Source organism: Rhinatrema bivittatum, chromosome 3 (assembly GCF_901001135.1).
Source record: "Rhinatrema bivittatum chromosome 3, aRhiBiv1.1, whole genome shotgun sequence".
Classification (NCBI taxonomy): Eukaryota; Metazoa; Chordata; class Amphibia; order Gymnophiona; family Rhinatrematidae; genus Rhinatrema; species Rhinatrema bivittatum.
The window spans coordinates 313,834,621-313,978,799 of NC_042617.1; the positions used below are offsets into that span (position 1 = coordinate 313,834,621).

Genomic DNA, 144,179 nt, shown 5'->3' on the forward strand with positions numbered 1-144,179 from the left:
GTTACACAATGTTAGGTTACATGTTAGGAGTTACCACCCAGGGAAAGATCTAGGCGTCATAGTGGCACTGAAATCATTGGCTCAGAGTGCTGTGGCAGTTAAAAAAGCAAAGAGAATATTAGGAATTATGAGGAAGGGAATGGTGAATAAATCAGAGAATGTAATAATGCCTCTGTATTGATCTATGGTGAGACCATACCTTGAGTACTGTCTTCAATTCTGGTCACCACATCTCAACAACGATATAGATGGCTGCACTGGAGAAGGTTCAGAGAAGGGCAACCAAAATAATAACGGGGGGAATCCCCTATGAGGAAAGGCTAAAGTGATTAGGGCTTTTCAGCTCGGAGAAGAGATGGCTGAGGGGTGATAGGATGGAGGTCTATAAAATCTTGAGAGGACTTGAATGGTTTAATGTAAATCAGTTGTTTACTTTATTAGATAATACAGGACTAGGGGGTCACTCCATGTAGTTAGCAAATAGCACATTTAGACCAAATCGAAGAAAATTCTTTTTCACCCATACATAATTAAGCTCTGGAATTCATTGCCAGATGATGTGGTTAAGGCAGTTAACTTATCTGGGTTTAAAAAAGGTTTGGACAAGTTCCTGGAGTAGATGTCCATAAACTGCTATTAATCAAGTTAAGAGGGAATAGCCACTGATATTACTGCCATTAATAGAATGGGATCTATTCAATGTTTGGGTACATGTCAGGTACTTGTATCCTGGTTTGGCCACTGTTGGAAACAGAATGCTGGGCTTGATGGACCCTGGGTCTGACCCAGTATGGCAATTTCTTATGTTCTTTGTAGGTGTTCTTCAAAATAACAAAAAAATGCCTTATTGGTATGCCTCATCCATTGATCCATCCATCCATCCATCTATCTGTTTGTAGCCTCAAATCCCTGTCAATAACAAGGCACCTACAGTATTCTGGATTACAGGATTCAAGGGCCATATTGTTGGCATATCCTAGGTTTAAAGAGTTGTTGGTGTAAATTCAGTGCAAGAAGGGTAGAATACTGGATGACAGGTCATAGGCATTCTACCCGGAAGACAAGAGAAATTGGTGTTGAGACTCTGTGAAGACATGTCCTCAATAACACAGTGGCAGGGATACTACAGCATCAGAGAGATTCCATGCTGGAAGGGAAATGCCATTGAGATGCGATTGTGCAGGAAATGACACACTGCATAAGAACATAAGAAATTGCCATGCTGGGTCAGACCAAGGGTCCATCAAGCCCAGCATCCTGTTTCCAACAGAGGCCAAACCAGGCCACAAGACCCTGGCAAGTACCCAAACACTAAGAAGATCCCATGCTACTGATGCAATTAATAGCGAGGCTATTCCCTAAGTAAACTTGATTAATAGCAGTTAATGGACTTCTCCTCCAAGAACTTATCCAAACCTTTTTTAAACCCAGCTACACTAACTGCACTAACCACATCCTCTGGCAACAAATTCCAGAGCTTTATTGTGCATTGAGTGAAAAAGAATTTTCTCCGATTAGTCATAAGAACATAAGAAATTGCCATGCTGGGTCAGAGCAAGGGTCCATCAAGCCCAGCATCCTGTTTCCAACAGAGGCCAAACCAGGCCACAAGAACCTGGCAAAAAATGCACATGGCTATGAAGAATTTGGATATGATCTGATGATCCGTGTTTCCTCCTGGTAGGTCTATCACCCCATTCTCTGAAAATGCTATTCTTATTCCTTCTTTTAGGTATAGCATAAGTTAATAAACCATGGTATGAAAGGGAGCACCTGGATTTGAACTAGGGTCCTCTTGATCTGGAAGCAAATGCTTTACCACTGAGCTATGCTCCCCCTTCTATAAAGTTAGAGAATTTTGTTCTGGTTCCTCTAGGTGATTGCCTTAACAGGTGTGTGGGTTTCTTAGTTATGCAAATTAAGGCATCTTTTAAAGTATGGTACAAATACTCAGACAATAGGCAAACACTGAAGGGATTAAACTATCCCTTAATCTACAGCACGTTGTTGTTTTTTGCTATTCCAATCCTGTGTCAGAAACTATATTTAGGCCTTGTTGCTCTTGCGGCTTCCTACAAAACTTGTAGTAGTCTTAAGCAGGAGGAAGAAATTGGCCACTATGGGGATTGACCCCATGACCTTGGCATTATTAGCACCATACTCTAACCAGCTGAGCTAACTGTCCACTTTAAACAAAGGCTTTATGAAGATGTATGCTTGAAAACATCACAATGCACCCCAGGTGGGACTTGAACCCACAATCCCAGGCTCAGAAGGTCAGTACCTTATCCATTAGGCCACTGGGGTCACATAAGCATCAGGCACAACACTGCAGTTGACATTAGCAATGCCACACAGAGCAGTTGAGAGAACTAACACAAGTGCATTAGGTGTGTTGATGGCAAATGTAGGAGACGAGGAACGGTACTCCTACATGTATACTCTCAGTGGGATTATACCATTGTTCTTGTTACTCCAGCAATAATAAGAATGTGGCTAATCAAGTGTAACGGTTCAGCTGGCTGCAGGCAGGCTCGTGACCAGCTGCTTTTACTCTAGTGCTGCCAGATCCCCCCGCAGTGAAGATGCCACCATGCCTCCTTGATCACCCTTCCCTTGACGAGCATGAGTACACACTTCTTCCCCTTATCTAGGCCACACGGTGGAAAAGACCTGGTAGACACCCTCTAATGATGTTGAAGCATCTGGATATTTAAATCCCAGCAACAGATCCCCCTGCCTAGTCTGCAGTAAGTGTTGCTAATCTCCTGTGCCCGTCTTGCTTTCTGTGTCTCTTTGTTGTGCCTAGTCCTGTCTTGCCTTCCCTTTCTGTGCTGTCTTGTGCCCTTGCCTTGCTCCTTGTACCCTTGCCCTCCTATCCATTTCCAACCACCCTTGTCTTGGTTCTCCTTGTCCATTCTGTGTCGTCTGCTCATCTGGTACTGATCTCTACTATGGACCTGGACTATGCCCTTGCCTGCTGCCTGATATTGACCTCTGCTATGGACCCCAACCATTCTCTGTTCGCTGCCTGCCCTGACCTTCAGCCTGGACCTGGTTACTGTATGATTGCAGCCTACCCTGACCTCTACCCATATACATAGAAACATAGAAATATAGAAATGACGGCAAAAAAAGACCAATCGGCCCATCCAGTCTGCCCAGCAAGCTCCCACACTTATTTTTCCATACTTATCTGTTTCATCAACTACTAAGTTCAGGGCCCTTGTTGGTAACTGATTCAAATTTCATGCTCTCCCCTGTCATTGATGCAGAGAGTAATGTTGGAGTTGCATCAAAGGTGAGCATAAGGCTTAATGGTTAAGGGTAATAACCGCCGCATCAAGCAAGTTACCCCGATGCTTATTTACCCCGACTGCACAGATCAATGCCTTGTTGGATGTAGTCTGAATGTAAATCCTGTTTTCCACATTCCCCTGCCGTTGAGGTAGAGAGCAACGCCGTATATGCATTCAAAGTGATGTATCAGGCTTAATTGGTTTAGGGTAGTAACTGCCGTAATAAGCAAGCTACCCCCACGCTTATTTGTTTAACCAGAATGTGAAGTTCAGTCCTTGTTGGTAGTTATCTGAATGCAAATCCTCTTTTCCACATTTCCCCTTGCCATTGAAGCAGAGAGCAATGATGGAGTTGCATTACTTGTGCGAAGGCTTATTGAATAAGGGTAGTAATCACCAGGTTCTAGCCTCCACTCCAGAATCCATAGCATGACTCTTCTCTTCATTCCCATCCTCTAGCCTTTATGGATCCACAGTGTTTAGCCCATGCCCCCTTGAAATCCTTCACAGTTTTAGTCTTCACCACTTCCTCCGGAAGGGCATTCCAGGCATCCACCACCGTGAAGAAATACTTCCTGACATTGGTTCTGAGTCTTCCTCCCTGGTACTTCAAATCGTGGCCCCTAGTTCTGCTGATTTTTTCCAATGTAAAAGGTTTGTTGTTGACCATGGATCATTAAAACCTTTCAAGTATATGAAAGTCTGTATCATATCACCCCTGCCCTTCCTCTCCTCCAGGGTGTACATATTTAGGTTCTTCAATCTCTCCTCATAAGTCATTTTATGTAGACCATCCACCTTTTGGGTCGCCCTTCTCTGGACTGCCTCCATCCTGTCTCTGTCCCTTTGGAGATGCGGTCTCCAGAACTGAACACAGTACTCCAGATGAGGCCTCACCAAGGCCCTGTACAAGGGGATCATCACTTCCTTTCTCTTACTGGATATTCCTCTCTCTATGCAGCCCAGCATTCTTCTGGCTTTAGCTATCGCCTTGTCACATTGTTTCGCCGATTTTAGATCGTTAGACACTATCACCGCAAGGTCTCTCTTCTGCTCCATGCACATCAGCCCTTCACCCCCCATTGAATACATTTCTTTCGGATTTCCACACCCCATATGCATGACTCTGCACTTCTTGGCATTGAATCTCAACTGCCATATCTTCGACCACTCTTCCAGCTTGCTTAAATCCACTTCCAAGAGTGAGCCCAAGAGAGCTCAGCACTTCAGGCTGGTGTCCAAGTTTCAATGGCCTCTGGTTCCTACCCCAGAACCATTGCTTGCTTCTCCCTCTGAAGAACCTATGCAACTTGGCAGGTCCCACTTCACCGAGGAAGAAAAACAGAGGTGTCGGTGGCTCAACCTCTATCTTTATTGTGCTGCTCAGGGGCACTTCACTAGCCACTGTCCCAAGAAGGCGGGAAACTTCCGAGCCTAGGGGTGATTGGTGAGGCAACCCTAGACCGCCCGCATCCTCTCCCCAGTTACTTGTGTCACTCTGCCTCACCTCTCACGATACCGAGGTGCATACTGACGCGTTCTTGGACTCAGGTGCTGGTGGCAACTTTATCGACAAGGCCCTGGCTCGCAGGTATGACCTTCACACAGTGACTCTGGATAAACTGGTTACCATCTCTTCTATTTATGGTGAACCCTTCCCTGGCCAGCGGCCCTTAGTCACTTTACCAATCATGCTTCAAACTGGGTTCCTGCAAGGAAAGCATCTCCTTCTATGTTTTATCCTTGGCTTATCCTCCATAATCCATCTATAGATTGGCAAACTCTACAGATTACCCGCTGGGGGCCCTCCTGCCAGTAACAATGTCTCACCTAGGTTGTACCATTGGTGCCTCTTGCCAGGACTCAGATATCAGAACTCCCTTCTCAGTACACAGCGTTTGCTGTTGTCTTTAGCAAAAACCACACTGAGACCCTGCCACTCCACAGGTCTTATGACGGCCCAATTGACATGCTCCCAGGTAAGATGCCCATAGGGGCAGGGTCTATCCACTATCCACTCCCGAGACAGTGGCCATATTCACTTACTTCCAGGAAAACTTGAAGTGGGATTTTTTCTGCCCTTCATCATCACTTGCAGGGGCAGTTTCTTCTTTGTCGGCAAGAAGGATGGCTCCCTCATGCCGTGCATTAACTATAGGGATCTCAATGCCATTACCATAAGAACAGATACCCACTGCCCATAATTACAGAACTCTTTGACTGCCTGCATAAGGCATAAATCTTTATGAAACTGGACCTCAAAGGAGTCTATAACCTCATCCGGATACAGAAGGGCAATGAGTGGAAGATGATTTAGAAAATAGCCACTGCTATTACTAGCTATTACTAGCAACAGTAGCATGAAATAGACTTAGTTTTTGGGTACTTGCCAGGTTCTTATGACCTGGATTGGCTACTGTTGGAAACAGGATGCTGGGCTTGATGGACCCTTGGTCTGATCCAGTAGGACATGTTCTTATGTTCTTATGGCATTCAATATCCATGACGGGCATTATGAATACATGGTCATGCCATTTGGCCTTTGCAGTGCTCCCACCGACTTCCAACACATGGTCAATGAGATCTTCAGAGAGCTCCTCTATTCTCATATCTTAGTGTATCTGGATTTTATCCTCATTTTTTCACACTCCTTGACCCAACATCATGAGCATGTGAAACAAGGGCTGCAGAGGCTCTGAGAGAATCACTTATATGCAAAACTCGAAAAGTGTACCTTCGATGAGGATGAGCTAACTTTCCTTGGTTATATTATCTCTATTGTGGTCTATGCATGGATCCAAAGAAGGTGAAGGCTATTTAGAACTGACCTTAGCCGGTGGGGCTCAAGGTCTTGCAAAGATTTCTTGGCTTCTCCAATTACTTCCAGCAGTTTGTGCACGGTTATTCCTCACTGGCCACTCCCCTCTTACTAACAAGGGTGCCGATACCAGAAATTGGTCTAAAGACTCTATCCAAGCCTTCCATTGCCTCAAGGAGACACTTCTTAAGGATCTCTAACTCCAGCACCTAGGCCCGACTAGTCTCCTTATTATGCAGGTGGATGCCTCTGTTACTGGGGTAGTGGCTGTCCTCATACAGCACAACAGTTGTATGACACTACATGGAGTCTTGTCCCAATTGTGCTGTTAACAAAAGCTCCCATGCTCACCCTTGGGGGCTGTTACAGCCATTGCCAGCCCCCAAGAAACCATGGACACATGTGCCATGGACTTCATCACTGACTTACCTCTCTCTAATGGCTATGTTTCCATTTGGGTTGGTTTGGATCGGTTCTCAAAGATGGCTCATTTTATACCATTCACTGGCTTGTCTCTTTTTCAACATATCTTTTGACTCCATGTTTTACCTGAACACATTCTTTCAGATCAAGGACCTCAATTCATGGCATGGTTCTGGAAAGGTCTGTGCAAGAGGTTTGGAATTTCTTTGGAATTCTCCTCCACATACCACCCACAAAGTAATGGACAGATGGAGAGAACTAATCAAATCATTAAGGGATTCCTGACGGCCTACATTAATGAACGGCAGGATGATTGGGTAGCTCTCCTTCCTTGGGTAGAATTTTGCCATAACAATTACGCTGGAGATTCCATGGGATCATCTCCACTTCAGATCCTGTATGGCAGACATCCGTGGGTGCTCCTTCCTATACCAATAACAGTTCCATGCCCCACAGCTGACAACATGAGCCAAGATCTTAAGGAGTTGTGGCAAAAGACCCACAAACTCCTTACCTCAACTGCTGAGAAATACAAGAAACAAGCCAAAAAAAGGTGCCATCTGGCACATTTCAAACCTGGGGATTTGGTATGGCTTAGTACCCATAATCTACAGCTTAAGAATCCTTCTACCAAGTTCTCCACATGGTTCATTGGGCCATTCCCAAACATTCGACAAATTGGACCAGTGGCTTATCAGTTAAAACTTGCCATCTACCCTTAAGGTTCACAATATTTTCCACATCTCACTCCTCAAACCGCTACTCTTGTCATGGCCTTCATGATCTCCACCCAAACCAATGGAAGTAACTTCGGAGGAGGACACCAAGTATAAAGTCCAGGAAATCCTCAACACCAAGTGAATCTGGCATAAGCTCCACTACCTCATTTTGTAGAGAGGATTTGGCCCTGAAGAAAACACTTGGGAACCTGCTTCCAATGTTCAAGCCTCCCAACTCACAAAGGAATTCCATCAATGCATTCCCCAGAAAACTAAGCCTAGAGGCCTGGGGAGGGGGCTTAGAAGATGGGATTGCCGTAATGTTTGGCCAGCTGTGGGATGGTCCCTTGACTGGCCTCACTCACCCCAACACTGAAAGATGCCATTCTTGTTGCTCCCCAACACTGTCCCTTAGGCACACTCACACGCGCCTGCACCAGCAAAAAAGCCCTGTAACGGGAAAGTATTCTCTTAGGGCTTCTTAATGAGGTCATGCAGCAGGGTATTTAAGCCCTCGCCGCACTCTGACTCATTGCCTCAGCAATAAGTCCTCCTGGGTTGCAGTGTGTGTTGCTACTCATCTCTGTGCCTTTTGCCTTGTCTTGCCTCCTTGTTGTCCTGCCTTGCCAGTTACTTTCCTGCATTGCCTCATGGCTATCTTGCTTTACCCTGCCTCTCTGTTACTTTGCCCTGATTGCCCTGCCTGTGTCTTGTCCCCTGTTCCTTGTCTTGTCCCTTCGTCTCTGCCTGATTCCTGGTTCTGACCTCTGCTATGGATACTGCCTACTCTTCTGGACTGCCCCTTGCCTTGACCCCTGCTTGGACCTAGACATTGATTGCTCGCTGCTGCCCCAACCTTGGCCTGGACCCAGATACCGATTGCTCGCTGCTGCCCCAACCTTGGCCTGGACTGCTTCTTATAGGATATTTGCTTAAGCCTTGCTGGCCCCTGGAACCCAAGAGCTCAACCTGCGGGGAACGGGGCTGGTATAGTGAAGCACCATCTCCAGTTCTAGTAAGAGTAAGTTCCCCTGCTGTTGGTATAGACCTAGTAGGTTCATCTGCTAGACTGCGTCAACCACACCACAACTCAAGGTCTCACATCTGTGACATTTGCCTTGCCATGCAAATATATTCATCCATTTCAATCCATTTTGATGGGGATTTACTAAGACATGTCTCTCGTTATCACTACACATTTCAAAATGGTACATGAAAGCTGGCCATTCTATACCCCACCTGTTTGGTCTTCAGGAAGTGCCCTTTCATTGGGTGGGAGAGAAATTTAGCCACATACTTATTGAAACCTGTTATTCCTGCACACCTACAGGCCTCCAACCCTTCTTCTTTCTTGGAAGCATGGCCTTTTCCATGACTTTTTAACCCTGACTTTTCAGGTTACATCAGCTTTCAAACTATACATAGTCTTGCAACTAGGGTTATCATCTGTCTGTGAAAGGCTTAGGCAGTTCTGTTTTTTTCCCATTACATCTATGGACTTGTGGTTCCAAATTCCTTAGGAAAGGTTTAATCTGTAGGTCCACAGATGTAATGGAGCAGAATCAGAACTGGCAGCCTCAAATGAGACATGTTGTACGACACTACGTGGAGTCAGGTGGCAAACTTGTACACAAGCAGAGATGCCAGCTGACCTTGGTCAAGCCAAAGAGTCTGTTCCAGTCTTGTTTTGCCCTTTTGGATGCATGGAAATGTAATAATACTGAAAAATGTAGCCTGGTGAGCATGATATTGCCTTAGTTTAATCTATGGATCGGTGAGCTCTTTCATACCTCCATCCCCTTGCACCACTGGCTGTGATTATCAAATTTGTGACTTATATTCAGTGGTGTTTTGACTGCATAGACATTAACAAGGCACAGCTACAGAAGGGTGGACAGTGTTCCCTCCCCCAATCCCTTAGACAGAGCTGGTCCCAAACTGGCAGTGGCAGGGCAAGCTGGGTTTAAATAAATCCCATACGCTTTCAGCATCCAAAGACCTCAGTCTGAAATCTATCCCCTGTGCCTCTTTCAAGACGTACACTACAAAGGAAGGGTTCTGGGTTGTTTTTGTTTTCAGGGGTGGAATATAATCAGGTTAACGTTTGTGAAACTAACTCTTTATGTCTGCCAAATTGGATTACTGGAGTAATCTTTTCCAATCTAATTTAAAGAGTATATATGGTGTGCCCTTCCCTCTCAAATTAGACCTTCCAGAAATTGTACACAACCCCTCCCTTGGTACGTTGCCCCACCTCCTCCCCCCAAAACACATACATATGGCAAGATAAACCATTGCATGGCCTCAAATTAGAGAGAAAAGCCAGCAAAGGGAGGAGGGGGACATAGCAGGTCTCTCTTTCCTGCTTGCCTTGGGAGGCAAGATGCATGTATATGATGTGATAATAACGAGCTGTTTCTAAAACTGAATTGCTTTCTGTGGAATATCGCGCAGGAATACAGTTCCCATCTCACCCAGGTGGACCTGAACAGGCTGACCCGATCGTGGTCTCCGCCCTGTTGCACGCATGGAGTTGCGGTGCTTTTTCTTACGGAAATCAGACCCTAGCAATCCATGCATTCAATGGGGGCCAAAACCTGGTGTGTATTAGACTGTTCAGATGACTTGGAGCACGTAAGGTGGCAACCCTAGACTGCTGCTGGAGTAGAACTGTCTCTGAGAAGCAGAGCCAATATGGAGGCAAGGTCATCTGGGGGGAACAAGATCCATTTGGGATACTCTGCATAAAGTCAGGGAAAGGAAAACAGGGCTCCGCATGGCAAAGTGCCGAAATGGCTTTTGAGAGTGGGTCAGCTACCGCGTGCTGTTTTGTATAGGAGTGCTGGATGTAGGTGGCCCACAGACAGCAGAAATTCCAGGCCACAGTGACAGGGACAGACTTCCCTCAGTCTGAAAACTCAAAAATAAACTCTCGTGGGGGCCGAGCTCTGCTCGTCCTGTGCCTCAGCACAGGAGCTCCGAGCGCTTCTACATACTCAGAATTTTTTTTTTTCCTTTTAAACACAGCCTAAAGTTAAAGAATACTGAGATCAAAGCGTCGCCACTGGCTAGGAAAGTATGCGAGGTGGCAGACTTAGAGAAGTGGTACAGCAGTGCAGCCAGGCCCATTTTTAACCCTCGGTGTGCCAGAGGCTAACAAGAGAGACCCATGGCAAAAAAAAAAATACTCCTAAGCTTTCAGCACTCCAGGCCTCTCTTGAGAGAAGCAAAAAAATCTCTCCTTTCCAAGCTAAACCTGCTCTCATTTTTGGGCTTTCTTTACAAAGTAGAAAAGAACTGCGCCCATAGCCAGATTGTGCCCATCCGTCTCTCTGTCTGTGGCCGACTATCTACAGCAGAATTACCTAGAATGATTTTTCAGGGAATTTGGCTGGTGAAAATGTAAGTGTCAGTCATGCATGAGAATTTTCAACTTTCTGAGTGGTACGGTTAGCACTTTTATGGGGGTATTTTCTGGGTGGCGAGTAGCTACTGCTGCAGTACACAAGCTGCACTCACTAGCTCTGCTGCCCCGCATAACACGGTGGACATACGCTAACTGTGCTGGATTGGGCTCCTTTTCAGCTATTAGGGCACCTATCGTACTGTCCTCACTTCACAGCAATAAAGCATGCCCTCACTTCTTTGTGTAGTACCTCAGAAACCAGAGCTTGCCAATTTCTTTTGCCATCTGCCTGTTAATAGGTCCTTCTTCCCATCCAACCTGGCCCTGTGTTCAGTAACTGACATGGATGTTCTCTCCCTTATTATTTCTAATTTCTTCCTTTTTTAAAATGATAGCTAAGACACTGTATCCAGAGCATCTGGTTTTAAGGCACCTACTTTGGGTCTTTTTTGTCTCCTATTGTTTTGCACATTTTCTGTATTCTCTCTCCATCATGAGCTAAATAAAATACTTAGCAGTGTGGTGCAGAGACCCAAGCACGAAGCAGCAGACCTGCAGATCCTAGCGCTATGCCCCTCATCACCACTGGGCTAGTCCTTTGGCCTCCTTGCACTCAGACTTAGATGTAAGGTCTTTGGGGTAGGGATACGGACAATCTGTCAATCATTTTCTATAGGTGCTGTGTACACTTAGGTTGAGAGACAGATAATGCATATTTATTTATTTATTTAGAAGTTCTTTTAGACAGCCTTCACGATCTTTACAAGACTGCCCAAAGAGGTGTACATATACAAAGCATTACAAAATGTAACACAAATAGGACATCCAACTTACAAAGAAGAAATAATAAACAATAAGGCGATCAGTCTTCCAGCTCATCAATTAAATATATGCGCCAGGGGCAGAAAGGAAGAGGGTCAACTAGAAGAGAAGGGGGGAGCAGATACATGAAGAAGAAAAAGCAAGGAGGGAGGAAAAGAGCAAAAGCCTAAGGAATGAGAGGACAGGGGGAGAGAGAGAGAGAGGGGATAGCAGAGGTGGAGAAAGTGGAGACCAAGTAGGGAGAGAGCATGGTAGTAGAGTGAGGAAAGCAAAGATGGAAAGAATATAGGGAGCATGGAGGGAGAGAGCAGGGAAAGCAGAGAAGGAGAGGAGAATGGCAGGAGCAGAGGTAGAGCAGAGATGGCGGAAGTGGAGGATAGAGAGGGAGAGACCATGGTGGGCGAGCAGAGAAAGAGGGAATGCAGAGCAGGGCGGATAGCCTGCATGTGCACTTTCACCTTTTCTACTTCATGATGTCCAAACCTGCTCCCATTAAATGAAAAAAAAAAAACGTAATTGTAATGATTTTAATCTTGGCTTCAGACGCAGGTCACCCAGAACACAAACTACTAAAATAAGAGAGTGCGCTTCCTCCCTCACCAGACTTAGGACGACAGATCCGCGCTGCGCCCTGTAATCAGGGCAGCACCTAATTATGTGTTTATTTATAACTCTTTCATTTCTGCCTCTATCTTGTCCTCTCCCCTTCTTCTTGGGTTTGGTCAGACCCTGGCTGCCTGAACCTCAGCTTTGGCATCAGCTTTGTGGTCTCTCTCTTTTAACTCTTGCAGAGCCACCACAGTGGCACCAAGGGTGAGAAGCACGTAAAAGACTGAGCAGCTCCTTTTCACAAAAGAAACACTGCACTTAGCAGGAACATCTTCTCCTCTACCAGCTGCAAATTTTATTGCCAAGTCATTCTGGGTGAAATTCTTTAAGCTGCTTTTCTTGCAAGTTCCTCTGAGCCCCAAGAGCAGTCTTGCTTTAGAGCTGGGTTAGCTGACTGGCATGCGCAGTGTGTGATGTCATCGGTGATGTCACGACCAGCCCGGGCTAATCAGATCCAGTGAGGGTTGCAGAGACTCGTGAAGTCCGCTCACGTGGCAGCTCTAAGGGCTGGGGAGCACTGCGGAGGGACTGCTTCAGGGGTTTCACAACTAACGAACTGGCAACGACATCGAATTGATACGGAGTAGATACTGGCCCATGCTGTGAGTGTTTATGGTTATATTCTGCACTGGGTCTAAGGGTCCGGCTGTAGGTGATGAAGGGCGCCGACCAGAATGCGAAGGGCTGAGTGGCAGGAAGAAATCTGTACACAGAGCAAGAGGGGTGGGTATGTTCGGGCAAGCTTTCGTATGATTGTTTGAAGCGTGCAAGGCCATTTTCTCATGGTGATCTCCCCACCTTCAGCTTCATATCATGACCCATTGTCCTTCAGCTTCTCATTCTACAGGCAAAGATTTATGGTTGCCATGTTAGCCCACTTGAAGACTGTGGAAGTAAGGTTCAACAAGGTGAGACCTTTTATTATTATTGGTCTAACTTCAGAGTCAATTTTCAAAATTATGTGATACAAAATCCGCAGGTACTTTCCCCAGCAGGCTTTGCACCAGTTCTCAAAGGGAAAATATGTGCCTACTTTCCCTTGGAAAATTGTCCTGGGGCAAAAATACCTGCAGACGTTTCTGCACATACTTTTTCTGTGAGGACTCTTTCCCTGATAAACAATGCGCACAGCTTGGAAAATGCAGACCCATCCATGCTATTGCCTCCTTCAACCTAATCCCATCCCTGATCCTGCCTACCTTTCCTGTGATTGCTGATCCCTGTGAACATTTTTATCTACATACGGGGGAGAGGGGGCAATTTTCAGATAACCCTTTTACCCCAGTAAAACTGGCCACCCTATACATCTGTGACTAACTTCTGAGACCCAATGAATGGAGCTTAACCCTCGAAAGCTACTCACAGATGTATTGAGTTAGTGTTACTTCAGTAAAAAGCTATTGCCTTCAACCTGTTTGTTGAACCTTATTTCTGCATCATTCTGTGGGAAATGCTTCCTTCTGGTATTTATTTATTTATTTATTTATTTAAACATTTTTATATACCGGCATTAGTTGTGGACATCATGCCGGTTTACATCAAAACTGGTAAAGTATGGAAGTTACATTTTAACAGGGAATTAGAAACTGGGAGGAGGGTAAATAATTAAATAGGAGAGACGAGAAATAACAGTAACATTAACATTAACATGGTTCCTCGGTGTGAACGAGGAGAGAGGATAACAAGATATGGTTCCTCAGTATGAGGAAGATGGAACAGACGCAATGTGGTCTATTTTTTTTTTTTTTTTTAATTGGAGGAGGTGTGAGTTTTTATTCTGAGTAGGCATGTTTGAACAACCATGTTTTCAATTTCTTTTTGAAGTTGTTCATACATGGTTCAAGGCGTAGGTCAGGCGGCAGTGTGTTCCAGTGAGTGGGACCTGCTATGGAAAGAGCACGGTCACGTGTAGAGGTGAGATGGGCTGCTTTAAGGGAGGGCACAACTAGGGTGCCTTTATTGGTCGTTCTAGTCGGTCGATTGGACTGGGTGGTTGTGAAGGGTAGGTCTAGCCAGTTGGAGTTGTGGGTGTAAATTGCTTTATGCATTATGGTGAGTGTTTTGTAGATAATACGAGAGGCTATGGGGAGCCAGTGTAGGTCTCTGAGTATAGGGGTGATGTGGTCATATTTACGAGAGTTTGCAATGAGTCTCGCTGTGGCATGTTGTAACATTTGTAGAGGTTTGATGGAAGAGTAAGGGAAAGAAAATCTTACTGATGCCTGCTAGGTAACTATTTGTATCTTGTCCCTGCTTTCTCTCCTTTCTTCTGGGCCAGCTCCGGTCCTCAAGAGCTACAAACAGGTTGGGTTTTCAGGATATCCACAATGAATATGTATGAGACAGATCTGCATGCACTGCTCCACCGTATGCTAGCCTGTCTCATGCATATTCATGGTTTATAGCCTGAAAATTAAGTCTGTTTGTGGCTCTGGAGAATCAGAATTGGCCGTCCCTGTAGCTCCCTCGATTTCTTTATGTATGGCTTATTGTTAGGGACCTTCAATTTTGTTTTTCATTTTTCCAGGGAATATATTAGGGTTTATTATGACAAGAACAAAAACAGCAGAAAACTAGTGGGAAAAAAATGACTCATTATTCTGGGTAAATGGTTTTGGTGGACAGAAGCCAGGGCAGTAAAACAATATTAAGCAGATTCTCCCACCCATCCACTTAGCAGCATCCCCATCTCTATCTTTATCCCTTGTTCCCCCCCTCATCCTCCACTGATAAATCATTCATCTTTCCCAGTGGTGGCTTCAGGCGTCTCCTCTCTCCTTTGGCAGCATGCTTGCTGAGGGTCCTGCACACTGCTGGACCGCACTTCTGCTTCTATGCGGGGATAAGGAGCCTGCTGGGAAGTGCTTCTGGTGGTGAGAGTCCACTTCCAATACTGCATTGGTGGCACCAGATATCAAGAATTTTGGCTGCTTGGTGAGTGAGGAGGCCATATTTGAAATGCCGCATCACTGGCACTGGAAGATGAGCGCTTTCATTGGTTGGGGGTGGGTCTTGAAATAGCACGTGCTTTGACACATAGTGGCTGGAGGCCTTAAAATGCTGCATCCATAGCTGATTCTTTAATTATCCTAAAATTAGGGTGAAAATCGGGTTAAATTGATTGCCACCATTGGAAAAATCCAAGAATTTATGGATGAAAATTTGTTTAAACTAAAAACTAAGGAGCCTACTTATTATGCAGTCTGGTGACCCTCCTTTGAATTGACTTCATAAGATCCTAAGATTTGCCATACTGGGTCAGAGAAAAGGTCCATCAAGTCCAGTATTCCAACAGTGGCTAATCCAGGTCACAAGTACCTGGCAGGATCCCAAAGAGTAGATAGATTCCATGCGGCTTATTTCAGGGATAAGAAGTGGATTTCTGCAACTCTACCTTAATAATGGTTTATGGACTTTTCCTCCAGGAACTGTCCAAAGCTTTTTTAAACGTAGCTAAACTCATAGGGGTAGATTTTTAAAAACGGCGCGTTCGCGTACTTTTGTTCGCGCTCCAGGCGCAAACAAAAGTATGCTGGATTTTAGTAGATACGCGCGTAGCCGTGCGTATTTGCTAAAATCCAGGATCGGCGCACGCAAGGCTGCCGATTTTGGGCAGCCGGCGCGCGCCGAGCCGCGCAGCCTGCCTCCGTTCCCTCCAAGGCCGCTCCGAAATCGGAGCGGCCTCGGAGGGAACTCTCTTTCGCCCTCCCCTCACCTTCCCCTCCCTTCCTCTACCTAACCCACCCCCCCCGGCCCTATCTAAACCCCCCCCCCACCTTTGTCCGGGGATTTACGCAACCCGGGGGCGGTTCCGGAGGGCACGGCCACGCCCCCGGACTGCCCCGGGCTGAAACCACGCCCCTGGGCCCGCCCCCGAAACGCCGCGTCCCGCCCCCAAAACGCCGCGTCGATTGGCCCCGCCCCCGACAAAAAACCCCGGGACTTACGCGAGTCCCGGGGCTCTGCGCGCGCCGGCAGGCCTATGGAAAATAGGCACGCTGGCGCGCAAGGCCCTGCTCGCGTAAATCCGGGCGGATTTACGCGAGCAGGGCTTTTAAAATCCGCCCCCTAGCTTTCACCATATCCTCTGGCAATGAATTCCAGAGCTTAATTATGTGTTGAGTAAAAAAATATATTCTCTTATTAGTTTTATATAAACAATTTTTATTGATTTTGAAAAATAACAACAAACGGAAAGTGGTGTGGTTCTGAACCACTCTCCGATACAGAAAATGTCATGAAAATACACAGATTCCCCGGTCTCCCCAACCACCCTCCCCCCCCCCCCCCCCCCCACTACTCCCAAACAACCTCCTGGTAAGGTCCCAAGTCCACGTAGAAGTCCAAACATCTTCCAGTTCATAAGATAAAAAACAGTCCTGAAATGAAAAAGTAGTTACTCATTTAAAACAGAACTACGGACACGCTGTGGAAGAGATTGTAAGTAGACGTCCCACACCTCCAGAAAGCGCTTTCGGTGACGTGGAGAGAGTCGCATTGCTGCCGCATCCATGAGCATCATGCGGTGAAAAAGGTTGCACCACGTTCAGTAGGAAGGGGGAGATGCATCTCGCCAATGTAATAAATCTGGGAGATCTGTCTAAAACACGCTTTGATTATATACCCGTTAATAACAAAGACCCCATCCCCATTCCATCTGTTAACCAGAGCAGAGCAAGTGTCTACAACAGTTAACTGGTGAGGCGTTTATAATATTGTGATAGCGAAGGCACCTGCTCTTTTTCAAAAGAGAAGAGGGTATCCAAAGTATGGAAATGAGAGGCCTGCCAAATAAAGGAGGAAAGAGCTCCCATAATGCTCCAATTGCAAATAAGGAAATACCTCAGTATTAGATAAGCCATAATGCTCCTCGAGATCAGAGAAGGACACAATAGTACCGTCTAGGGTTAGAACATGGCCCAACAAAGTGATACCCTTGGCATGCCATCTCTGATATGCTGCGGTTTGGGAACCCGGAGTGAAGTCCGGATTTCCTTGGACCGGCAAAAAATAGGCACAGATACGTGGGATCCTCAATAAATGCACAAGTCGAGCCCAAGAAGTCCTAATGGGCTTGACAAGAACATTCTGCACTAAAAACGTGGGCACCGTTGCAGCAGGAACTTGCAAGGGACAAAGAGGCGGCTAATTCCACATCCGCCGACAGACTGAGGACTTTGGAGCATCCTCACCTCTTAATATCACATCTGCATGCTAATTTTCCCTAAGTTCCTATTTCTTTTTTGGGTTAAAATATGTATCCCCAAGAATTCTATAATCAAAGCCTGTATTTTTGACTCTCTGATATGGTTTGTTAGCCTACTGGTTGGACCTCTATTTGTGTGTTACTTAGTTCTCGAATATTGTAAACACATTTGTTAATGTATTCATTGAAAAAGGCTTTTTGCCTATGCCCTTTTATCATTTCAATTATGTTATTAACATTGTACTTCTTTGTACATACTTTAAGAAAACTAAAAAAAAAAAGACAAGGGGACACACAATGAAGTTACTAGTTGATATATTTAAAACTAATAAGAGGGGGATCACGTGATGCACTGAGGGAGGAGGATGTGATTCCTTCCCTCTCGGCGTCCGGCCTCTGAAATCAACCCCCATCTGCTCGAAATTCTTAGCTAAGTGACTTTAAATTACTACGGGCTTTGCCCTCTTTAGTGCAGCCTTCTTTCTCGGGTATGCTGGCTCGCTCGGTTAAATCCGCCAAAGAAAAAGGGAAAGAAACCCAGATTCCCACTAAGGAGCCTGTCGTGGCCGCCGAAGCCGGCCCCGCCGAACAGCTAATAGCGCCGGCAATTGCTGAAATTAAATCAGCGGTCATCGAGGCGTTGGGGCCCAAATTAAAATCTATCTCGGCGGCGGTCGCAGAAATTTCAGCAAATTTAAATAAGTTTCAGGGCCAATGTGCCGAACTTGAAACCCGCTTGTCTGAGGCGCAAGATGGCCTCCTGACAGTGCAAAGTGATCTCGCAGCACTACGGGCCGAGGAGGTCAAAAACTCAGCGAAAATCGAAGACCTGGAGAATCGCTCCAGGCGATCCGATTTAAGATGTTTTGGGATACCCGAGTCCATCGCTGATCGAGACCTTCCGACTGTGTTAGAGCCGTGGCTTATTAAGGAACTTTCACTCTCTTCCACGCATGGCCAGCTACGTATTGAGCGAGCTCATTGGCTGGGGGTTAAGAAGCCTGATGCCCCGAAGCCACGAGTTGTGGTGGCGAAAACCTTCAATTTCGCACACAAACAGGAAATCTTAGCTGCTATGCGGAAGGGCCGGGCTCATCATTATGACAACCATAAAGAGCTTATTTTTCAGGACTTTTCAGCGGCTGTAGCGGCTCAAAGACGAGCCATGGCCCCCATTTGTTCACAATTGCTGGCGTGAGGGATCCGGGCTTCCTTGATATACCCGGCTCGACTTCGAGTGGCGACTGAATCTGGGGTGACCTGGTATTCTTCACCTCAGGAGGCTCGATCTCTGTTACAGGAGCCAGAAGTGGCTGGTTCGGGATCCAACCCTGTTTCACCGCATCGCTGAATCACTACACACATGGAGAACATGGTGGTGTTCGCCTGGCTCTGCTGCCCAGAGGTTTTGGGTTTTTTTGGTTTCTATCCTGCTTTACGATTCAGGTGGCTTACAACTCACATTAAGGAGTTTTTTTTCTCTTTTTTTTAATGATTGATCCGCGGATTGCTATGTGGGATTTAACTCCGCTTCCACTCGCAGACAAGGCCTTGTACCAGTGGCGTGTGTGCCTGCACTCGCCGAGATTTATAACTTGGTTGTTTTTTTTACTTTGCTCGGTGTTATGGTTCGGGTGGCCTACAGCCCCTTGTTTGACTTTGTCTCTGTTTTCTATGGGACTGCGTGCTGTAATGCCCTATAGTTTTTCACTATCCATACTCCGGCCTTGCAAGCAGGCGATCATCATGGCTGGGGTTTTTCCCCTGTCCGATTTTTCATAATCTAAACTGAAACTACATGTTCTTACTGCGGACTTATTTGGCTTAGCCTCTGGACTACTCACTAGGGTTTTTTCAGCTTACTTACAGGTCTTCTACTGCTCGGTGGGTTCTCTTATCCTGGGGGAGGCCTTATTTTCTGTGGCCATCTCAGAGGATATGTGGAGTTATAATTGTTTATACTCCTCATAGCTTATGTGCTTATGATTGTTCATATGCCTCCTATGTGATATGGGCTATGGTTTTTTACTGACAGTTGCTTGGTTACTGTGTTTATATTTACTCACCAGTTATTTTATATTCTGATGTGTTGTTTGCTCAATACAGATGGGGGTGGGGTGGGGGTGGGATAGGCCAGCATGGTAGTGTTCTCTAGGGCTGGTCAGGGTGAAGCCCTTGCGGCTGAATCAACGAGGCTAGGGGGGGGGGGGGGGGATTATTAGGACAGTTAGAGGTTTGGGGATTTGGGGGAGTAGGGTCCAGGTCCACATGATAAAATTTCATCTGCTTTGTCCAGTGATCTTGGTAATCTCATTCAGTCCTTTGCAGTCATGTGGTTGGATGTCCCCGCTGGGAGGGCCGCCACTACAGACAAATTGGTTTGATTTTTTCATGGAATATATACACTTGATATCTCTCTAGCAATGTCACTAGCTTAGTTACTTGGAATGTCTGTGGGATAAACTCACCTATTAAACGGTCTAAGATTCACTCCCTTCTTAAACATAAGCGTGCGAATATCGCGTTTTTACAGGAAACTCATCTTACAGATACTGAACATAATAAATTGAGTAGACTATGGGGAGGAGAGGTCTATTATGCCTCCGGTTCCACTAAATCTGCAGGGGTAGTTATTTGGATTAATAAGAATGTTCATATCAAGGTTCACTCCACCATTAAAGACCCACTAGGGCGATACCTTATCTCGGTGGCTTAGATTGAGCTTCATCAATCTAAGGTGATTTTGTGTAATATCTATGCTCCTAATAACTATAGCCCCAAGTTTTATCAGGAGATCTATCAACTCCTTCTGCCTTATGCGGTGGATTGTCTGCTGATAGGAGGGGATTTTAACACCATTCGGGACGACCAATTGGATAGATCTCCTTCCACGGGCTCACGGGTGGGATGGGGCAAGGGTCCTTCTTTTTTGGAGCAATCCTTCCATTTGGTGGATGTCTGGTGCATTTTGCACCCGGGTGAAAAGGATTTTACACATATCTCCCGTGCACATGGCACCTTATCTCGCATTGATTATGTTCTCATTAGTGCACACAGCCTTTCACGGGTGGGGGGCAGTAACAATTGGGGAAATTATAATTTCTGACCATGCTCCGGTGTGTCTGGAGCTGCAGATTGGAGGCCGTCACTCTACTACCTTTAGGTGGCGGTTTCCTTTTTATCTTGCTAATGATGTCAAAGTTCAGGAGTACTTGCGAGCCCGCTGGCTGGATTATACTACACTAAATGCCCAACATGTGGAGACCCCAGTATTGTTTTGGTATACAGCCAAGACGGTGTTAAGGGGCGATATTTCCTATATGGCCCATCGGAGAAAGGCTATTGATCATAGAATTTTGACCTTAACAGCCAAATTGAATAGGGCCAAGGATTTAAACCGTGATAATTTCCATCGGACACGGGTTCAATATTCATCGATCCAAGGGGAGCTTAATACGTTGTTACATCAGCGGGCTTATGTATTATCAATACTAGCTTTACCAGCATAGCAATAAAGCGGGCAAAATGCTTGCTAATCTGGTTCGCACGGCTCATGGGTCTCGATATATCCCGGCTTTATGTTCCCCAACGGGTAGAATTCTCACTGCCACGGATGATAATCTACATTGATTTCGTGCTTTTTACAGGGACCTTTATACCTCTGATTACTGGGATCCGTGGGCTTGTGCTAAACTTTGCGAGCAGCTACACCTTCCGCGTCTGACCCAGGATCAGCAATCTCTCCTGAATCGCCCAGTTATGCTAGCCGAGGTGATGTTGGTTATTCTAGGCCTCTGAGGCTGCTCCATGTTATAAAATCGGGCGTAGATTTGTGCGTGTCGGGTTGCGAGCACAAATCTACGCCCGTGCCTAAATCTTAAAATCAGGCCCAGTATTTCTGATTTCTTCATATTGATTTTATAGTCAGATACCTGGCTGAAGTCAGCAATCAAATCAGAAAGAGTCTTTAGCAACAAAAGAGGATCTCTAATGAAAAGAAGAACACCATCGGTGAAGAGTGCTATCTTATGCACTTCCCCTTCTGCCCCTTTCATTTCATGGATATCAGGGTGAGATCTAATTGCACAAATTAAAGGCTCTAGAAAGAGAACAAAAAGTAAAGGTGATAGAGGACATCCCTGTCTAGCCCCCCTCTCAAGGCAGAATGGAGCAGAGAAGATGTCATTGACCCTAATTTGGGCCTTAGGAGATGAAAATAAGCTAGCGATCCATCGTAATATATTGGAACCAAAATTCATTCTAGTGACGGTCTCAAACAAGAAGGGCCATTCTAGCCGATCAAATAATTTCTCCGCATCTAGTGAGAGCAGGACAGAGTTCAAGTTACAGATATCTGCCTTGTAGATCAAGTTAGCGGCGCTTAATATACAACTTAGTAACTTCATTGCCTGCCTTCTGGTCTTCATACTCTTTGAAAGAGTAAACAACTGATTTGCGTTTACCCATTGCATCCCACTCGTTATTTTATAGACCTCTATCATAAGCATCCCTTTTACCCCTTGATCATCTAATGGACCAACTATGTCCCTCATAGGCTTTTCACTTCGAATATACCTGAAAAAGATTTTATTATGAGTTTTTGCTGTCATGGCCAGCTTCTTTTCAAACTCTCTCTTTGACTACCTTATCAATGCTTTGCATCTTGACTTACCAGTGCTTATGCTGTTTCCTGTTTTCTTCATTCAGATCCCTTTTCCATTTCTTGAAAGATTTCTTTTTAGCTAATACAGCCTCTCTCACCTCACCTTTTAGCCATTCTCGTAGTCGTTTAGCCTTCCCTCCACCTTTTCTAATGCATGGAATACATCTGATCTGCGCTTCCCAAATGGTATTTTTAAACAGTGCCCATGCTTGATGTAAACTCTTATCTTTTGCAGCTGCTCCTTTAAGCTTTTTCCTAACCATTTCCCTCATTTTATCTGAAAGTTTCAGGTACCTAAGACATTTACAGTAACCAGCTGAGAAGCATCCTTTTGGGAGTGGCTGTAGGAAGAATTTTAGTAAACCTCAAATATTTATTATATCTCATGGCTAAAATAAAAATCAGATAGCAAGAGGGAAATATGAAACATTTAACATTTCCCTCCTGCCAGCCGGCAGATATGTTAGCACTGACGCGCTCCTGATTCTCTGGGCCTAGAATTTTGCTGTCTCTTCGTGGTTTCGCTTGTCCGGTCTCCCTAAGCAGTATTAAGCTGTTAAAATTGGAAAATCCCCTGCTTCTTTTCTTCTATTTGTCTTCTTCCTATGTTCCTTTTCCTTTATTTGTCCTAATTATTTTCCAGTCTTTTTGGGGCAAAACTGTGCTTTTTTTTTTTTTTTTTAATTAATGCCACGCTCCCTGTCATAGAGATCTCCTTCAACATCCACTGTCCATGCTGCATTTTTAATTTCCATGTATCAATGGGATGCATACACGGGGGCTCTGGTGAAGATCTGTTCCTCAGCTGTCTGTGCTGTATTCATGCTTTACTTGTATCAGTGTGACCTCTGCCTCAGGTTCAGATAAAGATCAGCACAGTAGTTCTTTGTTTTTGGTTGTTGCTGTTGAGGTAAAAAAAAGAAAAAAAATTGCCTGCAAAAGATTCGTTTAGGTTTAACCGATAGATTATTTATTAAACCCTCCCCCCACCTTCTTCCCTGCACAAATAGTCTCTTTTTTTTTCTAAAGCAAACAGCCCCACTTTGGACAATCTCTCAGCCCATATAAGCCCCTTGTGTCCCTTCTGTTAGCTTTCTGGCCCCTCTTTGTATCTTTTCTAACACTTGGATTTCCGTTGTGAGGACAGAAGCCCCGAAATTGAAATCCCATGTGCTACATGGGGTCTGACAAGCGCATGGGATAAACACTGTGGATCCATAAAGGCTAGAGGATGGGAATGAAGAGAAGAGGCATGGGGGTGGCTTGCTGGAATGGTGGCTCCTACCTGGTCATTACTACCCTTACTCAATAAGCCTTCGCACGGTTAATGCAACTCCGGCATTGCTCTCTGCTTCAACGGCAAGGGGAAATGTGGAAAAGAGGATTTGCATTCAGACAACAACCAACAAGGGCTGAACTGCACAGTCTGGGTAAACAAATAAGCGAGGGGGTAGCTGGTTATTGCGGCGGTTACTACCCTAAACCAATTATGCTTGATACTTCACTTTGAATGCATGTATAGCATTGCTCTCTGCTTCAATGGCATGGGGAAATATGGAAAAGAGGATTTACATTCAGACAACATCCAACAAGGCATTGATCTGAACAGGCTGGGTAAACAAGCATCGGGGTAACTTGCTTGATGTGGCGGTTACTACCCAACCATTAAGCCTTATGCTCACCTTTGATGCAACTCCAACAATATTCTGCATCAACGGCAGGGGGTGGCAGGAAATTGGTAGTCGGTGAAACAGATAAGTATGGGAAAATAAGTGTGGCAGCTTGCTGGGCAGACTGGATGGGCCATTTGGTCTTTTTCTGCCATCATTTCCATGTTTCTATGTTATACAAAGGTGGGGAAGATCTCTGTCCCTCGCTTCTGCCCACTTTTTTTTTTAATTTTATTTCGGCGGCGATAAAAGAAAGGTTCCTGGCGCACAGAAGGTTGCTAACGATCTTGTCTGTTTCAGCTCTGCCTCCAGTGAAGCAGGTGAACACTAAAAGTTGCTAGCTTTGCAGGGTGAGTAACAGAACAGGTCTGAGGCTGCTCCGCTTACTGTCAAACCCTGCTTGCTTGCTGCCTTTGATGTCTGGAATTTCTGAGGCTCTGCTTTTTCACTGATTCTTCTTAGTCTGAAGCAACACCTTATTCCTTTCACCTGAACTCCATGGCTCCTTTTATTTTCCTAATATGTGCTCTAAACAACATGCAAATTATTTATTTTTTTTAATTCTACTTGAAACAATTCCTCCCCAGAGCCCGCGTCACTACCCCTGCAAGGGCTTTTATGTGTGATTGTCAAATGGTTTCCATGGAGCTTCAAAGACATCCCAAAATGGAAGGTTTAGGAGGCCGCCGTAAGGTCACCGGGCAGGGACCCCACCCTGTCCTGATTGCCCCCTCATTAAAGGTGGAATGCCATTCTTCTCCAGCAACACCCACTCCTCCAGGCCATGCGATGACACCTGGTTCTTGCTCTGGCCCTGGGTCTGGAGAGCATGCTGGGATTCCACATGCAGTGCATGACCTGGGGCCGCCAAGACAGGGGAGGCCACCTGCATTCAAGTGCTGAGGGAGCGCCCAAGTCAGTCCCACAAGTCTCAAACCAGTCTGAGGGCTTTGCAGAGTCACAGCCCCTTCGGCCTGCTCATTTCTAAGTTGAAAGTGCTTGCATCTGATAAGAAAGAAAATTCAGGCAGCATCTCACTATTCTAATATGGCATTTTAGAGGGCCAAGAGTACTGAAGCCTGTGGTGGATGATGCATTAGGTGCCCCCTCCAGATAAGAGAATTCAGGGAATTCTGGATTTACTTCCGGGGCCAGGTGATTGCCTTAGCTACAATAATAATAATAACAAGGACAGGACTTTCCTAACTTGAAGGGTTACCATTGACAACTGCATAAGGTATCACTCTGTCACTATAGCAACAGCTGCAGTTGCAAGCTTACTTCGCCTTTTGTGAGTGGCTTACTTGCTGGTGCAGTTGAGTGTTGTTGTCAGACAAAACCCAGCTGGCTCTTTCATTCCCATCAATCCCTGCTCCCTTTTTGCACAAATCCATTGGCCAGTACTGGTGTGGCCAAGCCAAGTGGCCGATGCAATAAAGTGCGTCCAACCTAGCGCACAGGTTTACGTGTGGTTGGACGCGCTAGATTAGCACCCGATCAATAAGGAGATTAGCGCATTCAAAACGTGCACCCAAACAAACGATTAGCTGATAGCGCCCGTCACATGTAAATTCCATGTGGATGAGGCTATTAGCTATTGCCTTCCAATACAGAAAATCGCTGGGTGCCCAACACACACTTTTTAATGTGGCAAATTTAACTCCAGCCCTGGAGCTGGCATTAAGTCAATCCATGAGTCAAGGAGCAGGAGAAATTTAAAAAATATTGTCCTCTGTGGTTCCTCCTAATTAGCATCATTGTGATACTTAAATCTACTGCTTGTGGTGTTTAGGAATAAAGGTAAAATATTATGGCATAATGAAAAAAAAAAAATTCTGGATGCACAATATATACGCTCCAGGCCGATTTCGCCCCTTCCTATTTGTGTGTGTATATTGAGCGAAATAGACATGAAGTGGGATAAAACAGATGTTTGTATTGAGGGCCCAATGCAATTGTGGGCGCCCAATGCATTTGAGTGCTAGGGATGCACAATTATCCCCTAGTGTGTCCTTTTTTAACTCAGCAGCTCATTTATACATTGCATTCGGCGCCCAGGAGATGTGGCTATGCATCGACCCACAAGACTTTCAAGATCTTGCCTTCAGTTTACTTATATTTTCACCATTTAATCAAAATGCGTTATCGCAGGCATTAGAGACCTAATGCCCGCAATTATGCCATAACACATGCGCTAGTTAACACAATGCAAATTTAATTTTTCGAATTTATTCAAAGGGGCGAGATTGGGGAGGGGTTTGGGCGGGATCAATGAATATATTGCATGTTTTTTAATGTTGGAAATAACTACACCTTTTTTCATGGGCACCTGAAATAATAAATTGGTTGCTCCTGGTGCAATGCTACACAGAATAATGCTCATGGTTACAGGCCTAGATTTATCAAAATGCGATAATTTTCAAATGAATAACACCCATGATAAGGAAAAGGGGTATGGCTCTGATAATTTTAGAGTTACCGCACCAGAGAGAGAGAGAGAGCGAGAGAGAGAAAGAAAGACTCTTTATAAAGCTTTCATACTAGTCAACTATTTATACTGCTATAGGAGGGCCAGCTAGTAACTTGAGGTGAGGTTTTGGTGGTGGTCTAAGGTTGTGGGGCCCGTTTTACATGCAGAGTGAGACATACAATTAGCACAGTAGACCTCAGTGAAGATTTGACGTGATTTGGAGTGAGGAAAGTCAGACTAAGATGAGATTACTTAAATGCTTTCTTGCCCTAGTATGATAGTACCCTGGTAGAGAGAGCTAGGCGTTCTCTCTTTCTCTCTCTCTCACTTTGGGCATATCGCACAGCTTAACGCTGATCCGTTCGTTAGTTACGTATGTATTTGTTTCCCAAAAAACCCCCCATCCCAACCCTTTAAATTTAATTAACTACAACCCCCCACCCTCCTGATCCACCCCCCCCCCCCAAGACTTACCAAAAGTCCCTGGTGGTCCAGCGGGGGTCCTGGAGCGATCTCCTGCACTCAGGCTGTTGGCTGCCGGTATTCAAAATGGTGCCGATAGCCTTTGCCCTTACTATGTCACAGGGGCTACTGGTGCCATTGGTCGGCCCCTGTCACATGGTAGGAGCACAAGATGGCACCGGCCGTCCAGTTAGGAATCCATAGACACCTGCCGAAGAAACCTGTAATAGGTCCCACCATCAAGCCCAGCATACTGTTTCCAACAGTGGCCAATCCAGGCCATAAGAACCTGGCAAGTACCCAAAAACTAAGTCTATTCCATTTTACTGTTGCTAGTAATAGCAGTGGCTATTTTCTAAGTCAACTTAATTAATATCAGGTAATGGACTTCTCCTCCAAGAACTTATCCAATCCTTTTTTAAACACAGCTAAACTAACTGCACTAACCACATCCTCTGGCAACAAATTCCAGAGTTTAATTGTGCGTTGAGTGAAAAAGAACTTTCTCCGATTAGTTTTAAATGTGCCACATGCTAACTTCAAGGATTGCCCCTAGTCTTTCTATTATCCAAAAGAGTAAATAACCGATTCACATTTATTTACCTGTTCTAGACCTGTCATGATTTTAAACATCATATCCCCCCTCAGCCATCTCTTCTCCAAGCTGAAAAGTCCTAACCTCTTTAGTCTTTCCTCATAGGAGAATTGTTCCATTCCCTTTATCATTTTGGTTGCCCTTCTCTGTACCTTCTCCATCGCAACTATATATTTTTTGAGATGCGGTGGCCAGAATTGTACACAGTATTCAAGGTGTGGTCTCACCATGGAGCGATACAGAGGCATTATGACATTTTCCGTTTTATTCACCATTCCCTTTCTAATAATTCCCAACATTCTGTTTGCTTTTTTGACTGCTGCAGTACACTGAACTGACAATTTCAATGTGTTATATACTATGATGCCCAGATCTCTTTCTTGGGTGGTAGCTCCTAATATGAAACCTAACATTGTGTAACTATAGCATGGGTTATTTTTCCCTATATGCATCACCTTGCACTTATCCACATTAAATTTCATCTGCATTTGGATGCCCAATTTTCCAATCTCCAAGGTCTTCCTGCAATTTATCACAATCTGCTTGTGATTTAACTACTCAGAATAATTTTGTATCATCTGCAAATTTGATTACCTCACTCGTCGTATTTCTTTCCAGATCATTTGTAAATATATGGAAAAGTACGGGTCCCAATACAGATCCCTGAGGCACTCCACTGCCCACTCCCTTCCACTGAGAAAATTGTCCATTTAATCCTACTCTCTGTTTCCTGTCTTTTAGCCAGTTGGTAATCCATGAAAGGACATCGCCACCTATCCCATGTCTTTACCATACCTTCAGCAACTCTGTCATCATTGAATAGTAGAGCACAGATGGCAATATTTTAATCATCAAGAAAACTCACACCTGGGTTAATATCCTGTAATATATGTTATAGTAATGGTCAAAATGGGAAGATAAACAGTTTTATATGTAGCAAAATTCACATACTTGGCTGGTTTTCTGTTATAGGTGGTTATGTTATTCAATATACTCGCCTAAGTAAAGTGCACACTAGGCGTATTGGAGTGTCGATGATATTCAGTATTTAACTGTCTACAATATAACCGACTAATTGATGAGCCTTAGGATGGCCAATTACCTATCATAAACAACTTGGTGGGCCATATTTAAACCTAGCCGAGTATACAGCTATCCTCTTTCTGTGTCAACTCAATGATGGCATCTCAAGGTGGAGGAAGGGCAGTTTTGGCCCCCCTGAAATGAGGCTTGTGGTCTCCTTGATCAGACAGAATCAGAGAACACTGTATGGTAATTGGACTGCAATAGAGAAACTCAGAGCCTGGAGGGACATTGTCAGACAGGTCAGTGCAGTACAGAAGAGCTGGCGGGTTCTTCAGAAGCTTGTGAAGGGCAAGCAGGCAGCCAATCTCCTCCGTCCTCTAGCAGAAAGGGCTCCTTTAACAGCCCTTGAAGAAGAGATCCTGCAGTCCATGGACAAGGTAGCCATCCAGGGAGTAGCTGGGCTGGGATGCTGCCAGCACTGCTGGAGCACAAAATAGGTGATTCCTTTACAATATTGTGCTAAGTTGACCTTGAGTGTATAGACAACTGACCAACATCCTAATGTATGACTATATGGTAACAAATTTAATCTTACTGCAGCTCTACCATATACCTTAAATCTGAGCACACTTTTGTGCAGCCAGATCATTACTAGTGCCTGAGAGTGGTACCATGGACATCTGTATGTGTTTTATTCCTTTGCTATAGGAGAACACACAGAGGTTGGTGAGCCCATGGCAGGACCTTCTGTGCAGCAGGATAGAGAATGGCATCTGAGAGAGCCAGGCCAGACAATAGCCTTTCTTCAGAGGCTGAACAGATGATGGTGGAAGGAGACCTAGAAGAAGAGTCCCTGGATTCACTTCCATCTTTGGATGAAGTTGAAGAGGATATTCACCCCATACCATCCAATGCTGCTGAGTTGGACAGGGAGACGTTGACACTCACCAGAGCTATATCATCGGACGTTCATAGTACACGTTGTGCCTTGGACCAAATGAGTAGCCATATGGGGATCCTGGTCCAATCGGTCAATCTCTTAACCCAGCAACTGCTGGTCAGCAGCAGTCACTTCACCTTCCACCAGCCTCTTTTTTATGATGTCCACCTTAGGCTGCAACTATGACAGAGCAGATCCCTGGCCCATCCCAAAGCTCTGACATGCCTGATGATTTGCCTGAAGGGAGCACTACATCAGAAGCTCCACCTCTGAGAGATATTGTGGGCAAAGGGATTTGGTGGGTGGGTTGGGGATAAAGGGAAACAGTAGTTGCACACCATTCAAGTGTATCACTATATGTAGCATTATATAATAAATTTATCATACTCATCAGAAAATATTCATGAATCAATGAGGCTCTTCTAGCATGGGATGCCACTGGAGAATGTGTATCAGTGTGGGGTGATTCTTTCTCAGTGTTAGATTCAGTGTCATGGTTTGGCAATATTTCCTCATCAGGTGATGGGATTCCTCTTACTCTAGCTATGTTGTGGAGGATACAGCAGGCCAAAAATATCTGACATACATTTTCTGGGCTGCATAGTAACACACCCCCTGACTTGTCCGGACATCTAAAGCATGTCTTCAAAATGCCAGAGGTTCGCTCAATCATTGACTGGGTGTGATGGTGGGACCTTTTACAGGTTTCTTCGGCAGGTGTCTATGGATTCCTAACTGGGGTTAAGAGCCAGCTTTTCAGTGGGTATCCTCTATCACCTTTGAAGGAGAGGGAAATTAAAAGGGGGTAGATTAGAAGCATCTAGGATGAAAGCATGGTTAAAAGATGAGAAGCATGCATTTGTGGGACAAATGCAATGCGTGTCATTTCATGGGGTGCAATGCTAGTGGAGTAGCTATTAGTATCATACATCTAAGTCAGGCTATGGCTGAGCTGTCAGACCATCTACAACCAATAACAATGACTGTGAAAACCTGTATGCACTATATGCCCTTGAGTCACTTCTCCACTAGAAGAAAGTACAGTGTCTGCTACAAAGGCTAATGATACCTGGAGCCAAGCCCTGGATATGTACCCTCTCTCAAATTCTTCTGCCAGACCTGATGGTGATAAAATAAAAGCATCATGGCAGGATCTTGGATACTCGGCTGGTACATCTGGCATTACAAACAACCTGCATACAGTGGCGTAACTAAAGTATCTGGCACCCGGGGTGGATACTTTCTTTGGCACCCCTCCAGGTTCACTTCTCCGTCCCCCTGCCAGTGATCTCCGGTTCCCCTCTCCCTCACACAGGCTCCCTCTCTCTCTTGCACACACACTTCCACACACCCCGTGCACACAGGCAGGGCCAGTGCTAGCTTTTTTTGTTGCCCTGTGCGAACAATTACTGTGCTGCAACTGATTCTCCATCATAAAATAAAAAGGGGTTTTCCACGTTCCCATCTTCAGTTTTGATTTTTGCCAATTTCCTTGTTTCTGAATCATTCAGGACAACGTCAGTCTCACAAATAGGAGCAAACAAACCCCCAAGAAAACTCATCTTGTGCCTTTTCCCTGGGCAGGCAGGGTCCACGGGGCCTCTTATTCTTCCTCCGCTGCTGCTGCCGCATGGAGTTGTATCTCTTTCACTGGGGAGAGCAGCCATTCTGCGGCTCCTCCTGCATGCCGGCACCACGGTATTCAACACTCACAGTGGTAGCGCTTCCTCCATGCTCATCTTACGATGCATGAGATGAGCATGGAGCAAGTCTAGTTTTTTTGCTGCCCTGTGCGAAAAATTACTGTGCTACCGACTCCCCCCCCCCCTCCCGATTCCTTCAGTGCTTGTCCTGGACCTATCAAATAAAACCCATCTCTGTTCTGCAATCTATATTTTTAAAAACTGACAAGCCCCACGCCCCCTGCCCAGAACCCAGGGATAAGGAAATGTATTAGGTACCCTAGGAAAACCTTAAGTCTTGCACACACGCCAACTCCCCCACCGACACACACACACACTCCCACACCATTTACAGACACACACAATTAAATTATGCATTTATAATAAATTTTACATTAAAATGAACATTCAAGAGTACAGTCTTCTGAGGCAAAAATACCACTTACAACATGCATATTATATTTACATGCGCTACTCTGGTGCCAATCAGAAAACTCTGCAAAAAAGTTACTTGGAGCTAGGGATGTGAATCGTTTTTGAACGATTAAAATTATCGTCAGATAATTTTAAAATCGTCCTAAATCGTTAGAGTGCACGATACAATACAAATGCCCCCGATTTATCGTCAGGGGCATTTGTATTGTATCGTTAAATAGGGCACGGGAATTATTTGGGGGAGGGCGGGAAAACCGGCACACCAAAACAACCCCTAACCCACCCCGACCCTTTAAAACCAATTCCTTACCCTCCCCCACCCTCCCCAACCCCCCCCAAAATGTTAAATTACCTGGTGGTCCAGTGGGGGGGTGTCCCGGTGCGATCTCCCGCTCTCGGGCCATCGGCGCCATTTTGGCTGCCACTAATTAAAATGGCGCCGATGGCCCGATAAAAAAAAACAAACCCACCCGACCCTTTAAATCGACCCCCCTTAGCCTCCCCCACCCTCCCGACCCTTTTTTTTTAGGGAGGCCAGCGCCGCTAAAAAAAAAAACCCACCCGACCCTTTAAACCGACCCCACCCTCCTCGGGAGGGTGGGGTCGATTTGTCGGAAGGCACTAAATGATGGAAATCCTCTTCATCCCAATTTTATAACCAATTTGCCAGCCAGAGCCTGTCTTGGATATGGGATTTAGTTTCCAAAGGTTTTGAAATAACATGAAATGACTGGATACCAGCCCTGACTCGATAACGATAAACTGTTCCTCTATCAACTTTTTTCCTCCTCTCATCCAAAATCATTTGTGCCACCTGGTAACGGCTTATTTTCTGCTTGTTGCTGGCATTTTCAATAAGTTTTGGCCTTCTTGAAACAATTTTAGCAGTCAACCATCACCAAATTCCGTAAAACACTCATCAGCAGTCTTGCTGCATTTCCTATGAACCCAGTTTTCACTTCGACCTAATTTTTTTATAATAAAGGTTGCTCCAGCCTCGTGCACGTCATGAAATGCAATACACTTAATATGATCAATCTGATGCTGTTTTTAGCTATAGTATGTTCTGGACATAAATAATAAATTTAAATAAGGTGTAAGTTACTGTTGAATTCCAAATTGAATGGCCTATAAATGGCACAAAAATTATATTAGCAGGATAATCCAATGGGGAGCTGGGGGGAGGCAAAGGTTATACAACAATTGGTACTACTACTACTACATCTACACATTTATATAGCACTACAAGGTGTACATAGCGCTGGTCAGACACATAGCAGAGACACTCCCTTCTCTGTGGAACTTATTGTTTGGTTGACAGATGGACACTGAAGACAGATGACATTGAAAACACAGCTACTGTCATGCATCAAGAATCTTTGCGTAATGAAGTCTAAGGAAAAGAACAGTCAGAAGAGTATGTGTGTGAATGGGGGTCCAGGGATGGGATGCAGGCAGTATCATTTAGAGATGTGAATCGGAACTGAAATCGGATCCGATTCTGGTTCCGATTCACATCTATAGAGATGTGAATCGGAACTGAAATCGGATCCGATTCTGGTTCCGATTCACATCTCTAGTATCATTTGCTTCTGCTAATTGAAGTGAGTTGCATGCAAACATGGCTCCTGCAGATAAAGTGTAGTCAGAATGTTTAGCCAGCATTTTTTCTCTTTCTTCTTCCTTTTCACTTTAATAGATGGCTAGGTACCCGTAGAATCTGTAATGGAATCTGTAGTAGAATCTTGCTGCAATTATTATTTATTGTAAGTTGGTTTCAAATATTAAAAACCCCAAACTTTTAAAGTCACAGAAATTTACAATAATAGAAACACAAAAGGAAACTTTAGGCATATTCTATTTCTGGCCTTTGAGGGATTTAGCGGGTCTCCCGTTTGGCTATATGGTTTCATCCAGCAGTACTATGGGTCCGGGCAGGGCCAGTGCAAGGGGATTTGGCGCCCTAGGCGAGCCTTCTCCCTTGCGCCCCCCCCCCCCCCCGTTGCGCCGCCACCCCCCGGTCTCGGCCCCGATTCCTACCTCATTCTCGATCACGCCCGCCCACTGTGTGGCTTTCTGGGTCGCGAGCAGGTTGGGCACTGCTTGCGGCCCGCCAAATCTCCACTCCTCTTTGCCACCGCTTGCGGCCCCATATGGCTCAAGGGTCTCCAGCACCCGAGGTCTAATCCATGTGTGTGCCTCTCCAGCATCCCCCCCTTAATCCTTCTTGTACTAATGTTTAAGGTCACAGAAAATCAGTGGCATCTCTAGACAGAAGAATTGTTGGGGGGGGGGGGGGAGCCAAAATGACATTTCTTCATCACACCCACCTCTATAGCATGGATCCTGCTTTAAAATTGGTTATAAAAAAAAGTGTTAATAAAAAAGTCCAAAGGGTCTTCTGCGTAATTTAAAAAAGCTGGCCAGTTTCACACTATAAAATTATTTGATAGCCTCATTCAACTAATTCTATATGGCTATGAGAGTGAAGTCTGGAATATATAGGAAGGGACAGAATGTCAATATAAATCCTGCACCTCCAGTTCTGTAACTCTGTGCATCCACTGAAATTCCCCCAAGCAATGGAGCTTGGAAGTTTCCCTTACAGCTCATCATACTAAAAGATATTTTCAAATTCTGGTGTCACCTCACAGTAACAGCAGCACAAACACCTTCCACTGCCAGACACATTGTGAACTAACACAAAACCCCACAAAAAAGACACTCAAAATCTATACTGCAGTCCCATCGTAACATAACAGTAATAACACCAAGGACTCAAACAAAATAACCCTACCTGTGACTAAGCATGGGTAAATATTACACTGTGTCCTAGAATACCAATACACCACCTACTGAGGAAACAAAACAAACCCGATTGCTATAGATCCCTATACAGACACTACATGCTAGCAGAATCTCTCATCATGTTCACACACACAGAGCAGAGACAGACCCTCACCACATACAAAATACAAAATAAAGGAGCACAAATTAGAAAAAACTGAAATGGAAACCCCAAGAAGCCAGACTCTGTATTAATAATGGAAAAACAGAACCACCATTCCTCATAAAACAATAAAACCAAGAAACATAAAGCATCAGTTTTAATAGTAAAACCATACTAATAAAAGAATATTTTAAAACTACTGATAAATAGAATTTCTATTAATTAAAATCATATACATTTTTTACAATTTCCTAAACACCAATAAAATATTCAAAACAGCACATATATCAAATAACACACAATAATTAAAACTAATAAGGATTTTAAAAAGCCCCTGCTGTCCATACATGGGAGCTCTTGATTTCCAGTCACCCTGATATTGTCGAGGATTAGGAGGTTATCCTCTCTCTCTCACACATACTCACATGTCCATTCTCTCTCACACATACACTGTCACATACATACACATACATGCTCTTATACCCACCATAACCTCTCGCTCTCACAAACACTGACACACTCTCAGGCTGTAAGACACTCTCTCCCCCAACACACACTCTTACGCCCCTGGATTTTATCATACACACATGCTCTCACTCTCACTGGCTCCCTCACATACACACAAACACACACACACAGGCAAGCTCACAGTCATTCTCACACTGACCCCCAGGTAGTCTCCCATTCATTTTCACACCACTCCCTCCCCATCCCCCAGGCAGGCACCAATTCATTCTCACACACACACATATACCACACACAGGCAGGCACCTATTCTCACACATACAAACCCCAGGAAGACATTCATTCATTCTCATACACAGACACACCCTCAGGCAGGCCCCCATGCACACACATACACCCCCAGGCAGACTCCCATTCATACACATGCACACACCAAAGGCAGAGACCCCCTCTCTTTCTTTTGCCAGCAACCTCGGAGCCTCTCTCATTCCTCTGCTGCCACTGTCACTGCTGCCGCATGGCTATTGGGGAGGCGCTGATTGCTGCTATTGGCACTGAAGCCCATTCTGCTGCCTCCTCTGTGCAGGCCCCGTGGGCTTCCACTTCCTCCATGCTGATCTCCTACATTGTGAGATCCGCATAGAGAAAGTGCTACTCTTGCACATTACCAAAGATTACATGTGCCAATCAGTAAAAAGTAATTTATTTTTTTTACTTTGCTGTCTGATCTTAGTTTTCTAATCGGTTGGTCACAAGATTTTTTTTCCCACCTTTCCTTTCTTATTTTTTTTTTTTTTTTTGCCAATTCCTTTTATATTGTCTTTTTTTTCTATTTCTTTTCTCTCCATCTGTCTTCTTCCCTCAAACACACAGTCAGGTTCTCATTCTCACATGCATTCTCTCTCTCTCTCTCACACACACACAGGCTCTCACTCATAGAATCATTCATACACAGTCTCTCACTGGCACATGCTGTGTCTCTCACACACCACACAGGCTCTCTCTCACTCCCACATGCTGTCTTGCTCAAACACAGGCCCTCACTGTACATGTTTTAACTCATACAATCATTCAAACACACAGGATCTCACTGGCACATGCTGTCTGACTCACACACACAGAGGCTCTGACATGCTGTCTCTGCAAACATTCAGGTTCTCACTCCCACACACACTCTCTCAACTCATTTCATACACGCACACACACACCCTCTACAGACCCTCAGCCTCTCTCTCTCACCTCTGGGCCTCCTCTTCACGGGTCGCCGCAGGGCACAAGCACAGTGTGAGAAGCTTGTCTCCAACCCGTGCTTTTACCTCGTAGAATTACATGTTTTTGAGACCTTCGGGTCCATTCTTTGAAGTTTTCATAACCTGTCGCGATGTCCCCGGTGGACTCAATTTACTTCTCAGACGCTTGTCACTGATAAAACAATTTGGGACTCTATGTATGAAGTATCTGACATTTAGCGATCCTCGTTGCAAACAGAGCTTCACCCTTATCTCTTTGAAGAACTTTGGAATTCATCCCCCTGACGCAGCCTGACGCGAAACAGGGGCTTTGTATAACTACATATTTACGCTTAGGGGTAGATTTTCAAAAACCGCGAATAGGCGTAGTTTTGTTGGTGCTCCAGGCGCCAACAAAAGTACGCTGGATTTCAGTAGATACGCGCGTAGCCGCGCGTATCCGCTGAAATCCGGGATCGGCGCGCGCAAGGCTATTGATTTCGTATAGCCGGCGGCGCCGAGCCGCGCAGCCTACCCCCGTTCCCTCCGAGGCCGCTCCGAAATCGGAGCGGCCTCGGAGGGAACTTTCTTTTGCCCTCCCCTCACCTTCCCCTACCTAACCCACCCGCCCGGCCCTGTCTAAACCCCCCCCTTACCTTTGTTGGGGGATTTACGCCTCCCGGAGGGAGACGTAAATCCCCGCGCGCCAGCGGGCCGCTAGCGCGCCGGGACGCAATCTGGGGGTGGGTCCGGAGGGCACGGCCACGCCCCCGGGCCGCAGCCACGCCCCGGGCCCGCCTCCGGAACGCTCCCGACACGCCCCGAAAACGCCGTGCGGTTCGGGCCCGCCCCCCGACACGCCCCCTCCGAAAACCCCGGGACTTACGCGAGTCCCGGGGCTCTGCGCGCGCCGGTAGGCCTATGTAAAATAGGCTTACCGGCGAGCAGGGCTCTTAAAATCCGCCCCATAGTATTTAAATTTTGTGCACTATTGGCGAGTGCACTTATTAAATTGTTTATGCTTCATTTATAGTGCTATTGTCCAGTTTAATTGATTTGCCGCACATTCTTCTGCTGTGTTGATTATATGGGGGCCATGAAGCCAAACAATATATCTACTAAGCAGCAAAAGCTACATTCATGGTGAGAGTCTTTCAGAAGAATGAGATTCTGTTTTTGCCTAGCTGCTGGAGAGAGAAACCAGCAGCATGGCTGAAAGTTATAGGTGGAGAGCTGCAGTATGAAAGGGACTCAGTGAAGTTGGAGGAGCAGGGAAGAGGATGTTAGGGAAGCAGTACCCAGGAACCAGAATGTGGCAAAAGCTTTTGAAATACAACAAGAGCACTAGGAAACTACTTCGGTGTTCTTGGAACGAGTAAGGGGAAGGATGAGACAGTACTCTGGTCTGTCCCCGGACGACCCAGTAAGCCAGGGTCTGTTGAAAATTAAATTTGTCACCAAATCCTGGCCCGACATTCAAAAGAAATTACAGAAAATAGAGGGTTGGAATGAAAAATCAATTGAGGAATTATTAAAGGAGGCCCAAAAGGTGTTTGTATGAAGGAGGAGGAAAAGCAGAAACAAAAGGCCAAAATTATGATGATTACAGTGAATGAGATATTCAAGAAGGGAACCCAGGGAATGGAAAGAGAACGAGGCAGAGAAAGGGTGAGAGGAAGTTGGCAGAGGGGAAGAGGCCAAGGGCAGAGAGTAGGGGCTTCAGTGTAAGCCCTGGCTTCTGAGGAAGGTGGAACCCTAATCAAGCGGGATGTTTTGAATGTGGACAAGTAGGACACTTTAAGAGGGAGTGTCCCTGGATACAGAAAGAGGAGAAAATTTTCTCAGTGGTCGAGAGCGAAGATGAATAGAGGAGTCAGGGGCTGCTAGTATTGAGGTCCTACCAAGAGCCCTTGATAAATTTAAAGGTAGGACCAGAGAAGGAGGAAATGTTTTTTCTAGCAGATACAGGGGCCGCCAGATCCTCAGTTGTACATTTACCGAGAGGGGTCGGAGTAATGCCTCAGAAACTGACAATTTCGGGGGTGAAGGGAGAAGGATTCTCAGTTCCAGTTTTAGAAGAGACCACTATAGGAAATCAGGACAGAGAAATCATAGGGAATCTCCTTTACATCCCCGAGGCAGGATGTAACTTGTTAGGCAGAGACCTATTAACACAATTGAGGGTACAATTCCAAATTGTGGGAGATTAATTGACTGCCCATATGAACCTCCTCCAATCTCAGGATGAGGAGGAGATAGATCCAGAAGTATGGGTGCAATCAGGGAGGATTGGAGCTTCCACCTTTAAAAATTAGATTAAAACTAGAAGGAGAGGTAGTGTCCCAGAGGCAGTTCCCTATCTCTCTGGAAGGAAGAAAGGGCTTCAGCAGATTATAAATGAATTACTACAGGATGGGTTAATTGAGCCCTGCCTGTCTCCATACAACACCCCGGTTCTGCCCGTAAGAAAACCAGATGGTAGTTACAGGCTGGTGCAAGATTTGAGGGAATTGAACAAGATAGTACAGGTCAGACACCCGGAAGTCCCGAATCCATACACCTTATTGAGCAAAATTCCGCAAGACCATAAGTGGTTTAGCGTGATAGATTTAAAAGACTCCTTCTGAGCATGTCCATTGGCTGAGGAAAGACGAGATTTATTTGCCTTCGAATGGGAGGATCCATATACAGGGAGAAAACAACAGTTCCGATGGAAGGTTCTCCCCCAGGGTTTCACAGAGTCCCTGAATCTGTTTGGACAAGTTCTGGAACAGGTGTTGGGGGGATTCCCGTTGTCTCCGGGGATACAACATCTGCAATATGTGGCTGATTTATTGATCTCAGGAAAGAAACAGTAGGGTATAAGGACAGCCACAAATCAATTACTGAATTTCCTAGGGGGCAAGGTTTAAGAGTATCCAAGACCAAATTACAATATGTGGAAAAGGAAGTGAAATATTTAGGACATTTTGTTATCGACCAGCTCCCCCAAGGGGAGGAGTTAGCAATCTGTTAGAGATCAGCTCTCTGAGGGGAGTTAGCAATCTGTTACTTCTCCAGTAAGGAGTTAGCAATCTGTTAATGATCAGCTCCTCCAGAAGGGAGGAGTTAGCAATCTGATCAATGCTGTACCCCGAGGGGGAGGAGCTGGCAATTTATAATACTCCGTAGGCGGAGTTATCAATCTGTAGTGGGTTGGCTCCCCACAGAGTGACAGTCTGTACAATACAACTCTTGTAGTGTGGGGAAGAGCACCCAATGTAAGTTGGTGAATCCCTGGGCTGATGGCAGATTACAACACCCCCAGGAGGATATCCTGAGAGGGACCACTGGCTAGGCTGGAGTATGGAGACAGACACAGATAGTTCTTTATTTAGACAGGTAGAACCATCAGAGGTGGCAGTAGTGAGCTGATGTACCCGGCAGGGCTGAAGTCCCTTAGATACTAGAACTGTGATCTCTGGGTTTGCTGTGCTGTAGAGAGAGACTATAGGAGTGAGTAGACAGAGTATGCTGGATACATAACCAGTAGATGATACACTTACAATTGTAGATATATCTGTAATGGCTCCTATGCAACAGAGTGTCTTCAGTATATTCAGGATCAGGAGCCTTTAGGCGAGTACTGGTTCCTAAATGCAATCTGGAATAAGAACTCACAATATCTGTGTATGCGATGGCTTCTGAAATAGAAGAGAGTCTTTGAAGGGTTTTAGGAACACGGGCCCTCATGGAGCGAGTACCGGTTCCTATCTGCAATATGAAATAGTAATTCACAAGATATAGGTAGGTAGGTGATAACTTCTGAGATAGAAGAGAGTCTTTGAAGGGTTTTAGGAACATGGGCCCTTGTGAAGCAAGTACCGGTTCCTATCTGCAATCTGCAATAATCACTCATGATCTCCGTACCTGCGATAATGTCTTAGACAGAAGAGAGTCTTCAGTACTAGGAACATGGGCCCTCGTGGAGTGAGTACCGGTTCCTATCTGCAATAGAACTCACAGTGTTCACGTCTGCGATCGCTTCCAGGCAATAGGGAGTCTTCTGAGCATTCAGGGACGTAGGCCCTCGAGGAGCGAGTACCAGACCCCGTCTTAGAATCTGAAATCAAGAAGAGAGAGTTTGTGGAGGCAGAGCAGCAGAGAAAGAATTCCCCTTGCTTACTCGATTAGTAGTTGCAAAGACCTTTTAAGGTGGAAGCGCATGACGTTACTACGGGGGGACGCCCCCGAGGTTCGTGCCCTTGCCGGTACAAACTCTGGAGCTCACGCGCGCCCTTACATCATCAGGAACATGGCGGATCCGCAGTGTCAGGCCAGCCCGGGGACTCCGGGAAGAAGCGGCGAGGAGAAGCCGTGGCAACATCTGTCCATCAGTCCCGAAGGAGTTGCCACAGAGGTAGAGAGGGTGGAGAGAGGGCAAAAACAGGCACGAACGCAACACATTTAATCAGTGAAGGGAAAAGGAGAATAAATCCTTAACGAATCCAGGGAATACTAGAATTGTCCTTGCCAAAGATCAAAAAGGGACTGAGGAAATTTTTTAGGATTAATAGGGTACTGCAGGCTTTGGATAGACTCATGTGCACAGAAAACCAAACCCCTCTATGCTAAATTGACAGAAAAGGAAGATGAAGTTATAAAGGGCCTAAAGAAGTATTTGATCTCCAGCCCAGTTTTGGCTTTACCCTCTTTGGAAAAGCCTTTTCATTGTTTGTAACAGTAGATGATGGAGCAGTACTGGGAGTGCTCACACAGACATGGGGGAAAGAAACACCCGGTGGCATTCCTCTCCAATTTACTAGATCCGGTATCCAGGGGATGGCCGAGTTGTGTCCAGGCCATAGAGGCAACAGCCCTACTGGTAGAGGAGAGTAGAAAATTGACCTTTGGGGCACGTTAGTTGTGAGCACCCCGCATTCGGTCAGGTCCATTTTGACACAACGGGCTCATAGGTGGCTCACAGACTCTAGAATACTGAAGTAGAGCCCATTCTAATGGAACAGGATGATTTAATCCTAGCCAGAGACCCCTGTGTAAACCCAGCGGCCTTCCTCTCAAAAGGGGAGGGAGAAGAGAAAGACGTCACTCATGATTGGACATAATTGAATACCAGAATAGGGTCAGAATGGACTTGGCTGATAAACCTTTACATCAGGGAAGGAGATTGTTCATGGATGGATCATCCAGGTGTTTTCAATGGACATGACATCGTGGGTATACTGTGGTGGATGGGGAGACATGAGAAGTGATAGAATCAGAGATGCTACCCAATACCTGGTCGGCTCAGACCTGTGAGCTATACGCTCTGGATTGGGCACTCCAACTGATGGAAGGAGAGGAGGGAACAATATATACAGACTCGCAATATGCATTTGGGGTAGTTCACACCTTTGGAAACATTTGGAAGGAAAGGGGCTTGATAAATAGCAGGGGTAAGGAATTGGTACATGAAGAACTGGTTACCCAGAGATTGGAACATTTTATGCTACCAAGGGAAGTGGCAGTGGTTCATGTACCTGGACATCAGAAAAACAATACCCCGGAAGCCAGGGGGAAATCAGTTAGCAGATGAGGCAGCCAAAGAAGTGGCCATATAAGAAACATGCAAAGATTGCACAAGTCTGTATACATTGGTACCAACATTAGCAGCATTCAAGACAGTGCTGAAGTTTGGCCCAAAAGAACACGCTGAACTCACTGAGAAGGGGGCAGTTCAAAATGAAGCAGGGGCCTGGCTCCTCCCTGACAGATGCCAGATGCTAAATAAGCCACTGGTAAAGGAAATTATGGCAATCTTCCACCAGGGGAGCCTTTGGGGAGCACAAGCACTTTGTGACACGGTCCTTAGGAAATATGGTTGCATAAGTATTTACATTGTGGCTAAACAAATATGTGAGAGGTGCTCCATATGTCAGAAGATTAATAGGAAAATGTTGAGAACAGCTCCAGGGAGGAGGGATCCAGGCTTAAGGCCCTTTCATAGTATACAAGTAGATTTCACTGAACTGCCCCCATCCAAATGACTCAAATTCCTTTTAGTAATTGTAGACCACCTCACTGGATGAGTTGAGGCTTTCCCTATGACATCATCTATGGCTCAAGAGGTTATGAAAGTGCTCCTGGAACAAATAATCCCAAGATATGGGCTGGTCGAACACATCGATTCAGATAGAGGAGCCACTTCAATTCCAAGGTCCTACAAGGAGTTATGGAAGGGTTGGGGCTCAACTAGCACTTTCACACTCCCTGGCATCCACAATCCTCTGAGAGCATGGAGAGGATGAACCAGACCCTGAAACAACAAATTTCCAAAATTATGTTAGAAACCAGGATGCCCTGGACTAAATGTTGAAAGATGTAGTAAGCCAGATTGACAAAGATGTAGTAGGCCAGATTGACAAACTAAAGAGTAGAAAATCACCTGGACCAGATGGTATGCATCCTAGGGTACTGAAGGAACTAAAAAATGAAATTTCAGATCTATTAGTTAAATTTGTAACCTATCATTAAAATCATCCATTGTACCTGAAGACTGGAGAGTGGCCAATGTAACCCCAATATTTAAAAAGGGCTCCAGGGGAGATCTGGGAAACTATAGACCAGTGAGCCTGACTTCAGTGCCGGGAAAAATAGTGGAAACTATTCTAAAGATCAAAATTGTAGAGCATATAGAAAAACATGGTTTAATGGAACATAGTCAACATGGATTTACTCAAGAGAAGTCTTGTCTATCAAATCTGCTTCATTTTTTTGAAGGGGTTAATAAACATGTGGATAAAGGTGAACTGGTAGATGTAGTGTATTTGGATTTTCAGAAGGTGTTTGACAAAGTCCATCATGAGAGGCTTCTAAGAAAACTAAAAAGTCATGGGATAGGAGACGATATCCTTTCGTGGATTACAAACTGCTTAAAAGACAGGAAACAGAGAGTAGGATTAAATGGTCAATTTTCTCAGTGAAAAAGGGTAAACAGTGGAGTGCCTCAGGAATCTGTATTTGGACAGATGTTTTTCAATATATTTATAAATGTCGACGAGTGAGGTTATCAAATTTGCAGATGATACAAAATTATTCAGAATAGTTAAATCATAAGCGAATTATGATACATTACAGGAGGACCTTGCAAGACTGGAAGTTTGGGCATCCAAATGGCAGATGAGATTTAATGTGGACAAGTGCAAAGTGTTGTATATAGGGAAAAATAACCCTTGCTGTAGTTACACGATGTTAGGTAGGAAGCTGAAATCCAGAACCTCCAGGGTGGCGTTCTCTGAAATGCTTCCTGTTCCATGTGCAGGTCCCCAGAGGCAGGCAGAGCTCCAGAGTTTCAATGCATGGATGAGACGATGGTGCAGGGAAGAGGGATTCAGCTTTGTAAGGAACTGGGGAAACTTTTGGGGAAAGGGGAGACTTTTCCAAAAGGATGGGCTCCACCTTAACCATAGTGGAACCAAGTTGCTGGCACTAAATTTCAAAAAGGAGATAGAGCAGCTTTTAAACTAGAAAAAGGGGGAAAGCCGACAGTCACTCAGAAGTGCATGGTGTGGAGAAATGTATCCTTGAAGGATACTAATGAAACAGGAGAGTTAGGGCATCCCAAAAGAGAGGTTCCATGAAAAGCAAACATAGTCCATGTGCCTATATCTAAAAAATCACCGAAGCTAATGATTTTCGAATTATCCCTAACAACTGAAAAGCAGGTTGTTAATACAAACAAAAAACACACTTTGAAATGTCTGTATGCCAATGCCAGAAGTCTAAGAAGTAAGATGGGAGAGTTAGAGTGTATAGCAGCCAATGATGAGATTGACATAATTGGCATCACAGAGATTTGATGGAAGGAGGAAAACCAATGGGACAGTGCTATATCAGGGTACAAATTATATCGCAATCATAGGGAGGATCAACTTGGTGGAGGTGTGGCACTTTATGTCCAGGAGGGTATAGAGTCCAACAGGATAAAGATCATGCAAGAGACTAAATGCTCAGTAGAATCTATATGGATAGAAATCCCATGTGTGTTGGGTAAGAGTATAGTGATAGGAGTATGCTACCATCCACCTGGACAAAATGGTCAGACAGATGATGAAATGCTAAGAGAAATCAGGGAAGCTAACCAATTTGGCAGTGCAATAATAATGGGAGATTTTGATTACCCCAATATTGACTGGGTAAATGTAACATCAGGACTTGCTAGAGACATAAAGTTCCTGGATGTAATAAATGACTGCTTTATGGAGCAATTGGTTCAGGAACCAACAAGAGAGGGAGCTATTTTAGATTTAATTCTTAGTGGAATGCAGGATTTGGTGAGAGAGGTAATGGTGGTGGGGTCACTTGGCAACAGTGATAATAACATGATCAAATTTAAAGTAATAACTGGAAAGGGGACAATAAGTAAATCTGCAGCTCTAACAATAAACTTTCAAAAGGGAAACTTTGATAAAATGAGGAAAATAGTTAGAAAAAAACTGAAAGGTGCAGATGCAAAGTTTAAAAGTGTTCAACAGGCATGGACATTGTTTAAAAATACAATCCTAGAAGCGCAGTCTATATGTATTCTACACATTAAGAAAGGTGGAAGGAAGGCAAAACGATTACCGTCATGGTTAAAAGGTGAGGTAAAAGAGGCTATTTTAGCCCAAAAAAATCCTTAAAAAATTGGAAGAAGGATCCATCTGAAGAAAATAGGATAAAACATAAGTATTGTCAAGTTAATTGTAAAACATTGATAAGACAGGCAAAGAGAGAATTTGAAATGAAGTTGACCATAGAGGCAAAAACTCATAATAAAAACTTTTTAAAATATATCCAAAGAAAGAAACCTGTGAGGGAGTCAGTTGGACCATTAGATGTCCGAGGGGTTAAAGGAGCTCTTAGGGAAGATAAGGCCATTGCAGAAAGACTAAATGAATTCTTTGCTAATGAGGATGTTGTGGAGATACCAGTTCTGGAGATGGATTTCAGGGGTGATGAGTCAGACGAACTGAACAAAATCACTGTGAACCTGGAAGATGTAGTAGGCCAGCTTGACAAACTAAAGAGTAGCAAATCACCTGGACCAGATGGTATGTATCCTAGGTACTGAAGGAACTAAAAAATGAAATTTCTGATCTATTAGTTAAAATTTGTAACCTATCGTTAAAATCATCCATTGTACCTGAAGACTGGAGGGTGGCCAATGTAACCCCAATATTTAAAAAAGGCTCCAGGGGCGATCTGGGTAACTATAGACCAGAGAGCCTGACTTCAGTGCCGGGAAAAATAGTGGAAACTATTCTAAATATCAAAATTGTAGAGCATATAGAAAGACATGGTTTAATGGAACACAGTCAACATGGATTTACCCAAGGGAAGTCTTGCCTAACAAATCTGCTTCATTTTTTTGAAGTGGTTAATAAACATGTGGATAAAGGTGAACCAGTAGATGTAGTGTATTTGGATTTTCAGAAGGCGTTTGACAAAGTCCCTCATGAGAGGCTCCTAAGAAAACTAAAAAGTCATGGGATAGGAGGTGATGTCCTTTCATGGATTACAAACTGGTTAAAAGACAGGAAACAGAGAGTAGGATTAAATGGTCAATTTTCTCAGTGGAAAAGGGTAAACAGTGGAGTGCCTCAGGGATCTGTACTTGGACTGGTGCTTTTCAATATATATATAAATGATCTGGAAATGAATATGATGAGTGAGGTTATCAAATTTGCGGATGATACAAAATTATTCAGAGTAGCTAAATCACAAGCGGATTGTGATACATTACAGGAGGACCTTGCAAGACTGGAAGATTGGGCATCCAAATGGCAGATGAAATTTAATGTGGACAAGTGCAAGGTGTTGCATATAGGGAAAAATAACCTTTGCTGTAGTTACAAGATGTTAGGTTCCATATTAGGAGCTACCAACCAGGAAAAAGATCTAGGCATCATAGTGGATAATACTTTAAAATTGTCGGCTCAGTGTGCTACAGCAGTTAAAAAAGCAAACAGAATGTTAGTAACTATTAGGAAGGGAAAGGTTAATAAAACGGGAAATGTCATAATGCCTCTATATTGCTTCATGGTGAGACCGCACCTTGAATACTGTGTACAATTCTGGTCACCGCATCTCAAAAAAGATATAGTTGTGATGGAGAAGGTACAGAGAAGGGCAACCAAAATGATAAAGGGGATGGAACAGCTCCCCTATGAGGAAAAGCTGAAGAGATTAGGGCTGTTCAGCTTGGAGAAGAGATGGCTGAGGGGGGATATGATAGAGGTCTTTAAGATCATGAGAGGTCTTGAACGAGTAGATGTGAAGTGGTTATTTACACTTTCGGATAATAGAAGGACTAGGGGGCATTCCATGAAATTAGCAAGTAACACATTTAAGACTAAATGGAGAAAATTCTTTTTCACTCAATGCACAGTTAAGTTCTGGAATTTGTTGCCAGAGGATGTGGTTGGTGCAGTTAGTGTAGCTGGGTTCAAAAAAGGTTTGGGTAAGTTCTTGGAGGAGAAGTCCATTAACTGCTATTAATCAAGTTTACTTAGGGAATAGCCACTGCAATGAATTGCATCAGTAGTGTGGGATCTTCTTGGTGTTTGGGTACTTGCCAGGTTCTTGTGGCCTGGTTTGGCCTCTGTTGGAAACAGGATGCTGGGCTTGATGGACCCTTGGTCTGATCCAGCATGGCAATTTCTTATGTTCTTATGCTTACCCCTGGCATTGCTACGGGTAAGGATCCACTCCAGGAAGGATCTGGGAGTATCCCCCTATGAGATGATATTTGGACTGCCCTATCTGGGCGGGGGGTGCTGGAGAAATATCAGTATTCGAAACAAAGTACCTATTTCTAAAGAATTATATACTACTGATACTGTCTTCTTCTTTATCTCATTTAAAGGAGAAGGGGCTGTTGGCTCAAAGCCCTCCAATGGACTTTGTGGTACACCGGTTCCGGCCCGGAGACTGGGTGTTGATAAAGGTATGGAAGGAGTCTAAGTTACGGCCAAAGTGGGAAGGACCATTCCAAATCCTTCTGACCACAGAAACAGCGGTGTGAACAGCTGAGAAAGGACGGACTCACCATTCCCTGTAGAGCTGCCGGCAGATCCTTCCCAATGGAGATGATGAACACAGACAATCCGCTTAAGATAAGAATCACTAGAAAAGACTAGACTTTAGTTATTTATTTATTTAGAATTTTTTTTTTTATATACCGACATTCATGAAACATATCACATCGGTTCACATTTAACAGGGGAAATAATACATTAACTGCGAGTTAAGAAAAATACAGTTACATTTAACATGGGATATAGTATAACTGGGACAGTTATCCTTTGTATGCCTTTTTGAGCTGGGATCCCGGCTGTAATGATAACCCTATTTGGGACCCAGCGACCAGATTTAATGCACTGTGTGAGCCACTGATAGATACATGGACTACGGGACTGGGGACATTTATCGTGTAGGAGGGGAATTTCTGTGGACTAAAGAAAATAAGAATTGAAGAAGGGGAAGTATTAATTTGACCAAACACCTGGGAATTGGTAACATTCTGGTATATCACTTATGAGGGTCTAGAAGCAGGAGGTACTTGTATTTCTTAAGGAGAAGGGTGGAGAGAACCCTCAAATTGTTTGAACTGGTTTGCACAGGCAAACCTTTGGCTCTTATCTTAGGGGCCATAAGTCGGCCTTTTCCTTGAGAAATATGGTTTAGTCCTCAGATCTCATGTGGACAGAGGAACTGGAGATAGGAGTGTTCGTTTTGCTAATCATTGTGGGGCTGATTGTCATTTGTTGGGTACACAGAGAAAGGTTGTGTTGGGAAAAGAAGGAACATGTGGCAGTATATCAAGCGGAGGCCAGTTATGTCTGCCTTGACCCAAGAGAATATGAAACTGAAACAGAGAATGGGAGGGATGGGACATCCCCTTAAACTCATTACAACAGTGATAATGATAATAGCCGAATGGCTAGGGGTGGAATCTGGTGTCAGAAGTAGTTACATAAGAGTTCCTGGCCAAGGAGGCTCCCCATATTGGTCAGATGAGTATGGGGGCCCCATAAAATTTACGATATGTTTGAATGCAACAGAGCAGCCCCAAACAGCTGTTTTCGATGTGTGCCATTTGGTAGACTGTTGGAATGTATCAGCGGTCATACACAGGGAGCGACAAGTACATGTGCTATAATATATATTGTCCCACATGGGACCAAGTGGGGTGGACAACAGAAGCAAAGGGATGGGTAGCATTCGCTGGACACAGAGACAAGTAATTGAGACAGTTAATCTCCATAATTAAAGGCTCAATCAATCCACAATGTTCTGACAAGAAATGTAATCAGATTTATCTGACAGTTAGTGGGCAAAGACAAAAAGAGGGGAACTTCACACCAAAAAGTTTGGAATAGGAATATCAGTAACTGGGAAGGACCCATTAGCTTGCTGCTTCCAGATATTTGTTAGAGAACCCCTAGACCTTAATACAAGTTCCACAGTTATGCCAGGGATTCAACCATTTGGGCCCCTGCTAAATGACCCCAAAATAGTAAAGGTAGTTACTATAAAGGCCCTAAGGCAGACCATAGAAGTAGAAACAGGGTATGGAGATATAAATGTCTGGGTAGAATGGATAAAATATTTGGTACAGACCCTGAACAAGAGCAACTGTTATGCCTGTGTTTCAGGGCGAAGAATAGCACAAGTACCGTTTCTCTTTGGGTGAGGGAACCATGCTTAAGGTCTCGAATGCATACTAGCCCTGTACCAAGATAAAATGGCTTGGAACAACGAAACTTGCAGATTTTTGGCACTCCTGTTTCCAGCCCTAAAGCCAAAGGATGTACGAGTGCCTCCAGCCGTCTCCCAAAGTACTGGGAATCACACGGGTTGACTCGGTCAGTAGGAGAATTGGAAACTTGTACCGAGATACAGAATGTAAGTGGAGAAAGGGCATTTGGAAATTGTTTGAATCTGAAAGTTGCTAGAGCGGACCTGAGGTGGTGGTACTGCAGAGGAAGAGTGAATAAGACCTACGTTGCCCACTAACTGGACCGGTACTTGTGCTATTATACAATTGGCAATTCCATTTACTCTGGCATTTCAGAGGGAAAAATCAATGGGTAAAAGGCAAAGGGCCAGATTTTAGTATCTATGCAAGGGCGTAGATTTGTGCGTGCAACCCGGCACGCACAAATCTACGCCTGATTTTATAACATGCGCGTGCAGCCGCGTGTATGTTATAAAATCCAGGGTTGGCACGCGCAAGGGGGTACACACTTGTGCACCTTGCACGCGCCAAGCTTTAGGGGAACCCCGATGGCTTTCCCTGTTCCCTCCACCCCCCCACCTTTCCCTCCCTTCCCCTACCTAACCTGCCGCCCAGCCCTACCTAAACCCCCCCATACCTTTGTTATGCAAGTTGCGCCTGCCTCTGGGCAGGCGTAGGTTGCATGTGCCAGCCGAGTACCGGTACGTGATCCCCCAGCCAAAAGACCCTGGCCATGCCCCCACCCCACCCCCGCCCCTTTTTTCAAGCCCTGGGACATACGCACGCCCCAGGGCTTGCGTGCGTCGGGCTTTTAAAATCTGCCCCAAAGGAGGGATGTCCTGGGCACCTCCTTCAATGAGAGAGTGTACCTAGACTCTATAGGAGTGCCCAAGGGGTCCCCGATGAGTTTAAAGCATGGAATCAAATAGCAGCAATGTTCGAATCTTCCCTATTTTGGTGGGCCATGATAAACATGAATGTAGACTGGATTAATTATTTATATTATAATCAACAAAGATTTATGAATTATACCTGGGATGCAGTGAAGGAAATTTCAGAACAATTGGATGCCGCTAGCAGGTTGGCCTGGGAGAATAGAATGGTCCTAGATATGGTATTAGAAAGGTGGGGTATGTGTAATGTTAGGAGAAAAATGTAGTACTTTTACACCCAATAATAAGGTCCCTGACGGGACTATTACCAAGGCCCTACAGGGACTCACCACCTTGGCAGAAGAGCTGGCAGTGAACTCTGGTGTACATAGTGCACTCACAGGATGGTTAGAATCCTGGTTTGGGAAATGGAAAAATCTAGCTGTATCTATTTTTACTTCATTAATTGTAGTAGCAGGAGTATTAGTGGTATTAGGATGCTGTATTATCCCATGTGTGCGAGGACTGGTACAAAGACTAATCAATACGGCAATAGCTAAGAAACTGCCGTTAGGCCCGCCCCCATACTCAGATAACATGATGTTGCTAGATGAGGAAAAAGAGGTGGAAGAACAAAGGGTGTATGAAATGTTGGAAACCTTAGAGGCAACATGTAGAAATCGGTAAATGAAAAAGCAACAAGTTGATAAAAAGAAAATAAGGGGGGGGGGGGATTTTTAAATAATAAAATGTTGCTTTTTCAGTACCAAGCATGAAGAGAGAGAAACAAGGGGCTTTGTATAAACAGAGAGATAAGGCTTGGCACGAGCTGAGCAGTACCTGGACAGAAAAGCTATAGAACAGAGGAATGACCAAAAAAAGGAAATTTGCAAAAACAGAGGGAGATATTGGGGGGAGGGGGGAGAAGAAAAAGGGGGTAGGCCAGGGAGTGGGCTTGCATAGGCTGAAAATGTATAAATTGTAATGCAGAATCCTGTGAGGGTGTACCTACTTCTGTAAGACACCCATACTTGCAAGTTCATGAAATAAACTTTTTTTTTACTGTTTTACTAAACTTGTGTTCACTCTCCTTCCAAAAAGTAGGATTTGTTTGTTTTTCTCAGGATCAATGAACAAATTGTAGGTGAAACCTTTTTATTGGACTAACTTAATACATCTGTGACAAGCTTTCAAAAGTTATCTTATTTTCATCAGGTCAGTGTTCTCCCTCTAGCTAGGCATGGGCACACAGGACTAGTTCAGGAATGTCATGCAATAGATAACAGCCTTCTGCTTTCTTCTCCAGCACTATTTCCTCTCAGGCAGCAAGCAAGGAACAAAAAAAGTAGTGGGGCTGAGGTTGGAACAGACTGATGCAACACACATGGAGAAGAGACGGCTGAGAGGGGATATGATAGAGGTCTTTAAAATCATGAGAGGTCTTGAATGAGTAGATGTGAATCAGTTATTTACACTTTCGGATAATAGAAGGACTGGGGGCACTCCATGAAGTTAGCAAGTAGCACATTTAAGACAAACCGGAGAAAATTATTTTTATTCAATGCCCAATTAAGCTCTGGAATTTGTTGCCAGATGATGTGGTTAGTGCAGTTAGTGTAGCTGGGTTTAAAAAAGGTTTGGATAAGTTCTTGGAGAAGTCCATTAACTGCTATTAATCAAGTTTACTTAGGGAATGGCCTCTGCTATTACTGGCATCATTAGCATGGGATCTTCTTGGTGTTTGGGTACTTGCCAGGTTCTTGTGGCCTGGTTTGTCATCTGTTGGAAACAGGATGCTGGACTTCATGGACCCTTGGTCTGACCCAGCATGGCAATTTCTTATGTTCTAACTGTGACAGTCATAGAATTAGTTGAACAAGAGAATGGTTGGGGAAAGGCAGGTTATGAATTGAAAGTAATACCAAAAAGGTGGGTTTTTAGATGGGATCTAAATGTGGCCTGGGAGGGAACAAGATGTACCAATTCAGGCAGTTGTTCCAGACATTTGATGAAGCAAGATGGAAGGCATGAAGCCAGGATGTTCTAGGAACCTGCAACATTCTGCTGCACCAATTATTCTTAGAAGAACATAAAATATACCATGTTGGGTCATACCAATGGCCTATCAAGTCCAGCAACCTACCTCTAATAGTGGCCAGTCCAAGCCTAATAAGAAAGTTCATGCCATGTTGCTCATTCCCTGAAGTAAGAGATGGAGACACCCAAGTCTATCCTCCAGAAACTAGTCTAAACATTTTGTAGAGAGCCTACAGGATCTCTTCTAAAGAGGATAGTTCCATTATCACAGGGGGAACCATAGTAGCTTATTGTGGGTTGTAATTCCCCCATCTGGGTTCTTAAGATGGTGAGCTCTCTGAGTATATAAATCCCTGTCACCATCTTATGGTGTGGACTTTTTAGTTATTCCATTAAGCTGTTTCCTGTTTTGTTTAGGGAAAGACTCTTGGCCTTTTACGGCTGAGGTTTGGGTAAAGAAATATGGAAAAGGTGCCTTCAACTAAACTTAAGATGCCCTTTTGGAAATATTTTGAATTTGGAGGAGAAAGTTGTTCCACTCTAACTTTCTCTCTTTTTGGATTTCCTATTTGTCTTCATTTTTCTTTCAAACATGCCTGAGTATCTTTAGGATCCAGGGACTCAGATTGTGCCATCTTAGGGGACTGGTGTCACTCAACCAGAGAGCACAGATATTCTTTTGGAAGTCTCAGGAAGAAAGGATTTGGGTTCATGCCTAGGGAGGCTATGGAGAAGGAGGAAAAAATCTGGGGCACCCATCTGGTTTTAACATGTACATCATCAAAATGTTGAAGAGAGGAGTATGGAGTTACCATGCAGATACAAAAAGGGAAGTAAGGAGAATGACTGAATAGCTGGGCTAAGGTGTGACAAAATGGGGCTTAAGTACATTTAAATTGGGACAATATTATCCTATTCACCAAATTCTGAAAGGAAGCTCCAAAACTACTCCATTAACTGGATAGGATTAGGAATAAAAGAATCAATTAACTCTGTTAACAACATATATCAATTGGAATGGATAAGAAAACTATTAGACATCAGTAACATACTACGTTAACTGGAAGCTTAAAGTCACAAATTTATTGAACTGAAGTTGTAAATGGATTGAAGACAATAAGAATTTAATCTTTTCATCAACATTCCATCATTAATCAGTATAAGTTGGAAACCACCATTTGCTTCCAGCATAATTATTACTGCTCTTTACAACAAAGTGATTATGAGTGCTGTATACAAGAGACTAATACTGGATTGAATATTGAACAATCCCTAGGGCCTAGAAAGTAATCTCCCTCCCCCTCTACAGGGAATCTTGGGCATCATATTTGGCTTAACATCATGAGAAGACTTTAATAACTTAAATCCTTATTTGAGATGGTCTTTAGGGTTCCTGTGAGGGGACGCTGGCCCAGGGTTACAATTTATTAAACTTTTTTATACTATTAGCATTGACCTAATTTTTGGGCAACAAATTCATAGTTTAATTGTTCATTGACTGAAAAAATATTTTCTTAATTTGTTTTAAATCTGCTACGAGTTAGTTTTGTGGAATGTTCACTAGTCCTTGTTATTATCTGGTATGTTTGTAGACCATGGATCGGGGTGAGAGCTGACTCCACCCACAGGGAGGAACACTGTGGGGACTCACCACGATAGGCGTGGCCTCAGCTGAGACGGACACAACAGCAAAGAGATTTTATTGTACTGGAATGTAGAAAAACCCACCAAGTGGGAAGAGAGAGACACAGTCCAGAGGAATGGTAGCTCGATGATATCCCCAGTAGTGGTCCGTAGAGCAGGGTACGCCAGGGAATCCCTCCTTCGATGGAACTTTCAGTATTTATCCGATAGTGGCCCGTAGCTTGGGGTATGCTGAGAATCACAGGAGAATAATGAGTAGAGCAGGAGGTCAGCAGAGCTAAAGAGTTGATGGTACTCACTCTGAAGTGTGCAAGGAAGGTTGCTGAGGCGAACACGGTAGGGGCCCGAGGCACACCGGAGGTTCCGTCAGCTGAAGGTAGCGAAGTCACAAGCTGAACCAGACAAAGCCCAGACAAAGCCCAGAGTGGATGAAGGGAGTCTCCAGGCAGGAAGGCCCTCTGAGGAGCGGATAGCCAGAATGTGACAAGGCCCCCGAGGAGCGGGTACCTAAAGCGTTCGAGTCTTTGGGTCAGGAACGAGTTCAGTGTAGCGAAGTAAAGAGTCTCCGAAGGAGTGGAATTCAGTAGGAAGGAAGTCCTTGCTAACTCATAGGTAGCTCAGACTGGCTGGCTCAAATACATGCAGGCAGATGACATCATGTGGAGGGGACGCCCCCAAGGTTCCCGCCATGATGTGTATAAGATGGGGCCTGGCGCGCACGCGCGGGCCCTAGGTAATCCCTGATTCAAGATGGCAGACGGGATTGCTCACATCATCCCAGGAACGCTGAGGAGAGCAGCATGCAGAGGCAGAGGTCACCAATTGTCCGAGAATTACTGGTGCAGGAAAAATGGAGGTGAGCAATAGAGGTCGCAGCTGTCTGCGACCGACGGGCGCAACAGTCCTAGTGTAAGCGATGGTGTCTAATTGAGATGGTTAATTCCAGCTCTCCCACATGGTGATTGCTGATGTTCTGATCATTGTTTTTTGTTCTGTACATACTCCAGTTTTTGAAGGGTCTCTTGGAATATGCAACCCTAGTAGATCCAGCTCCTTGCGGAGTATTTGTAAGCTCCAGGAAGGATGATGCCAATAACCTTTGGATCTTTTCTCATTTTAGTAGCTTGCAATGAAGCATTCTTTAGTGAATACCAATACCAAATCAGTGCTGGGGACCTCAGCTATTGAGAACTGAATGCCTGAATCCGATGGTGAATAGCACCAGAATTAATGGTATCATCTTGTGCTGCACTGACTGTTCAGGATTTGAATGACTTGAAGTGAAACAACCACCCCTGGCTGGTGAGATGCTGCTGTTGTGTGTTCGTGTGAAAAATAAGACAAGCTGGTTGGACTCAAAGAAGTGTCCTATGTTGTTTGTAGTGCATGGGCATGTGAAGTACAGTGGAACCATTGAGAGGGAGAAAACACCCGAGGGGTTAGTCTCTCAGAGATACTGCAAGCTCTGTGGAAGATAGGGTACTGCAGGTTCCATTAGTATCATTTGATAGCGTAAATAACTATTTCATAGTAACTTGTTTCACGCTGCTCATAATTTTGTAAACTTCTATCATATCCTGTCTCAGATGTCTCTTTGCCAAATGATATCTACTCCTCTACAATAGTTACTTTCCTCTCTCTGTTCTTTCTCCATCCCCTTCTTCTGTAAATACTTTCTGCTTTTTCCATGTCTATCCACACCTTCCTCCCCCCTTACCTCTTATGCCAACCCTGCACTTCGTTGTTTCACTAGCATCGCTACTGTAAGTCTTATCCCTTTCTACTGCTTTAGTTGTTTTTTTCCTTTCTTTTTACTTAGGGTTTAATTTCTTTAAAAACATGTTGGTCTTCGGAGGGTATATAGCAACTTTCATAAATTTGGCTTTTAAAAAGACATTTAGAGCACGCAGAAGGAGCCACCAGAGCATTAACACCCTCTACTCTTCTGCTGATAAAGCTACTCACAAACATCCATTCACCCAAATACATATGCACCTTGTATTCACCTCCAGAAGCTCACAAGAAGAAAATATTTATTGCTGCCCCAGACTGGAGTACCACCACAATTGCACTGGCCCTATACATCCTATAGGAGCAATTTAGACATATTTAAAACATGTTTACAATTGGGGTAAAATAGAAAAGACAAATGTAATTATAATTTTCCATTCCTCAAATTTTAACAGCTTTCCCTTATTTTTAAATACTGGTTAACATTTTCCTTGCAATAGCTATTTATAAAGAGCCAATGCTGCTTTTTCTGACAGGGACAATAGCATGTTAAAAAATAATTTTGGCCTACCCTACCACCAAAGTTGGCCTTTATAACATGCATACAATCTGTTTTATCTTGTTCTGAGCCTGAGGCTCATCTAGACTTCACATTTTCGTTACTAGTGCAATGCCATAGGCCCAGCTGATCTCTGGTTTTCCCTTCACTGCTTCACAACTAGGGATCCTCTACGCTTACACAATGCTTCCTTGAATTCCATTACTGGTTTTCTCTCCACCACCTCTGCTGGGAGGCCATTCCATGCATTCAACAACTTTTCCGTGAAGAACTATTTCTTGATGTTGCACCTAACTTCTTGGAGCCTCATACCATGACCTCTTTTTCTAAATAAGGCCTGCTTGTGCATTATTTAAATCTTTGAGGTATTTGAATGTCTTTATCATATTCCCGCTTATCTAGTGTTTACATATTTAGGTGCAAGTAATCCATGAGGAAGGGGAGAAGAAGTGAGACAGAAAGCAAATGATAACAGCGAAGAGACAAAGAGGAGAAAGATTGATAGAGAAAAGAGAAAACAAGAGGAAACATAAGGGGCAAAAAAGAGAAAAAGATAGGGAAAGTCAGGATCAAAACCCTAGAATTGGATGGAATCACATTTTTGTACGATGTTTATTTTACTAACTTGTAATAGCTTTGGCAATGTTTGTATTCCAGCCACATCAAAAAAAGGAAGATTGAAATGAAAAATAGACAGTCTTGGAATAGGGGAGAGACAGAGAGACTAATGAAGAAGACAGGACTCCTTACTCAATTTAACTTGAAGTAGAAATTGAAAACACCAGTATAATATTTGTTTGAAAAAGATAGCAAAAGGAGAACTATGGAGAGAGAGAGAGAGAAAAAAAAAAGAAAGAGAGCAGAATGAAATTAAAGGATGATGTACAGCTTCAGATATGTCATGATAATTTGTGCATGTGTGGCTAGAGAAGCACGTGAGAGTGGTTAAAACATACAAGAAGAAACAAATATAGTAGCAAGAATAATAAAATAAAATAAAAATAATTCAAAGCCAGATACAAAGCACCAAAACTGTCATGTTGACTTTGAAAAGGGACTATTTACCTAACCTTCCTCTTTAGTTGGGGGCCACAGGATTTTTTCCATGGGTTGACAGTGGGTGGAACCCCATCCTGCCCTGAGAGAAACGTGTCTAACAGATACAAAATAGAAAAGGGGGGGGGGGGCGGCGCTTTATTTTAGGAACTAATTTCAGAAACTGAAATGTACATTTTTAATAACGGCATTTTTTTTAAAAGATAGGGAAAACCAAAGTCAACAATGGCTACGCTTCTACAGTTTTTCATGCTTCAGTGGAGAGGAAAATATACTTGTGCAAAGGAAGAGAAAGAGAGAGAGAGAGCAAGAAAGAATGGAAAGGAGGGAGAGTGAGATGTAAGAGAGATGGAGAAAAGGCAAGGACAGCAGGAGAGAGAGAGAACAAGAGGGTGATGAACAAGAGAAAGGTGAGAAATGAAAGAAAAAGAACAAGAGGAAAGGAGAAGAGAGGGAGAGAGCTATGGGAAGGGGCGGGCAAAGGGTTTGGTCGAGAAATGGGTTTCTCCCCTCCCCGTCCAGATCTTTACATAGCCAACAAACATAAATCAGGTAAGTGTAAGAACTGCCTCTCACAAACCCTTCCAAACTCTTTATTTAATCTGATTAGAATAACAGGTTTAGCATTTCAATAAATAAAATATCCCTGCTCAAAATCATGCAGCCTTTTGGGCACTTCCTTGCCTGGTCATGTTATCTCTTTCTTCCACTCTGTGTACCCTATCAGTGATTTCATACCTTATTTGCCATTACTAATTATGGGTTTGCTGAAGGACATTAAAAAAAGAGGAAGGTTAAAAATGTTCCCTCCCCCCCTCCCAAAAAAAAAAAACCAAAACAGTAGCAAAAAACTAAAAGGAAGAGAAAGAGGGTAGAGGAATAAAGAAAGCAAAAGACAGTACAGGAAGGAAAGAAGCAAGAAGGTACTAAAAACTGAGAAAGAATCATAAGCATAAACAGAAAAACATACTAAAATGTAATAGAATAGAAAATAGAGAAAGGAACAAAGGAAAAGGTAAACTGGAGGAAAAGATCAACAAATCCCCAAAACATGGAATAAAAAAAGAAAGAAAATATAACAGTAAGCAAGAAAGGTAAAAGGAAAATAAAGGTAGAGAATTAAGCACAAAGGGAAAGAAGAAGAGGAAATTCAGAGAATGGAAGATAGCAAAGAAAGGAGAAACTGGGAAAAAGGCAAAAGAAAAACATAAAAATGAAAATGAGTAGGGAAAGAAAGAAAAGATAAAAGAAAACAGCAGCCCCCCCCCAAAAAAAACCGATTAAATGAAATGAAGACTAAAACAAAACAGAATGAAAAATGGAGAAAGAAAAAGCGAAAGAAAAGAGAGAAGAAAGATAGAAAATGTAAGAAAAGAAAGACAAAGGAAAAAGGGAAAAACACAACAAATAGGAAACAGGAAAGGAAGGATAAAAAGAAATAGTTCAGGTATTAAAAGGGTAGAACGAGAGAGCACAAGGGAAAAACTAAAAAGGAAAAGGAAAGAAGAGGAGAAATCATGAAAAAATAACAGGACACAAAAAAAAAAGCAAAGAGATATAAGAAAAAAAATGAAAAAAAAGACATAAAAAAAAAAGATCCATGAAACTGTTGAAAAACAAAATGAAAAATGAAAGTGAGGATAAAGAAGAAGAAGAAAAATTAAAAGAAAAAAATATTAACATAGTAAATATCCATCAAGCTGTTTACGGTTTTAATTGACACTCCATGTAGGTTAACGGCACCCCCTGCCCCCTGCAGAAATGTTCCCCAAACTTGTGTTATTTCTGTTCTGTTATCTCTCCAGCCAGGATAAACCTGCTGCTTTTATCCCACCCCCTTTTGAATTCCTCTACCATTCTTATTCTCAGCACATCTTCAGGGAGGGCAATTCAGGCATTCCCCATCCTTTCTGTGGAAAAGTATTTCCTCACATGTCATGATCCCTAGTCCTACAGCTTCATTGGAAGAGGTTTGATTCCTGTGCATTATTTAATACCTTTCGGGTATTTAAAAGTATTGCATTAACAGACATTGTTATTTTCAGTATTAAATTATTACTAGTAGGCTTTTCCTTTTGTTATTTAGTTCTTTTGTGATCTCTTCCCATATGTGTTTTGTATTTCAGCTCTCTCACTATGGTTTTGCTGTGTTCTTTTTTTTTTCTTTAAATTGTATATAATGGGATTCTCTGCTATTTCTGTAAACAAGATTCTTGGATGTAAATTTAAAATTTCAATTAAAAAAAATTATTACTAGTATAAGTGCCCATCAAAAAAAATTAGCAAAATTGCATAAACTCACTGTCTTGACATCTTCCCGCCCCCTGGGACTGCACCGTCTCTCAGGGTTTCTTCTTTTTCCAGTGGCGAAAAGTATGTGTGCTGATGCAGAGCACAGGTACTTTTTTTTAGTGAATAAAAGTACTCAGCATGCAGACTTTTAGGCAGCTATCGGAAAATTTGAGTGGCTAGATATAGGGCATCTGTATGTGCGGCTGCACTTCTGCTGGAAAATGATAGCCAATTAATGCTGAATATTATACTAAACCAATTAAATTGGAGAAATGTGCGCAGGGTAAGCTTCTAGTTGGCTTCTTTTATGCCTGGCCAAATTTGCATGGTCTGCGGTTATACCAGCACAAATTTAACCAGTGACAAAGAGAGAGGCAGATTTCTAACCAGTTAGAGTTATCCAGCTATCCAAATAAATCCTCGGAATATTGACCCTGATAGAATTTGTGAGAAATTCTGCAGAACAGACAACTGGTTTATGTGGCTCTTTCTATCAAATACAGGATAAACCAGAGCTAACTGGATTGAGATTTCTAGTGGAAAAATATTGCTCCAGAGGGAAGGGAATAGTGACCAAATGAGGCTTCTATTTGATGTCTTTAAGATCACCATTGCACTGCTTTCAAACTTGTGTTTACTGGGAACCTTTTGAGCAAAGAATTGTGGGGATTTGTAAAACTCATTAGCAACATCAGAGGGTCCTAATTTACATCAGTGTTTACAAAACATTCGCTTATGCAAGGTTACAAGGGTCACGTAAAACGCTTCATTATAAGATCCATAGATTCCCCAGTGTCTTGGAGGAAGCCTTGGAACGTGATTCTTCATCCGTTCTGCTCTTCATATCCTTATGTGTTACGTTGCTTGTGGATCAGAGTCGAAGTTTGATTTCATTGCTTCAGTAAGTGCAGTATAATATCTGTACAATAGCGTCATCGGATCCTGAGTGGCGTAGTTATTGTTTCCACGATCTCCGTCTCTCTGGCTTTGGACTCCTTGCTTTATCGTTGGACTGGTTGGGGATTTCCAGTTCTTAAGCCAGTGCAATCCCGGCGGCCTGCAGTAAGTGTGGTATTGGTTTGGAATGGGAGTCTTATCTCGTGTTTCTTTCTATATCCTAACAAGAATAGCTTGGGGTCTATCCTCAACTTATGGTTCAAGTTTGTGATGTTACTTAGTCAACATCCAGAATTGTTTGCCGGCCATTCCCACCATGTGTGGAAGACGAATCTGACCCTGCAGTTTTTCCAACATGCTGCCCGATTGGTTTTCTTTTAGGTGGTGCATTTTTACCAGTTAGATGGATTCTAATGATTCTAGACGGGGATTCTTTACAATTGGTCAGAAACGAACATTTCTGATTTTGATTATGACCCTGCAGGTATACTGGCTCCAGGCATAATACATGTGGGGGTTGTGGGAAGGGGCAGGGGGACAGTATTGCTTAACTCTTCAGCTAAGGCTTTTTAACATTTGGACAATAGTCCTTTCTCTCTGGTGTGTTTGTATAATCTTTCAATAGGGTGGGATCGCCTCTTTATTTTGTTTCATAGCCAAGGTCGGAATTTTTGATTAGAAAATATTAGAGTTGAAAGAGTTGCTAGAAAGATATTTTTATGCTTGGTGGGGCAGTGTGGGTGAGGGAAGCTTGCACTGCTGTTGTCTGTGCTGTACCTGTTCTGTGATGGGGCAGTGTATGTGTGTGTTTGAAGGAAGTTTGCACTGCCGCTGTCTGTGCTGTACCTGTTCTGTGGTGGGGCAGTGTGTATGTGAGGGAAGCTTGCACTGCTGCTGCCTTTGCGATACCTGTTCTGTGGTGGGGCAGTGTGTGCGTGTGTGTGTGTGTGTGTGTGTGAGAGAGAGAAGCTTGCACTGCTGCTGCCTTTGCTGTACCTGTTCTGTGGTGGGCCAGTGTGTGTGTGTGAGAGAGAGAAGCTTGCACTGCTGCTACCTGTGCTGTACCTGTTCTGTGGTGTGGCAGTGTGTATGTGAGGGAAGCTTGCACTGTTGCTGCCTGTGCTGTACCTGTTCTGTGGTGGGGCAGTGTGTATGTGAGGGAAGCTTGCACTGTTGCTGCCTTTGCTATACCTGTTCTGTGATGGGGCAGTGTGTGTGTGTATGAAGGAAGTTTGCACTGCCGCTGTCTGTGCTGTACCTGTTCTGTGGTGGGGCAGTGTGTATGTGAGTATGTATGTGTGAGAGAGAGAAGCTTGCACTGCTGCTGTCTTTGCTATACCTGTTCTGTGGTGGGGCAGTGTGTGTGTGTGTGTGTGTGTGTGTGAGAGAGAGAGAGAAGCTTGCACTGCTGCTGCCTTTTCTGTACCTGTTCTGTGGTGGGGCAGTGTGTGTGTGTGTGTGTGTGTGTGTGTGTGTGAGAGAGAGAGAGAAGCTTGCACTGCTGCAGCCTGTGCTGTACCTGTTCTGTGGTGGGGCAGTGTGTGTGTGTGTGAGGGAAGCTTGCCCTGCTGCTGCCTGTGCTGTACCTGTTCTGTGGTGGGGCAGTGTGTGTGTGTGTGTGTGTGAGGGAAGCTTGCCCTGCTGCTGCCTGTGCTGTACCTGTTCTGTGGTGGGGCAGTGTGTATGTGAGGGAAGCTTGCACTGTTGCTGCCTTTGCTATACCTGTTCTGTGATGGGGCAGTGTGTGTGTGTATGAAGGAAGTTTGCACTGCCGCTGTCTGTGCTGTACCTGTTCTGTGGTGGGGCAGTGTGTATGTGAGTATGTATGTGTGAGAGAGAGAAGCTTGCACTGCTGCTGTCTTTGCTATACCTGTTCTGTGGTGGGGCAGTGTGTGTGTGTGTGTGAGAGAGAGAGAGAGAGAAGCTTGCACTGCTGCTGCCTTTTCTGTACCTGTTCTGTGGTGGGGCAGTGTGTGTGTGTGTGTGTGTGAGAGAGAGAGAGAAGCTTGCACTGCTGCAGCCTGTGCTGTACCTGTTCTGTGGTGGGGCAGTGTGTGTGTGTGTGTGAGGGAAGCTTGCACTGCTGCAGCCTGTGCTGTATCTGTACTGTGGTGGGGCAGTGTGTGTGTGTGTGTATGAGAGAGAGAGAGGCTTGCACTGCTGCTGCCTGTGCTGTACCTATTCTGTGGGTAAGGGGTGATATTTAGGTCCTTTTACTTTGGATCCTGCACTTTGCACCAGCACTATAATACATAAGAAGGAAAGAAAGGATAACCTGAATATTTCAGAAGTTGATTTGGAGATGCATGGGGGTAACTGAGAGAAATTGCTTGTACTTCATCCTCTTATGCGCACATTCATTTGCAAAATGCCTTTCTTGTCAAGCTAGAAAATTAATTTAAGGCTGAGGGCACACGCCTTCGAGTCTTTGATATCAGTTTGTTAATCAGACAGTGGGGGATTTTTTTTTCTCTAACTTCAGATGCAGCAAAACTAAGTGCTTCCAAATGTGGGATGAACGCATCCGGATAGGAATTATGCTGCTCTACCTTTCATTAGTGGCTTTCTTTCCCTCTCTAAGGAGCACAAAAATCTTTGAAAGTCAGTGAAAAAAAAAAAAGGCTTCAGTTCTATTCTTTCTAATAATCCGGGTCATATGCAAGAAAAAAAATAAATACCTTGCAACATATTTTCAACTTTCAAAAGCATCTCTTTGAACTCCAGGCTGAGGTTTTTCTGTTTTGGGGCAATCTTCCCCGGGTCCCCTTCTCCGAGTCCCCCGTTAATGCCGAGGTTTTCCTGATCTAACGCACGGCCCTTTCCCCGTGTCACCGACAGCCGGAATGAATTGAATTCTCCGCTCCCTGCAAAGGGACCCGGAACAAGCCGACAATTCAGAAATCAAACTGGGGCCAGGGGAAGCTCGACCCACGTTGAGTCTGAAGGGATGATCAGAATTTTCGTAGATTTGCCTGGGGAAATTTGGGGAGGGGGGAGGAGAGGAAACCTGAGGGGATGGGAGATGGGCTGGGGGGGAGTGGGAATGAATCCTTTTGAATTTCCATTCAGATTTGCTGATTTGAGAAGTCAGTATTAGTTCTTTTTTTTTCAGGGAGGGGGGTAGAGGAAAAGGTTCACTAGACTAATGCAAACCACCATAAACTTGAAAGTGGTTCATAAAACTTTATTTTTTTCTTTACCAATTCACACATCCCTGAAGAGAAACCCCAGTGACTGTGAACGAAATCCCTCTTGTGCTGACTAGTTGGGAATTTTGGAATGTAAATGCTTCTTTAACTGAATGTTTTTTTTCCTCTGCTTTACATCTAAGTTGCCAAATTCTAGTGGCTGTCCTGATCCTGGATAAAAGGGGAGTTTTTGCACATTTGTGGTGCCTCTTATTGGCCTTAAGAGGATGTTGTCCAATTCTAATACCAAGCCGAGAGCGTAACTGGCAATTCCATCCTGACAGAGGGAGAGAGAGAGAAATGTGATGTAAATGCCCGTGTGGGAGCTGCGGTTACCTTACCTTCCTGCTGCCACTCATGCTCAGGAACGGCACCGCCAGAAACACGTTTTAAACAGTCCAGGCAGCAGCTCCAGCAGAGGGTAATTAGCCACCTTTCTCCCCTCCTTAGAGTTTTAGAAAATAAAAGCAATGAGGTAGATGGGGGAAAAAAAAGTGATATCGTTCATTAGGATAGTGAGGTTTTAAGAATCAAGTATTACTATCCCTTTCTCTTCCCCCTTTTTAACTTGACTTTTTATTTGGACCTCTAGAAGAAATAAGGTTTTGAGTTTTAAAAGGCCCCTCCCTCGACTGGCAGGACCTGTCTGCTTCCGGTTTATCAGGGCCGAACCCATCACCATCCCAGAGGGCAAGGTGAGCACTCCCGGGGGCATCTCCCCGGCAGGAGGAGAGGGAAACGTATAGGTGCAAGGACTCAAGAGCTCATCCTGAAAGGAGCAGGGAAGAGAGCTCAGGAGGACGAGCAGCTGTGGAGCTCTGGGGCCGAGCAGCAGAGAAGTTGGTGGCTTTCGGCAGGGAAGCGGGCAGTGCCCATGGTGCGAGAACAAACAATCTTGCATGGAGAACGGGGCAGGTGGAGGATGAGGACGCGGGGTTTGAGCTCTTTAATTATCCCGATTAACACAGATTGGTGATTATTAAATTCCAACTGCCCTGCCAGGCCAAAAGGACACTACTATAATAAACTGCTTACTTATGATTTACAATGCCAGGATTAAAATAAAGATTATCAAGAAACAATAGGATTATACACACACACACATATATATCTCTATATATCTCTATATATAGAGATATATATGAAATATCCTACTGTTTCTTAAAAAAATATATATACACACAGGATTTTCCTGACCCCAAAAGCTAAACAAAAGTCTCTCTAGAACCCTCTTCTGTTCAGCTTCTTTCATAGGAAAGCATCTCTAAAGGGTTTACAATTATGATTAAACTTAATTATATTTACTAACCTTACAGCCCTCCCTCCCCCAGCTTCATTTTCTCCCTGCCTCCCCCCCCCCCCCCACCTTTCATGTACTTTATTAAGTGCAATGCCAGTTAATTAGATTTCCCAAATGACACGGGACCCAGGCGGCTGCCCTTAAACCCCCTTTTCCAGTGAAGCGAAACCAGCAATTGGGCAAAAAAAAAACCAAAAAAACCCAACCTTTTCTTGAAAGAGGACTAAGCGCCCCCTCCCCCCCCCCCCTTGCCTCTGACAGGGATCTGTAACCTGTTCTCCTCTCTTTACCAACCCCATCTCCCTTCCTTTTTTTTTATGAGCTTTGAGGAAGTGGAGCCTACATTTGAGGACTGGTAAGGGAGCACTCCCCCCCCCACCACTTCAAGTTTTATGTTTGTCTCATTGGATACTGGCGGTTCCTCAAAGACTCCCGGGGGCTGCAATTAGAAGGCGGATCCTTGTGGGGAGAGAGAGAGAGAGAGAAGAAGCCCAGTTCCCTCCTTCTGACTCGAGATCTCTTCCTCCCCCGTCTCAAATGTTACAGCGACCTTCCAGGCTGAGACATTCCCGGGGATGGCCTCCTCCGTGCTAGAGGTAAAAACTGAGAAGGAAAAGATTCAGCTTTCTGCTGCCAAACTTTTTCACTTACTGATTTAGGAGTTGGTTGTCTGTTGCTTTTAGCTGCTTCTCTGGAGTGATTTCATTTTTTTTTTTTTTTTTTTTAAAAGATAAAAAGGGAAAAAAAACAAAAAAAAACCCCTCCCAACAAATCAGGGCATTTCTGAAGTTATAGACAGGTAAGTGGTGCATCGCTGCTCAGCCGGTTGTGCGGGAGGCTGGGAGTGGAGCCTGCTCCAGAGGGCGAGCGGGATGAGGTGGGAAGTGCGCACCCTGAAAGCAGAGGGGAAGCTTAACTCCACTGTAGATTTGGGGGGTGCCTAGGCCTCCACCTCTGGTCGGGGGGGGGGGGGGGAAGGGCAGAATTTGAGTTGCTTATGTGCTGATTCCTTCCTCTTAGCGCAGCTTTTCAGCCTCTGGTCAAGTGCGTAGCTCCTTCGGGGTACCTGCTCTGCCGCAGCTGGACTAACCTGTGGACAGCCCCGCGTCCTCCCATAGGGGCCACCACGATAAAACTGGCCTCCTGCAAGCGCCTCCCACTGCATGCGTACACCAGAAACCAATTAACAGACTCTTGTGAAAAATGAATTCTAGTTATTTCTCTATTTTTATATTTGTTCATTTGATTCCCACCCACTTGCCTGCCAAATGAGAGAAAAAAAAAAAAAGGCAATGGCTGAAGAATAAACATCAAAACAACTAAAACAAAAAAATAATCTTTCTATTTTTTTTAAACAAATTCCTTGGTCTTGCCCCCATCTGTTTTTTTTTTTTTTAAGTTTAGCAGTGTCCTGCTGCTCCCTTGACAAGAGACCAGTTCACACTTAGCTGAATTAGCAAAAAAACATTTTTTGCTAAAATAAGAGTGTGGCTTTAAGAATTGAATGCATTTAGAACTTTTTGTGGTTGGCATAATCTGAGGGAGGAAGCTGTGGGACTCTTGAGGCAGCTGTGTTCGCTGGGTTGAGTTTTGCTTTCGGGCAGGGACCTAGTTTTCTAGACTGAATGGAGATGTGGGCTCTGGAGCTTGCATGCTTATGAGATGCGTGCACCTCCAGGCCTGCATGCTGTTTTGTGGACCTGGTCCTCCCGGTTGTGGGTCTCTGTGCCTGCTGACAGCAGCAGCAGCTGCAGACATGCCCTTCCCACAGTAATACCTGTAGACCTGGGCGTCTCTGGAGCTTTAGGATGGGTGATGCACGTGCCTGTATCTTCTTAGGAGGGATCTTGCCAGCTTTATATTTCACTCCTCAGGGTAGTGTAGAGTAGTCAGATGGGCCCCCGCAGCAAACTGGATTCTTTACAGGTTCTGATTCTGTTTATTGGACCAAGATAAGAAATATCCAAAGATTGGTTGTGTACAGGAGATTTGCAGACCGCAGGGATCCTTCCCTACATCGGAAGGAGGATCTCTCTATGGGGGTCTGCACAGCTTATCTTTGTTTCCATAAATTAATTTAACAAGGGGCCCCTGGGAGTCCTCTTGAGCACATCAGACCGATTTTCCAGAGAGGGGAGCAGTTTCTAGAGGGCTTGAACCCCCAGGAAGGCCATTTACGAGAAACCTTCCAAAGGTTTTCATAGCACGGAGTGATTAAAAAAATAAATAAATAACTAAAAAAAAGAGCTTGAAAGCTGCCAGGAACAGAGCAGCCCCTGCCGCTGCTGCCTTAGCAAATAGTAAGGTTTTGACAGACAACAAAATACCCATTGGAAGCTATTTCAAGATTTTATTTGCGGAAGATTTTATATATAATCTTGAAATATTTTTCTTTCATTCTGTGGTGGTGTGAAGCAGGCCGTGACTTTATTTTTGCCTTTTTCAGAAATCATACTGTTTCTCACCTATAGCACAAGGATTCCAGTGTAATTGCCCAACTTTAATTCATTTTTTGTAGTCACCTCCACCTCAAAGCATTTTGGGACCTCTAATCTTCTTTAAAAAAAAAAATACAGGACTACAAATCCCAAAATTCTGAGTTGGGACAGAAGAACATGGAACATTAGGATAACAAATATTTAACCTCATTTAGCCTATATTAGTATAAAATTATATTTGTTTTTGTAACAAACTGTATCTTAGCATGTATGTAACACCAAAAACTAATATGGAATGCAACCCTTTGTATAAGAATTTGGTGCATTACAGAAAAACATTATTTCTTTGTATTCAAGTAGGCTCACACGGCAGCCACACCAGTTTATCCAAGATGGTGCATTACAATAAGAATATTTACTAGTTAGGTCGGGATGATATCTTTTTAACTTCCTGGGTTTTTCCCGGGCTCACTTGCCATCCTCTCGGTATTCTGCACATGTTTCTGGTATCGAGGAATTTTCTATCATGGATGGTCAAATATAAAGAGTCACTAAGCCGAGAGAAAAGTAGGCGGGGAGGGCAGTGGATCCCTGAGGAAAAGCGGAGCAGTGACTTGCAGACCCCTGAGCTCTGTCTAATGACAAGGTCACTCTTTCACTTATGGAAAGTCCCTGGTCCCCGCCAAGGACCAAAAGCAAAGGCTGAGAGACGTGGGCTGTGCCAAAACCTAGAGCAGTAGCCAACTCTCCAAAGGAGAAAAAAGTACTTGCACTTGGAGTTAATATGTTCGATGTTTTAGGGTTTGGGGTGTGTCAAGACAATATCCGTTCTCCCTCCCCCCCCCCCCCCAAAGTATGGGATAAGTCCTCTGAGGGATCACGCGATCCAGAACAGAACCTCGTATCTCAGAGGGAAGAGCTTCTCATAGGGACGTCTGCGGCAAAAGTTGTACTTCACCCACAGAATTGTCCCTTTAGAAAATTAAGTTGACTGGTAGGCACTTAAAATTACACGCGCGGGGGAGAGGCGACCAGGAGATGGAGTCTGGGCAGGGTTACAACTTCTGCACGTACTTTTTGATTTTAAAAAAGGAGTGAATTTTCAATGGGGTTTCACATGTAAAAAATAGTATCTATGCACATAGGGCCTGATTTTCAAAAGCATATACATGGGTGAAACTGGGTTTAATGCATGTAACTGCACTTTACCCATGTAAGTGGGCTACTGAAAATTGCTACAATATATGCCATTGAATTGTCAATAGGATTTGTTCACGTTAGTGCATTTTATGCGCGTAAATGGCTTTTGAAAATTGCTGATAGTATGTTACATTTACACTTGTAACTCCTTTGAAGATTCACCTTATAAGTAGCATGTACATACGTAGACGCTATTTCTTGAGAATATGCGTGCATTTTCTGTTTCACGCATGCATTTTACTGGGGGACAAAAGGGTGGTCTAGGGGACGTTCTGGGGCAGGGTTCGGAAGTGCACGCAGTAGTTTCTATTTTGTAAGAAAGATGCATGTATATATTTATTGTATTTGCTCATACACTTGTACACTTGCTGATTGACTCGCGCAAGTGAAATCGGACTTGTCTGTTATCTGCAGTTTTTGGCTGGGAGGTCTGGGAGAACCGGTGGGGATTCAGAGTGAAGTGCTAGAAGGTTTCAGGTAAACCGGTGGAGGTATTGGTAAACTGGTGATTCCAGGTATTTGTACATGTGTTTAATTCTGGCTGTTTATTTGCGCAGTATCACAATTATTTTGCACGTAAAATATACATGCACATATTTATAAAGTGGGTAGAGAAAGAATGCACTTTCTTGCAATGCAAATAATACATGCGTTCTGAAACATACGTGCGTACTTTCAGAGCTGAAATACGTATTTTATAAACTATGCAACTCCCGCCACACAGTTTATAAAATATTTCTGCACATCTACTTATGCTCACAAATGCTATATTGATGACATGTTTGAAAGCTGGGTTCCCTGTGAGTAGATTCACTCAGCAAAACTAAGCACACTAGATAGGAACAATTGTGCTCACATAGTTTTGCCAGGATAATTTTGAAAGTGCGAGACTGCTTTTGAAAATTTGTGTGGCTTGCGCACAGATATGCTGGCTAACTTGGGTGCAGTGTTACAGAATTATTCTTGTAAAGTCTGTTTACTTTAATGAGGGCATCTAGCACCATAAAGTGATTTATAATTGAAATGAAATATGTATTTTAGCATCATACTCACCTCGGGCAGTATTTCAGACTAGCTTCTGCTTTTTACAGTGTCCCTCTGGTGCCAAGGCTCTGCGTAGCATGCATCCTTTCAGTGACTGTTAGATCCCATCGCTTCACTTTATTGTCTGAGATACCTCATTTTCCACATCCGGTGCCTTTGGTGTATCTGTTCTGTGGCGATGGTAGCTATAGGGCAATACATCATCCTAGAATTGCTCTGCATTGTAGTATGTTCAACCTTTTATTGTTGTTCTTTTACTGTAACCCACCTTGGGGTACAATTGGAAAGGCAGGATATTACTTAATATATTAAATGAAATTGCCTGTACATTAGAGAAAAATCAGCTGCTTGGCTCTATTTAATCTGTCTGGCTCGCAGGTTACAAATAAACCATACGCTCTAATAAATAAAACATTTTTTTGGTTCATATGTCAATTATATTGGCCATAATATAAACACAGCCTGAGCTTTGCATTCTGTTTTCCCTTTACAGTACCTGAACACAAAAAGTGATTTTGAACCAGTAGGCAGAACCAATGTGAGCTGAGAGTCATAGGGCACACACACTCATTAGCCAAAGGGCTCAGCTTTACACCAGTAGTTGTTATCACTTTAGCTGGAATAGGTCAAACACAGCTGGCAGCCTTCTTGGGCTTTTCAAGTCAGTGAATGGTTTCAATTTTTTTTTTGTTTGTTTAAAAAAAGAGGTTTTACAGCTGAAGTTAGGTGAGCTAATAAGGTCACATTCCACATTAAGTGAGACCAAACCCGCCCTCCAGAAACCAGGAGCCAGGAAAAGGAAGGCAGAGATGAGCTATAAAGGAGCTAATGACAAATACACAGTCAGGGGACCCCCTAGGGTCAGATGCACAAAAGGTTTCTCTTCCATACTCCACCCTCACTGTCCCCCCCCCCCCCTTTTTCAGCTCAAGACTTGGTTTTACCCCATTTACTGAAAAAAACAACAACAAAAAAAACAAATAAGCAGCATGCCCTAGAAAGTCCTCAGTCTGCAACAGTGGCCTGAGTCCTAAAGTGAGTAGTTAAGTAGCAGGCAGGGACTCAGTATCCAGATAACAAGTAACACCCTATCTTATGGTCAAATGTACTGGGGTAATTGTGTCCGGCTTTGAAGGAGAAAAAATTTTTTTTTGATGAACTGAAAATGTGCTAAATGATTTATACGGGTAAAAACTGGGCAGCCATGAGGGGCCTTGGCCTCCTTATCTGCCATCCCTGCTCCTGTAACATTATGGTACAGCTCAGCCCGCTCCACTTCTAAGCTCCGGTGCTGTTATGACACTGTTTGTTTCTTCTCTTGGTCGCTGAAGGACTTCCTGGCCTTCCATTCAGCTAGGTGGGGTTTCCAAACAAGTTTTCTGCTCAGGGGACAGGTAGGTTTGCCCTTTTTCTTTTCAACACTTGTCTTTCCCATTTTGATAAGAGAAGATGTTGCCTAACCTGTATTCGTCTCAGCAGGAAACGAAGCATGTGACCGTGTCATTGATGCACCCATATGGATATGTGGCAGCCAGAGGCTGCTTGATTGCCTTCTGTAATGCAGACAGATAATGCTGTAGTGTAGAGTATACGTTTCCATTTAAATGTACATATGTAGATATGCATATACCTCTACTCCTGTCTCTTATTTTGAGCACACGTTTCATATTGTAAATTAAGAGTAAAACTTTAATTCTCTCTGCTGCATGCATGATGTACAGAATTATTGGTTCCTCAGAGTGGAACTGATTAATGTATTGCAGGTAGAAGCAGAATTGTATGTCTGTTTGTCCTTTTTCCTTGGGGAGTGTATTAGGAGGAATTTGTTAAAGGATTATGAAATTCTTTACAGCAAATATTGTATCTCCCCAGGGCCGGTGGAACTACTAGGCCTGGGCTTAGGGTGCCGATCATTAGAGGACACAGAGCTTGAGGGGCCACTCATAGCGATGCCACTCGCGGCCCCATATGGCTCGCACTCCCCAATGGGGGTGGTGGTGCAATCAGGGGGTGGGGGAGGGGGGGCAGTGCGCCAAGGGGTGGTGCGATGAGGGGGGCAGGCACAAGGCAGAAGGTGCCTAGGGCGCCTAATCCCCTTGTACCAGCCCTGTATCTCCCCCCCCCCCCCCGCCTTCGATTATTTTTCGAAGTGCTGAAACCTGGACCTTAAATCTTAACAACTGCTTTCAACTCTGAAACACTAAACAAGTAGTTTTCAATTATGTCCTCAAGTGCTCCTCACCAGCCCCCTCCCCAAGCCAGGATATACACTAACAGGCCGATCCAGTACAGTGTGCTCCGGTGGAGCGCACTGTTAGCCCGCGTGTTTTCGATGCGCTATTTTTACCCCTTATACAGTAAAGGGTAATAGCGCATCGAAAACGCGTGGCCAACCCCCCCCCCCCGAACCTAATAGCGCCCGTAACATGCAAATGCATGTTGATGGGCCTATTAGTCATTCCCGCGCAATCCAGAAAGTAAAACGTGCAGCCAAGCCACACATTTTACTCTCAGAAATTAACTCCTGCCAAAGGCTGGCGTTAATTTCTGCCGGCACCGGGAAAGTGTACAGAAAAGCAGAAAAAACTGCTTTTCTGTACACCCTCCGACTTAATATCATAGCGATATTAAGTCAGAGGCCCCAAAAGTAAAAAAAATAAAATAAAAATGTAAAATCTGCCCGCGGCACGTGGGTCGGAAGACGGACGCTCAATTTTGCCGGCGTCCATTTTCCAAACCCGTGGCTGTCAGCGGGTTCGAGAACCAACGCCGGAAAAATTGAGCGTCGGCTGTCAAACCCGCTGGTAGCCGCCGCTTCTGTCAAAAAGGAGGTGCTAGGGACGCGCTAGTGTCCCAAGCGCCTCCTTTTACTGCTGGCCCTCATTTACATTTTTTTTTTTACTGAATTGCGCGCCCAGGAGAGTGGCCTGGGCGCGTGTCGGAAGAGCGGGCGCTCGCCGGCTCTCCCGCGGGTTTTTCTGTATCGACCCGTAAATATATATGAGATAGATTTGCATACAATGGAGGCAGTGCATGCAAATCTCTCTCGTGCATATTTATTGTGGACATCCTGAAACCCAGACTTGCGGGAGGATCCTCCAGGACTAGGTTGAAAATCACTGTGTTATGTTTTCAGTTGCAGGGGTACACAAACTTGCCTTGGGGACCCCACAGCCAGTCAGGTTTTCAGGTTATCCTCAATCAATATGCACTTCCTTCATTGTATGCAAATGTGCCTCATGCATATTCATTGTGACTATTCTGAAAACCTGACTGACTAGGTGTGTTCCGAGGACTGGGCTGAGAACCCCTGCTCTAGTTTATGCCTCCTGACATCTCCACCTGCAGACCTTTCAGTCTTCCAGAGTTTGCTTTTTTTTTTTCTTCTGTTCTTTGATGTGTATTAATCTAACAGAGATGACCAACACATGTGTGGTTATAAAACACAATATTCTAATACTACTAGAACAAAATATGGCTTAAAGGGGTCTCCTGTAGCTATTTGTAATCAAAGTGTAAACGAGGACACTTTAGTAAGATAACTTTTTATAATTTATGCAACAAAAGTATAAAGCTTGAATTTTTTCTTACAGTTATTTGTTTTTAAAGAGAGACTAACCAAAAAGACAGCACTGTAAACTCTATAAATGCAAAATGGAATCCTTTTCTCTGTGACTGGGGGCTTGCTGGGCCCATTTTCTCTCCTCTGGCACAGCTCCAGTCCCCTGCGGAGTCTGTCAGGGACCCCCATGTGGGGGGAGAAGGCATATGGACCCCAGAATCAAGCCCCAAACCACAGGGAAAATGATGTCGTCGTTTAAAAGTTTTTATGCTGAGGTTGACTGGATGATCCAGTGGCTGGGCCACCATGCAAGAAAGCCAGGGTCAGTGTCTTGGGTAGCCAGGGGAGGCAATGTTCTTGGCTACAGTATAATAGTGACACCTACTGGTTGATTCAAGGGTGCTGGGCTCTAGGGAGCCATGCTTCATTCTTTCCAGTCAGAGGACTGTCACTGCAATCACTGGGCTAGTAGGGGTGGGATTCAGGATGGGAGTTACCAAATGGGGGACAAAACCCCAAGCAGCTATGAATGAAGACTCTCTTGGCACTGTAGTCCAATATAAGCCAGTTCTGATTCAGATGGAAGTCCAAAGGAGCAAGACGAAATTGCTGAGCTAATCCTCCCACCTCCCTCCCCAGCACCAGTGCCGGTGGAAGGGTGTCCAGGGTGTCATCACATGATAATTCTATCTCTCTTTCTCTCTCTCTCTCTGAAATTTCACTCAACAAATGACCCCAGCTCCTCAAAGAAAGAGATACCCAAAAATGAAAACCTCCCTCCAGCTCTGTGCCTCACCCGTCCTTTCAAAACTGCCATCCCACCTACGTCCGGCACGCTAGGCCCCAGCCTACCCTGCCTAATGCCCAGCATGCTGGGAGAGTGCACATTGGCTGCATAGCATAAATGAGGTGCATTCACCTGATACGTGCATGCAGGCAATCGGTCAGACATGACGAACCTCATAGGTGCGTTCGCTTCATTATTAAACTCTCCTATAAAAAAAAAAAAAAAAAAAAGGTCTATCTTTTGAGGACAGAACATGCTCCAATTTAGCTTTTTGCACCCTGGGGAAGAATTTGTTCCTAAAGTTGATGAAGCTGAAATGCAGAGAACAGCTTACAAGGCTCCCGCAGGATGCCTCACAGCTTCAGTACAGTTTCTAGAGGTCATAGCTCTTTCACGTTTTGCACCCAGGGCGAAAGTGCGCTAATGTCACACACTTGGCACAGCCGAAGAGGTGGCCGGCACTGGGACCAGCTGACTGTCAGAATACATGGGTTCCTTTTTTATAGAAAGCAGACTGAGCGCTAGGCTAGTGCTTGCTGGGAAGCTCCTTCCCTGCCCTGGATATTCAGCCTGCACAGAGGAACCAGCTCTAGATCCCCGCAGAATGCAGGGCGTTGAGCACTTCAAAAGAAGGGAAGATCGGAGTGGGACTCCACCAGGTAGCTCCCATCCTGTGTGCTGGCGTTTGAGTCACTGATAGCTGTAACAAAGTGGTCTGAGAACCAGGGGAGCCAGATTTCAAATCCCACTTCCCCACCGACACTTCTTGTGGCCTTGGACGAGTCACTTTTGCCTCAGGAACCCATTTGGGCAGGGACTTACTGTAGCTGAATTCCAATAATATATATATATATATATATATATATATATATATATATCTATCTCTCATCTTATAATTATTATAAACACTGCCTCAGAATGAAATCGTCTGACAGCAGGTGGGAGAGGGCGAGGTGCATATGTGTGGTGGGTAGGGATGATGAGATGCCAGTTTGTTAAAACCAAAGAGAGAAAATTAGAGAGCCGCACTTGTGCCCGTTTGCCGGCGCGCACACATTGACCGCAACCCATTTGACAACATGCGCGCGTATAGGCGCGCATGTTATAAAATCGGCTATCCGCGCGTACGTGTGCGCATGATTTTGTATTGATGCGCGCGAATGCCGTCTCGAGCGTGTAAAGTGGGAGGAATTTTGGTAGGTACACACGGTGACACAATAGGCCTTTTTCCTCTCCCAGTTCATCCCAGTGAAGGAGAGGACTTCCTAACCCCCCCTACTTAACTTGCCTCCCTTTTACCCTATTGGCCCCGAGCCTTAAAAACGTACACGCCATCCATAGCAGGCGTAAAGTTACGCAGGAGGGTGATCCCGGTGCGTGCTGGTGCTCATAAGTACTTGGGGGCTGACTTCATGGTGCAGTCCCGGCCCGTCCGTGTCCCGCTCAGGCCCCGCCCAGTGTCCACCACTTTTTCAGAAACCTTTTTTTATGCTCCTACTACCTGCAGATATGCGCGTGGCATATCTGCAGGTAGTAGGAGTATAAAATTCGGGCGGCTCAAATGTAGGTAGTAGGAGCATAAATTCGGGCGGCTCAAATGGGTCTGAGTCACGCACATATTTCCCAGTTTTGGCACGCGCAAGCCTTTGAAAATCGACCAGATCGCCTCTGATAAAAGCATTTGTATTGAAGGTTGGTATATTCCTTACATTTTTACATGAAGGGAAGGAGTAATTCTGATCATGGTAGGTGATAAAGTCAGCCCTGCAGCCCTTCCCTGCTGTTTGGTAAAAGTAACAAGTGAGGGACAGCACAGGCAGACGCCTTTTCCAGAAAGATGGTTTTTTTTTTTTCACTTCCAACATGCACTAAAATAATTCACTTACTCCAACCACAGAGAGCCCAGGCTTGAATCCTGCATATTTCCCTGGGGCTTTATTCAAAAAGGCTTTTTTTTTCTCCCCCATTCTGCGCATATGGAAAAACTCTTTCTTGAAGAAGGCCGCAGCCTCATTAAGCTTACTTGCCTAGAGTCAGATTCCCGAGCAGGACCCTCTCCTGTATCAGTGCTGATGGCAAGTGCTATGCTTTCTGAGTCCAACAGCCTTCTGCAGTAGCTAATATCAAAACCGGCTCCTGTGCAATTACAATAGCATGCACTGATTTCCGTGTGTGTCTGTGTTTGTGCGTATATGTATATACTGTGCGTACACACAGACGGCATAACCTTGATTTAGGTTCTTGCTGTGTGGTCTGCAAGAGCTTTCAATCATGTTTTCTAAATAAAAAGAAGACATCAAAGCCCAGCTTGCATCATATTTAAAGAGGCACTTAAGGAGATGTTTTTAAAGTTCCTTAGACTGTTTGCAGTGCCAGAATATCATTACTTTTCATTCATTCCCCCTGAAGGGCTGGGATGTGCAACTAGTGACCACGTTCCACTAATAGTGGTAGCTAATTAGGGGCTTATTTTCTCCCATTTTGTGTCTATTGGAAAAATGGTTAGTACATCGGGCCCAATGTGTGTGTGTGTTGGCAGAGGGTGAATATGATACAGACATGCAAAGACCTCATAGATATAAATAATGTACATGAAGCAAATGCTTTTCGGTGGAAAGGAAGTTTTTGAATAAGAAGATCAGGATCAAAAGAGGTAGACAGGAGTAAAATCAGAATATATTACTTTATAAAAAGGGTGGTAGGCGCACGGAATGACCTCCCCTTTGGAGGTGATTGAGGCACAAACAGGAGGAGCCATGTACACAGGGCCCATGCCCCGAGTCTCTTCCTCAGTGCCCCAAATTTCCAGCTGTGGGTAGAGCAGCAGCAACCAAAGAAGAGGGAGAAGTCCAGAGTATGCCTGTGTGTGTGTGTGATAGGTAGTCTCTTTCTATCATTCTGTCTCAAACCCACACATACAGAGGCAGTATTTCTCTGTGTGTGTGTGTGTGTGAGTGACAGAGAGAGACAGCCTGTGTGTGTATGTGATTGCCTGTATTGTAATAGAGACAGATAGCCTATGTGTGTGTGTGTGAGAGAGTGTGAAACAGACTGCCCATGTCTGTGTCCATGTTTATGAGTGAGACAGACTGCCTGTGTGAGAATGAGTGACAGATTGTGTGAGAATGAGATAAGACTGCCTATATGTGAGAGACTGCCTTTGTGTGTGTCTGAGAGAGAAGCAGACTGCCTGTGTGTGTGAGTCTGCCTGTGTGTGTAAGAGAGGAGACTGTCTGCCTGTGCGTGTGACAGACTGCCCATGTGTGTGAGAGACAGACTGCCTGTATGTGTTTGTGAGTGACTGTGTGAGAGTGAGAAAAAGTAAACTACATGCAAACTCCTCCAATTTATGATAATTTCATGGTAACTGGAAATTTAAAGTTCCCAGGTGTGGAGAGCAGGGTATTTAAAAAAAAAAAATCTTTATTAGTTTTAATTATTAGGTATTATTTGATATGTCTGCTGTTTTGAAATATTTTATTGGTGTTTGGTAAGTTTTTTTCAAATTTTTATATGCATTTTTATTTATTGGATATTATTCTATTCATCAGCTGATTTGACATATTTATTGTTTTTATTGACATGATTGATGTTTTATTTTTCTTGATTGTATTTGATGTTTAACATAGAATGGTGATTTTCCTTTTCCCATTGTTGCACTGTATTCAGAATCTAGCTTGTTGCAGTTTCCAGTTCAGTTTTTCTCTGCACGTTTCTGTTTATACTTTATGATCTCTCTATTCTGACTGTGGTGAGGGTCTGCCTTGTGTTCTCCATCTGTGACCAAGGTGAAGTATTTTGCTAGTGTGTAGTTTTTGTGTAGACATCTATAGCAGCCTGACTTGTTCTGTTTCCTAATAAGATGTTTATTGGTTTTTTAGGGTCTGGTGTAAAATTTGCAGTGTTGCCTTTTCATGGGTAGGGTTGTTACTGTTTGAATCTGGCAATTAGTGTGTTATGATATGGCAAGTGTGCTCTAGGTTCTGAGTACAATTTTTGCAGGTTTTGAATTATTACACATTGTTACTGGGGTATGCTAATTGTTGCTGTTACAGTGAGGTGACCCCAGAATTTGAATAGTATTTTTCTATGGTGAGTAGAAAGGGGAAGTTCTGCTCTGCATCCTTTATTGGAGGAGTTTCTGTGAATGCAAGGGATTGTAGAACCAGAGGTGCAGGGCTGATTTTGGGATTCTGTCCTATCCTCTATAGACCCTAGACTTCACTCCCAGAGAAAACTTTATTGATTGCTGCTCTTGAATAATTTTAGTGGTATTTTACTAGACTGTTGAAACTGGCCAGGGGTTTCTTTGTTGCATAAAAGGTCTCTCTGTCTAGAGAAGCCACTGACATACATGCCCAGCACTTTGTCAAATTGGTGCAAAATCTTTGTAGTGGTGCCTCCTGCTTTAAAATCAGGGATGTTCTGCTCCCTATGGACAGAGGAAAGAGGAAGGTGGGGACAGAGGCATGGAATCTCCACCAGTTTTGAATTGGCTGGTTTTTTCCTGTCACATAAGATGACTCCATGATGACAGTTACATGGGAACATAGAATACAGATGATTTAAAAACACTATTCTATGCACAGAAGGCCCACTGAGAATTTCCCAGTGATTGCTCCTGTACTGCCAACACAAATGCTTAGATGAGAGAGATCTGTAAACCTAGGACTGGACTGTTATGTTTCCTTCATATTCCGGTGCTAGTTCACAGCTCTGCAGGTATTTAGCACAAGAAACTATATCCAACCAATATTGATTTTATCAGTAAAAACATTTTTTTGTGGATTTCGCTTTCTTTTAAACATTTTTATTTCTTTTAATTTTTTGTTTCCAAAATGGAAAACTGCAATAAGAAAGAAATATACAAAATATTTTGCATATCACCTCCTCTCCTGAGATGCCAAATACTGCAGCAACAAAGTTTGAATTTAGCCCATAAATATGAAAAACTGTATTCTACTTACAGTTTGCAATGAAAGCTGGAACAATGAGCTACTTTAATTTAAATTATATCTATTTATGTATTTTTCTCCTCTTGTCAGTCAGCTAACAAACTGAAAACTATTTTTCTAGGGGAAAACGCATTGTAGATCACATAGCAGGGGTCAGGGGAAATATCAACATGCAGTGTTCTCCAAGGCAAGACTGTTCTGCTTGTGATCTGGAGACTCCACATCTGAAGAGCTTAAAGATCCATCCCTAACTCTGTGCATCGTTGTTAATTCTGTACGTAGGAACAATTTGGCTTGATCATTATAAAAAAAAAAAAAAAAGTTTTTTCTGAGTCTGTATAAATGCAGAGCAGGAAGAAGTATAATTATTTGTCTAAAGCCCAATGCTAAACTGGCAATTTGTTTTCTTTTTTTTCTGAGTGAGCCTTGAAAGCTCAGGAAAAATCTGAATTTTATGCCCCTCAGGCATACGGGCTTTCCTTTTTTCTTATCATACTTGTGGTTAATACTCCTTTTTATAACCTTGATTTATTCTCGGTTCCCGTTGGAAAATTAAACTCTACAATTCTATCCAGTGGAGTTGGGTTGCAAATTGTTCCATCTCCTAAAGCAGTGGTCCCCAACCCTGTCCTGGGGGCCCACCAGCCAGTCGGGTTTTCAGGATATCCACAATGAATATGCATGAGAGAAGATTTGCATGTTATGGAGGCAGTGCATGCAAATTTTCTCTCATGTATATTCATTGTGGATATCTTGAAAACCCGACTGGCTGGTGGGCCCCCAGGACAGGGTTGGGGATCACTGTCCTAAAGGACTCAGGAGAAGGGGGTTTCATTGAGATTGGAGAAGAGTTTTGTATTATGTGGCCCGTTAACTGTCTTTCCCCTAAGATGTCGAGTTGAGCAGTTAGCTCTCCCAGTTGGCCTGAGCCAACTCCCACGTCTACAGGTCTGGAACTTTGGCTCCCAGTAGTTGGTGGGCCCAAGTACTGTGGGTGAAACACCGAGTGGATATACAGAGGCTGATACAGGCTGCCTGGCAGCCCAGAAGGACACCAGCAAATTCAGATACAGCTGCCCCTACAGAGGGACTCAGTGTTGTAAAGTTACTTAATTACTTAAAAAAAAATGTTACCTCACTGATTACTCTTCTGTCTGAGTAGATAAACATGTAATTAACTAAATTGTTTTCAGAAAATGCAGTTTTTAGTTGCTTTGGTTATATATATATATATATTCAGCTTAGCTTGTGGCTGGTGGCTCCAGTCACTAGGGGGCAGTTAAGTGTAACGTAGCTGAGAGCTCGCTGCTCTCTGTGTCAGCATCTCTGGCAGCAGATGTCTAACTCTTGTCTGTGAGTAACACCTGCAGCCTGTAGACAAGGGGTGTGCAAGCCATTTACATGGCAATACAATAGTGCTAGTTGCCTGTACCAGGTCCTAGGGAGGAAGAAAGTTGTCCCCTCCATCCTCAGAGCTCTAATTGGGTAGGTAAGTTCCTCCTTGAAGCACTATTAGAGGAAGGAGCACTGTATTACAAATATGTTGAGCAGGATTAAGCTTCAGAAGGATTTTTTAAATTTTTTTAGCAAGCATTGCAGGCTACATAAAATAATACGGTTTTGCAATATTTGTTAAAAAAAAAAGTCCCTCTGCAGCTTCATTTCTGCTCAGTATAGATAGTATAGCATTGCAAATTAAGATATTGAACTGAAATTTACTATAATGCATTTTGAATTATGCATTTCAGTAATTTAAAGTTTTTCTTTGCTTCAAATATCTTAATTAGCAATGGTATACAATCTAAAGGAAAAAACTCCTCTCAGAGGTAGCATTCTTTTGTTTACCGATATCATTATCAAAGGCCTGAACAGTCTGCTTCCTATGACACAAGATGTTGGGCTTTTGCTGATAAACACACATCAAAAGAAGGGGGTATCACTGGTCAAAATGAATTCACAGTAAGATATAACCACATATGCAATGCCAAATATATTCATTTGTAGGACCTATGACTTGATGAGTTTGGCTGTCATACAAGCTCATACATTAGGTAAAAGGTCCATATACTATATTTTTTACACACTCAATTTTTTTTAAATTTTTTTAGAACTCAATGGAGTTCTCTTGAATAAAATTCTAAATCAAAGAACTGAAGCTGCCACACATAATTGGAAAAATACTCATCTATTTATTTGAAGGCAGAAGTCCACTGCAAAAAAAGGTGTCCCGACACGATCGTGTTTTGGACCACACCGGGTCCTGCTTCAGGGGCCAACGATTCTCTGAGGTTGCTCTTCACACAAACTTCAGTTCAGCTTCGTTTCTTCATTCTCCACAAACATAGCGCTTTAATGGTTAAGACAGTTGTTATCCATGGCGGTCTGCATTCAAACCATTAAAGCGCTATGTTTGAGGAGAATGAAGAAACGAAGCTGAACTGAAGTTTGTGTGAAGAGCAACCTCAGAGAATCGTTGGCCCCTGAAGCAGGACCCGGTGTGGTCCGAAACACGATCGTGTCGGGACATCTTTTTTTGCAGTGGACTTCTGCCTTCAAATAAATAGATGAGTATTTTTCCAATTATCTGGGCATTTGATGCTTTTTCCATATGTGTTTATGAGACTCTTTTTCTAAGTAGATAGAGGCTATTTCATCATTTTTGTGAGCATTTGCCTCTGATATTTGAAGTGTTTTAAAAAACGTGTGGATTTTTGAAGTACTTTGTGTGGCAGCTTCAGTTCTTTGATTTAGAATTTTATTCAAGAGAACTCCATTGAGATCTAAAAAATTTTTTAAAAAATTGAGTGTGTAAAAAATATAGTAAATGGACCTTTTACCTAATGTATGAGCTTGTGACAGCCAAACTCATCAAGTCATAGGTCCTACAAATGAATATATTTGGCATTGCATATGTGGTTATATCTTACTGTGAATTCATTTTGACCAGTGATACCCCCTTCTTTTGATGTGTGTTTACAGTGTGTGAGGGTTCTGGAATACGTGGGTTTTCAAGGGCTTATTTTATGTGATTAATATCGGGCTTTTGCTGATGACATCAGGTACACAGGTAGTGCTACAGCACTGGTGAGCGGGTAGAAAGAACAATAACCGACAATTAAAAATGACGAGGGGGCGGTATTGGCAAGAGGCCCCTCATCACTAGTGTGTTAACATGTGTCACAGGTTAGTAAATAGACCCCTGGATTTGAAAAGTGTGGGTCTCCTTTTTCGAATATATAAATTGGAGTTTAAAGCGGTGAATCGGTTTGTGCTCGTCCCAGGAAACATAATCATTTCCTTGGTCTTTAACGATGCTTTTATAGTTTTGCCAGCAATGACCCACAGCTTTGTGGGACAACCCCAGGGGCGGATTGGCCTATTGGGGGATCGGGCATTACCCGGTGGGCCGGTTGCTCCAGTCACGTGGTCTGCCGTGCGCGGTAGTGACAGAGCCGTACTCGGCAGATCACATTATGTGCCCTGGGCCGGCCTGGGTGGCGAATCCCTGGGCTGGTCTTCCTTGGGAATCCGCCGCTGGACAACCCTATACTGGCAATTTCAAATTCTCTGCAAGTCTTTTTTGTATTTTCTGCAGTCCTGAAAGCTAAACATTTTTCGAATAATGTAACTTTCTTTTGTTACAAAGCTGGCATCCTTTATCCAGACTCAGAGCAGCCTGGAATCACTCATTTTCTTATGTTCTGGTCATTCATTTTATACAAGACTCCTAGAGAATTTTGATTTATTTTTTTGGAACTTTCTTTCTAAATTCTATTGAGGAAGAAGTAATTTTAAAAGATTCTTTTACATCATGGTGGTGGGATGAAATAATCAAAAGGGGAGACAGGCTGTAATCCCTTGTCATTATTATTATTCCTACTAATATTTGTTTAGTGCTTATCACAGATGAATGCAGAGCTGACCACTCAAGATCCTGAGGAACTGCTTTGGAGATGCTCAGTGTTTATTTATGAAAATATTAATTGAGGACCTGCCTTTCCCTATATTCACTAAATCACTATTTACTAAATCACTGTAACGGTTGTCGTCCGTGAGTTGCCCCAGAAACAAGCAGTCAGGGGGAGTCAAATCCAAGCCACCAATGATAGAGGGACTTCTGCCTGGGGCAGCCAGCTTTCCTTTGGGTTGGACCTCCGGTGCATGAGAAGCGGGGTTAGATCCTGGCCTGAAGAGGAAGAAAGAGGCCTGGGGCAGGCAAGGAACAGGAACTAACCAGGAATCCAGGAGGGAAAGCAAGCAAGAGTGCCGAGTGGAGGGTCCGAAGGCAAAGTAGTCTTCCAAATGCAGGAACAAAGCCAGAGTACGAGGCCCGGAAGGTAGAACCAAGCTCCGGCAACTGAAAAGTGTGGATCTATAACAAGAGAGTAGAAATATAGGCTCTATGCTGACAACATCTACTTTTCATTCCCTCTTAAAACCACCTGGTCCGCCACAGCTCAAAGTTTTTTTTAAATTTACATTTTTATTCAATTTACACCATCGATGCAAATATTAATGACAAAAACATCTCTGAAGTCACCACGTACATCAATCAAGAAATTAACAATAAAGAAATTCAAATGGCTTACAAGAAATCAAGTCCTCATCAAGGGGAGGCAGAACAAAAAAGAAAAAAAACAACCCTCAAATTGATACAGTCAAAGAAGGGAGCACAAAATCAATAGAGCCTAAGAACTCAACACCCCAGCTACAACCACCCGATCTTCTAAATTAGGTGCCTCCCTTATCTTGGAGAAATACCCCTAAATGAATGGGATCAAAACCCTATTCTGATAATCAACCAGTCACTTACAGGGAAATGTGAGGTAAAAGGTGGCCCCCTAAAGCCAAAACTCGTTCCCTAAACTGTAGGACAGCCTTCCTACACACTTGAATAGCTTTTGAGATGTCAGCAAAAATTTGAATTTTTTGACCAGAAAATGAGAATTGTTTATTTCTAAAATGTTTTTTAAGAACCCAATTTTTTTATTTTTTTGCTCTCAGCACAGAAAGAAACTAATAAAGTAGCCCTACCAGGGATATCATCCAAGGATGATTCCTGAAAAGTTGATGTATTCGGACTATGAATTATGCAAAGATAAACTCTTCTTTATAAAAACCACATGAGCCGATTGCAGAGAAGTCAATTGTGAAGTTAAGTTTGATACAGTATTTTCCCACTGTTGATAAACTATATCATGATCTTGTATTTTAGTTCTAGATTCCACCATATATAAAGAGAACTGAAAAGTAGATTAAGAGTCTTACCAATCTTCATCATCATTTTCCACAAATCAGACTGCAGGGTCTGTGTCTGCAACGGGGCAGCTCACTGATAAGGAAATTGAATTTTGAGCTACCCCCTCAGAAACACCAAGGGGGACCAATTAAAGGTCCTTCTTTACAGGCAAGTATACTGGGATACTCAGCAAACGACTATGGTGACCCGGAAACACCAATAAACTGACCAGGAGGTTGAAGGGGAGGAAGTCTAGAACCCGGGCTCAAGGAGGCACCCAACAAATCAAAAGCCTCCATCTCTAAGCCACAACTGGGAAAACCAGCCAGCCTTAAAAGATGTATGTTCATAGGACCTGTTGCCTGTGGCACAGCTAGTGAGGAGGTCAACGGCTTCCCTTCTATCTTCTTTCACATCGAAGAGATTACCACACCAAAGAGAGATTATACTGGCATGTAGGAGCACGCAATTTTGGCTGTGCGCCACTAGGGCAGTTCTTTTATCCAGTAGGTCGGCACCCTCTCAACGTCAGAAGCAGCGTTTCGGGGAGGAAGCAGCGTCCACAGCACCCGTGTAGTTATAGCATGCTGGTCACCCACTCGCACACTCCTCCCAGCTGGCTCACCGGCACACTCCTGATAGCAACCTCCCTGCCAGAGCTCAATTTGCCTCTTTGTCTGTCCACAATAACATCTTGGCTCACATATAACAGGCTTACCGTGAACTTGCAAAAGACTGAAATCATAATTTTGGGTTGCGCGCCACCTTATCAAATTCCTACTACCCTTAAATTTGAAACTCACACACTTTCAATTTAAGATTCTGTATGTAGCTTAAGTGTCACCCTAGACCATGCTATCCATGAAGCCTCATATTACATCTGTCATCCAAGCTTCATGTGCCAAACTCTAGAACCCTAAGACTGTACTGCAGGCACTTATTCTTACAGGTTTTTATTATTATAACTTTCTACAATGGCCTTCCTCAGTACACTAAGGTCATTGCAACTAGCTCAAACTCTGCTGCACGTCTCCTCACTGGGACTAGATTACACGATCATATCACGCCTGTCCTTCTATCCCTACACTGGTTGCCTGTTCAATGGCGCATGCATTATTACCAAATTGCTGTCATTGTTCATAGTTTACTTAACGATGTTTCCTTTCCATGGATCAGCTCAATATTACATTTCTACATTACCACTAGAAACCTCAGATCTGCAGATCAATTTCTCCTTGATGTCCCAGCTGCAAAACAAGTCAGGTTATCTGCTTACACGTGAGAGAGCATCCCCAATTGCTGGACCTATTGAGTGTGAAACTCCCTGCCGCCTCGCTCCCCGGTATGTGGTAATGCTGTGCTGCTATTCTCCTGTACGTTGCAAGGAGTCGCAGTAAAAAGATTGTGTGGATTATATGGATGTGCTTGCTCTTCAATAAACGGGCGAATTTTTAATCGGTTACACGAGTGGCCGAGCCTTGTGCGCGCTCCGCGCATTTTCAAAGAGGCCCAGCCACGCGCGTAACCCCTGTTATGTGCCGGCCCAGAGAAAGGGGTGGTCCGGAGGGTGGGGAGGTCAGAGGCGGCCGGTACGGCGGCCATTTGCCACGGTGCCGGGGAAGCGCGCGCCAGCAGTCGGCCAGCTCCTTAAATGGAGTGGACTGGGAGGGAACTCGGGGAGGCCCGATTGCATCATCGCACGTAGTCTTATAAAATAGCCCCCCCCCCCCCCCCCCCCGTGAGAGGTGCGCACGGCCATGGGATTTTATAACAGGCGTGCGCACGTTATGAAATCTGCGCGTCCATGTGTGTGTGCCGGGAAGCGCGCGCGCACCTTTTAAAATCTACCCCAAAGTTTCCAACCAACCCCCCCCCTCCAAAAACAAAAAAAGAAATTCCCCAGTTTATTGTCAAATTAGATTGGGGTACTCTCATACCACTTGCCTGACTCCCTTTCCCTTCCAAAGAAATTTGTTTTCAGACTTTTCTTGTTAGCTTGAATGCATTAACAGTTAAAAGTGAATTTTAAACAAGTTGTGCGCATAAAAATGACCACATGTGTGGGCTAGGAGCTGGCCGGGAGCATTCCAGGCGGGGCCAACATTTACATGTATAAATTGCCATTTTATAACCTGCCAAAGAGACACGCGTACGGCTCTGACCTTTGCATATTTACACCTGCTAATCATCTGGTGTAAGTTGGAATAGAATTCTCTATAACCAAATATTGACTGGTGAGGGGTCTGGGTAAACTGGGGGGAGTTCAGATTGAAGAGTTAAAGCCAACAAGTACTAAGGAAAAAAACACAAGTTACATTTCCTCGTGTGAATTATTAAAAATTAGGAGCACAAATATGCGCACATAGCAGATGTGTAACACTTAAGCCAAATACATTTTGACTTATCCAGCTAAATGGTGGCAAAGGTGCCACTTAGCAGGATAAAAAGCACTACTTAGCTGGATAAATATCGTTTTTTGAGAATTTTCTGTCTTTTGCCGCTACTTAGCCGGATCAGTCAAAACATATCTGGCTATGTTTAAAATACATGCTGCACATCTTTTAAAAATGCAAATATGTTGGGTAGATTTACATGTAGTTTATATTGTGTGTGTGAGAATTTGCGCACACAATATAAACTACGTGTGCATGTGCCTGCGCATCCATAAACTCGCGTATATGGGCCTGCTCGTGCTTGTTCAAAATTATCCTCTATAGAATGCAAAGTTTCAGCTTCCTACTTGATATAGAAATTGGTTAGTATCTCTCTCAGGCAGGAAGTTGAAACTTTGCACATTGAGGGGGTCACTTTTAAAACAAGCGCGTAGGCGTTCATGTGCACAGTTCCCAGAGCGCGCGCACATGGACACGCTTATTTTTATAACATGCGCGCATAAGGGGGTAAATGTTCTAAGAAGCATGCGGCGACGCGATAGGGCCTTTTCCCAGTTTCCTCCCAGTCCATTCCAATAAAGACGCAGACTGGGAGGGAACTTCCTAAACCCCCTAGCTAACCTGCCTCCCTTTTCCCCTATCCATTCAGATCCCTAAACCCCTCTATCTATCTTTTTGTTGTTGTTGTTGTTTTTATACTTACCTGCTCTCCGGAGCAGTAGTAGTTTGCGCGGGCCGGCTGGTTGCCAGCGTGTGCTTTAGCGGGATGGCTCCTAATAGCGCTGTTCCAGCCTGCCCTCGCCCCACTCCACCCTTTTCTGAAGCCGGTCTTCGGCGCGTATCTTCTGGTATATGCATTTGTAGTTTTTTTAAAATCAGGCCATTTACATGCATAAATGGCTTTTGAAAATTGCTATAATAGTATGTTACATTTACACATGTAATTCTTTTCAAAATTCACCTATTTGTGTGCACATGGGCTCATTTTTACATGTACAAGTCTTTTATAATTCACCTGTAATAGTCCTATTTAAGTAAAAAAAAGTAGCTATTTCTATTAGATCTAGGTTTATAATCATTTCAACTTGCTTGCTTCTTTCCTGCAGTGTTTGCGCAAAGGTTTGATTAAGCAGTTTTGATAGCTGGATTGCTTCTCCTCTTTACTGAACTAATGCTTTATAAGCTGAATTGGACAAAGGTGGAATGGCCCCGATGTGAAGAGGGTAGGAATTCTGTTTTATTGACAGAGGGTAGTCTCCAAAGGAAGGACAAGCTGGAACTGCTAGATCCTTCTGTCAGCAAATGCTTCATGCAAGAGGAGTTACTAAATAATTTCATAAAAGAATTAAGAGGGGCTTGAAGGGCTGTTTCCTTAGTTTTCCCTCATCACTTTGCTCTTCAGCAGGAATGCAGTTCCTCTGTTCTTCATTTGTTTCTCTCTGGGGAGTAGGGGGCTAGACGGAGCTCCATGTTGTCATCCATAGGATGCTCACTGTCCCATGACGTCAGCAGACGGTCTGACATTTGCTCTTGATAGAAATGCTCCTAATAAGAACATAAGAACATGCCATACTGGGTCAGACCAAAGGTCCATCAAGCCCAGCATCCTGTCTCCAACAGTGGCCAAACCAGGCCATAAGAAGCTTGCAAGTTCCCAAAAACTAAGGGGCAGATTTTCAAAGGCTATGCACGTAACCTGAGGAAATCTGCCCCTGCTCGCGCCGAGCACAAGCCCTGGGATGCGTGTATGTCCCGGGGCTTACAAAAGGGGGCAGTTCGGGGACGTGACCGGGGGCGTGGCGGTGGCTCGGGGCGGGGCAGCAGTCCGGGGGCGGGGTTACGCCTGCCTCAGGCAAGCGCAACTTTTGCTGCAAAGGTAGGGGGGGGGATTTAGTGAGGGATGGGGGGCGGGTTAGATAGGGGAAGGGAGGGGAAGGTGTGGGGGGGGGGGGGGGGCCGGAAAAAAAGTTCCCTCAAGGCCGTTCTGATTTCGGAGCGGCCTTGGAGGGAACGGGGAAAGCCATCGGGGCTCCCCTCGGGCTCGGCGCGTGCAAGGTGCACATGTGTGCACCCCCCTGCGCGCGCTGACCCTGGATTTTATAACATGCGTGTGGCAGCGCGCGCATGTTATAAAATCGGCGTAGATTTGTTCGCGCTGGGTTGCGTGAACAAATCTACGCCCGCGCATAAGATTTAAATTCTGGCCTTTAGTCTATCCCATGTTACTGTTGCTAGTAATAGCAGTGGCTATTTTCTAAGTCAACTTAATTAATAGCAAGTAATGGACTTCTCCTCCAAGAACTTATCCAATCCTTTTTTTAAACCCAGTTACACTAACTGCACTAACCACATCCCCTGGCAACAAATTCCAGAGTTTAATTGTGCGTTGAGTGAAAAAGAACTTTCTCCGATTAGTTTTAAATGTGCCACATGCTAACTTCATGGAGTGCCCCCTAGTCCTTCTATTATCCGAAAGAGTAAATAACCGATTCACATCTACCCGTTCTAGACCTCTCATGATTTTAAACATCTCTATCATATCCCCCCATAGCTGTCTCTTCTCCAAGCTGAAAAGTCTTAACCTCCTTAGTCTTTTCTCATAGGGGAGCTGTTCCATCCCCTTTATCATTTTGGTCGCCCTTCTCTGTACCTTCTCAATCGCAATTATATCTTTTTTGAGATGCGGCGACCAGAAATGTACACAGTATTCAAGGTGGGGTCTCACCATGGAGCAATACAGAGGCAGTATGACATTTTCCGTTTTATTCACCATTCCCTTTCTAATAATTCCCAACATGCTTTTTTGACTGCCGCAGCACACTGAACTGACGATTTCAATGTGTTATCCACTATGACGCCTAGATCTCTTTCTTGGGTGGTAGCACCTAATATGGAACCTAACATTCTGTAACTATAGCATGGGATATTTTTCCCTGTATGCATCACCTTGCACTTATCCACATTAAATTTCATCTGCCATTTCAATGCCCAATTTTCCAGTCTCACAAGGTCTTCCTGCAATTTATCACAATCTGCTTGTGATTGAATAATTTTGTATCATCTGCAAATTTGATTTCCTCACTTTTCAATATATTTGTAAATGATCTAGAAATAAATATGACAAGTACAGGTCCCAAAACAGATCCCTGAGGTACTCCACTGCCCTTCCACTGAGAGATTTGTCCATTTAATCCTACTCTCTATTTCCTGTCTTTTAGCCAGTTTGTAATCCATGAAAGGACATTGCCACCTATCCCATGACTTTTTACTTTTCCTAGAAGCCTCTCATGAGGAACTTTGTCAAACGCCTTCTGAAAATCCAAATACACTACATCTACTGGTTCACCTTTATCTACATGTTTATTAACTTCTTCAAAAAAGTGAAGCAGATTTGTGAGCAAGACTTACCTTGGGTAAAGCCTTGCTGACTTTGTTCCATTAAACCATGTCTATATGTTCTGTGATTTTGATATTTAGAACACTTTCCATTATTTTTCCTGGCACTGAAGTCAGGCTAACTGATCTATAGTTTCACAGATCGCCCATGGAGCCCTTTTTAAATATTGGGGTTACATTAGCCACCCTCCAGTCTTCAGGTACAATAGATGATTTTAATGATAGGTTACAATTTTTTACTAATAGATCAGAAATTTCATTTTTTAGTTCCTTCAGAACCTTGGGGTGTATACCATTCGGTCCAAGTGATTTACTACTCTTCAGTTTGTCAATCAGTCCTACCACATCTTCTAGGTTCACCGTGATTTGGTTCAGTCCATCTGAATCATTACCCATGAAAATCTTCTCTGGAACGGGTATCTCCCCAGCATCCTTTTCAGTAAACACCGAAGAAAGAAATTGTTTCATCTTTCCACAATGGCCTTATCATCTCTAAGTGCCCCTTTAACCCCTCGATCATCTAACGGTCCAACTGTAATTGCCAGGTTCTTGTGGCCTGATTTTGGCCTCTGTTGGAAACAGGATGCTGGGCTTGATGGACCCTTGGTCTGACCCATCATGGCAATTTCTTATGTTCTTATGACTCCCTCACAGGCTTTCTGCTTCGGATATATTTTAAAAAGTTTTTACTGTGAGTTTTTGCCTCTATGGCCAACTTCTTTTCAAATTCTTTCTTAGCCTGTCTTATCAATGTCTTACATTTAACTTGCCAACGCTTATGCATTACTCTGTTTTCTTCTGTTAGATCCTTCTTCCAATTTTTGAATGAAGATCTTTTGGCTAAAATAGCTTCTTTCACCTCCCCTTTTAACCATGTTGATACTCGTTTGCCTTCCTTCCACTTTCTTAATGTGTGGAATACATCTGGACTGTGCTTCTAGGATTGTATTTTTTAACAATGACCATGCCTCTTGCACACTTTTTACCTTTGTAGCTGCTCCTTTCAGTTTTTTTCTATTTTTCTCAAACTTTCAAAAGGGAAACTTTGATAAAATAACATGAGAGCCATGGATTTGCTTACTGTCCCCCTTCCAGTCATTAATTCAAATTTGATCATATTTTTATCACTATTGCCCAGTGGCCCTACCACCATTACCTCTCTTACCAAATCTTGTGCTCCACTGAGAATTAGATCTAAAATTGCTCCCTCTCTTGTCGGTTCCTGAACCAATTGATCCATAAAACTGTCATTTATTCCATCCAGGAACTTTATCTCTCTAGCATGACCCAATGATACATTTACTCAGTCAATATTGAGGTAATTGAAATCTTCCATTATTACTGCACTACCAATTTGGTTAGCTTCCCTAATTTCTCTTAGCATTTTACTGTCCGTCTCACCATCTTGGCCAGGTGGACGGTAGTATAGTCCTATCACTATAATTTTCTCCAACACACAAGGGATTTCTACTCATAAAGATTCGACTGTGCATTTAGTCTCATGCAGGATGTTTATCCTGTTGGACTCTATGCCATCCCGGACATAAAGCATCACACCGCCTCCCTGGTGCTCCTCTCTGTTATTGCGATATAATTTGTACCCTGGTATAGCACTGTCCCATTGGTTATCCTGCTTCCACCATGACTCGGAGATCCCATTTAAGTCTATGTCATCATTCACTGCTATACATTCTAATTCTCGCATCTTACTTCTTAGTCTTCTAGCATTAGCACACAAACATTTCAAAGTTTGTTTTTTGTTTGTATTTTCATTCTGCATTTTAATTGATAGGGATAAGTTAGAATTTTTTAGCTCAGGTGAGTTTTTAGTTACAGGCACTTGGACTGCTTTTCTTATTATTGGAACCTCACTGCCGGGATGCCCTAATTCTAATGCATCATTAGTATCCTTTGAAGATACCTCCCTCTAAACCATGCACTGCAGAGTGACTGTCGGCTTTTCCCTTTGTTCTAATTTAAAAGCTGCTCTATCTCCTTTTTAAAGGTTAGCGCTAGCAGTCTGGTTCCACCCTGGTTAAGGTGGAGCCCATCCCTTTGGAAGAGACTCCCCCTTCCCCAAAAGATTCTCCAGTTCTTTACAAAACTGAATTCCTCTTCCTTGTACCATCATCTCATCCATGCATTGAGACTCCGGAGCTCTGCCTGACTCTGGGGACCTGCGCGTGGAACAGGGAGCATTTCAGAGAATGCTACCTTGGAGGTTCTGGATTTAGGCTTTCTACCCAAGAGCCTAAATTTGGCTTCCAGAACCACCCTCCCACATTTTCCTATGTCATTGGTGCCCACATGTACCATGACAGCTGGCTCCTCCCCAGCACCGTCTAAACTCCTATCTAGGTGACACGTGAGGTCCACCACCTTCACACCAGGTAGGCATGTTACCAGGTGATCCTCACGTCCACCAGCCACACGGCTGTCTACATTCCTACATCTTCATGTTTCGTTTTCTCTGTAGGAACCAAGTATGTAAAAATGTGATTTCAGTTGTGAATGGAACAAGTATCAGCTGGAGTTTACAGGGCAGGGTACAATACTAATAAATGATTTGTTTCTTGGCCTTGATTCAAGTATAAATCTGAGCCATGAGCAGAAGACCTCCCTATTTAACTTTTTGGCTCAGATTAGGGAGGATGTTGGGTATCAGTTTAAGAACTTGTGCAGTATAGATGGGGGTTTGCAGCCTACCACTTGATACCACCGGGATCACAATTACATTTCGACCATAGCCAAAGCAGGAGAATTAAATCTTTCATTAAAATATCAATACTAATAAAACTTTGCTTGTGCACATTAGACAAACTTAAATGCTCCTTTTAACATGAGCTTCTATCTCTTGGCTTGCTGAATCCATGAGAGAAATTTATGGTACTGACGGGAGTAATGACACTAGTGTACATGGTGTTAAATCAATTTAAGATTACAAAATGGATTGGGAGAATGGAAGATCTCATCCAAATAAAAATCAGGGAACAGCCAAGACATGATGCCTGTCTAACAGAAACTAAGGGATCCACACCTTAAGATGGTTGTCTAGCTTTATATATCAGAGGAATCTACCAATTATTCTCTTCAAAATGGTGAAGCCAAACACCAATACTACTAGTCTGCTTCCTCCCCACACAATAGGTACATTCTGACCATCTTCTAGTAGGGAACTGGCAGGATCCCTAACCTTATCACATGAAGAAGAGAGCCTTTTTTTCATGGCCACACCTAGCATCAGACACATTATAGAAAGAGTAAGCAAGGCCATTGGCTTCCCTCTGGCAGCATGGGGATGGATTCTGAGGCAAGGATTAAAAATGTGTGTGGTGATTCTGTGGCACATTTGTATAGGTCAATTCTCAAGAATACCATTCACAAGCGCACAAAATGCTAATGGTATTCTTCAACTATGGCTGCCCATGTCCGCCACATGCTACTGTTCATCACCTGATCAACACCCTGGCAGAGGTGCTGCTCTTTGGAGTAAAGCTAGCAGCAAAGGAGCGAGAGCCCTCACAGGCTCCACAGCAGCCCTTCCCCCTATTCCCACAAATTTACTTTTCAGATAGGAATAGGGCTGTTATGGGGACTGAGAGTGCAGGCAGGTTCTCGCTTCCACACTTAGTGGAACTCTAGTGCCAGCTTTACTCTGGAGATTTCTGCTGGGGAATGAAGAGGGTGCCGATCAGCTGGGCAGGCAAAAGGATTAAGTGGAAGTGAGAGGCGTGTGTCAGGTTTAGCTTTCAGTCTTGATGGCTGGAGCAGGCTAGCCTATGTTTTCTACTAATATATGTGTATAAGGGTGCCCAGACTCCTGGCAGAGCTGACATGGAGACGTTTGGTGGTGTTCCCTTAAAGCCTTATAGCATGGGAGGTGTTTTGTATTTAAAATAGGATCTCTAAAAACTGAGAGGAGAGACTGTTGGAAGTGGGTGTGGAGAGAGGAATAAAGAGAGAGGCAGCTTGAGTCTGGCCTGCTCTCTACAGGGAAGATTGGAATGGAACGAGGTTAACTTCCAGCTCCAGGAGAAGAAAAAGGATCTACAGGTCTTGTGACCCTGAACCGTGAGGCTGGAGCCTTGATCTACCCAGAAGTGAAGCGGTTGCAACTCAAGGACTTTTGCCTTCCTGATCTGAGGAGAGGAGAACCATCTTCAGAAGCTTCAGAGACTGCGGGTACAGGGGAAGTCTGGAGAAGTAACAGAAACTCCCATGCGCAATTCCTAGAGACGTCTTGGAGGGAAAGAACCCCCTTTTTCTTTGACTGTGATTTTTGCTGGACTGTAATTTTGGAACCAGTGTTTCTTGTCATTTCAACTGCTTTTTACATTTGGGATCAGTACATTTTCATTGGATTGGAACTACAAATTTAGAGAGAAGAGCTTTATTTAACTGATTATTATACTGATATTCAAGGGCCTAGAAGCACTTGCTTCTCCACTGTTCTGAAGCACCACCGGAGTTTGCCTGACCCAAGCAGGACCCACAGGTATGCCCCTTTCTCAGCGGAGAGTCCAGGAAATGGGGTCACGTGCAAATAAATATTCATTTAATAACGCAAAATGGTTAAAGGCGAATTTTAAAAGCCCTGCACACACCAAAACCGGGAGATATGAGCGGAAATTCAGCCGGTGCGTGCGCAAGTGAAAAGATTCTAAAAAGGGGTGGAGTGTGGGCGTGTCCGTTGCACGCCGGGGTCCCCTGTCACGTAACTTTACTACTGCTATGGATGGTGTTTAAGTCATAAAACAAAAAGATCGAGGCTAATCAACGGGATTTTAAGGGTTGGGGCTAACAAGGGGAAAGGGAGGCTATTAAATTAAGGAAGGTTTGCAAGTCCTATCCCTAAACTGGGCAAACTGAGAATGAATGAGAAAATGACAAACAGCATCGGCGAGCATTCCTTATAAAATGCCCCCTTTTACATGGTAGAAACAGCATTTGCGTGCACATGCACGGGTCCATTTAAAATTGTGCGCACACGTACGCGCATGCAGGCTATTTTATAAATGGACGCATCTCTGGATGCGAGCCAGTTTAAAAGTTACCGTCCCTGGCTTTAAGAATAAAATACTTTTCTTCCTACATTTTTTTTGTGTGTTTGAGTCATTTGTTTTCCTTCTTTTTATTCTTTCACTTTTCTCTGTTTCTTTTGCCTCTGACTTCCTCTGCTACCCTCCCCCCCCCTCACTACAGACTTTTTCCTCCCGTCTCTCCTCCTCCTCCGGAAGCTACCTGTGATTCTCCTTTTCCTCTCTGTCTCAAAGCTGTGCTAGACTGGGGGCCCTGAGGGTAAGTGAGGTTGGCAAGTCGATGAGGCAGAAGACTAAGTCACTTTTGGAAGCTGCGTTGTTTGGCATCCAGGTGTGCTTTGGGCTTTTAATAGTTGCCTTTGCTCTTGAAATTAAAGAACTAATTTTTCTTTTCTTTAGGACACAAGCAGCCTGATTCGATAATAAGCAACCTCTGTGTATGGGGGCGTTTCACAGCAACCTTTTCCCTTTTTAAATTTAAAAGAAGCACCAAAAGCTTGTTTAAAAAAAGGCCAAAGCTGATTTTAAATTTTTATTTTTTTATTTTTAACTTTTTTTAACTTTTGGGACCTCCAACTTAATATCACCATGATATTAAGTCGGAGGGTGCACAGAAAAGCAGTTTTTACTGCTTTTCTGAGCACTTCCCCGGCGCTGGCAGAAATTAACGCCTACCTTTGGGTAGGCACTAATTTCTTAAAGTAAAATGTGTGGCTTGGCTGCACATTTTACTTACTGAATCGCGTGGGAATGACTAATAGGGCCATCAATATGCATTTGCATGTTGCGGGCGCTATTAGTCTTGGGGGGGGGGGGGGGGGGGTGGACGCGCGTTTTCAACGCGCTATTACCCCTTACTGAATAAGGGGTAAAGCTAGCGTGTCGAAAACGCGCGTTGAAATGCCGGCCTGTATATTGAATTTAATTTGGGGAGGTGGAAGGGAGGGGGACTGGGGTGCTCCTCAGCCCCGCTACAGTGAATTCAATTTTTCAGGGAGTATCAGAAAGCCGCTCACTCCTTTGAATTTTATTTGGAGGCGGGAGGGAGGAAGAATAGGGCATGCGCACGCGACAAAGCACAAAAGGATTGAAAAAGACCCAAAATGAAACAAACTGAAACACAAGTCCCCACTGAAACAAACTAACTTTTTTTTTTTGCTTGCACACCCCTAGCAGTTAATCCAAATGAAAAGCATTGCATGCAGTTTTAAAGCAGTTCAAAAGTATTACATGCAATTTACAGTGTAGAGATCATAATAAGTTGCTACATAACGTGATTGGGTTTTGATGATATTGTTGATAAGAAAGAATCTTGCTTTCATTATGTTTTACAGAAAAAACAGTCTCTCAGTATTTACCCTCAAGTATCCGTTCACAGAGAATGTACCCTCGTTTGATCCCCTATCCAGCTATTTTAAAGTTAGCCGGGTAAGTATATCTGGCTATCTTTAGGTCAGCCCTATGGAGCGTCCAGAATTAGCCACATTGGTTAAGCAGCTAACTCTGAATAACTTATGTGGCTAACTCTGGCCTGCCCTGAAACGCCTCCCACCTGCCCCCAAATTATGCTGCTAGAATTTAGCCATATACGATTTCAAATATCACCATTGTAAAAGTTATTCATCTACATGGCTTCTGAATATTGGTCTCCCTATATTTTCAGTTGGCTGAAGAATCTTGTTTTTTAATTGGTGCCAGAAGTCCAAGTAGTCACTATGGGGTGAATTTTCAAAATGTTATGTGCATAAAAATGAAGACATATGTGCATAACTTCTACTTGCGTACTCCATATTTCATAAAAGTCGAAAATCTATCTGGATTTTCACTTTGCTTGCACATGTACGCATGTGCAAATGGGAAGGTCTAGGGGCGTACTTGAGCAGGGCCAACACACATGTAAGTCGCTATTTTAAAAGACATGTACATACAATTGCTAAATGTTTTACACTTGCTAATTATCTGGCATACGTGATGTTAAACGTATTTATGGTGTGGTACTGACTGGATGGGAGCTCTGGGTGAACCAAAGAGAGTTCAAGCTAAAGACCTAGGAAGGTCTGGATGACCTGGAGAAGGACTGGGTGAATGGATGGATTAATTGGTAAACTGGCTAAATTCATTTACGTGTGCATGTCTTAAAATTATGCATGGAAACCCGGATTTACGCGAGCAAGTCCTTTTTTGTTTTCACATGTAAAATATACGCACATATATTTTTAAAATAGATACATGTGTTCAATGCATTGCATACATTCGCACGTAAGCCTACATATGTGCTTGCAAAGTAGAGATACAGGTATTTTATAAAACACACATATATTATATGCATATGTTATAAAATACTTGCGATTTATTTAAAATTTATAGACTGCCTATCAACTTTGCCTGGCGGTTTACAGTAAAATATCCATAATCCAATGAAATATCAAATACAAAGGAGCAAACTAAAATCAATAAAACAGGACAGAAATAAAACAATAAAGCAACAGATAAAACATGCTTAAAACAACAACTGGAGTCTTTGCCATACGGTTTTGAAAGTTATTCTCTAAGGGGCAGATTTTCAAAGGGTTATGCGCGTAACATATGCGTCTAACCCCCGAAAAGCTGCTCCTGCGCGTGCCGAGCCTATCTTGCATAGGCTTGGCTGCATGCGCAAGTCTCGGGACGCATGTCCCGGGACTTTCCAAAATGGGTGGTCCGGGGGCGTGGCGGCAGTCAGGGGGTGGGGGTCGAGTGCTCCGGCACAGCGCGCCGGCAGTTGGCCGGCTCGCGCAAGTTACACCTGCCTCAGGCAGGCGTAACTTTTGGAGCAAAGGTGTGTGTGTGTGTGTGTGGGGGGGGATTTAGTTAGGGATGAAGGGGTGGGTTTAGATAGGGGAAGATGGGGGGGGGGGGCCAGAAAAAAAGTTCCCTCCAAGGCCGCTCTGATTTTGGAGTGGCCTTGGAAGGAACGGGGAAAGCCATCGGGGCTCCCCTTGGGCTTTGCGCGCGCAAGGTGCACGTGTGCACCCCGCAGCGTGTGTATGTTATAAAAATCGGGCGTAGATTTGTTTGCTGCCGGTTGCGTAAACAAATCTACGCCCGTGTGTATCTTTTAAGATCTGGCCCTAAAGTTTTGGGAAATGGGGAGCAACTGGTGTCACACCTTGGAAGGTTCTAGATCTTGTTTTCCTCAATCTGAGTGCTTTTAGGGATAGGGTATCCAGCTGTTGTTTTTTGGCTTGACTTTTAGATAATTGTTTTGGAACCTCATTTTCTTGACCAGTGCGGCTGATGCTCTTTATTGCCTTGAAGGTGAGACAGAAAATTCTAAATTTTATCCAGGGGGAAATGGGGATATTAAGAGGGGCAAGTATATTCTCAATTTCTGCTACCTGAGATTGTTTTGGCAAATACATTTTCTATCATTTGTAGTTTGTTCATTGTTTCTTTGGGAAGCAATATATGGCATTACAATTGTCCAAATGTGCAAGTGTAAACAAGCATAGAATGTCTACCCCAGTCCTATGTCATAAACCAAGAAATGGACTCCCAGTCTAGAGCCCAGAAAGATGAGTTATTATTAAAATTGTAGAGCATGGACGGCAAGGGGGTTGGGGGTGCAGAATACCAATGCCAATTTAGAATGACATAAGGCATGTTGTCACCAGTGTGCATGGAAGAACTAGGAGGGTCTCAATGACCTGCAGAAGGACTGGGCTAACTGGTGGACTAATTGGTAAACCTAGTAATTTCCTTGATGGGAGCATGTTGGAAAAGTATATGCATTCAATTCATTGACATACATTTTTTCAATGCACTGCATGTATTTGCGTGTAAGCCTACATATGTATGTATATTTCAGGGCAGAGATACACATATTTTACAAAACGTGTATATCATACATGTGGGTTATAAAATACTACAATAGATCTGCTCATGGCCATATATCTGTTTCCCTCTCTGAGATCCAGCAGAGAAAGGACTGAACAAAATGGTCACTGGCTGCTTAATGTGTTCTTAGTTTTACTTTCACCAAAAAAAATAAAATCAGTCAATCCATGCAACTGTCAGCTGGGATAGGTTAGTTGGAAAAGTTATAAAACATAATTAGTCCTGCTTCTTCCTTGTCCTATTCCTAGCCGGCTGTGCTCTGTCTGGCTTGAAATAAAAAGAAAAAAATCAATGCATTGCTTACTTCTGTCATAGACTTTAACAGCACCAAACGGAATGAGTCAAATAGGACTAAGATTTTTCAGAGAAATGTGCCCATTTGCTTTGGATGACCCGAACCAAATCTAAAATCACCTCATTTGGATCAGTTTTCACATTCAGATCATCCAAATGCACATCCCTGCCACAGACTGCATGTTAGTGTTTCAGACATACACACACAGACAGGCCAAAGCAGTAATCACACATTTTAACACCTGGGAAGGGTGGCATGGATATGAGCCCTTTGTGCTGCGTAGTTGATGCAGCCTTGTATACAGCTGGCAACGTGCCCTGTAGCGGGATAGATTGGAGCTTCACCTGTACCAGCTGCCTCTCCCACAGGTTGAGCCCTTGGATTCTGGTGGCCAGCAGGTCTTAGGTGGGTCTTTAGGACAGGGGCTAGAGCAAGAGTCCAGTGGCACGCTGGGTCAGGGCAGGCAGCTAGCAAGAATGGTCAGCAACAGGCAAGAGGTCAGATCCAGATAGCAGGCAATTGTATTGAGTTCCAAGTAAGAGGTCAAGATCTGAAGATTCAGGCCAAGGGTGGACGAAGATACACAGAAGACACAGGATGAGGAAATACTGGAGAGACAAGGGTGGATGACAGGCCTAGAGAAAGTCAGGAGGAGCAGCAGCTGGTGGCATCTCATGCCGCATTGAGCTGTGTTCAAAGTCCAAGGCAGCGTCCTGAGTGGGTGAGGCCTGACTGCTGGTGGCATCCCAGTCAACGGAGCTCTGTTGGCAACATTGGGGGCAAGTGAGGTGGCTCAAGGGGGTTTTCCCAAGTTGTTAAATGTAACATTATTCCCCCAAAGCCCCTTCCCTATTCTTCTGGGTCTAGGCTTCATGGGTAATCTTCTGTGGAACTCAGATATGAGTTAGGGAGGGTTGCAGGTTGGAGGCCAACTCTCAAGAATTCTCTTTGGGTCCATAGTTTTTCCAGGAGATGAGATAATATAACTGGTTTCACACTTTTCTGTACTCTAAAATCTCCTGGAGCTCAAATTCAGTGTCTTCCTTCAGAATAACTTTGATGGTCTGGAGAGGCGGTCTGCCCAGCCAAGAGAGAATTGTAGGTTTCAACAGAGAGTCATGGAACACATCATGAATCCGTAAGGATTCTGGCAATTTCAGCTTCTAAGTCACTACACTCGATTGTCACTCAATAGGAAATGAACCCATGAATTGCAGTGCAAGTTTCTTTGATGGTATTTTCAAGCATAGGTTTTTAGTGCTGAACCGAACCAGGTTTCCTGGGCGAAGTTGAGGCACTGGGCGATGTTTATTGTCTGCATGTTTTTAAAAATGCTCCGCCCTTGTTCTAGGACGCGGAGTGTCTTCTGCCAAAGCTCCTGGAGTTCCTGTCCCATCAGGTTAGCTGCCGGGCAAGGGACAGAGATTGGAACAGGTCTTGGTGTATGGGGATTCTGCCCTATCACTTTGTAAAAGGGTGATGACCCTGTGGAACTATTCACATGGTTATTTGGTCAGAATTCAGCCCATGGGGGGAGGGATGCCCAGTTATCCTCCTGTTGGCTCACATAGGCTCATAGAAAAGCCTTGAGGCTTTGATTTACTCACTTGGTTTGCCCACTACTCTGAGGGTGGTAGGCCAAGGTGAAATCCAATGTAATCCCAAATTTCCTGCACAAGCCTTTCCAGTATCAGGCTGTCAACTGAACTCCCTGGTCTGAGAGAATGTGAAGGGGGAGAGAATGCAGATGGAAGATATGTTGAACAAAGATTTTAGCCAGCTCAGGCATGATGGGAGGCCTGGGAGGGGCAAGAAATGAGCCATCTTAGAAAATCTATCCACTACCACCTATATGGTGGTTTTGCTGTCAGAGAGGGGATGGTCAATTGTGAAGTCAGTGGACAAATAAGTCCAGGGTCCTTGGGGGCTGGCAGTGGCAGTAATAGCCCCCAAGGTTGAGCTTGTACATTTTTATTCATGGCACATGTGGGACAGGGCTCTACGTAATGCTTTACATTGGTCTTCATCTGGGGCCACCAGTAGTGTCAGATGATTAATTCCAAGAATCAGGTAATACAAGGTGACCCGCCAGGCAGGAATCATGAGCTCACTAAGATCCGTCTGTTGTAAGTGATGGGGAACCACAGTCTTCCCTGGAGGAACTGTGAATGTGGCAGCAACCACAATTTTTGCAAGGTCAATAATATGCCATGGGGATTCCAAAGAGCCCTCAGTAACAAAGGAGTGAGAGAGGGCATCATCTCAGCAGTTTTTCTCAGCGGGATGGTACTGGAATTTGAAGTCAAACCAATTTTAAAAAAAGAAAAGACCAGCGGGCTTGCTCGGGGTTCAGTCTTTGTGCTTGCACTCAGTATTCTAGGTTATTGTGAGCTATAAAGATAGTTACTAAGTGATTGGTTTCTTCCAGCAGGTGTCTCCATTCTTCCAAGGCTAGTTTGACCGCTAGTAACTCACAATCTCCAGTGGTATAGTTCTTCTTTGCTAGAAGGAATTTCTTTGAAAAATAGGAGCAGGTCATGAGTGTACCATTATGTTTATGCTGCAGGAGGACCGCACCTGCCCCAAGGGTAGATGCATCTACCTCCAGGATGAATGGCTTGGATCGTTCTGGGTAGTGAAGGCATTGATCCAGAGTGAATTCCTCTTTGAGACACTTGAAAGCTTGGATAGTGTCCCTGGTCCAGTTTTTGGTGGGTGAGCATTTCTTAGTCAGGGCTGTGAGCAGGGCCGCCAAGGGGGAGTAATCATGAATAAATCCCTTATAGTAATTTGTGAGCCCCAGGAAGCACTGCAGAGCCTTGAGATCCGCAGATCAAGGCCACTGCAGTATGACCTTAATTTATTTGGGCCCATATGTAAGCCTTGGCGAGAGATAATATATACCAAGTAGGGAAATTCTTCCTGTTTGAAGGTTCAGTTCTCTACCTTGGTGTCGAGATGGTGCTCATGGAGCCTCTGGAGGGCTTGTTTTACAAGACATGGATGCTGCATCAGAGACTTGGAGAAGACTAGAATATCATCCAGGTAAATGACTATATGAGAGTAGAGAAGGTCCCAAAATATCTTGTTGACCATGAACTGGAAGACTGTGGGGGAGTTGTACAACTCAAAGGGTATCACTAGCTATTCATAGTGTTTGTCATGGTTATTAAAGGCGGTCTTCCATTCATCGTCTTCTTGGATTCTTATTAGGTTGTATACATTCCTGAGGTCCAGCTTGGTAAATATCTGTGTGTCCTGAAGGTGGTCAAAGAGTTTGGAGATCAAGGGAAGAGGATAGCTTCTTCTTTGTAATGGAGCTAAGACCACAATAGTCAATGCAGGGATGTAAAGACTCATCCTTCTTCCCTACAAAAAAGAATCCAGCCCCAGCAGGTGATGAAGAAGGGCAAATGAAGCCTCTGTCCAAATTCTTTTCTTAGTGATTTTATGAAGACTATGGGGAAGTGGTCAAATGATAATCTTTTAGTTTTGAATGCTAAAAAACCTGAAATTTTGAAAATTGGCACTTACATGGAAAAATATCAGGTTTTAATTGAGAGGCAACTAGTTACAGCTAGTACAGATGTGAGATTGCTTGGAGTTAGGCTGAATTCAAACTGGTCTATGGAAAGTCAAATCGATGCTTTGCTTCGTTCCACCTATAATCGATTGAAATTAATGTGGCAACTGAAAGCTTTCTTGAATTTATAGGTATTAAAATCTAGAGTTTATGCTCTTGTGATTACAGTTATTGATTACTGTAATCTTATTTATTGGGGAATTCCAGGCAATTTGATTTAGAAGCTCCAAGTGGTCCAAAATATGGCCTTGAGACTAGCTTTGGGTTGTCCAAGATGAGTCTGCTGCATCGCTTCTTGTGAAATTGCATTGGTTACCAGTCAACTGCGATGCAAATTCAAATTCCTGGTGCTTACTTTTAAAGAATTTGTGGGATCTGGGCCCGCCTCATATGTCTAATAGGATCTCACGGAAACATTCTTTACGAAACATATGTTCACAATATTGCTATCAATCTAAACATCCCCTGGTCAAGAGATTCTGACATGTTAGATTACAAAATTGATCTTTCTCAATAACTGTACCCAAACTTTGGAATGATATCTCCCTGTTTATTAGGGAGGAAACTGATTTGATTTGATTTCGGCAAAAGATAAAAACTTGGCTGATGGCTACAAAGCTTTTGCACTAAATTTGAACAAGAGTTGTCTGTTATGATCCCCAGTTATAATCTTGACTGATAGACAGATAAATATCTGGAGGCAGGAATAAGAATGGTAGGATGGCAGGTTTGTACTTGCATTTTAGATATTTGCTAATTTTATTTTGATGTTTTAATTATTTTATTTTTATTTTATTTTTAATTTTTATTAGATTTTATTGTAATAATAAGTTTTATAAATAAAAAATACATTCTCTTTAATATAGCCTCTGTTTCAGGGGCAGAGCGCCTATGGTCAGAACTTTGCCAGGGACCAAGTCTATGACACAGTCGTAGCAGCAATGAGTCCGCTGTTTGCTGAATACATCTGCAAAAACAGTATATTGTGGTGGCAGACCTGGGAGCTCTGAGGTACGTGTTTGAGCTAAGGGTGCCACAGGCGAAACTTTGAGGCATTGCTAATGACAGCTAGGGCTCCACTTGGCGATCTGTAACATGGCACAGTTGATGTGGGGCTGATGAAGGCCCACGGTAGGCCCAAGATAAGAACATAAGAAATTGCCATGCTGGGTCAGACCAAGGGTCCATCAAGCCCAGCATCCTGTTTCCAACAGAGGCCAAACCAGGCCACAAGAACCTGGCAATTACCCAAACACCAAGATGATGGCATTAACTAACTGACTTAGACAAGACATAAAGTTTGATTGTTCTTTGTGCAGAATCCTGTTAAATAGTGCGGGGTATGGTGGCTCTTGCAACATGCTCAGCAAAGGATCTGTGTATATGGACAAGATTAAAAGCACAGTATCCAATGGGACTGTGGGTATCCAGTAGTGATGAACCAATGCTTCATGGATGAACATGCCACCTGTGCCAGTATCCAAGAAGGTAAGAGCATCTAACAGAATGTTTCCCACGGAAAGATGTACTGGTACTAGCAATTGTGGAGAGATGCAGGGATGACCTAGGGTGGTCTCTCCTATCAGGCCTAGGTCCTTGAGTTTCCCAGCTTATTCGGATAACGATTTGCAAAGTGCCCAGATGCAGTGTAATACAGTATAGGCACAGATTGAGATTGTGGCGCCTTTGCTTCTTTTCTGCAGATAGCTTGAATCAGTCAACAGGCATGGCCTCTACTGGTGCCGGTCCGGGCTCGGGAGGTGAGCAGGTGGTCACTGGAAATTTGGGGCAAGGTGAATGGGGTGATGGACCAAACCCCTTTTCTGGGCCCTCCTCTGGAACCTTAAAGTCTAGGCGAATGGCTGATTAGGCCCTTCAATGTTTCAGGCAGATCCCTGGCAGCCAACTCATTCTTTATGCACTCTGAAAGCCCTTGCCTGAAGATTGCAGACTGTCACTGTCCCAATGCAGCTTAGAGGAAATGCACTGCATATGCCCCCACAGACCGAGAACCTTGTCTTATCTACAGGATTTCGGACAGCTTGGAAGCCATACGGCTAGGCTCATCGAAGATCTGCTCGAATTCTTTCAGGAAACGATTCAAGAATCATCTCTTTCCCAGAGGGGAAAGGCCCAGGCCAAATAGTGCCGCCCAACAAGGAGAGAATATACATTATCTTGACACGATCAATGGAAAATAAGGGAGCCTGTGGTTTGAACTGCATCCGACACAAATTTAGGAAGCCTCTACTTCTCACGGGATCCCCATTGTCCCTTGACGGCAGAGGCAAGTGCAGGGTGGAAGTAGTAGGCCTCATCGGCAGTAAACTTTAAGCTAACAAAATGAATATTCAAATGTAGGCAAAGCTGTATGTTGGCCAGAACACACCTGTCTACATCAGCCTGAGAATTATGTTGAGCTGAGGATGCATAGGAGTTTTCCAGACCATCAAATGCATCTGACGAAAGGACATGTGTGTGGTCTGGAAAGCTTCAGCACATCCCTATCTCAGGATAATCCTCTATATTGGCCTTGCAAAAGACTCCTGCTTTCTCCAGGACCCATACAGCTGCCCCGTGTGCTTCAGTTAAAACCGGTACTGTTTAATAATAATTAGTTTTGAAATTAGTTTTAAGGATGGGAACTCGGTGTGGCCAAGCTCGCCCTAATTGCCCTCAGTTTAAGTTCTGGCCACTGCTATGCCCCCCCCCCCACCTGGTTACACCTATGCGTTAGGCTATGCCGCAGAATACTCCATCAGTACTGTGCACACCATACAATACATAACATCACCACCAGCACTCTCCCTACCCCCAGCCCCACCAAACCTGGGATGAAAGGTGAGCTTCTCCTTTAATAGTGCTACCAGGAAAAACAGTAGTTGACTGATGGGCCTGAGAGGGTGAAAATGGGAGATTCCAGTGGAAAATAGCTTGGGCGTTCTCCTCTCTTTCTGTTTACTCACTCCTGGATCCTTGGATGTTAAGGCATGCTTGTTTGTGTTCGGCATCGCCTTCTCGCGGTCTCGCTTCTTTCGGTTCTGGCACACTCCTGTCTCTGTGCAGTGGATGTTCTGTCACTGTCATGTCTTCCTCCCTGTTTTCTCGCTCCCTCCATTTTCCCTTTGTGTATCTCTCCTCCATTCCTCCTTGAGTAGAAAGGATATTTTTATTGCAGAGGCCAAGTCTTCGTTTGACCCTCTCCTCTCTTCCTGTCATTGTGAAAGTTGCTTTATAAATGGGACTTGTCACAGTGACAGAGTAACTGGTGGCTGTTATGGTTATACTAGGAGGAAAGGGTCAAGGAAAGTTAGTATGGGCTTTGGATCCACTAAACCAGGTATAATCACCTCGACATGTTAAAAAAAAAAAAAAAAAGTGCAAATAAAATTATTCCCCTAACTTTCTGTACTAGGAGAATAACTGGAAACCACTGACACGCTTTTTTGGCATTTTAATCATCAGCTTTCAGAGACTCACAAACCTGCTTCAGAATGTGTTGCCAGTTTTGGACAGAGTGGTCAAGAAACATTAAAGGATGAAATTAGATACCCCTTAAGTTCCTTTAGGGAGGAGGAAAAGCATCTGGTTACTCTATAAGGCAGTAGATCTCACATTTTAAATATTTAGGTCCTAGTTTTTACGGTGTGGCAGCAGGGATGGCCAACTACACTAAGAAATGCCTTTGGAGCCCAAACCTGTTTTAATGCTGAAATTGTTACGCTGTATGCAAGCTGCTCTCAAACTGCTGCACTTGGGCCTTTTCTGGCTGAGGAGTCATCTGTGCCAAAATACTCAAAATGTTTCCCCCTTTCTGCCTGTGGCAGAATCGCTTGCACATCTGCCCCAGAACGTTTTATTTCCTGAGGGTTTTTCCAGACCTTGGCAGGCTGAGGAAGAAAGGGACTGACATTCAGGATTAGGGAGACTCTTCTAGTGCATCTTATCCTACCATTTTTGCACTGGTGGGGAGGACTCGTTAGGGGGGGATCATGTTATTCTATAGCCATTCCCCCACCCCCACCCCCCAGGCTATCTTCTGTGGATCCGTGAGAAGGAATTTTTGGGTGATGGGTGGTATGAATTATTTTCTGGTTATTATAGCGTTCTTGCCTCTGTTACTGGACCAGAGAAGAGCGGATTTTGCAGGGGATTTTAGCAATTTCAAATCTGCCAGGTCCACATCTTTCTGAACTGACCTGCTCCTGCTGGATTTGTGGAAGACGTTTTCTTGATGGGTCCTCGGCTGGACACAGCCAACAGTCAGGCTTTGTTTAACAACTCGAAAACAAGAAAGCTTGTTAGATTTACGGTGTATTAAATCCTTTCTTCCAATGTTACCTTTCTCCTTTCCTCAGACAGATGGCTGGGTGTAGCTGGCTCCCCTCGTGGGGCGCTTCTGCGGTGTGTATTCAAGGAAAGGAAATCCTAACGAGCGCTGCTCTCCCTGGGCTAGGTCACCCCATATTTATCAGTTTCTCAGACTGTAAAAGGCAGGGCTCTTGTTTATTGCTGTCTGAGTCCCCTGGGTTTAAACATTCTGTGGAACAGGTGTTCTCATGGCACTGTATGAGGGAGGAGATGGTCTTGTGTTCAGTTAATGTAATACTTCTTATATTGTGCCCATATTGTTTTGTAGACCTGTTGTGCTGTCAGTACATACATCAGGTCCACTCCTTTACATTCCCAGTTGCACTCTGCACTTTTTCTTCCTGGAGCTGCATAAGTATTCATCTGAAATATAGAAAGGAGCCTCTGCTGGTGACTTAACATATAGTAGCCTAGAGAAACTTGCACTCTCTTCAGGATCTGCCATCATTTCCTGGAACAGTAGATGAATTTGACCTTTGTACATGAGCTTTCGAGATCACCAGTGGTGAGGATGCGCTCGACTTTTCAAGACCTGCATGGTCTTGAAAAGTCGAGCGCATCCTCACCACTGGCTGCTTGGCAAAATGGTTTGCGACAGCTCTGCGCATACACACACACACACACCTCTAGAAGAAACAAAGATAAGTCCACACCGCCTAACAGAAGTCACTCGGTGGTGACTTGATTGCTGGGGGTCTTTAGAGAAATAGAGAAATAGAAAAAAGAAAAAAAGCAGCACTGAAACTGGGAAGAGATGATGAATTTGAAACGAATAAAAGGTCTGAGGGACCCGCCCCTCCCCCGACGTCATCGCTCACGGAACTGATCCGTTAAAGGCGCCAAGCCAGCAGGCGCCGCGCGCCATGCATCGCACGCCAAAGGGGCATTCCCCTTTGTGCACCCTTTCGTGCATCCCCTAGTTTTAAATATTCCCCTTGTTATCAATTTCTTCTTTATAATTGTTTTACATTTCTGACAAAGGTAATGTATGCTTTTTAGTATAATTTGTTGATTGTTCTATGTAACGCTCATAGGCGAAGTTATGTTTTATTATAAACCGGTGGGATTTGTATTTTATACAGGAATGTCGGTATATAAAAGTTAAAAATAAATAAATAAATAAATAAGAGTTGGACGCTGTTACTGATTAGATCTCTTCCAGTGGGGTACACTTTGCAGACTCCAGTTACATTGGATCCAGACTGATGGCTAATGCTAGGTAGGGAGGCAAACTGAAAAGGTTACGGAATCGAGATCCACTCGAGAGTAGAGTAGGATGGTGCTGCATGATTATGCACAGTCTATTCATGTCACAATATCATTGCAAATTAAGAGATTCTTAGAACCTAGTGTGTGTGGGTCTCGGCACTGGAATAACAGGGCACTGCACGGCAAGACCGACAGTGTCGTATGCCTGTGTCTCAGTATTGGAATAACAGGGTGCTGCAGGGAAGGACTGAGGTGAATTCACAGAACTATATGTGTGTATGTTGGGGGGGGGGGGGGCAGTTATTTGTACTAGAATAACAGAGAATAGTGCAGGGCAGGAGTGAGGCGCACACTGGTGGAGCTGTGAATATTGGGGTCTTAGTACTGGATTAACTGTAGGTTACATTCTCTGGAGCTCCTGCCGGGGTGTAACTATGGCCTCGGATTCTGGGACAAAAAAAAAGTATAGTCCAGGAATTCGCTGTCCCACAAGGCCCGGGTTTTTTTGTTGTTGTTGTTATTGATGCTGTCGCATGTTTTAGGAGGAAGAAGAAATTGATTTAAAAGTGTTGGGAGACTTTTACATTAAATGTTCTATGAGGAGATAAGAGGAAAAGGAAGTAAATAATAGTGAAGTTTTTTTTTTCAAGCAGGGCAGTTACTGAACAAATCTCTGAGGTGACACAGCCTAGCTAAGCGGAAAGCACCACAAATGTTCTAGCCAAGGAAAATAGATAATTAAATGAAGGTGTGGTGATCAGTTTGGCTAGAACCAGAGAGAGGAGGGTAGTCCATTCTGCTGGACCCCACGATCTCCATAAAAGGGGAATAGGAGAAAAGAAACATTATCTGTATCTGCAATATCTGCCTCAGCATTGGTACGTAACGTGAATTTTGAAGAGAGAAGACAAAGTCTTAGCGTGAGAGAAATCTATCAGTGTTCCCACAAGAGTGGAATGTTTTTACACTATGTCAGGGCTGGCAAGCCCTCGGCTTCCAAGAATCAGATTGAAAACACAGGAAAAAAGGAAGCAATTTCAGAGAAGAGGCTTTAAAACACCACAAACTAATTCAATTAAAACCATTAAAAAAACACACACACACAAAAAAAACTTGAGAACAGAAGCCAATGGGAAGCAGGAGTCTCTGTCTCTCCACACGACCCCCAGCTCCTCAAAGAAACACATACCCCAAAACCGCTTCTCATCTCCTCCGTCCTTTCGAAACTGCCGGTGCCCAAGGCCACCGTCTACCCCGCCTAATGCTTCTGCTGGCCCTGAGAGGAAGGCAGGCGACTGCATATGGCCCCGTGATGAGCGGTCCCCCCATCATAGTTTCAAACTCCACCCATTTTCCTGGGTGTGACTGACAGGACGGAGTTTCCGCCAATGGCAGTCGCACAGAGAAGAAAAAACTAATCCAGGAAAACAGTTTTCCTGCAGGTTTTTTCCCCAAGATTGAGATCGTGGGGAGGGGGGGAGGAGTTAGATGAATGCTGATATGGAGTGGTGGAAATTGCTTCAGAGTTATAAATTTTGACCAGAGATTCTCAAAGGTTTAAGTGGGAAAACTACAGAGCTGAGTGTTCCTTGGACAGTGCCCTTCTGGTGGGCCCTCAGAGTTGCCTGGGACTGCTTTATGACTACTAGCCACTGGTTAAAATCCATTGTCACACACACACACAGTTACTGCAGAGTTAAAATGGAATACATAGTCCAGGATGTGGTTTGATAACAGACACAGGGATGATCCTTGTACGATGTCAGCAAGTGGAGGAGTAGCCTAGTGTTTAAGCAGCAGGCTGAGAACCAGGGAAACCAGGATCAAAATACTGCTGATATTCCTTGTGACCGTGGACAAATTACTTCATCCTCCATTGCCTCAGGTACAAACTTAGATCATAAACCCTTTAGAGACAGGTATTTATACCTGAATACAACTCACCTTGATATACCAATGGAAAAATGTGAGCTAAATTTAAAAAGAGCACACTCTGAATTCCATGTTCTCTCTGCGTAAGTGAGGCTAACCAGTGATTTGGTGACTGCAGTCTCTTTTTGCTGCCAGAAACCAGCTTTTAAGTTTTAAAAATATCCAAAAGGTTGAGTTTATCTTGTGATTGTTCCCTCTCCCCCTATACTTTTGAGTCTCCTCCATGCACTGGTTAATTTATCGCTATCTAAATCTTGGCTGAAAGCTTAAGCAGCTCTTGCTGGAGCCGGGGCTCTCCAGTGCGTTTCACTGGAGCAGAACTCCTGCTAGAGTGAGAACAGAGCAGGCAGTCAGGCAGGCAGCGGTGGCTGTGTGAGTGGCGATGTGGGCCCAGGAACGGGGCACGGGAGAGGAGCCTCTGCACCTGCATGGCAAAAAAATCTGGTCACCCTGAAGACCCAAGCCAGATCTTCCCAGGCAACACCGCTGTGACCGCATGACTTGTCTTTTAGAGTGCTGTGTGCAATCAAAGATGAATTTTAAAAGCCAATTGCGTGCCACAATTGGGAGATGCGCGTGCACGAAGGACATGCACACGTGCGCTGGGTTCTAAAAAGCCACCCACCTGCACGCGCATTTCCCGCTATGTGAATATCTCAAGCTGATTCCAAAAGGGGCGTGGCCAAGAGATGAGTGTGCAAATACTCCTGTGCCGCACAGCTGTTATGGGGGAGGTGTAACTTAAACCCCCCCCCCCCCCCAAAAAAAAAAAGATCTGGGATAACTGTACAGGCTAAAGACCCACGGGGGGTTTAGAGGACCTCTCTCTAGTCTGGGCAAAATGGTGGATGGACTGGTGAAACTGGTCATGGCGTGCAGGCACAGCTGTTATAAGATTCCCTGGCTTGCACGGCTCGTGCTCCGATGTGCGCAGCTGGGTACGTCCAGTTGCAAACTAGGGTGGACACCTAGACGCGCCCAGGCTATTTTATAATATCGGTGCATACGTGCGCCTGTGTGATAAAATAGCCGTGTCCCTAGGTGTGCCCCGATGCACATGTGTGCCCCTTTGAAAGTTACCGTCCCTATTTACTGTATACATATTAATCAAATGAAAGTTGACTTGGTGGCCCTGTGGTCATTTTCAGTCCCTGCAATCCTGCACCTGGCATTAAACCTGATCCTTGTAATTCCTCTAGGTTATCCGAAAGATCTTCTTATCGCATTGCACATTTTTGATACTATGAAATGTATTAGCACAGGTGGCAGCCAAGAATTTCTTAGGCACATGATACAGCAGTTTATACTGTAAGTACTCTTTTTTTTTTGACAAAATATTTATATTTTTTTACTGTCTTCTTTCTGTCGGCTTCTAGGATGAAACAAGATATGGTTCCAGTCCGCTGGCTATGCTGACAGCAGCCTGCAACAAGTTTGGTGGTGCAAGTCCCATCCGAGATTCGGCAACACCCGGGAAAAGTGGGAACAGTTCTGTGAAGAAACTCTATAGCCTCAGCTCTGATCTGTCCATCGCCAAAAGCAGAAGCTCTGACATCATGGGGGACTCCTACACTGCTACCTACCCCAGTGGGAGCGGCTTAATGTCACCCTCTGCCAGCCCCCAAGCTTCCACCGCCTACAGCACCGACTATAATCCATTCTCCTTCCCAGCATCCTCTGCTTCTCAAGACCCATCCCTCTTGGTGTCTAAGGGGCACCCTTCAGCAGACTGTCTGCCCAATGTCTATACTTCCTTGGACATGGCACATCCATATGGTTCCTGGTATAAAGCTGGCATCCATCCTGGCATTTCCAGCAGCTCGACGAATGCCACAGCCTCTTGGTGGGACATGCATTCCAATAGCAACTGGCTAAGTGCCCAGCCCCAGTCAGATGGCCTGCAGTCCTCTCTCCAATCCATGCCAACACAGAATCCCATCAATGCTCAGCTACCCAGCTATGGTTCTGATTTTACCACTTTGAACCCTGCCCCCTACCCAGCTGTCGGGATCACCTCGTCGCCTCACCTCCTTCCTTCTGGCCAGCACATGTTGTCCCAAGACATGTACAAGCCCAAGCCAGTGGCCAACAACTCACTGTTGGACAGCTCCATTGGACTTAAATCTCCTCGAGGGGGATCCTACAGCAGTACAACAGGCAGGTCGTCCTGTGACTGCCCCAACTGTCAGGAGCTTGAGCGGCTAGGGACGTCAGCGGCCAGTCTGAGGAAGAAGCCCATCCACAGCTGCCACATCCCTGGTTGTGGGAAAGTCTATGGCAAAGCCTCCCACCTGAAGGCTCATTTGAGATGGCATACAGGGGAGAGACCATTTGTCTGCAATTGGCTGTTCTGTGGGAAGAGGTTCACCAGGTCTGATGAGCTGGAAAGGCATGTCCGAACCCACACCAGGGAGAAGAAGTTCACCTGCCTCCTCTGTAATAAGCGCTTTACCCGGAGTGACCATCTTAGCAAACACCAAAAAACGCATACTGAGGCCGGTGGCATCAAAGCCACAGAGGGAGAGGCTGAGAGGGATGAGGTGGCAGCTGCAGCAACTTCTCCCTCCAACGGTATGCAGGACAGCTTGGCCAATGGAGAGGAAAAGGCCAGCAGGAGCCCTGAGCAAAGCAGTTTGCTGGAGATCTAGACCTAAGAGGAAGCACCCATTTACCTGCAGAGCCTCCAGTGATGGGGAAATCATCCCTCCCTCTCTCTCTCCAGCAAGCCTACAGCAAAGTTGCACATCCTCTGGGCTCTTATCCTACAAGCAGTCTAACGTTACTTTACAGTCACAGAAGCTTGAATCTTATTTCTGCTGGAGGCTGTCCTGTCCACGGATCGTAGAACTCTGTATGCCCTGAGAGAGGCTTCTACGCTCAAACTTGCCCATTCTTAGCTGCGGGAGCCCAGGCCCCTCCTCCCTCTCCAGTCCTTCTATCATTCACCCACACAGGGGGTCTTGTGGGGGCAACCGTAATCTCTTTTTTTGCTCACTGAACCCTCATCTATCCCTGTGGCATTTTGGATTCAAGACTCCTTTTCAACTCTTAAAACATGTCCACGTTCAACGGGGAAGGGGGAAAATGTCGCTGGAGGATAGCTGAAGGAAAGACATTCATCCAGACAGCTTTTCCTGTAGGAAGACTAGAAGGCAAGGACATTATGTACTAGAGAAAAATAAATGATAAGAGGAAGGGAAAGCTTCAACAGACGTGTTCAAACTGACAAGCGTTAGAATATCGTCAAGCAAGGATGGCCAGGACTGATATTGTAGAGATGAACTCTTCCCTTATAAAGCAATGAGGGAGAGGAGGCTGACAGGTCTACTTGCTTAGCATAGGAGAGAAAATATTTCCTGGACCAGCTTGGTGGGATAGTGTGGACTGATCTCTCTCTCTATCACTCAACATTTCCTGAAGGAGCAAGGACTAAGCAGGGACACAGTCTGCTTTCTGTCATTTTATTTAAGCTATAAATTTGTATTAATTCTATTTATGGTTTTAAGTTATGACGAATTAAAGGGACCTCTTATCGACAGAGAAGGACCTAAGGCTGAGGATGAAGAGGCTGCGATCAGGCTGGAAGCAATTTTGAAAACGAATCTTTTCTGTCCTTTTAGTATTCTGGGTCATGGACCTCAGTTTGGAATAATCTCAAATGCAGCATGGGGGAACGGGGGTGTGTGTGGAAGACGGATGAAAGGAAAGAGGTTTGTTGTAGCTTTAGCGAGAAACATCTGTCCTCCGTGGCAGGTTATTTTAATTTAATAATTTTAAAATATAATTTCTTCTTCGTTTTATGTTATTTTTCACTCTGAAAGTATCTTGTAGCCGAGCAACTACGCACAGTTGGTCTGAAAATAACGTCTTCTGACAAGTGAGGGGTTTGGGGGTAAAAGAATAGTTTAAAATGTTGCACTTTTTTTCTTTCTTTCCTACAGAAAAGATTTCCAAGTTATCAGCCATTTGGCACTAAGAGCCCAGGTGATGGGGGTGGGAGCAGAGTTGGGTGGGGGATGTATGAGAGTGCTGGGGGCCACCTCGAGGCCTCCTTTCTGAGCCAAGTTCCAAGCCAGACTTCAGCAACATATTCTAAGCCACGTTCTTGAAAATGTGTAGAATATTTTGGCAAATAGTTGTTGAGGACAAAAAATGTGGGCGAGATTAACAAATATATATATATATATATAGAAATGAAAAGAAAACGCAACACAATTTTCCATAGCCTTTGAGTGTGTTTTGAATCGAGGTACCAGATTCTGGACGAACATTTGCGTTTCTGGAAAAACTGTGCACTTTTGGCAAGAAATTCTCCCCACCCCCCTGCAAAAAAAAAAAAAAAAAAAAAGCAAAAACAATGTCTGTTTCTTAAAAGAAAATATGGGCATCAGACTCTCAGAATTCAGGGAAAGTTTATTTGTTTTCCCCATTTTCTTTCCAAAGATTTGCCATATTTTGCTGAATATTTCATGCAGGCAGGCACATCCCTACTGGCTGGGTTTCCCTGTTCTCAGCGCCTTTAATTGAATCCCGTTCTCCTCATCGCCCCAATCCTCAAACAAGAAATACCGCTTTTTTTTTAACAATTCTAGAATACTTGTTTTTTGGTTGGTTTCTTCTTTTCTTTTTAAGGAAATTCAAATCTTTGTTGTCAGTGCTCCCAGATAATTCTCTGTGGTTTTGAACAGTTGCTCCGCCAGCCGAAGCGTGAGCAAGGTTAAATCATTCCGTCTGCATGGCTGGAAAAGCAGGCGTTGAGGCTTTTATTCACTTCTTCCCCGATGCATCAGAAGCGATCATCAGTGCGGGTGTTAGACCTGAGGCTTCCGTTAGCCTTGGTCTGGAGATATTTTACTTATGAAAAAAATATGTAAGAGGCACACTCATGGCAGTGAAATTCTCCAATCTCAAAGAACTTTAATTACAACTCCTCTATGGGCAGCTAGCTTGAGTTACCCGCAGCTCTTGCCTGACCTGCGGCTTAAGGCTAGAGACGCTCGGCGTTCTAGTTGAAAATGCCTTAAAAGAAAAGTTTACCGCAGAGAAAACCTGGAAACTGAAGCTCAGGATGTGTTCTTTGCTTGCTCTTCGGGGGAAGAGAATCCTAGTTTCACTTCCTCCTAACTGTTCCTTTCAATGCATCTATGGAACATTTTGGAATCTCCTCCTCTTCCCTATTTTCCATTTTGAGCAATTTTAAACTCTGGCATTTGAAAACTGCTACAAAAGACTCTTGAGAACTGTCAGGCAGAAATAAGAATTAAACAGATACCTGCCTTATGGAGTGCAGGAGCTGGTGGTTGTTGCTGCTGCTGTGGGATGTAAAAGCAGAAGAGGCTCTGGCTTTGGCCCTCAGGCTTTGAGAGCTATCATTTCGCTCTCATTTTCAGCATGCAGTTAAAAAAAAAAGAAAAAAGCGAGGACTCGTAGTTGGAGGTCAGGGCAGGGTTGTCACCTCACCAAACAGGCTGACCCAGTCCTCCTGCATGGAGGTATAGATCTGGAGATGCTAATCTATTGATTTCCCTAAGAAAATCAAAACTGCACCTCCATACATACAATGGGGCAAAACTAGGGCTAGATCAGCCTTTTCAATTGCATTAGGGCAGGGGTAGGCAAACTCCCGTCCTCGAGTGCCACAAGGTATCTACACTGACGATGCATGAGAGGTAACTATTTGCATGCACTGCTTCCACTGCAAGCAAGTGCATCTCATGCACTGTCAGTGTGGACATCTTTAAAAACCCAACTGGCTTGTGGCAACAGAGGATTGGAATTGCCTACCCCTGTGTCCGGGAGAGGTGGCAACCCTAGGCCAGGACAATCAGCCTGCCGAGTCACTAATGAGGGAGTTGTTGTGACTCTCAATCACTGTTAGGAAGTGACTTTGCTGATTATTTGGCTAATGCCAGTGATGTCTCTGCAGATGAATGATGTGGGAAGGAGGGTAAACGGATTTAAATTAAAATGTGGATGGCGACCCTGCTAGTGATAGGAGGCAGGAGACAGATATTTTTTCAAAATGGCCACCAAAACCCTCCGACGAGAATCTGGGGCACTCGACCAGTGGTTGCATGTTTTAAATATACTGATGCAGAAACTAGCATTGGATGCCAAGCCAGCAGCAGACATTGAGTTGGTCCATCTTACTGTCATTGACTTAGAAATGTGAGATTGTAGGCAGCATTGGATTTCTAAATCAGAATTAAGACTACAGATCCCAACATGCTTAGATTTACGGCAACTGACAAACTCCAGCCTGGATCAGAAGGGCCTGCCTTGCTTGGAGTAGGCAAGAGTTTGTATAACAAAAAAGACCACAATTAGTAAAAAGCTGGTCGCTGTCAGGAACCTTGTTTTCAACATTTCATATAGAAGTTTTACTGTAAGTGCTTTCTTAAAAATTGTTATTCACACGTAAGCCCAACACTCAAACGTTTTCATGTCAGAGCCCTTCCAAAGCAGCGTTGCTCCAGGGAACTGTTTCACCTGATTTGACAGTTTGTGTTGTGTGTTCTGTTACTAAAATGTTTTGTTGTGATTTTTTTTTTCCTATTTATTTTTCTCCTTGTTTAATAAAGGATTGGTGATGTTTAATTATGTTAGTGTTTCTTACATTTGTAGTACTGGCAGATGCCCAAACAGCTGATGTAAAGGAGGAGGTCCCTGGCATGAAGAGCTTACAGACCTGGCTCCTGATTCCTCCCCCCCTCCTCTTCTCCACTCACATCCCCCCAAATACCCAAAGTATACTGTCACTTACATTTCAAAGCCCAAATCCCCCGTTCCTCACTAGTCGCTGTCAGGATGTTACGTTTCAGATTTGAGCAGCGGCCCGGACTCTCGTAACAGGTTCTGTAAATGCAGAAATGATTGTAGAACAATGTTTGCCCTTGCAGGACACATAGGTTGTGAGCAATGGATGGCCTTGTTTCAAAATGACATACAAAACTGACGTTTTTATCCTTTATAAGTGTGTAGGTGGGGTGGAGGAGGAGTACTTTCCTCCTGCTCCTTTTGGGCTTCCAGTGGAACTGGATCCGGGTTCTGTTTGGGCGATGGCATGATAAGACAGGAGTGGCCTGGGAGCAAGCAGCTCTTTAATCACCTTGGTACTACGCAGCTTTTTTTTTTTCATTTTTCACTTTTGCACAGACAATGCTGAAAAAAATGATTATTCATGTCTCCTCTAATGTTACCCTCCTAACTCCGCAGGGAAAGGAAGATGGCCACACAATTGTGCGCCTGATCACACTGACTTTAATCTGTTAAACAAAAATAACATGAAAGACATATTTGTATCAAACCAAAAAAAAAAAAAAAAGTCAGCTTTCAAATAATTCCAACCTGATTTGAAGGTGGGAGAGTGGAAGTGCTGGTGCAATCCTTCAAAGGCTGCAGATTGGTCTGGTGTTTTAGGCTACCCAAGATTTACAAGTTAACCTGGTTCATAGACTCAAATGTATGAAAATATATCTGCTGCATATTCCTTGTGGTTATCCTGAAAATCAGACTAGTTTGCATCCCTTGTGGACCAGAGTTGCCTACCCTTGCATTAAAACATTAATGCCAAGTTGCTCACAAATCCAATTTGTGTGTTTTTTGACTCTTGATACTTTGGGGTTATGGTCTGTAATTCAATTGTTTTTTTGGATGAATTTTTTATTTAGTATTATTTTTCACATTTGCTTTTTCTGGAATAAAAGGCAAGCACCTCTAACAGCCTCACCTCCCATTTTTATAGTTCTTTCCTGAGTCCCCTCTCTTTTGCTCTTCAAATTGAGGAAGCTATTAGAGGCAAAAAGACATCATTCAAAAAGTGGAAATTGTGCTCAAATGAGGAAAGGCTGACAACTTCTGCCAAGTTAAATGGGAAACCGCAATGAGGCAGGCCAAAAAAGAATCTGAGGAGGATCTTGCTAAAGAAATAAAAGCTAATAATGTTTTTGTAAAATATACATCGGCACCAGGAAGCCTGCCAGCGAGTCAGAGACCACTAGATGATCACGGTATAAAAAGGTACATTTTGAAGATAAGGCCACAAGCAGAGACTCTGAATGTATTTTCTTCAACTGGACTTGCTACATAGAAAGTTGGGAAGCATCCCAAACTAGAGTCATTGATTTCGGAGGATAAATCTGAACCACTGACTGAAATCGAGGTGATGGGAGAGGAGGTTTTAGAACAAATTGATGAATTAAGCAGTAGAAAATCACCAGGACCAGATGGCATTCACCCAAGAATTCTAAAGTAACTCAAATAGGAAACTACAGAGCTACTATGTAATCTACCACTAAGAACAGCTTTGGTGCCAGTAGACTAGAGAGTTGCCAATGTATGAGCTGTCTTAAAAAAAGGTTTGAGGGGTGACCTAGGAAATTACTAATCAGTAAGTCCAATGTCTTCTGTGAAACTTGGTAGATCCTAACATACAGGCCAATCCAATACAGTGCGCTCAGCCGAGCACACTGTTTAGCCCATGTTTGGATGTGTGACCAGAACCCCTTATGCTATAAGGGGATTAGCGCGTCCAAAATGCACGTCCAACCCCCCGCGAAGGTAATAGCGCTCGTCACATGCAAATGCATGTTGAGGAGGCTATTAGCTATTCTCTCCCAATTAAAAAAAAAAAATGCGCCCAACATACACACCTGCAAAAATGAACGCCTGCCCACAGCAGGCGTTTATTCTGGAGGAGCCCAAAATAAACAAGCAGAAAATGCTGCTTTTCTGTACCTTTTTTCGGTTCCTCTGGCTTAATATCATGGCGATATTAAGTCGGAGGAACCGAAATAGAAGAATTAGAAAAAAAAAAGTACCGGCGATCAGGTTAGGAAAAGGGACACTCAATTAACGAGCATCCATTTTCCTAACCCGTGGCTGTGCCCAGGTTAGGAAAACGGATGCTCATAAAACTGAGCATTCATTTTCCTAACCGGGTGACGGCCACCTCTCCCGGGTACCAGCTGCCGAGGAGGCGCTAGGGGCGCACAATCTCCCCATGTGCCTCCTTTTTACTGCGGCACCCGATTTAAATATTAAATCGGGCACCCGAGAGAGATGGACTGGCGGGCGTTAAGGGAGTGGATGCGCAATCACAAGTGCCTGTTTAACGACCGCTGATATTGTATCGGCCTGATAAAAAATAGAATCATTAGTCATAAAGGTAAATATGATATGCTAGGTAAGTGCAAACATGGCTTCTGCATGTGACTAACTTGTTGGAGTTCTCTGAGTGTATTAAGAACATAGATAAGGGGGTATCCAGTTACCATAACATACCTGGATTTTCAAAAAGCTTCAAATAAGATCCTTTGCCCAAAGCTCTAAATGAAGCAAATTGTAATGGAATAGCAAGTCTTTTCATGGAACAAAATGTGCTTGAAATATAGGACACAAGAATAGGACTAAAGAGCCACTTTTCATGGTGGAGAAAGGTAAGCATTAGTGTCTCGAGTATCTGTGCTGGGACCAGTTTTGTTCACTATATTCATATATAGAGATGGGAAAGCTTACCGGTGATACAAAATTTCCGACAATCATAAACCAAAACTTATGGTGAATAGCTACAATCATCATGCAGTGGTGACACCTAGTGGCCAGATTGAGGGTGTAAAATTGCAAGGCTCCAGAGAGCTCCGATGCATGGCACTTGTGAATGAAGACCAGTGGTGCCGTAGTGCATCAGAGGCTAGTGCTGACTGAGCTGAAAGCCAATCCCCTCCCCTCCCCAATAACTAGGTCATTAAAATACATTTTGAAATGAGCGTGATGCTGGCGTTGCAGACGGTGTGGAGTGCCAGGAGGAAAAGATGGTATGTGTGTCAGGGGTTGACTTCTAATCCCATGTCCCTGTGCCTTTAGGATTCAGTTAATGACAAAGTATTTGTCACCTGGCTTTCTTGGGCAACAAACCGAAAAACAAATCCTGATTTTCAAACATGGTTTATCTGGCTGAAATGCAGTATTACAACATAATATTAAAGACTGGAATTATCTCCTTGGCCTAAAGGTAAGGCTGGGAAAATGCAAGCTTGTCCTAGCGAAGCTCTTATGATGTGAAACAAGTGATTCCCAGTGAACACTGCATTCACTGAGGCCATCGCCTGAGAATTAGCTGAACCCTGTACTCCATCCAGTAACTCAAAACTGGAAAAAAAGTGATTTGTACGGAATAGAGGGAGAGCAACTGCTTGGAAACTCGGGTCCAGCTTCACTAATCAATAACACTTTGGAGTGAATTTTCAAATAAGTTATACGTGTAAATCCTTTTGAATATTATCTCCTTTGCGTTTGACACAGTTCCTCATCCTGAGATTAGTCAGGGGTAGAGTGGACAGAATTCCATCGGGGTTTTTCTGGTGCACATGACAATGCTATAGGTCGCCATGCAGGCATCGCAGCGCCTTTTGTGCAGCTAGAAGCCATTAAATAATGGAAGATGAAGGAAACAGGTAGAAAAGGGGCCCGACATAGCAAAGGAGCGCACATGGCACCAAGAACCCTTAAAACGCTGATTCTGCACTTAATTATGTACTGGCAAAGCACTGGGAGGTGGCGGCCTTTTCCAGGAGCCTGGGAAGGCTCCTCCCTTCTCGTTGTCCCATGATGCAGCAGTTTGCTGCAATAATTAAAAAGCCCTCCGCATTGTAGTTAGGACAATCATCCTCGCTTACCTCACAATCAGCAAGTGCCCAGCACACAAAGCTCTTCTCTTTACTGCAGAACAATCAAGTCTTGTAGTGATACAGGGAGGGGGAAGGAAGGTCATTATCACAAACACCATGTCTGTGAGAGTCAGAGAGGAAGCCTCTCATGGGATTTAGATTCTGTCCTTCTTTCTCTCCAAGATAATAAAAAAAAAAAAAAATCATATTGCTGTTACTTTTAACTCTTCAAGGCAGAGCTGAGATTTGTTTTGGGGCTTCTAGATTTAATCTCCTGTTCTCTCTGACTCTATGGGTGAGTTACTTATCTCTTTGCGCCTCAGCTCTAATCACAGCTCTGTCACTGACTCTCTGTGGGACCTTAGGGTGTGTCACTTTATCAGCGGCGGATTCCCGATGAAGACCGGCCTGGGGATTCGCCGTCCAGGCTGGCCCAGGAGATACCATGTGGTCTGCCGAGCGCGGCTCTGTCACGGCCGCGCTCGGCAGACCATGTGACTAGCGTGACCGGCCCACCGGGGGATGCCTGATCTCCCGATAGGCCAATCCGCCCCTGCACTCTATCTCCCTGTGCCTCAGCTCTAATCCCAGCTCTGTCGCTGACTCTGCAAGTGACCTTGAACAAGTCATTTAGAGGCCTTTCGCTAATGTTTTTAAACCTGCAAACTAATCAAAACTGAGTGTACAGTAAAACATCACTTAGCATGTTATGCAATAAGTTTTACCCTGTGCATGTTAAATTGTTGTATTCCTAATAGTGTGCACAGAAACTAAAATTAATCTATGCCAATCATCCCTGGACCAAAAGTGTAAGGGACCTCATATGCCTTCCTCCGTCCTACTTCTAAGCCAAAGTTTGGATTTGCTGAGGCCCAACATCCTTCCCCAACTCATTCTCCCTCTCTGCCCTGGAAGGTTCCCCAACCCTTCTCCTACCTCATTCAAGGTAGAGCACAAGGAGATAAAGAAAGAAGGAATGAGCTTGAGGGCAACCCCAAAAGAATATATCTACAGATAAAAAAAAAAATTTGAATAGAAGCAGCTGCAGAATGTGAAAATTGAAGACAGGAAAAGAAGCAAGCATGGATAACCACTGAAATACTCGAAAAATAAGTGGAGGAGTAGCCTAGTGGTTAGAGCAACGAGCAACAAACCAGCGTTCAAATCCCACTGTCGCTCCCTGTGACCTTGGGCAAGTCACTTTACCCTCCGCTGCCTACGGAACAAAATTAGATTGCAAGCCCTGTGGGGATAGGGAAATACCTACAGTACCTGAATGTAATCCGCTTAGAAGTGCCGAAAAACGGAATATAAAAATAAAGAGGAATAACTACTGAGGGATGAGAACAACAACTATAAATACAAGCAATAAAAAGAGAAATTCAGAATGATGAAAGGCATTTACAAAAACAAAACGTGAAGAACTGGACAACCTCATAACCCTTATAAACCAGGCAAATGCCAAAGTCAGGAGATGTGGGCATACATAGGACATGAGCGAGTCCACCCACATTTAAAAGCCGCCTACGTGTGCGCACACCTCCCAATACCTGAATATCTCACTTTGAATGGAAAAAGAACGTGGCGTGGAAGGGCTGAGGGATGTGCGTGCAAGTATCTGTGTGCCCAGGTTTACGCAAGTTTACTTCTGCTAGGGGAGAAGATGTAATTAAAAAAAAAAAAAAATACAGGCATCCCTGAGGGGTTTAAGGGGTCTGGGGTAAGTAGGGATGAGTTCAGGCTACAGAACCGTGGGGGTTTGGAGGTCCTAGCGCTAGCCTGGGCGAACTGGTAGATGAACTAGTGAAGCTGGTCATGGCATGGATGCTCACCTGTTATAAAATTCATTTGCGTGGCTGTGTGAGCCCATCTGCAAAACTGGGGTGCACATGTACACGTGCTCGGGCTATTTTATAACATACGCGAGTATGTGTGCCTATGTTATAAGAGTGCCGTGTTTCTGGGCGTGTACCAGTGCACACGTGTACATGTGCGTCTACGCGCATGTTTGGAAGTTATCTTACCATTTACAAAAATGAATCTGAAATATAAGAAATGCAAAGTGAAATCAGGAGTGAACAGCAGAGTGAACAGACAGAAGAAAAAAGTACTTACAATGATGACCAACAGACAAAACCCCTTTATAATCTACTAACAGACAGGCTGATGCAGAAAGGTGCATTCCACCAAACACAACCACTTTATCTGCACTTCAAAGCACGTTTTCTGCGCGCAAGACTTACTGCCAGTGCTGCAAGGAGTTTTGAGCTCAGCAGACGACGTGCGTTACAAACCGGGAGTACCGCTTTAGCGCTCTTGCATGAAAATCCCCTACAAATGAGGGCATTAAACAGTATTCCACGATGCAGAATGGTTCAAAGGCCCAACTCGATTTTTTTTTTAGCGATTAAAACTTAACTCCAGGTCAGAGATAAAGTTAAGTTTCCAGCTCTTCTGCACTGGCATTTAAAATCCGAAACAAAGGGGGGGGGGAAAAAAAGTCAAAGAAAGAAGTTAGCCGGCTAAGTGCGGTTTCGCCACAGAACTTATTTGGCTATCTGGCTGCGGTTTGCCGCTACTTAGCCGCACAAGTCAGTACATATCAGTTAAACGTTGTCTACCCATTGATGACTGACAGGGGAGAGAATACAGAGAACGGGAAAAGTAAAAGAGAAGTAACCCCAGGACGTAGCTTCTCCCCCACTTGCTTGCCATTTAGAGAGAGAATTTTGAATCTCAGAAACTGAGGAAGAATGGGAAGGGTATAAACGTGGCACACACTCGATGGACATTCAGTATTCCCGATAATACTGTACCACTGGCGTCTAAGAAAGAAAAGCTTCTAGAGAGAATAAACAGATTATGTGATGTAAGATCAATGGAATGATTTGAATACCCGAAAGAGGAAAGCTACGCTGCTCAGCAAAAAAAAGAATATCAGTGCGATGGAGTGTTTGATGAAAGATAGAAACTGGAAAAATCAAAGATCACAGGAGAGGGCAAATGATTGAGAGAAGTGAAAAGAAAACTGGGGAAAACAAAAAATTATTTTGGGATTTGTAAGGAGTTCTTTAAAGGAAACAAACTGAAAGCTAAAGAAACGCAGATCAGGATTGCCAGTAAATGTCCTGGCAGTCAATAAAAAGCAAGCAAAAATGGGACAAGATTTCATGTCACCACAAGCATCCCGGGTGACAGGGCCTGGGATTCCAGGCAGTGGTGGCTGGGCTCGAGCCTATGACTTCAGCAATACCCTGCACACACCTTCTCAGCCAAACATGGACATAGAGTAAGAGCTCATGAAGAAAATACAGGCGTGTGAAATGTGTTGCAAAAATAATTTCTGATTTAGCCTTCCCCTGGCCCAGTTATAGAAGTGGAGGGTGCATGAGTCCCGTTTAAGGGGTCTGGCAGATGTTGAAATGAGCCCTCAAACACAGATATCTTGTACAAAAGCATTGTCAAACACCATGACTGGCCTAATTTGCCCAATGATTTGCAAGAACAATTGCACATATTTTCAACAGGGAGAAAATACAACTCTGTTTCTATCCGTGCATGCTGAATAGGTGTCTCCTGTCTGCCAGCTCCTCAGAGCTAAGGTGCTGACTGCTCATTGAGACTTCTAAATTGAGCCTTCAGTGCCAACGGGAAAATCCTTTTGTTTAAGGCAGAAAACGTGACCAGCCCACATGGACAGATCTAGATGTATGCTACTAACTGGCCAACATGCTAAAACACTGGAGACGCTTCTCTTATCCCAGCAGAAAAGATATACCGGTACGCCAATGGTCATTTACTGTGCCCATTCACAGTCTTGCTGGAAAGACAGGGTTCTGAGCATTGCAAGGTCTCTGAACACCCTCCCGATTTCTAAGGCATCTTTGCTTCTGGTGGCTCTCTCAGTCTTTCAGATAAAGACATCTCTGGAAAACTCTCCAGAATCGTAGTACACCTTCTACTGAACTAGCTACTTCTCATCCCTTCAAAGGGGTGATGGAAACATGCCATTTCCCTGAGGAAAAGTAATAAATTTAATTATGTTAAACTGAAAGTGTTTTTTCATTGAAGTTTGGCCAACCCTTCAGTTTGTCATTTGATGGCCCTAGGTCCAGTACTATAGGATTAGTAACAGCAAGGGATTTCCATTCTCTTTCAGTCTCTCCACTGAGCTGACTGTGATTGGCTATCCCAGGGGCACAAGGCGGAGTTAGAGGTAGAGAGTATGGTCATTTTGAGTTAGGTTTTGAGGAGTAAGGAGTATTTTTACTTTCTCCCGGCTGAGTTGGGCCCACTAACTCAGCTTGGTGTTGTGTTAGAGGAAATTCCTTATCAATACACTCTCTGTCTCAGAAGGCCCGCCTCCCCTTTAATGAGAGAGAAGTTTTTGTACATTTTCGGTCAGCTTTTGGATTAGTTTTTGTCTTATTCTGGGGAACACCCTGTGCGTTGGAAAGGAGAAACCCCTCCAATCCTGAGAGCAGGGGCTGGAGATCTGTGAACAACTCCTCTACTCCCTAGCAGAATCAAGAACAGAGACAGTACTATCCAACATGAGAATTTTTGGATTTTGCCCTTTTTTGTTCATGTGGAGGTTTTTCTAACCCTCTGTATAAACTGGTGAAGGAGATAAAGAGCTGTGAGCTGAACTGGAACATCTCGTCTCTTTCCCTGAGAGGTCCTTCAAGGTTGTACCATCAAACCTTGGGAGACTCCCAATCAGATTTCCACCCCAAGGGGATCGGGACACAGGCTGTGGGCGTCAGACTGAACTTTGGACTCAGGTAGGATCTTTTTTGTGACGTGGGGCCCCCCATTAGGATTCTCCCTCTACTGGGCTGTTGCACGACGAGTAGGCAGGGGCAAGCTCCCTCCCCGGAGCTGGAGAGATGGACACCGGCACCCCAGCAGAGACCCCGTGTAAATAGTTCAGCTGTACAGTTTCATTTGTTGAATGTGTGTGGGACAGTGATTGACTTTTTGGAATTAATCAGTAAATATGATTTCAACACCCAGTCCAGCCTGTCTGTCCTTGAAGAGAATACAACACCAGAGAGATATACTTACATCAAGAGAAACACTCCATCACCTGGGCCATGAAGGAAACCCTTTTCCCCCGTAGAAAAAGCAAGAATATTTCTGCATTACCAAATTTGGTAATGCAGAAATATTTTAAAAATAGAGGCTTTAAATTTTGTGGCCAAATAGTTCAGGCTTTTCCGGATGTCTCAAGGGCTACTCAGTCAAGAAGAAAACAATTACTTGAAATGAGATAGAGGGTGGTTTCAATTGGAGCCACCTTCTTTCTCAAATTTCCATGCAAATGCATTATTATATATCAAAAAAATAAGTTTATCTTCCTTGACCCTGCACATTTAGAAGTTTTTCTTACAGATAAGAGTGGATGAGGGGAATCTAACAGTTTATTGGGTAATATAACTGGTATAAAATAGATAGGCTCTTGTATTCAAAGAGTGAATTTTCCTTTTTTATTTTAGTAATATTTTCTATATACGATGACTTCCCATATTGTGGACTTAAAAATTGGTAAAAACTAAATGTGTGTTTTCTTTTATTATAATTGCTTTGAAAAGTTTAGTGTGTTTTTCCAAAATGTTACTTTTCTTTTTCATTGTAAATGTATTAAGAAATTGGGAAAAAAAAAAAAAAGAAAAAGCAAGAAGATGGGGAAGGATGGCAAGAGCAGCCCTGACTAAAAATACTTTTATGGCCCTAGGGGATGCAACAAACCCCCGACTAAGGGTTACCGAAGTTCGCTGTAAGGGCATGTATTCAAATGAAAGGGGGCATGAGATAAGGGGCGGTGTAAGAACTAAAGATCTGACTAAAGATCTGGTCAAAAGGAAAATGAGATTTGTTGGTCATGTATTCAGAGGCTCTGGTGGCAAATTGTTAAATTTAGTACTGAAGGGAACAACAGAGGGCATGAGAGAGAGGAAGGAAGAGAGCAGCATAGGGTGATGTTAAAAAAAATAGTCAAGATCTGGAAACATATGTGAACAAAGAGGAAAGCCGAGCATAGGGAGAACAGGTTCGCAAATCTTCATATCAGAAATGGCACCTACTGCTGCTGATAACCCCAGTACATGGTAGTAAACTCAGTCCTTCTTCCATTTGAAGTCAGCACTACAGGTATCACCGTGCACTGAGAGGGGAGAGCCAAAAAGCCAGGAAGAGTTCCCTCCCGAAACTGGGTTGCTCAGCGATTCTGTGTGTTCATGTCATCAAGGACAGGATAAGCAAGCCCTAATTTTGCTCCGTTGCTTGTAGTGATTTGTAGTACTGATTTTCCTAAAAGGTGGTGGAGGAGGAAAATTGAAACCGGGGTAGAGCCCCTCTGGGATTTCCCCTACTTGTTAGGGATGTACATTTGTTGGTAGATTCGTTTCATTCATTTTGGTGCATATCTCACAAATGGATAGCAGGAACGCACCAACCTTGGCAATGACAGCGGAAAAAGGTCTCTGCCACAGGGAGGCGCTGTTTAGAGAGAGAAAACATTAGGGGTGTGCATTCATTTTGAACTTATAGGTAAAACGCAACTTTTTTTTTTTTTAACTTAAAAAAGTGATGAGGCGAAAACGATCGGATTTCCAACTTATTCAACATAGGGGAATCACGTGACACCGCGTCACTCTGACGTGACGCCGACATCACGTGCTCCTCGCAAAGGAGTTCAGAAATGGCGTCCTGACTCTCCGCTCGACCACCAGGGAGTTTGGGTAAGTCTTGGGGGGGGGGGATTAAGGAGGGTGAGGGGTTTAAATTTTTATTTAGGGAATCGGTGCACGTATGGACATAGACTCAACTTATGGAATTCTCCATATGTCCATATTGACCGAAATTGACCCCCCCTTTCGACTTATGGACTTATGAACATAAACTTTTGGTCTGCACATCCCTAGAAAACATGCTGTTCCATCCTATTCTGAAGCAGCCTATTGTTGTGACAGACTCAATTTGGTCAGCATTGCAGAAGCTCAATAGTTCTGTAATATTCCTTATAGACGTTATTGGGAAAAATGATTTTAAAAAATTTGCATGAAAAGAGTAATATCCTTAACCCTAGAACAAGAGCAACCTGAGCTATCTGACAATACTCTCTGTTGCTGAAATTATGATTCTGAATCATGAGATTTTACTACCCTCAGATATAGCAAGCTAACACTTAGGGGTATGAAGCGTGGGCATGGTATGTCCGGGTTTAGAACTAGGCTATTTTTTTTATTGGGGGATATGGCTAACCTGGCCATATGTAATACTTTCCAGCTTTTGCACCACAACAGATAATTTTAAATCTGAAAACTGAAAAAAAACCCCTCAAACAAATCCCAAATCCCATGTGGTTGGTACATTCTGATTTTCATTTGGGAATAAGTTTTGCTAAAAAAAAAAGAAAATTGTCTCCTATAATACACCTGCATCAAGCCATCTCACCAGATTAACAATGTTTTCTAAAAATAGTGGCACACCCAATTAAAGTTGCCATCAGGTTGTTCTGTCCAGCTGGCTGCATGCTATACAAGGCCAGCCCTAGCAGCAAGCATGTGTAAAACTCGCAGGATAGCTGTGCTGCTGTCGTGGACTGTGGCATAAAAGTCTGAAAGTGTTCACACACATGAGAAGACTTATGGCACCGTGGCCCACTTTGATTCAGCTAGAAGTCCAAAAGAACAGAAGGAAACTGTTGACAGCCCTCACAAAATAAAAGAGAAGAACCTTATTTGCAGTGCTGTCATTTGTGCCGAGTAGAAGGTGTTTGTGTATCATGTAGCACATGTGTTGCCTCATATACCCCTGCTTTAAACGTTTTGGGTATATGAGGGAACATATTCTGCTGAAGGATGAAATGTGCTTCTGTGCCTGTAACTGGCCACACATTCTAGAGAGTCTTGGCTATTTTGAGGGAGCTGCCCCTACCCTGCTTGCATGGAGCCACAGAGGAACGAAAAGCTAAATTTAGTCATAAGCAACTTAAGCAATCCACAAGTAGAGGAGGTCAGTAAATCATTTAGAAACCAGAGGGAGACAGAGAAAGGAGGAAAAATCCAGCAAAGGACTGAGAAAGATTCTTATATAAAAGTGTGTGAGAGACAGAGGGAGAGGAAAATTACAAAAAGGATGGAGAGAGTGAGAGAAGAGGGATTGGTAAAAGGAGGGAGGTAGAGAGTGGAGGAAGGAGATACAGGAGGAAGAGAGATTGAATGAGGAAGGTAAGAGGTGGAGACAGGGAGGATATACAGGAAGAGAAAGGAGACAGAGAGAAGGAAGTGGGAGGAGGAAGGAAAGAGGAAGAGAAGGAAGGATAGACAAGAGAAAGCTGGGAGGAAAGAGAGAGACAGAAAGGAAGGAGAGAGACAGAGAAGGGCAAGAGACAGGAGGAGGAGAGAGCGAGAAGGGAAGAAAGAGAGACAGGGAAAGGAGGGAGCTAGAAGGAAAGAGGATGGAAGGAGGAAGAAGATGAGAGATGCAAAGAAGAGCGAGAGGAGGGAAAAAGGATGGAGTGAGCTCAGAAAGATAGTGACAGAGAAATTGGAAGAAAAATAAATCAGAAAAATAAGATACCTGTCTAATTCTCACATCTTCAGCAGCCGCTTCTGATTTGGGGATTTCCTTTTCCAGTTGCTGAGATGCTTTCTGGTTGAATGGGGGGTGAATCTTCATGTTGAGAAAAGCCAGCTAAAGAGGTCTCCCTTATTTGTTTGGAGATTTCAGGGCTGAAAGTGAACAGAGAAGAAGTCACATGGAGGAGGGGGAATGGGCTGACCGCTGGGGGATAGGGAATGGAGCAGAGGCAAGGAATCTCAAGGATAGATGAAGGGACAAAGAGAGGAATAAAATAAAAGTAGGGATGGGGATAGGATTAGGTGAGGGCTGGGGAAAGCAATGGGATGAGGGCTGCAGCCTTTCCTGCAAACCCCGCTACACACACACGCACACACACACACATGCACACACACACACTCTTCTCCTCCTTGACCCTTCAACTCACATTCTTCTTCTTCTTAGTGCATAACCAGGACCATTTACAAATTGTGAAAAATGGTGCTAATTTATTTTGGCCCCTATTTTTTTGATAATTACTTTGTTTTGGGCCTGCAAGCCTTCCTGTGCGTCTCCTTACATCTGGAGGTAGAGGGAAACCACAGCCTGCTTAATTATCTCTCAGCATCGGGAAGGCCGGAAGAGCTGGAACTGGATCCCTTCTGCATAGCGTGACACTTTAGATCAGTGGTTCCCAACCCTGTCCTGGGGACCCCCCAGCCAGTCGGGTTTTCAGGATATTCATCTATATCCTGAATTTCTACAGAGTGAATGATTAGGCCTGGCCTTACATCCTACTAACTAGAAAGCGGAAAACCCGACTGGCGGGGGTAGGGGGGTCCCCAGGGGGGGTCCTGGGGACAGGATTGGGGGGGTCCCCAGGACAGGATTGGGAACCACAGCTTTAGATCAAACCGTTTCAATGAATGACAATACAAGCAGAGAAAATTACAGAAAAGGCATAACATGGTGTGCTACTCACAGTCTTATTGAGCCTATGACATTTCAGTGGCCTTGTGCAGAACTCACCAGACACATCTTCTGTAAGCTCTTTTGGACAGGGATCCTCATAAGAACATAAGAAATTGCCATGCTGGGTCAGACTAAGAGTCTATCAAGCCCAACATCCTGTTTCCAACAGAGGCCAAACCAGGCCACAAGAACCTGGCAAGTACCCAAACACTAAGAAGATCCCATGCTACTGATGCCAGTAATAGCAGAGGCCATACCCCATTTTTCTACATTGGCGTTTTGATGCTGTGCATGTACTGCTCTGTGATATCTTTAAGGCCCTGTTTTCATGCTTTATGTGTTTTATTTCCTCTCTACTCAGGATGAAATCACAAGATTGCTATTTAGTGTGCACAGTAGGGCCCTCAGTAGGGCAGGATATCTATCACATCGTACCTGCCCTGAAGATTTTGCATTTATGTTTCAGCATAGGGGAGTTGGGAGTGGCTCGCTGAAAGTTGCCCAGCCGGCTGATGGCCGTGGTAGGGACTAGAACTCAGCTTAGCTTTCTAGCTAGTAGGCTGTAAGGCCAGGCCTAATCATTCACTCTGAGGAAATTCAGGCTATAGATGGAGTAGAGGCACATCCAGAGAAGGGCTGCTGCAATGCTGCAAACTGTGCAGTAACGGCTAAAAGATGAGACTTGAGGACCTACATATGTATACTCTATAGGAGAGGGCAGGAAAGAGAGAGGGAAGCTAGGCCAGAGACCTTCAAATACCTCAAAAGTATGAGGAACGCACAAGAAGCAAACCTTTTTCAGCAGGAAAAAAAAAGTGTGACAAGGAAATATTTCTTTGCAGAAAGGGTGGTGGATACATGGAACTTCTGCTCAAGAAAGCACGGGATAAGCAGAAAGGAGCCTGAATGGTGGAGATACGAGAGAAAAGCTGGAGAATAAGCGGGCTCTGCGGTAACGCTTGCAACAGAGAAAGAGGCTGGACAGACTAGACACATTTACTGTCTGCACATCAGGTTTTATATATCCGACTCCAAAAGATTTCAGTGGGGAAAAAAATAACACCTCCTTTATGCACAAAATGGACTTGCTCAGCTCTTTAGCCATCAGGCCAGTCTTTCACCCATTGCATAGTTTGTATGTGATTTGTTGTTCACAACTTTGAGCTAATGGAAAAGTGGGTGAGAAATCTGTTAAATAAATAAATACCTGGAGACAGAAAGTCCCTGTAACCAGTCAGTCACCTCCCCAAACATGCACAGGTACTGAGACACACAAAGCAGGCTGACTGAGGTCATAGGCTTCCTAAACATGCCCAGACAAATGCACACGTTTGCAGAGGAAGACACACACACACACACACAACCACCATGCAAGGTATGTTCTTCCCATCTGCCTGGTTCTTCTTCCTACTGCTGTCTCTTGCCCAATTGCTAGCAGAGGACATTCTGTGCGTGCACACACACACACACACAGACACACGCAGATACCCATCCTCCCTCCCTCCCTGCTATAGCCCACCAGGGCAGGGCTGGTGGCACTGCTGGTGCCACAGGGTCTGAGCTCTGCCTGGCTCAGGCAGCCACAGACCAGCTATTTCCACTGCCTCGCTCTCCAACCACGCTTTTCATCTTGGCTAGCCTCCGTTTGGGGCTTTCTTGGTTTCTCCTAGATGAAAAAAGCCTCAAATTCACGAGCAGGCTTTTGCCAGTACAAATACAGAATGAGGGGATGAGCTTGTGGTGAGAAGGGAGGAGGAGGCGTGCGGCAGCGACATGTGTGAATGGTTACAGAGCAGGAGGTTGGAGGGGGTGGGGGGGGGTCTGAGGTGATCCCACTCCTCTGCACTCCCGGATCTGCTGTGAGAGGGGAAGTTGCCACCACACTACAGCCATGAGAGTAAGAACAGGAGGAAGGAGCTACGAAGGACTGTAAACTGCAAACGTTTTAACATAAAGAAATAACAGACTTAGAAGTAGCTGGAGTTACCTAGCTAAGCTGAGTAAAGTTTTAAAGGGGAAGGATGGATGCCACTAATGCCCTCTACTTAAGTGCACCAGGGCAGAGATGACTAATCCAGGGGGTATAGGGAGTGTCACTTTCAGAAGCAGCACTAGGCTTCATTAACCATCATGTACTGCCCTATTTATTAACAAAGAAGTGACTTATCACGAGATGCATGCAGCTGCCTGCCATTTAACCCTGGGTCACCTGTGGCCCTCAGAGGCCAAGCCTGGCTCAAGTTATGTTGAGATCTTTAGTCCCACCCCATAGCGCTGCCAACAAATCCATGTGTTAAGGGTCAGGTTGATCCAGGCCTGGTTTTGCCACACTGCATGCATGGAATTCTAGTTCTGACTTCCTTAAGACAAGCATGACTACATCTCCCTGCATGCACTAGGGCACAACCAGGACTAACTCACTCTTTCCCTTATAACATATCTTAAGGTGGAGGGGAGGATTATTACCTCCTATAGGAGGTTCCTGCTGGAAAGTAAAGGGGGAGCTTGGGGTAGTCCCTGGTGGCTGACAAGAGAAAGAAGCAGAGAAGGGGAGTGAAACAATTCTTCAGAGAAAGATCCCTAGTTCCTGCCTTGCCTAGCTGCATGTTGTACATACAGAATCCGTGTATGGGGCAAATATACCTGCAATATGATACACAGCAGTGTAGTAGAAATTTGTCAGAGCAAAATCACCCAAATCCTCTAGGCGATTTGGTAGATGAATGATAGGGCTATAGTGCTATCAGGGTACACAGCACTGTACATGATAATCAGTTTGTTACAATGTTTCTGCCCCAGGGAGCTTACAACAGCAGAAAGGTTAAGTGACATACAGCCCGATACTGTAAAACCGCGAGAGAGCAGACGACCGCCCGCTCTCCCGGCGCACGCACCGGCCCTTTGCCGGTGCGAGCTATCCAGTATGCTCCAGCATGCAAATTAGGCGACGCGGTGCAAACGAGGGAAAGGAGGCGCTAGGGACACTAGCGCGTCCCTAGCGCCTCCTTTTGGCCTGGAGCGGCGGCTGTCAGCGGGTTTGACAGCCGACGTTCAATTTTGCCGGCGTCGGTTCTCGAGCCTGCTGACAGCCACGGGCTCGGAAACCGGACGCCGGCAAAATTGAGCGTCCGGTTTTCGGCCCGACAGCCGCGGGCCGAATTCAAATTTTTTTTTTTTTTACTTTTGGGGACCTCCGACTTAATATCGCTATGATATTAAGTCGGAGGGTGCACAGAAAAGCAGTTTTTACTGCTTTTCTGTGCACTTTCCTGGCGCCGGAAATTTCTTAGAGTAAAATGTGCGGCTTGGCTGCACATTTTACTTACTGGATCCCGCGCGCATACCTAATAGGGCCATCAACATGCATTTGCATGTTGAGGGCGCTATTAGGTGCCGCGGGTGGGCCGCGTGTTTTCCTCCCCTTACTGAATAAGGGGTAAGGGAAAACACGCGTCCAGAGCAGGCTGACAGTGCGCTCCGACGGAGCGCACTTTACTGTATCGACCTGTCAGTAGGGTGGTGGAGAGGGTAAATAGAAGCAGGACCATCTAGTAGTTCATGATCCTCCCTGCCCCATCCCTGGGACATTCACACTGTATTAGTAGCTCCCTGACTACCAAGTCAGTGGTCAGCACCCCAGCTGGAAAGGAATTTTAGGGAAAGTTAAAATAATGCCACATTGGTATAACATTAGCAGGTGGCCCCGCACTGAAGCAAGCGTCCACCTTTTCAAAAAATGATTTAGAGTTCGCAGCTGCAGCAGCATCACCAATCCCTCGGAGTCAAGGCTGACTATCTTGCATGATTATCCTCTCTTTGGATCGAAAGATGACTGGTAACGATGGTCTGGAATAGACAGATTGTTGGAGCTTTGGCATTTTTTTCTGAGCAGGATGGATGGCTCTCGTTTGTCGATTCAGTCTGTGGCAATGTTGCTTCTGCAACTGCTGCCACCACTTTTCTGCTTCCGGTTGAGTTTTTGATGTGCTTAGATCCTGGTAACGTTTTTAAAGCCAGTAGAGACTGTCATTTTAAAAAACAACAATAGGGAGTTGTCCATAAAAAAGAGAGAGACTGTCTGGTTAGTTCTATGGATATTTTATATGCGGGGCATTCTTGGGCAACAGTTTCTCATGAGTTGGTGTCAGTGTTGAGCTCTTTCCTGTTGTCCTGGCAGACATATTGAAGTACTTTCTCTGCCCTCCTATTGAAGTTATATCTTGACTGAATTGAAGAAATAATACTTTCTTTGAGAGTCTGGCGTCAGATATTTGGATGATGTACTGGGCCTAGATGATTCCAGATGATCATCATTTTGATGCTCACGGTGTTTGCTTGTGAGAGGATGCTGAGATTGGTGTGTCTGTCTTCTGACTGCATTTGGATGATCTTCCTCAGGTAGCACTGATGCTACTTCTCCAATGACTTGAGATATCTCCTGTATGTTGTCCATGTCTCGGCTCTTTATAGTAGGGTGTGGATCATGATTACGACTTTTGATGCCAAGATCATTGCGCATCTGTTTCCTAAGATGACTGAAGGTTGCATTTACCCATTCAAGATGATGTTGCATTTCTTCATTGATGTCAGCCTTCAGAAAGAAATGATTTTCAAGGTATGGGAAATGCTCTACATTTTCCAAAGTCATATCATGAATCTGGATTGCTGGAAGGAGTTCTTGGGTTCAACCAATGCTGGCAGATATCTTATGCTACTTTGACTCACTGCACAGGGTCAGAATAGTATGATGTCAGCCAGTGCCATTTTGAAAAATGGCATGGGAATGGTAGAGCAAATGGGGATCACTCCTGCCTCACTGAAAATTTTGGATTCAGTCAACTTTTCATTCATTTCCTTCATAAGGAACTGAACATTGACTCACCATTTAGGTAAAATGAATGCACATCCGTAGAAGTCAGGGTGATTGTAGTTCTGGTTTGATGTCCGCTGATGTTAAACAGTTTGCCATCCAACATCCGTTCAATAGTTTAGCTTTATTCTGACCAGAAGCTTGTCAGAAATGAATATTAAGAAGATTGTTGGGGCAATGACACAGCCCTGCTTGATTCCTGTTACCTTCAAATGGGACTGTGATGGATCTTTCACTGAGAACCGCCAGATGCACACTGCCATGAAGCAGGCAATGAATGGTGATGAATTCTGGAGGCATACATACTTCAGAAGGATCTTTCAAAACTCTTTTTGGTTGACAGAGTCAAAGGCTTTTGGGATGTCAAAGAAGGTCATGTAAAGAGTTTTCTGTTGCAGAGATTTCGTCTGCAGTAATAGGCAATGAAGGTCGTGTTTGTTCTCTTTTTGATGGCCTAGAACCATACTGACAGGTGAATTTTCAAAATATATGCACGTAAAAATTTGCATATACGCATGTAAGTAGGTATTTGCATATTCCATACTTTGTAAAAGTAGAAAACACATACGAATATTCACTTTTGCATGCATATATATATGCATGTGAAAAAGGGTGGTCTGGGGCACTCCAGGGTGAAGCCAACACATACACATCAAGTTGCTATTTTCAAAGACACGCATGAACATTTGCCAACTTACTCATGCATTTTTACACCTGCTAATTGTCTGGTATAAGTGATATTAAATGTGTACTACTGGCAGGGTGGGAGGTATGGGTAAACTGGGAGTGGTTCAGGCTAAAATACCAGGATTCCAATGATTTGGAAAAAGACTGGGGGAACTGGTGGACCAATTGGTAAAACTGGTAATTGCTTTGATGTGTGCATATTTTAAAAGTTGCCAACGTACACTTGTAAATTACTTTTGCATATAAAAATATATGTGTGTATATTTCTAAAATAGGGAAAATTAAGTGCATTCAATGCGCTGCATGTATTCGTTCGTAAGCCTACATATCCTCATACGTAGATGGGTAAAGATACGCATATTTTATAAAATGCGGGTATATCATTATGCATGAGTTATAAAATACTATGGTAAAACTACAAGTGGGCATTTGTTTGAAAGTTATCCTCCCTGAATGTGAGAGGAACTCTTTAGCAAGTGGGAGAAATTGGTCCAGGAGAGTGCTTGCAGTATTCTTTCCTGTGATGGACAGCAAAGTAATCCCTCTGTAATTTCCAGAGCAAGTGAGATCACACTATCGGGCTGATACAGTACAGTGTGCTCCGGTGGAGCCCGGGTTTGGCTGCACGTTTTCGACGCGCTAGCTTTACCCCTTATACAGTAAGGGGTAAAAGTGCGTCGAAAACAAGCGGCCAACCCCCCCGAACCTAATAGCGCCCGTAACATGCAAATGCATGTTGATGGCCCTATTAGGTATTCCCACGCGATCCAGAAAGCAAAATGTGCAGCCAATCCGCACATTTTACTTTCAGAAATTAACACCTGCCCAAAGGCTGGCGTTAATTTCTGCTGGTACCGGGAAAGTGTACAGAAAAGCAGAAAGAACTGCTTTTCTGTACACCCTCCGACTTAATATCATAGCGATATTAAGTCGGAGGCCCCCAAAAAAAAAAAAAATCCAAAAAAAAATTTTTTAAATCGGCCTGTGGCCCGCAAGACGGACGCTCAATTATGCCGGCGTCCGTTTTCTGAACCCATGGCCATCAGCGGGTTTGAGAACCGATGCCGGCAAAATTGAGTGTCAGCTGTCAAACCTGCTGACAGCCGCCGCTCCTGTCAAAAAGGAGGCACTAGGGACGCGCTAGTGTCCCTAGTGCCTCTTTTTACAGCGGGCCCTCATTGGCATATTCTTCCCCCCTGAATCACGTGCACAGGAGAGTGACCTGTGCGTGCGCCGGGAGAATCGGCCTGTATGTTATTCAGTGTGAGACACCGGGCAGTTACCATGGTCAGAATGACACTGGCAGAGCAAAATATTGAGAAATGTAAGGATACAACAAAATAAAGGTTGACTACTTATCCCTCTCCAGAGTGTACAGGCTGGCAATAAAAATAATGCCATTTACTGCTGAAACTTGGCGCTGTAGTTGCTGGAAGAGGGAAGGAATAGCAGTTGCATATTAATCATTTAGTTCAGCAATATTCCACATTTTTTAAGTTTGTTGCAATTTGTCATGTACTCTCACAGTAACACCCTGTCAGTGCCAGTTGATCTTCCAACAGTGCGAGCTTCCTCACAACAGTGAGAGCTTCCTTACAACAGTGCCATGTCAGTGCCAGTCGGGATTCCAGCAGTGTGAGCTTCCTCAAAACAGTGAGAGCTTCCTTACAACAGTGACATGTCAGTGCCAGTTGGGATTCCAGTAGTGTGAGCTTCCTCACAACAGTGACATGTCAGTGCCAGTTGGGATTCCAGTAGTGTGAGCTTCCTCACAACAGTGCCATGTCAGTGCCAGTCGGGATTCCAGCAGTGTGAGCTTCCTCAAAACAGTGAGAGCTTCCTTACAACAGTGACATGTCAGTGCCAGTTGGGATTCCAGTAGTGTGAGCTTCCTCACAACAGTGACATGTCAGTGCCAGTTGGGATTCCAGTAGTGTGAGCTTCCTCACAACAGTGCCATGTCAGTGCCAGTTGGGATTTCAGCAGTGTGAGCTTCCTCAAAACAGTGAGAGCTTCCTTACAACAGTGCCATGTCAGTGCCAGTTGGGATTCCAGTAGTGTGAGCTTCCTCATAACTGTTACGGGACCGGGTCGTGCCCCGGTCCCTCCACTCACCTCAGGGCCAGGCCGGCCTGGCCCGCGTGATGCTCTCTTCGGCCTCCAGGGCCTGTTCTGCAGCCTGCCGCAGCGTCTCCACCGCGAGGGAGACGCTGCCGACTCCCGTCGCTGGCCCTGCCCCCTAGACGCGCGTGCGCGGGGACTCCCTCTTAAAGGGGCCAGCGCGGGAAACCGAGGACAGCCCAGAAGATGACGTCAGATGCTGCAGGGTATATTACCCTGCAGCTGAGAGAAGATCTTCGCCTTGCATTGAGATTCCTCAGGTTTCCTGATCTCTAGTTTCTGCGTTCTCCTGGATTGCTCTCTGTTCTCGACCCGGCTTGACTCCTGACTTGTTCTCCGTCTTCATCCCTTGGCTCTGGTATCTGCTTCTGACCTCTGGTTCTGACCCGGCTTCGTCCACGACTTCACCTTCAGCTTCTGTCCCTGGCTTGGCTCGCTCTGACCTCTGGCTCCGACCCGGCTCCGTCCACGACTCCGTCTTCTGCCTCATCCCTGGCTTGGTTTCTCCTCCGACTCCCGGCTTCCAACTCGGCTTCCTTCCTGGTCTTCGCTGGCCCAGAAGATTCACCTAAGTCCCAGCGGCCGGCCCCTACGGGCGCCTCCTGGAGGGACTCTGGCTTCCAGGGTGAATCTCCAAAAGTCCCAGCGGCTGGACTCCTACGGGATCCTCCTGGGGGAGTACTGGCTTCCAGGGTGAAGACTCTTCGGTTACCGGGGCCCAACGTCGTCCGTCCTCTCAGCCTTTGCCGAGTTCTTGGTCGCATAGGACTCCACCTTGTCCCAGGGCCGAAGCCTTCCCTGAGTCCTCCGAGCCGCCTCCACAGCGCCATGGTCCTCCACAGCGCACCATCTTCTGTTCCAACCGGCCCAAGGGTCCACAACCGTAACAATAACAGTGAGAGCTTCCTCACAACAGTGCCCTGTCAGTGCCAGTTGGGATTCCAGCAGCGTGAACTCCCTCACAACGTGCAAGCTTCCTCACAACAGTGCCATGTCAGTGCCAGTGAGGATTCCAGCAATGTGACGTTCCTCACAACAGTGCCCTGTCAGTGCCAGTTGGGATTCCAGCAGCGTGAACTCCCTCACAACGTGCAAGCTTCCTCACAACAGTGCCATGTCAGTGCCAGTGAGGATTCCAGCAATGTGACGTTCCTCACAACAGTGCCCTGTCAGTGCCAGTCGGGATTCCAGCTGTGTGAGCTTCCTCACAACAGTGCCCTGTCAATACTAGTCGGGATTCCAGCAGTGTGAGCGTCCTCACTGAAGTGTCCCGTCAGTGCCAGTCCAGATTTCAGCTGTGTGAGCTTCCTCACAACAGTGAGAGATTCCTTATAACAGTGCCATGTCAGTGCCAGTTGGGATTCCAGTAGTGTGAGCTTCCTCATAACAGTGAGAGCTTCCTCACAACAGTGCCCTGTCAGTGCCAGTTGGGATTCCAGCAGCGTGAACTCCCTCACAACGTGCAAGCTTCCTCACAACAGTGCCATGTCAGTGCCAGTGAGGATTCCAGCAATGTGATGTTCCTCACAACAGTGCCCTGTCAGTGCCAGTTGGGATTCCAGCAGTGTGAGCTTCCTCACAACAGAGCGAGCTTCCTCACAACAGCACCCTGTCAGTGCCAGTTGGGATTCCAGCAGTGTGACGTTCCTCACAACAGTGCCCTGTCAGTGCCAATTGGGATTCCAGCAGTGTGAGCTTCCTCACAACAGTGCCCTGTCAGTGCCAGTCGGGATTCCAGCTGTGTGAGCTTCCTCACAACAGTGCCCTGTCAATGCTAGTCGGGATTCCAGCAGTGTGAGCTTCCTCACAACAGTGCCCTGTCAGTGCCAATTGGGATTCCAGCAGTGTGAGCTTCCTCACAACAGTGCCCTGTCAGTGCCAGTCGGGATTCCAACAGTGTGAGCTTCCTCACAACAGTGCCCTGTCAATGCTAGTCGGGATTCCAGCAGTGTGAGCTTCCTCACAACAGTGCCCTGTCAGTGCCAATTGGGATTCCAGCAGTGTGAGCTTCCTCACAACTGTGCCCTGTCAGTGCCAGTCGGGATTCCAACAGTGTGAGCTTCCTCACAACAGTGCCCTGTCAATACTAGCCAGGATTCCAGCAGTGTGAGCGTCCTCACAACTGTGCCCTGTCAGTGCCGGTCAGAATTCCAGCAGTGTGAGCTTCCTCACAACAGTGCCCTGTCAATGCTAGTCGGGATTCCAGCAGTGTGAGCTTCCTCACAACAGTGCCCTGTCAATGCTAGTCGGGATTCCAGCAGTGTGAGCGTCCTCACTGAAGTCCCCTGTCAGTGCCAGTTGGACTTCCAGCAGTGTGAGCGTCCTCACTGAAGTGCCATGACTGTGGGAGCCTTAGGCTGCTAGGGTTATGACTGTACTGATGGACTCTTGCCCTAGAGCACGCCCCAGTCCTGGCAGAAAGTGAAGCTGCTAGCCACAACACAGAGAGCACCACAGTTTACATTTCAGTCATGGTCTCACATTTAACAGAGGTAAAATGGCTTCAGCTACTTTTGCACAGAACAAAATCTATTTTATTTCCTTATAAAACAACTTATCTCCCCACCTCTCACCTCTTTCCAGGGGCCTGGTACGTTTCTGTGGACAGCTTCTCCCTTCAGGGAGGTCTCCCTCACACCCACACCCAAGGCTTTGCTCCCCAAGCCAAAAAACAGTTTGTGTGAAGTGGTCGTGGCTGGTCAGACTGGAGAGTTTACGGGTGTGCAGAAGCTGGGAGCCTGGAGAAGGAATTTGTAGCTGCAGGAACCAACAAATCTATTTTTGGGAGATTTTGATCTGTACTAATTCTGGTAAATTGTACGGTCCTGTCTTTATTTAGATTCTCCACAAAGCTCCCTCCCTGCACTGCGCTGTGCTGCCAAAAGCACAGGAAGTCCGATTCCTGGAGCCGGCGTGTGCTCCTTGGATAGTTGTGCTGCGGACCCTGCCTAGGAAGGGAGAGAGAGGGAGTCCCAGCCGCCGCGTAACAGCTCCCTGAATCCCAGGTGGGATTCAGGGAGCCCATGTGCACCAGGCTCCGAGGGAAGCTGGCGCCTACGGCTCCTGGCTGAAGACCTTTGTGATATGTAGGGAAGAGAGTGGGGGATTCCAATCAATGGTGGGGGAGGAGGGAGCAGGGAACCCCTGGAAGACACAAATCGAGACCCAGGTGCCATCGCCATCAAGCGTAACAGTAAGTGAGATCAGGACAGATAATGACTGCGCAGTAAGCTCGAGTGTGAGGGAGGAAGAGCCAGGCAAAAGAGAAAAAAAAAATCTAAATTCTATCTGTCAATTAAACATGTTATTTTTTAGTTGGTGTGTTTGAAATTCTCTAAGGCCCTGGGAGCAGCCATGATCAGAGCAGGGTCAGGGTCACAGATTCTGTCATGCACACAGGCACAAACTCCTGAAGGTTTCCCATTGACCTTGAGTGCATGACATCACCACATGGTACCGCATGTATACAATGGGTTGTTCAATGGGGCTGCCTCGTGACTCCATTTCTTTTCAACAGGCTGATCCAGACCTGGTTTTGCCCCTTTACATGCAGGGATCTTTTCTTCAGGAAATCTAAACTACCAGTCCATGCATGCAGTGGGGCAAAACCAGGGCTGGCTCAGCTTCTTCAGATTGACATGTGTGAGGTGTTAAACCTACTCTTGCATCACTAATACATTTACAAACAGGCCGATACAGTTAGCCCGCGTTTGACCGCGCATTTTCGACGCGCTATTTTTTACCCCTTATACAGTAAGGGGTAATAGCGCGTCGAAAACACATGGCCAACCCCCACCCGAAACGAATAGCGCCCACAACATGCAAATGTACGTTGATGAGCCTATTAGTTATTCCCGCGCGATTCAGAAAGTAAAATGTGCAGCCAAGCCGCACATTTTACTCTCAGAAATTAACACCTGCCAAAGGTGTTATTTTCAGCCGGCACCGGGGAAGTGTACAGAAAAGCAGAAAAAACTGCTTTTCTGTACACCCTCTGACTTAATATCATAGCGATATTAAGTCAGAGGCCCCAAAAATAAAAAAAAAAAATTTTTTAATTAAAAATCTGCCCGCGGCCTGCGGGTTGGAAGACGGACGCCCAATTATGCCGGCGTCCGTTTTCCGAACTCGTGGCTGTCAGCAGGTTCGAGAACCGACGCCGGTAAAATTGAGCGTCGGCTTTCAAACCCACTGACAGCCGCCGCTTCTGTCAAAAAGGAGGCGCTAGGGACGCGCTAGTGTCCCTAGCGCCTCCTTTTACCGCGGGCCCTCATTAGCCTTTTTGGTATTTCTGAATCGCGCGCCCAGGAGAGTGGCCTGGGCGCGCGCCGGGAGAGCGGGAGCTCACCGGCTCTCCCGCGCGTTTTTCTGTATCGGCCTGATAGTGATATTTGGAAGGGAGGTAATACTGGAGGTAAATGGCTTGGTTAGGAGGGTGTCATCGCCAGGGAATGGTTCTCAACCCGGTCCTTGGGCCCCTCCTAGCTGGTTAAATTTTAAGGATATCCATAATGAATATGCATAAGATGAATTTGCATACATCGAGTTTAACAACCTGGCTGATATATGCAAATGATCTCATGCATATTCATCGTGCCAAACTGTTTTCTTAGGGTGAGGAAGGACTGGTTTGAGAACCATAAGCTGAGGATTACCAGCCGGCTGCTATTATCAACAAGTTGAGCTGGTTTTCACCCCGTTGCATTTATAGATGTGAAGTTCTGATTCTGGGGTTCTCAGCTCTGTTCTTCAAAGGCCATAACTAGGTCTGGCTTTCAGGATACCTATAACACATACTCATCAGATATATATTGTAGTTTGCATGCAGCTAGTCCAAGGACCCGATTAATTTGCAAACTATGGATAATTTTAAAACTAGACTTCTTTGCGACCCTCGAGGAGCGGGGTTGAGAGCCCCTGTTCTCACTTCTCTAAGGGGAATGGGAGAAAAGCCTCAGTATATTAGATCCTAAGAAAGGTGGGACCACAAGTCCTAAGATGCAGGCTCAGCCTGTCCCTTCTGACACGGAGTCCTTTGGCAACCCTAGTCAGCATGACTTCAGTTAACCTCAGTCAGGAGCTCTTTTGCTTCCAAAAATGTGCAAAAGCGGCTAAAAATTAGAGGGTGGAAGTAACTTAACTTACACTGCGCTCTCTTCCTCTTAAATGCTGATGTCGTGTTGAGCGACTTCCAGATTATAAGTGCATTCATTTCTTTTGACTTCTGAAATACTGCAAAAGCCCTGGGCCATCGCCTTCCTGAGAAGGGGGACGATTTGGGAAGTGTGGAGGCCGACGGATGTTTCTTGCCTTTTTGATAACCTTCCGTCAAGTTCTAGCACGGTGGGTGGTGTGAGTCCTCCTCCCCCCCCCTTCCTTGCCGTTATTTTGCGACTGGCCTTGTCTGGGCTCGCGAGGGCTTCTGGCACAAGTGCCTGAGGCCTGCGGTGGCTCCGAAGGTCTCCATCAAGCAGTAGCATTCAATCCCCAGCTCTCGTCTACCAGCATGGGCTGCAGGGAGGCTGGCTGGCACCAGATGGGGGAATGCAGGCCTTTTCGGAGCGTTTATTTAATATCCTGAAAAAATTAAAATAACTTTGTGGCCGAAACTAAAAAAAACAAATAAAATAAAATATGGTTAAAAAAAAAAGGCAAGGCAAGGCAAAGAAAATAAAACAGGGGATTGAAATTCTTCCAGGCCTGGGCTCCAAGGTCCAGAGTGGAATTTGAAACCAGCAAGGAAAAACATTACTCTCTCACCACAGGAAAGAAAAAATGCATCTGAAATCAGATAATCCCAAAGGAAAAGGGGAGAAAACTGGAAGGGGAAGTAGGGAGGACAGGGAGAAATAGGAAAGAGGGAGAGAACGGAAAAACAGAATGGGAGCGAAGAGACAGAGGAAGAGGGGAGAAAGAAGAATATTGAGAGTTAGCAGGGGAAGAGAAAGGGGACCAGAGATGAGGTGAGGAGAAGCGCGAGAGAGACAGAGAGAAAAGATGGAAGGAGCAGACAGTGGGAATAAAGAAATGATAAAGGGTAAGACAAGGGTGACAAAGATACTTTCTACTGTAAATCTTCTCCAGCATTTTCGGTTATCAATTACATCACGTATAATTAGAAGGACATAAATTATACGTAGGATGGGTGATTTTCAAACAGCCCGCATAGGCTAATGACTGCGGATACCTTTCACCTGCAGACGTTAGCCTGAATTTTCAAAGCGGATTTAATCACACAAATCTGCTTTGAAAATTTGCAAGTGCACCCAGAACCAGTGTTGAGGGCTGACATATGCGCAGGAAGTTATATTTATTCAGAAGCACGGGTAATTTTGTGCCTGTAGAATTACGTGCATACTTTCGAAAATGCCTCTTTGTACTGCATGTAAAAGTACGCACAAAATGGCTTTTGCGCATATTATTATACACACAACCCCCCTGGATAATTTTTAAAAGGCCATTTGCGTACATAAAACTGGGGCTTATGCACATAAATACTTTAGAAAATCTCTCCCCAAATATAATAATTTAGTAAGTTCAAAAGGCACAGATTCAGAATCTAAACTGAAAAGAAAACCTTTTTTTCTTTGTTCTTGTTCTTTTTTTGTTTTTTGCCAGAAACAACAGGCAAGTTATAGGAGTACATACAGAAGGCGCCAGTTTATTTAGGAGGTCATTTTTAAAAGGTTTTACCTGCATAAATGGACTTTTCCCATTGATAAGCAGGGCTGAATACACGTGGGGGAAATTATC

The 144,179-nt window shown here is 44.4% G+C and overlaps 1 protein-coding gene and 1 non-coding gene across 5 annotated transcripts; one reads left to right on the forward strand and one right to left on the reverse strand.

Annotated features, from left to right (window-relative positions):
- Window positions 1-2,234: 2,234 nt before the first annotated feature.
- TRNAR-UCU lies at window positions 2,235-2,307 on the reverse strand. Its single transcript has one exon. It is a non-coding gene; the product is annotated as a tRNA-Arg (tRNA).
- A 62,397-nt stretch (window positions 2,308-64,704) lies between these two features.
- Window positions 64,705-114,953, forward strand: SP7 (Sp7 transcription factor). Of its 4 annotated transcripts, none has more exons than XM_029595218.1 (2): window positions 64,705-64,821; window positions 110,921-114,953. In XM_029595218.1, the coding sequence occupies exons 1-2, from the start codon at window positions 64,801-64,803 to the stop codon at window positions 112,190-112,192; spliced, it is 1,293 nt and encodes a 430-aa protein (XP_029451078.1). In that variant the 5' UTR covers window positions 64,705-64,800; the 3' UTR covers window positions 112,193-114,953. The 4 variants fall into 4 exon arrangements, with proteins under 4 accessions (XP_029451078.1, XP_029451079.1, XP_029451077.1 ...); XM_029595219.1 differs by lacking the exon at window positions 64,705-64,821 and adding an exon at window positions 64,957-65,024; XM_029595217.1 differs by lacking the exon at window positions 64,705-64,821 and adding an exon at window positions 95,420-95,706.
- Window positions 114,954-144,179: the final 29,226 nt, after the last annotated feature.

What these genes read in the sequence shown, in the direction of transcription:
- SP7 (XM_029595217.1), top strand. Translation starts at nt 95,566, where the DNA reads ATGATATTGTTGATAAGAAAGAATCTTGCTTTCATTATGTTTTACAGA. An exon ending in GCTATTTTAAAGTTAGCCGG is followed by an intron (nt 95,707 to 110,920) that starts GTAAGTATATCT and finishes GTCGGCTTCTAG; the next exon opens with GATGAAACAAGATATGGTTC.